General features: G+C 39.7%; 3 protein-coding genes across 5 annotated transcripts; 1 reads left to right on the forward strand and 2 right to left on the reverse strand.

The window, feature by feature from the left end:
• Window positions 1–12812: 12812 nt before the first annotated feature.
• On the reverse strand, window positions 12813–27253 carry TRAM1 (translocation associated membrane protein 1). Of its 2 annotated transcripts, none has more exons than XM_080639648.1 (11): window positions 27053–27253; window positions 23785–23848; window positions 23146–23267; window positions 22827–22943; window positions 22178–22236; window positions 21702–21786; window positions 18058–18128; window positions 17865–17969; window positions 17317–17460; window positions 16218–16378; window positions 12813–13004 (listed from the first exon to the last, which is right to left on the reverse strand). In XM_080639648.1, the coding sequence occupies exons 1-11, from the start codon at window positions 27173–27175 to the stop codon at window positions 12931–12933; spliced, it is 1125 nt and encodes a 374-aa protein (XP_080495774.1). In that variant the 5' UTR covers window positions 27176–27253; the 3' UTR covers window positions 12813–12930. The 2 variants fall into 2 exon arrangements, with proteins under 2 accessions (XP_080495774.1, XP_080495775.1); XM_080639649.1 differs by lacking the exon at window positions 27053–27253 and adding an exon at window positions 26599–26887.
• A 5621-nt stretch (window positions 27254–32874) lies between these two features.
• Window positions 32875–45782, reverse strand: LACTB2 (lactamase beta 2; the record flags this gene model as incomplete). 2 transcript variants are annotated; one of them, XM_080611430.1, is made up of 7 exons in its annotated part: window positions 32875–33016; window positions 35632–35713; window positions 37222–37370; window positions 41237–41415; window positions 43621–43744; window positions 44970–45133; window positions 45661–45782. In XM_080611430.1, 7 exons carry the CDS (start codon window positions 45780–45782, stop codon window positions 32973–32975), a joined length of 864 nt encoding a protein of 287 aa, XP_080467556.1. In that variant the 3' UTR covers window positions 32875–32972. The 2 variants fall into 2 exon arrangements, with proteins under 2 accessions (XP_080467556.1, XP_080467555.1); XM_080611429.1 differs by lacking the exon at window positions 32875–33016 and having other exon boundaries at window positions 35421–35713.
• A 9232-nt stretch (window positions 45783–55014) lies between these two features.
• XKR9 (XK related 9) lies at window positions 55015–64502 on the forward strand (the record flags this gene model as incomplete). Its single annotated transcript, XM_080611822.1, is given in 4 exon segments — window positions 55015–55289; window positions 62643–62866; window positions 63809–64009; window positions 64012–64502. Coding segments are annotated over 4 exon segments (1140 nt in total). The 3' UTR covers window positions 64452–64502.
• Window positions 64503–144179: the final 79677 nt, after the last annotated feature.

A 144179-nucleotide genomic window follows, 5' to 3' on the forward strand; every position in this document is an offset into this window, starting at 1 on the left:
CCCAAAAAATAGAATAGTACCACTTCCTGTCACTCTGCAATTTAATCAACAGAACAATGAATTATTTTCTATGCTTTCATTGTTAACAAATCACAATTTGTTTAAAAAGCTGAGTACATTAGAATTTTTGTATGAAATATTATTATACAATAAATTCCTCCCCAGAACCACTGCAGTGTGAAGATAGGAACTGAAGACTATGGAATTATTGAAAGCTGTGTTCTCTTTCAACTCAATAGCAAGTTATTTGAACAAGAAATCATTATTTCGCTATAGACTGTGAGTAATATGCTTATTCACAGGAGTAACAGATAACTCGGGTACTTCCAGCTGATATCAGGCAACATTTAAATTTATCTAAAATACATAGCTACTGTTATTTGTTGCAAAGAATGGTTGGAGACCAAGAACTAAAACACCTTGAATGTAGGGCACACAATGTCATTTAATCCCAGACAAAAAGGCAAATGTGCTTTCTGGGGTTTTTCCACCCCACCTTCTGCAAATCTCTTTCAGAATGTTTGTTGCATTCATGGTGCACGCGTCCTTGAAAGAGAAAAATAAAGAGAGCATGAAGGTGGTGCTTTAGAAGCAAACTGCAGCTATGTATGCCTGTGCTTTCCAGGAGCTTGCAGCGGCTGTTGCTCCTCAGTAGTGACTGCAGCTGATCTCCTTCTTTTAAGAAAGCAAGACCCAACCATACAGGAGTTTCCCCTCAAACAGCCTCCCCACACTCCCCCATCATTAAGGAACCATAATTCAAGCTTAAATACCTCGGAAAGAAATTCATTCTCCTGCAGCAAAGGAGGACTGATGCACAAACATTAGGGCAATCTAATTTTAGATCATTCAGACAATACACTGGATCCTTAGCACATTTATTTAAGGCTATTTATAGTCCTCCAGACACTGCTGGAAGTATAGTCATCCATTGTGGAGCTACTCTGCTGTACTCCAGGTTGGGAGGGAGGGAGGCAGGGGAGGAAGGAGGGAGGAGGCAATCAAGAGTCTGATTGTTCTGGGGAACACAGGTATGGAGGTGTTAGACGAAATGTTCATTTGCAGACTGAACGCAGATCAAAAGGTTCAGCCGCTTAGCGACTCGGCTGCTGCCAAAAACCATAGGGGCACTGTAGAACTTGTAAGTCCCAAACCACACCAAATTACAGGCCCAGATACAAACCCTGCTCATAGCTGCAGGCATGGAAAAGAGACTGTGTGCCAGAGCAGTGGGGGGGGGAAGCCCTGAGAAGTTTTCAAACCTCTGGGGACACAGTATAAATGGCTGCACTGTACCTCAGAGCCCCAGTGTAGAAGTCAGCAGCTCCCTTATAGGCATGTGACTTCCAAACAAAGTCCTTCTTTTTGTTGTAGGCACTTGCAAGCTCATCTAAAGGCTGGCTCTCCACAGTCTGTAGGGCTGGGTTATCAGAAGGCCTCTCAAACCCTTCTTATTTCTTCTTTTTGAGGTTTTTTTTTTTGTTTGTTTTAAATATCAACATATTTTCTGGCTTCAGGTGAATTTTAACAACACATCTAAAGCAACATTTCCAATGCACACATCCAGTGGTTGAACTGTAATTCAACCCCAGGGTACCATAGAAGCTTTTGAACCATCAACTCCAGTTCTGCTCAGTTCCAGCTCATCAGCTTCTGCTGTAAGATAAGGACATAATAATGCTTCTCCAGTTCTCCTTGTCTGATACACGGATCGTTTTGTCACATTTAAATGCGAGTACTGGTGCTGTTAGCTATCCTAGAGTGGACACGCTATTTTAACTCATGGTGTCAGTCAGATATCCAGGCCAAAGGACTTTTGAGTTGAAAGTATGAAAAATCCAAAGTACCGCAGCACAGCATCTTGTTTTCAGCACAGTGTGTCTTGAGTAGCAAAATCTGCTTTTGAAGTTACTGGTGATTTTTGACAACCTTTCCCATGAAGCTGAATCTCCTGGCCACACAGAACCCAAGGCGTTACCATTTTTCTTTAAAGCAGCAACTGAAAGGCACAGCAGATAAAACACATTTCTAGGTCACAGATCTTTAAGTCAGTGTCCTAGTATGTATGTGAGCTAAATATGATCCACTATCTAGAGAGGAACATGCAGAAAGCTTAAGATGACCAGTCCAAGGTTCACAAAAAGACTAATATAGATTCAGAAACAGAATTTAACTGGTGGTTTTCAAGTTAATGTCTTAACCATACTATGCAGCAACTGAATTTGCTATCATATATAAGTCTGCCTTTGGAAGTATTAGAAGGCTGATGTCAGGTGACCAAGCCATATTGTTCTGAACCGCAAAAGATGGTTCCTCACTGGAAGAGATCAACTTCATATGTTATGAAATTACCACGTACAAGGATAAGTAACTAATAAAATGGGAAAGGTCAAAAGAAACTGGCATAACAATTCATAAAGTAGTTCTACCTTCGAGATGTTTGTTTCTAAAAATTATGTCTTGTGATCAGTTATGGCCCTTTAAGAACTAGCTGATCTCCAGTGAAGGAAATCCAAGCTACTCCCAGCAATGAGGGCAGATCAGCCAAAAGGGGTTAATTTGGTACGCTGCCTTTTTTCAAGACCTCATGATCCCAGGCCTTTGAAACAGCCAGTGTTTGCTATTGAAATATTGCAGAACTAATGTATTATGGCCAGTTTAGGCATCTGCATACAGACGCTACCATTGAAAAGCATTTTCCTGAATCATTTGAAAGATGTTTTAATAGCATCAGCAAGAACAACAAAAGAGAACCACCGCATGGCACTAAACTATGAACCAATCCAACAGGCCACTGGAGGGTGAGCACGGCCAAGGAAGACCAGGCTGTGCTCTAGATAAAGCCTTTTGCTCCCCTGTTGGCAAGTTACTGTTTATTTTCCTTATGAGGAACTATTACATCACCAATCAATGTCCTAAAAAGAGTATGTCAACATTTCACTGTTTTAGGAATATAGTTATGCAACTCAACCAACACATAAAAGCATGCAGCAAGATCAGCTAAGACAATACAAAACGCGTATCAGAAAAATGTGGTTTAAGACAAAAAAGTCAGGTCTAGAAGTGAATGAACTGATAGCAGCTACTTCTCAATAAACTAAAAATAACATGCAAGCCTAAGCATTTAGGTGAAGTAGAAAAGGCACATAAAAGATAGCACAGTTAATCAGATGTACAGCACAATTTCTGCACAAGAAAATACTAAACAGACTGGGAACCCCCAGGCTTGAAACAGAGAAACCTATAAAATCATGTGTAGTATGAAAGAGATGAAGAGGGAATGATTATTCACTACTTGAGACTCACACAAGGAAGTCATCAGGTTTAAAATACAAGCCAAAGGAAATACTTTCCCCAAACAAGGCATAGTTAAATTGTGTAACTTATTGAGTGTTGTGGATGCCAAGTATTTAAATGGGTTCAAGAGGGATTATACAAATGCGTGTAGAATACTTCTATTGGTGGCTATAAAAAAAAGCAATAAAAGTTTTGATGCAAGCAGATGCTTCAGAAGTCCCTCAGCTGATGGCTGCCAGAAACTGGGTGGATGACACAGGATGACACTTCCCTCAGTCGCGCATCGCTTCCCTACAGTACCATGAAGGCAGGACACTGGAGCACGTGGTCTTCTGGGTTTGTCCAGGGTGGCAACTCTCGCAGAGGAGCTGTGGAGACAAGAAGTCTGACAGGCTTCTCTGTAAGAGGAACCTCCAGCGTTAACCATGGTTTCTCTCAGCCTCCACTGGGCTCATTCTCATGACTTGGCTGACTTGTGGGGCAGAGAACAGGAAGAGTGGAGAGAGAAAGAGAGGAGGAACAGAGAGGGTCAAGAGAACTGTGGCACCATTCATGCTGCATCTAGAAACTACACCAACATTTCCTTCACCTTCTAAAAATTTTCCTCAAGAAAGCTGAGAGTTTTCTTGACAGCACAGACAGTTTACAATGTCTGAAAGGGTTTTTTTATGGCATGCTATGAACAAAACTTAAACACCACTGCCAAGAATCAGAATGATTTACATCATTCTCTCCAGGGTGGGGCATACTCTATTTAGTTCAAGGCTCCTAATATCCCCCATGCTGCTGAGCTGCATTTATCGCTATAAATTAAAAGGTTTCCATTTCAAATCTCCTCAGTTCTTGAAGCAGGGCAGGCTTTGGTGGTGGGGAAATGGGAGTATGTATTCAAGCCCTGAGGGAATCAACTGCTTCCAGCACAACCACAGCTCCTGGCTCCTGTGGCATCCTTGCAGGTCTGAGTGCAGTCGTTTGTCTCCAAAGCAATAGCCAGACAGAGAGTGCTCGACATTGTACCTTCTCTGTGTCAGCACTCTAAGTCTTGAGACCTGTTTTCAAATGCACTTCCACAGATGTGGAGCCACACAAATGGACTTTTTGTACACCCTGTGTCTCAGAGGTAAGTGCAGCAATACTGAGCTGGTGATCGGGACAGCCAGACGCTCAACCTGTCACTGGCAATTTAATGCATTACAAATCAAGGCACACTCACAGCTCGTAACATGATTCAGCCAGTTTGCCATCTCTTACCAGGACTACCCAAATCCAGATGTTCAGGAAAATTTTGCCCAGACTCCACCAAAGTCCCAGGACATTCCTGAAGGAGAGCCATATTTGTTATTATTCTTCCAGAGCTAGATCACCCTGCACTGCAACGCTTTCCGACAGCAAAAGCAACCCTACCAGGGCCCAGAACAGCTAAAGCCAGCGCACAATGTTTTATTTTCTGGGCAGACTAGGGTAAAATTACCCCAAAGGCAACAACAAAAATTAGTGTATCCTATAGCATTTCCCAGTGCCACTTGAAAACTTCATTCTATATAAAAGGCGGCATATCCTAAAGGAACATGGTATTTCCTCATGATTAAAAGCAAAAATCTATAAGCTGAAAAGTTTAACTTATATCTTCTGAGAAGCTGCTCTAACCATTGCAGGGAACATTTTCATCCTGCAGCAGCTAAAGGGAGATGCCCATAAGAAACACTCCCACAAAATAAGGGTCTCTTACTGGCAGATAAGAGCTGACATTTCAGTACAGGAAACAATTTTATAAGCTCCTCTAACAGTAACTTCGTTTTGAAAGCATCAAAAACTGGTGGAAACAGATCAGGTTTTGTGTACTTTCCCCTTCCCCAAGGATTAAGCAAAGAAGTCAGCATCTGGCACAGCACCATGTAGTTGCTGACAGAACTGAACACAGCCTGTAGATGTAATCTGAGGCTTTGTGTTCTCAGCACTGTTTTTAATCTAAGATGTTGTGCTTTTGGGTTAAGATAAAGCTTTAATACTGGAGATCTACATCCCATTTTCTCAACCAGAAGAGAGGGAGTAGCTTCAGGCCAAGTAAAGACACCCCACAAGCCCTGCAGAAAATAACATGGGTTTTATTATCCAGAACTACAAGAAGTTGTGTCTAATTTAATTCAATGCTCTGTTTGCTGCCTTACAACAGAGATGCTTTTCAAAAGGAAATAAGTAATTTTTGCAAACCCACAGGCCTCTGTATATATTTTTGCCTGCTACCACCAAACACCCTAAGTCAAGCCCAGCTGAGGCAGCCTGTGGTGGCCTCTAGTGGCTGCTTTTCCCACATCCCAAACTCATCACACGCTGTGGCTTCTCAAAGCCTCCACCTGCTCCACCTCCCATCAGTATCTGCTGTCATTCTGAAGAGTGACAGCACTGCAAGATGATTTTGAGAGGTGCAGCAGGGGAATGATAATGCAGGACTCGTTACAATCATCCTAGATGCCTGTGCTCACTTGGCAGGTATACCTATTGGGAAGGTCCTTCTGGGTCTTACAAGTTTTCCTCTGATTTTCTAACACAATTTATTTTTAAACTAGAGTTTATCAGCAAAGCCAAGAACCGGATGCATCCTCATGGAAGATTGATCTTAATATTTTCTTTTTATTAATTTGACGAGTTACAAGTTATGAATGCAGGCTTTAAGAATGCTTAAGAAGTTCTGTAGTTCTTCAAAAGCAACAATCTGATGTATCCTGAGGAGAACTGAACACAGAGATCCTGGAACCTTATAGTCAACCCCTCCACCATGTACCAAATGAAACCCGCAGTAGGGTCACACTCATGGCAAAGGTTTCCTAAAGCCAGTCTAACTTTCCCCTAACTCAAGCAAGTCCTCAGCTCCCCACCGTCCTGCCTAGATCATCACTGTATCAGTGTAGAGGTTTAATTTCAGACTGGATGAAATTTTACTCTTCCATATCAGTGAAGCTGAAGTCTACAAAGATTTTAAAAGTTGCTTAGCTGAAGAGCTTGGAGATGCTTCAATTTGAACAGTAAGATCTCCCAGGCCACATCAGACATTGCCCAGTGCACTTTCTAGTATTCTCTAAGGTTGTGGTTACCCTCTCAAGTTTGAAAGTGCTATTCAAAGGGTACAAAACATTGCTGTAATGGTTGCGCAAACAAGCCCACTTTCCCAAGCGGGAGGACCAATGCAGTTTCTCAACTTGACAGGAGGTGAGAAACTCAGCCTTGAATTCCTGGTGATTTTGTGCAAGCTCCAGCCTCAGCCTGAGCTCCAAACCATTCAGCCAAAGATGTCCTGGCTCTGTGTTCACTGGTTCAAGTGCATAACCCCAAGCAGAACACTGTATTTGTCTTTGACCAGTATCTCTGCCACTGATGCTGCTGGACTGTAAGCAAAGCCAGATGCAATTTACATGCCTCCATTTTTGTAACAGACTATTCAAGCTCAGTTTTAATTTGAAACTCTTTATTACAATATCCAGGAAAACAATAACAAGGTGATTGTTTATTACAGCTTCCACAGACTGGGCTCCAGACCTTACTGTCCTGGGTGTACACACACACGCGCGCGCACACACACACGCACACACAAGAGACAACCCTTGCCACAAAGAACTTACAATCTAAATAAACAAAACACAAATAATGATTAATCAAGAAACAAAGAGGAGGAATCACCTGCATGAGAACACAAGAGAGTTTTGGCTTGGCTTCTAGCCTGGAGTTCAAGAGCTGAAAATCTAAGCCTGTTACAGTATTGTCACCACCATGAGTGATATTTTCATCTGTTCATTACAATGCAAGATACATTCTTCAACATTTATAACCAATATAAGGAGAACAAAAAGCTCCAGCTCTAGACCATAAGTTGCCAAGTGTGATACAGCAAAACTACAGACTAGAGATTCAGAGATTTTAAGTAACAGTAAACTGCAATAAGGAAGAAAACAAAACCATCCAGGAACACCCATTTCTGCTAAACCAGTCAAAATTTACTAGCATTTTTTTCACTTCAGTATATCAAATCCTAAAGATTCTTGTGTGTGGAATGAAGAAGTAACAACTGTGTTGTGCTGCATGACAATGCCTAACCCTTAATGTTAACCACAATAAACAAGGACAAAAAATGAATACTGAAAAGCTGTCGAATCACAAAACTACACTTTTGCTGCTCTGATTCTGCAAAGTTTTAAACACAAAAAGAAAAAGGGGTTGGCATTTTTGGCACTCACATCACAGATCTGCCATCCCTGAACTGGATAAAAATGAACTGTTTGCAGAAACCTAAAATAAAAGTGACAGGACACATAGAGAGAGATCAAGAGCAAGCGCACTGGATTGAAACATAGGTTGTATTTTCCTTTTTAAACCTCAAATAAGAGTTGTCGCCTTTTGTCTTGTCAACATCAAAAGAACTTTTCTAAAAGGCAGAAAGCAGCCTACTGCAGCTGCAGCCCAGCACTCCTCACCCACTGTTCACAGAAGGGGAACTGACAGCTGTAGATGCCAACAGCAGTTGTTTCACCCACAAAGGCACTTGCTAGCTGGATGTGAACTACATCCAAATGCTACAATGCAATACAAGCTGCATCATAATGTATTCATCCTAAAGAGTTTCAGGTCCCAATAAATGTGTTCTGATGACACCCAGCATACTGATGTACTTACTTTTTGCACATCTGACTCAGAAACACTCCAGCACTGCTTTTATTTTAGTTATGAAAAGCATGCCAAATTCCATAATGTGTACAGAACTGGGCTTCGTAAATCCTAAACTGACTAGCTCAGGGAGCAGTGAAAGGAGGGGATACCCACCACACATCCATCACAACAACCTGCCATATAAAAGAACCCCAAAACAAGAAGCATGGGCTAACCCAGTGCTCTAAAGATAATCCACAACTAACATGAGAAATCAAAATTTGATGAACAGATGATAACTGACATCAGTCCTTTGAAGAGTCTTATTCTTTTTAAAGGATCTCCTACATTTTCCCAAAACCTTCATTCTGTAGGACATTCTTCTACCCTGCACAAGAGGCAACTCAAGTATTTGTGTAACAAGACGTACTACAGCCTCCAAGCATTAAACCACAGCCCCCTGGAACATAGTATCTCTGTATGTAGGCTCTCACCAATGTGTAAACACTACAAATATCAAGACTGTCTCCTCCTGGTGTTCAAGCCCCTTCAATACTGACATTTTCCACAGAGAACAATTAGGACTGCAATGACCAGCACCGTATAGGGAGCCTACTGAAGCTGCCTGTCTCCATCTTCTACAATACAGGCCCAAACAGCTGGGTCACAAGTGGAACTAAACCCAAGTATGATGTAAGAATCAGCTGGTGAACTTCTGGAAACCAGGGAAACAAAGTAAGAGAAACCAACCAACCATTCCCTCCATATACCTAGATAGGCTGATAGTGCAGTTCTTGCGGAAATTTGCAGAACTGCAGAAGCTCTCTGGAAGATGTACTCCAATACATAAAAGTTTCATGTGGAGGATAAAAAAAAAAAAAATCAAAAAATCACTCTCCCAAAAAGCAAAAAAGCCATAGTTTCCCAGCCTTGGTAACAAAAGTAATCTTGTTTTTTTAATCCAAGAGAAACTACATTTTCAGAGTTGCTATTTCTACAACACCAGTATCATCTTGCACTTCTTAGAAATCCCGAACAGGTATCTCAGTTCAGCGAAGCACATTGAGTTTCCCCTTTCCGCACAGTATCTGACAAAAATCCACTAATTCTTACACAGTTTGGCCTCTAGAAGCTACCAGAGAGACCAGTTTCCTTCTGGTATACATGACTGGAAGCCCTTTGATGAGATCTCCCAAGTCATACTGTAATCTAGAGTAATCTTCAACCAAACATGCAGTCGAAACGGGTAGCTGCTGTAGAGCTTGATCCACCTTTTCCCTGCATCTTTTCTTCTTGCTTACACGTAAATACTTGCATACCTCCAGGATTAGTACTGGGCAACTAATCCAGTGGAAAAACAACTAAGCAAACAAGCTAGTTTTCAGCCACGCTAGCTCCCTGATCTAGTTCACCATGCAGAGGCTTGTGCTAGACAAAGCAAGGGACAGAACCCCAATTCTGCCAGCAACCTACATCCAACTTAGCCCAACTATGAAAATGATTCCTTCCCTTTAACGTCCAGCTTTGCCTTCAACAAAATCACCTCAGGTGCAGCGAGTCAGGAATCTGCAAAGAGCAAGGCTGCAGATATGTATTAATCCCTTCTACAGAAGTCCATTTATACCAAAGCACCACAGTGCTTATCAGAATTCTGGGTTGCATAACCCCAAAAACACAACTAAAATTTTCAAAGAAACAAGTACTCAAGAAAAAACTTCAAATGCTTATCAATAACTATTGATTTTCTAATTGCATTATCCCAACATACTTAATTTACCTTCAGCATATTCTAACATCAGCAAAAGCAGCCTATGCATTTTCTCTGCACGGTAAATCCATTGATCATTCCTAAGTTTGGGCATGGAATCACCTGAAAAGCAGTATTTCCTAAGAGCCACATTCATGAATAATTCATACAGGAGAAATCAATTTTTTGCAAGTACTCAAGAGAAGAAAGTGTCCAGATAAAAACAAAAACTCTGAAAATTAGTTTCAGCTGCTCTGTGTTCCTTGTTTGAAGTTACACATAATTATTCAGTAAAAGTAAAATACTGGATTCTGACACATAAATCAAACGGGCTTTGGGGAGCGGAAACAATGTCTTGAAATAATCTGTTGTAAATCATGAAAGGTTCTGACAAGACAGGGCAGGGAAGAGGGAGTTTAAGTAAAAAAAAACCCTATCCACAGTCTGTATCAATTACTCAATTCAAATTCATCTACACAGACAAAGCCTTTTCTTTGTGGGACCTGGTAATTGACCAGGATAAATTACTACAGCCTAAGCAAAAATGGTCTTATTAGGCATGGAAGTGACTGAAGAGCTCATTATTACATTCCTATTTCCAATTTGCCTGATTCCATAATTAAGAAAACATGATTAGACAACTAATCTTCTTCCAGCTTTTTGAGTCCCAGATTACAGACAAAGAGTCAAAATGCAGTAACATCTGAAAACCAATTTTAAGCAATTCAAAAGAAGTTACCCAGGCAAACAACAATCTTAGGCCAATCTTAGTCATAACAACCAGGAACAGAAGCCTCAAAATCTTCTAAATTCACAGGTGCTTCCAACCCTAAGGTAGAAAATTAAAAATTGCTTTTGCCTCATCCAAAATGATAAATATGTATTTTTAGTAATGACACAAGGAGACAGAAGATACTGATTTCTGACACTTTATCCAAAGTCTAGAACAGCTGAAATTACTCTGTATTACTTGGAAAAAAGCAACAACTCCTATAAGGCAAGGAGGAAGATGAAGCCATTGTGGAAATAGAAGTGCTTTTTCAAGAAGTCCAAAGACCAAGAGTACCCATAAGGCCAAAAGCAGACAAAAAGTAGTATCAACAGGCAATATATGATTTTGAAGATTTTGGAAATCAACCTGACTTTCATATTTCAAGATTACTGGGCCAAAGAATGAGGTTTACAAGAAACAGTTTGCCTTAGGGAAAAAACTACTACAACCCTCAGACTCCAGTAGGTCTTAAAGATCTCAAGAAGTACGTTAAACGCTCCTTTAATTTATTCTTCCACCCTTTATGATTTTGACAGCCGCAGTACAACCACATATCACAAGCAAACTGATTTAGAGTCAAAATACCAGGCTAGAAACTTTAAAAAGTTGCCCTTTTGGCTTAAGGTACAACTTGAGAGCAAGGCACATGCAATAATAAGATCTGTGAAGGTCTGTATGAGACATGAAACATGGTTTTATGTAGTGCATATTTAATGTATGCAATTCCCTCAAAATTTCTGAGTTCCAATTTTCCAATCTCATGGTCAGATCAGACAGATTCACAGTTTCATCAACTAAGTTTTATTTCCTCAACTAAACACACAGTATAGCTACTTCCACAGAAGCCAACTGGGCATACTGCAGTGCACACTGCCCCAGAGTTCTCAAGCTAAGCAAGACCAAATCCACTTCAGGAGCTGTGAAGCAAATAATGGGAACTGTGACTGAAATTACCCAAAACACTGAATAAATTATACTGCAATAACTCTCAATAGCACTAAACAATTGAAGAATGGATAGTTATTTGCAGAGAAGATTTTGTACTAGAAACGTTTATTCTGTATAGCAAAGCAACCGAACTGTAGAAGATACAGAAGGCAGATTTATGATTTTGTTGGGTATAAACTCAACTATAGTAACAGTTTTTTAATTAAAACTATTTTATTTATCAGCTTGATTGCTCATAATTACTCCTGTCAATCAATAAGCAATAATAACTTGGGTTAACTTAAAAGACTGATTTAGCAACTTCTTAAGACTGAATTAAACCTCCAACTCATTCTCAAGTGAAACTGGTTGAATTATACCCGTTACAGAAGGGTACACAAGAAACATTAACTGCTTATTAAAATGGAAAATTAACTGGACAAAGCTTCACATCAAATACAATTACAAAGGACAGATAATGGAAAAAGTCAAATTAAGATTTTTCCAGTTGTAGCAAAGGGCACAATAAATCAGTTTTAAGAAGTTGTAGCTTTTAAATACTTTTTCATAAAAATATATATAGGAGAAACCAAACCATTTCCTAACAGAGGTGAAGTAAAGCAAAGCAGTCAGAATAAAGGAATGTTTCTTGTAACTTGATCCATTTATCTAATAAATTCCCTCTTCACAGAGCATTAAGATGCCTCCTAGAACAAACACAAACACCACACTGGAAGAACCTCCACCCTCTAAAATGAGAGAGACAAGTTTTCAAAAAAGGTCCGATGCACACTAATTGTCCAAGATACGTACACTTTAAAGCACAGACAGGAGTTAACAGTGCTACTCAAATCAACTTTTCCTATGACCGTACACACTCCCTTCTAACGTTCAAGTGCTAAAGCTATATTTCAAAATGTTTTTTGCTCCTTGTACGAGATTTCCAAACAACAAACAATAAGACTCTGCAACATTTCCAATTAGTTCAGTTTTGTTTTAATGACATGGGGCAATTCTTAAGAGCAGACATTGTGTAGCTAATAACTACAAAATAAAGAGGTTAATTGGTGTGGTCTTGGAATCCCAATTTGAACTGTAAATTTGACTCCAGGTAATTAACTGAAAAGCCAGAATATCTGAAAATGCATACTAAGTTTTTACCTCAAACTTGAAATACTTCTTGAGGAACTTGGAAAAAGTGAAGTTGGTAGAACAGTATATATCACCAAGATTACAAAAACTGGAAGGAAATAATACATTGCAACAGTGATCCTCACTAAGTGAAATTATTTCATCACAATAAATGTTTAAAAAAGCATCGATGTTATTTAAAAAGCGTTGTATTCCCCTCCCACCCAAGTATTTGAAGATAAACCTTTTTCATTAGTCAAAATGGCTTTTAAAAAAAGTTTCTCAAAACAACATCAATAATCAAAAAAACATGAATTGTATTTTCTTTAATCCATAACATGTCTAGTGCTGAAGGGCCATCCATGTAAAAAGCAGATTCTTTGGGGACATTAGTCAATTAACTTAATAAAACCCAGTTTTACGAGGATTTATCCTTCCTGCTACGAGGCGAGTCTGCTCCATTTGAGGTCACTGTTCCATTTATTCCATTTTCTAGAAAAAAAGAATGAAACATTTTTTAAATACGAGATACTTCATATTTAATTACTTTTTTTTTTTAGGTCCTATACAAATAGGACTTTAACTTCTTTTAATTTTTTCTTCTTTGTTAAAAAAACCCCAAACCCTCATCATTGTTAAAAAGCTCATTATTATAATTCATAATTCAACACTATAGTGAAACTTTTACAAAATGCAAAATTTAAAGTTTACTATGATAAAGTCTGGTTTTCTGACATGGCCACACACTTAAGTATGTGTATTATATATACCTAGGCTGAAAATGAAGACCAGCTATCATATTTTAGAAGATACTACCTTAAAATGTAAACCACTCAATCTGCATATGAAACTGTCCTTTGAAATGCTGCAGACACAGTGTATGTAATACAATTCCCTGGTATAGGTCTTTATTGTTTATCTCACCCATTTAATATCTTAATTCTTGCTGAAATTGCACCCTTTTACTCACCTTTACAAGCTTTTCACATATATAGGAAACCTTTATATATATGTATAGATATACACACACATTTTTAAAAGTATATACTGTAACATACAGAACTCATTTATATTCTGATGAAAATATTTACACAGAAAAGATGGACAGAAGTAAAACACTAGTTAGATTTGAGATGAGTATGTGTATATCTAAAGACTTCAAGCACAAGACCAGGCACCTAAGAATACAAAGCAAATGTGTTACGAGCTGCAACTTCTATCCCACTTCTGGGCCAACTGAAAGATCGCAAGAGTTTTAATCTGTTCAAGTGACACAGAGGATTTTATAGGAAATGTTTGTCCTAGAACAATGACCCACAATCTGTGTATTTACAATGCACACAACTTGCAGTAAAATGGAGCAACATGATACCACTGTGACTTGAAAGTATCCCTTTTATTCAGGGTCATCACAACCCAAGGAAGGAGATACGTTGCCTGACAGTAAATAAATTCAAAAAACAGATATGAAGAGCAGAGTGCATAGCCAGCTATAATGCTTGCTGCTTAACATCTCTGCTCCAATTTATAGTAATATTCTGACTTCAAGCAGCTGCTGTGGGCTTTTTTAACTAGTTAAATTAATGTTTTCCATCTGCAGATGTGTTGCAGATCACCACAGAATGTGGCCAATCCACAAAAAACAACTGTTGATCTCCCTCTCTCTCCCACTCTGGCCAAATGCTCCCACTTTCGCAAAAAAGCAACTCCAAAAAAACCAACTCCAAACCCAAACCCAAAATCAGAAACATAAGAGTGAGACCAGATATGGGCCCAATTAATTACACAGGAAAAGTCAAAGCCTATCCAACACATTTGGATATTTGGTTGTAAATGACACCACCATTGTAAGCCTACATAACGTGGACTTTGGATACTTTTCAAAAAGTTCATGTTATTCATAATTCAAGCTTACAAACAATGAGCTGGACCCAAGTCAGCTAACTGAAATCATATTTTCTTAAACAGTTAAGTCGAAACAAGTGAAAGTAAAACAAAGAACAAGAATCAGCATGTGCCTGGGTACTCCACCTACATCATCAGTAGGATTTTTCTACTGTCATTTCTTGCTTTTGGCACAGTCTAAAAGTAATACATTGTGCCCTGGCTCCAAAATTCATCCAACCACAAAAAAAGGGCAAAAAAAAAAGAGAGACTGTTTTGAGCAGTTTAATTGCCTATATTACCTCTTTCAAAAACACTGTCTCACTGCATCTTGTGCAAGCGTTCTGAATTGAAAAATTACAGGAATCTTCAAAACAGAGGAATCTGAAACAACACTAGCCTTTTGGATTTTAAAGTTCTTTTCTTTCCTTTTAAAATAAGCTGCAAAATTCTCCAGTCCTTAAGACAGGCATAACTCAATTATTTTGTGAATCAAACCACAATGCCCATTAAATGACTTCTCTATTTGTTTACCACTTTCAAGTCTCCACTGAAGCTGGGCGAAAACCAACAACTTCACCAAATTGCATGAACAGTTTAAGAAATTTTAAAAGGCTGCTACGTTTTTGACTCACTGTTTAAAATCCCATTTAAGTTTATGCTTTAAAAATATTTGCCATAGAAGACTTAAATTAATTCCATATAAAGACAGATGCAACGAACATGAAGCTCTGATTAAATAGGACGCCTACATAGGAAACTACCTTCACTCCAGTCCAACTGGATTTTCTGACAAAAACAGAAAACTGCAGCACCACACAAAAGCCAAGTTGTGGCAATTACAAATCATTAAAAGGGAATAAAGAAATGCTCTAAACAACATTATTGGAATAAAAAAACCCCAACATGGAAAACCCCCAAAACAATACTGAATTACTCTTTGACCACAAATGTCAATTCTCAGTGCAAGTGGTCTTTACATGTTACATTCAATGTATCAAGAAGCGATAGGTTGGCAATACATGATTGGTACCAAAGGATTATGCTGAAATAAGTCTTTGAGATGATTTAAGCAGTTTCAGAAAAATGCACAAGTTATTCAAGCTAGCAATTAAATACACAGAAGTTTAACCGTTGGTACAACAGAAATACTGAAGTGCGGGGATTGTTTTTTTTAAGAGAGCATGTAATTTTCCTTGGAGGAAAAAGCATTCAGCTCCTCTTTCATGGCCTTTCCATAAAGAGCATGACATAATCAAGTCAAACCTTGAGTCATTAATTCATTTCCAAAGGCTTCTATACAGATTTAGAGTAGTAAGTAGGTATTACCTTCCCTTAAAGTTAGTGACAAAATTTTATTTTTTGTAAAAACAGTCCAGTATAAGCTTATTTATTGAATGGATCAAACCATCTCCTTGCCCTAAAACCTCAGAATTTAGTGGCAATGAGAAGCGAGCTTGGAATTCGTTGCAAGAAAAATTCAGTAATAATTGATTATGAGAATAGATCTAAACCCGTGCCTGTTCCCCTTTTATAAGGCCATAAGCATGACACATTTTGCTCAAGTGATAAAATTATACCTAACAATAATCTCGTTGCATTAACTACATATTAATTCATTAATTCAGCCAATTAGAAGAGAAATATATAGGGATTTTTTGATTAAACCCCTCCCAGTAGTATCTACTAACACTCTCTGTAACTGAGTCATCTCAATTGCAAGTTAAACTTAAAATGTTTCTCTAGCAATTACATTAAAGAAAGCTCTCCATTACTTAAGTTTCGAGAAGTCATGGCAACAGAAAAACTGAAAACACAAACCTCTTTCTTTTCTGGAGTTCTTTCCTTTAGCTGTTACAAACTTCTTTTTCACGGACTGAGGCTGAGAAGAAGAATGCTCTCTCCACCTTCGAAGCTGGAAATTAATGAACTTCCACATCATAAACGCTTGAGTCATGCAGATGGAGGCGAGCACACTGATTCTAGAAATTAAACACAGGTAAAGGTTTATCAGTAATTTTCTCTCATTCAAATACAACAAGAAAGTAGAAAACCAACTCAGATAGTTTCTTGTATGTCATAAACTGCCTTTTTACTCAGGCTCCTCAAACACATTAGAGTGATTCTGTCTAGCAAATGGGGATTTGTAAAAGTTTCGTTTTGCTTGGATTTTCTTTTGTGCCTTTCTGTCTCCCCACCAGTAGCATCCATTTTTTAAGCCATGCAAGAGTTAGCTCAAGCAGGGTGACTGGGCTTAGCACAGCTGAACAACAGGTCGAAGTCTCTGCTCTCCATCATAACCAGGAAGTACTAGATTTCTTTCCTGCTTTCTCCTTTCTCAGTATTACTCTCAAGGTTCCAGCTAGTAACAGCTAAAAATGGTTTAAGAGAGTTTTGCAGTTCTGCATAGCAATTCTGCAGGGTAATGCTGACACTGTCAATGTTTTAATAACTTCTTTTTCTGGACATAATTTATAAAAAGGCCAGGTGGTCAGCTGAACATTCTGCAGCACATAGCAGGAACAGGAGCTGTAATAAAGGCAGAGAAAGAGGTAGGAACCTTCGTGCAGGACCAAAGATGCTCCGGGCATAATGCCTTGACCTCTATAAATAAACTCACTGCAATTCTCTAATACATTTGACAGTAATTTCTGTCATTGGATATTCCTTTAAATTCTGGGTGATTTTCTGACAAAAAAACCCCAAGCAACCAGTTACAGATATCTCAGCTGTAGATAGTGAATTCTTCAATCATTTCACTGTGCTTTACAAGTTATAAGCTATTCCTATCAATCTCATCAGTTGCATGAAAACACCTAACCTAATTCAGAATTACTAGCATTAATACCGTATCACTTACACTGTGTATTTAACACAGGTTTACAGCTCATGCTTAAGAACCATTCCAAGTTTACTTTACCTAACAGCCAGGATATTAAAGTTTCCAGTACTGAAATTCAGCTGCTGATCTTCTGCTCTTGCCAGTCCAAAGCCAAAAGTGAGGACCGAGAGAATCAAGGTGAGAAGCCTTCCCAAAACAAAAAGAACTGCCCACAGTGAAAATCTACAAAGAAAAAAACCACAAACACTAAATGAATTTTTCATTCACAAGTACTGACAATGCAAATATTTACTCTTCACCACATGAATTTGTTTGAGATTAAAGAACTTACCTAAATACTTTCCAATACTATTGGAACATAAGCATGTTATTAGCATGGCTATATTAGCAACTTATGCTGTTCCTTTCTCTATCAATCTTCTTTTTTTTTTTTTTTTTTTAAGTATTAGTACATCACGTAAGATTTCATTTCATACCACTACTAACATTTACTTAAATAGTACATAGAACTGTCGCCTCTAAGCAAATGTTGTTTGAACTTCATTGTAATTTTGGGTTTCAGTTAGTTAAATGCACAGGGCTTTGAGACAGAAATTAAACTAATTTAGAAGATAAAGTCTACTTACCCTTTCTGGTATTTTTCATCACTGAAGTAAAAAAGACGGGATATGTGGAAAAGAAATTCAACGAAGTAATGCAATACCAGAAGAACAAGTCCAAGATGGGTCAGACTATCAAAACAAATAAAACAAGCATTCAGACGCTTTGTTAGATGTTTAAGACAGAAAATGAAGCCAACATAATTTACAATTTACGTACTTCAGAAGATAGGCTCCAGCAATATGAAAGAGATAAAGTCCAATGTAGACAATCTGACGAAAGATATCTTCCTATTAGGAAAAAAAAAAGGAATTATGCACTACATACAATGTTACACACTATTGTACAACGCCACAAACTTGGAAATTCTTCCTGGTTTATCAGCTACCTTAACATTGCTTGTTTGGCACTGAATTACTCAGCCTAAATAATCTAATTCCACATATAACTTACTACTTATTTACCAGTAATATTTGGTATCTTACACTTGTGCTATTGTGAGCAAACACAACAAACATGAAAAAGATGCTTTTTAAAAGGGCCTGGTTTTATTTGATATGACTACTGTGAATTTGTACTGGCTACTGCAGTACTTATTTGGTATGTATTATAGCATCATCAGACAACTTCCTACAGTTCTGCATGTTTGTGGCCCATTGGATTTGTCAAGCTGCTACAGAAAAAAAGTAACAGTCTATGAACCCAAAATGATCAGGTTTCCAAGTGCTGACATCCATTTTAAAAACCCAAGATCTTTCAAGATTCTGACAGACTGCTGCTGGCAAATACAGAGAATAACGTTATTAATCAGTTATGATAAGCCACATGGTCACACTTCAAGCTAGGTTTTATCTAGCCTCGTTATACTGAACAACTCAGAGAGATGAAATAAGAAAGAGACATGAATTCAAGCATAGACTTGTAGACACACAGCACACTGAAAGCAGAAGGTGCCATCCATGAACAGAAGAATCACAAAAATAAGCTAGATCACGGTACAAATCTGTCTTGAAATGGTATGCAGAGTACATTCAGTTGTGCTTAAGAAACTCCTGCTTTTTAGAAAGATTCCCTAAACTTCAAGCGAGGGGCTTCAGCTTTATCTCGTATGCATGCAATTATTTTCCTTTTTTAAAAATGCCTGAAAATTTACTCTTTTAAGATCTATGCTATGTTATGCAACATTCCATCTCAAAGCCAACAAAAGCACAGAATTAAACACTCATCACAGCAGCATACAACACACACAAAGAGCAAGAAAACAGAAAGACCTAACTCTAAATTATCTGAAAAAAAACAAAAAGAGAGTTCTTTCAGACAAACCAGAGAATAGCCAGTACAAATGCTCAGCTTCTCAAAGTACCAGCAGGATGAGCTTTTTGCAATTTATTTTCAGAACTGAGGTAACATTTAAACAGTGCATACTGCACACTTAAGACAAGCTGTCAGACTGAAGGCCTCCTGGAACAATGAAGGTGGAAGTATACACTGCTATACAGAAAGCCAAATTAAGAACTATTTTTCTTGTCTACATCAGCAGTACAGAAAACTGGACCCAAGTAAAAGAAGAGAGTTCCTTCAAGAGAAGGAATAAGTCATAGAAGCCAAGATGGCAGAGGTTAAATTGTGGTGAAAGAAATATCAACTATGAACTTGCTAAAATAAATAATGCAGAAGTCAAGAGGCCAAAATTCCAAGCAGTGACCCAGCAAAACACTACTATTCAATAGAGCACTCTGCCACTTGCGACAGCTGTCTTGAATTTATGTTAAAAAAACCCTCCACACTTGGATATTAATTTAAATTTCAAGGATATAACTGGCACAATATGGAACCTCATCTGCAGTGTTACCTGCAAAACATCAGTGTTTCTAGTGTGTCTGATCAGCATGAAAACAAAACACCTCATTGCTATGTTCCCAAGCCTCTTCTATGCTCTTGAACAAAGACCTATGGCTACATAACATGTCTATTTCATTTTCTTCAATAAAGCAGAACTCTGGCAACAGACACACAGTCTACTCACAGCAACAACAGTCACAGAATGGTTTTGGTTGGAAGGGACCTTTAAAGATCATCTAGTTTCCAACCCCTCCTGCCATGCAGTTGCTGAAAGCCCCAACCTGGCCTTGAACACTTCCGGAATGTGGCATCTCAGCTTGTCAGGGCAACCTGTGTCAGCACCTCACCACCTTCATAAAGAATTTCTTCCCAGTATCTAATCTAAATCTATCCTCTTTCAGATTAAAATCATTGTCCCTTGTCCTGTCACTACATGCCCGGATAAACAGCCTTTCTTCATCTTTCTTATAAGCCCATTTCAAGTACTGAAAGGCCACAAAAAGGTCTCCCTGGAGTCAACTCTCCTCCAGGCTGAACAACTCCAACTCTCTCAGCCTTTCTTCAGAGGAAAGGTGCTCCAGCCCTCTGATCATCTTTGTGGCCCTCCTCTGGACCCGCTCAAACAGATTGTTTCTTGTGGTGGGGACTCCAGAGCTGGACACAGTACTCCAAGTGAGTTCCCACCAGGGTGGAGTACAGGGGGAGAATCAACTCTTTCAACCTGCTGGCCATGCTTTCCATTCATCCCCAACCTGTCTTGATGCTGGGGATTCCCATGACCCGCGTGCAGGACCATGCACGTGGCCTCACGGAACTTCACGAGGTTCACATGGACCCAATCCTCACGCCTGTCAAGATCCTGTGGGATCACATCCCTTTCCTCAAGCAAATCAACTGCACCATTCAGCTTGGTGTCCATCTGCAAACTTGCTGAGAGTGTACCCAAATCCCACTGTCTACTTCACTGATACAGATAAACAAAACCAGTACTGGTCCCAATACAGACTCCTTGAAGAACATCACTCAGTACTGGTTTCCACTTGGACATTGAGCCACTGACTGTAATTCTTTGAAAGCAGCCATCCAGCCAATTCCTTACCCATCTAATAGTCCACCCACAAAATTCATCTCTCCAATTTAAAGTTAAAGGTACGAATGCTGTGGGAAACTGTATCAAAAGCCTTAACAGAAGTTCAGGTATATGACATTAGTAGCTGCTCCCTCATCCACTAATGCAGTCACTCTACCATGGAAGGCCACTAAATTAGCCTAGATTTACTTTTGGTGAAGCCATGTTAAAAGTTTTAACGTAACAAGTTTAAAAAGGAAACTGCATATGCAAAATGAGCCTGAACAAAAACATGCAAAGAAACTACTTAAATTGATCCAGGAAAGCAAAAAGTGTGCTACAACAAAACCTCCAGTAAACTCAGTGTTCTGAAAACCCTAACAGAGAAAACCCTGAGGGGGAAAAGGATGCTTTTAAAAATTGAGCTCTGAAAAAAAGTTTCTACACATAACTAACCAGAACTTCTGCTGCAGACAGTGGTATATAAATCAAATCCCAGAGTTTAACATTCCTTGTACTTAAGAAATTATTCACTGCTTATATTCTACACCTGTATTATGATTCATTAAGCAACTGTGATTTCAATGAGACTATTCAGGCTACTGATTACAAGAAACAAAGAGTTTGGAAAGAAAATCTCACATTGATTTTTCAAGGGAAAATTCTTTTAGTAGATAAGAAATATTTGCACAACAGGTACATAGCAATTTTACTGCTATTGTAAATACAGGATTTAACTAAAAAAAAAAAAAAAAAAAAAAAAAAAAGTAACTACTTTCTCACAGAGACATTTCAGCACCCAGAATTCCATCAGGAAAACTAGGCAACACAAGCAAGAACAAGGTAAGAAATCTAGGGTAACACATTACTCTAGAAATACAAAAGAAATTCACTCTTCTACTATTTTAAGTTGCTTGCTTTGGAGTTCTTTCCATTCCCATTTTAAACTTACTTTTTTAGTTTTCTGGAAATACAGTTCTGGAAAAGCATGAAACCAGTATGCCAACTGTAAGATGTAGAAAAACTTCATTTGAAACCTGTACAATACAGGAAGAATTAAAGAGTATTACTTTTTATAAATGAACTTAAAACATTTCAGAAACTTGCTAGTGAATACATTTAATCACTGTCTCTAAAGAAAGAAAAATGCCAGCCAACTAAAAAGTAAGATTTTGGGTTTTTTTAAAAAACTTATTACGACAAATAAAGCTTGCAAAAACTTAATTCTTTAAATAACAGCTAGCAAAAAGAGAACTCTGCAGCTACAAATTGACAGAGAATCAATTTCCTCCATAAATATGAGCAAAAATACATTAACGACTAATACAGTTTTATAGACTACTTATTGCACATGAATTGTACATGATACACCCGAAGTTTAAAACACTCCCTCCTCTCCTCAACAATCCTCTAAGGAAGATGCCTTACGGAATCAGAGTGTGTGGATAGTCCCTCCACAGAGAGGTTGGATCTGATATATAATTCTCCTAAAAGAAAACAAACAATAAAACCAATAAACCCTCAAAGATGCTACTTTCTAGTCAGGAATAATGAATCAGGTGGTTATTTCAGCATCACTATAGCCGTAATTCTTCCCTTGTAAACTGCTGACCAGCTTGGAGCTTAACTAAGAGAAGGAAAGTTTTGAGGGAGTCATCATGTTAAGGAAAAAAATAAACGCTTTTTTGAAACTAAGCTCATACACATGAGCCCATCATCTGAAAGCACAATCACCGGAGCCTATAGCAGTCTGTTCACAAACCCATTCCCTAAGCTGCCAAAACGCTATGCATGATGCTTTTCTTACATTTATTTTTCACTAATAAGCCAACACAGAAAAAAATACACAGTATGAGGTATCATAATGAAGTTTAAAAAGCTTTAGCTTATTCAGTCAACAGTAAATCAATTCAGACAGAGCAACAGTAACACCGCTGGACTTCATACTCAGTTATGACTACAACTTACAGATCCCTAAAATCCAGCTAAACCAGCAAAATAAGCCAAAAGGTTATTTATCGCCATTAAGTGCAGTTTCTCAAATCTTGTAATACAGCAGAAGAGAAAGCATACTTACAGACACAAGAATACTTGTTCCCCAAACACAGGAGAATAGGTAGAATGCACTAAGTTGCCCAGACTCATTGAACTTGCTATGCTTCGTTTTTGAAAAGTGCATTTTCCTGTTAATTTTCTGAAATGAAAGCCCATTGTTATTTATGTGCTGTAGCACTAAACATCTACCTGTCAACCGCACTAGAATATCTAAAAGTTCCAATGCATAACAGTTAAAAAGCTTTAATATAAAAGTTTACTTTAAAGTTAATAGTCTTTATTAAAGTCTAATTAAAACCTGACAATTATCTTCATGAAATGAATTAATATTTTGTACTTACATCCAGAACGTACTCCTGAATTATAGCATGTATGATTATTGCTACAAGCATGTAAAAGAAAATTGTAGCCAAGTCTTTGATGCCATAGTGATAGAGAGAGATTGTTTCTGCAGATTGTTCTTCTAAAAGACAAACAGAATTAACTGTTAGACACCAATACAGTTTAATAGCTAATAAGATTGTTTCTCAAAGTGAAGCCTTTCAGACATATTTGTTCAGCTGATTGCAAACTACAAGTCAATCTGCCATCATGAGCTAGGTCAGTAGATTGTTTACAGTAATCTTCTCTATCACATCACAAACTAAATTTGATTCTGGAAAGATATAAAAATTAAAACTTAAGTGCACTTAGGAAGCTTACCCAAATACACTGGAGTGGGACAATAAAATTATGCTGAACTATCATGCTGCTTTGACTAGGAAAGATCGTCACTTACAAAATCAGAGTAAGAGTCAGATGGTGTTTTAGCACTAATGATGGATCCAGCAGAACAGAAACATCGTCCCTAACCAGACTAATTAAAATGAAGTTTTACTAAAAATAAAGTCCTTGAAAATTCCTTATTATCTATTCAAATTGACAAATTCACTTACCCTCAGTAGAAAGTACTGCATACTAACCTCCTGCAAGATACATACCTGTGGCAGGAATGGTAACATTATACTGAAGTGTAACAAAAATGACAGCTGCTTTTGCTGTAAACTGAAAGAGAAAAAAAAAAAACAAAAAAACAAACAAGAACAAACAGAAGTGCTATAAAGTTTCAGTTTCATGTAGCTTACTTCAGTGAAAACACTTCCTCATAGTTTCAGCACCCTTCCCCAGCATGTTTGCCCCCTCCCACTAAACTAATCAACTCACATTATTATACCACTTCATCCTGCTTTCCAAAGGCAGAACACATTGCATGATCTCTGGGTATTCTGTAAGCAAACCTATAATCTTTTGAATGAAATACCCTCAAAAACGTTACTTACAAGCAAGTCTTTTCTACAATGTTAAAACAAAACCACATGATGCAATTTTTTCGCCAGTCCATAGAATCATAGAATAGTTAGGGTTGGAAAGGACCTTGAGATCATCTAGTTCATAGCAGCCTTCCAGTATCTGAAGGGGGCCTACAAGGATGTTGGGGAGGGGCTATTCATCAGGGACTGTAGTGACAGGACAAGGGGTAATGGGTTCAAACTTAAACAGGGGAAGTTTAGATTGGATATAAGGAAGAAATTCTTTACTGAGAGGGTGGTGAGGCACTGGAATGGGTTGCCCAGGGAGGTTGTGAATGCTCCATCCTTGGCGGTGTTCAAGGCCAGGTTGGATGAGGCCTTGGGTGACATGGTTTAGTGTGGGGTGTCCCTGCCCATATCGTTACATTAACAGAATGTACAATACCATGTAATTCCTAGACCATGATGCACGCAGCAACAGCTGAGAATAAACCTCATTTAAAACTACTTTCTAACCTGACAAAATTTAAGGTCAATATCATATTCATAAATCTGTGGGTGATTTGGAAAATGTGGGCAGGAAAGGAGAAAAGGCATACAGAACAGAGAACCATTTCAGGCCAGCAGCATACTGGCTCAATACAACTAGTATTCTTTTGACCATGGGGACCCTTTGGCAAGAAGTGTAAAACAGAATAAATGAGATTTAGCAGTGGTATTATCCCTTTATGATGAACAGTAAGAAAAAGCAGAATGGATAAAAGTGGGGGGAGGTGAGTTTGTTCTACAGGCCTTTTTTTTGGGGGGGTGGGTGGAAGAGTTGGGGTGGTGATACTATAAAAACACCAATAAATAGCCAGGAGCAGAAGTTCTTGATATGAATTGATTTTCAACTTCAACACATCTTTGTTGAATCCCAACGTGAATCTACATGTCTTAACAGAGAGGGAAAAATAGCCAGGCTTTGCAATATTCATGATGATTGTTTCTCATTTCTGTAAAAACCTAGCCTCCTTGTTGCATTTACAGGACTAACAAAAACTTCTTTATGAACCTTAGAAGGATACTTAAGAGCAGGTATACCTAATAGTATTAGGTTACTACCACTACATTCACAAGAAATAAGATTTGTTCTTAAAAATAGTGCTTTGTAAAAAAACCCTAGATTTTTTAGTAATCTCTGAATACACAGTGGACTGCTCACTCCATGTAACTTCAGGGAATCCAAATAGTTTGCCTGATTTAGTGAAGTTGCCTAGGGCTTCCTATTCATCAAGACAGCTTTCAGAGGACAATTCAAAACCATAGTCAACTCAGAACTGGCCTTTGAAGGCTCTGCCAGCTACTCACAGTCCCAATTCAGAGTCGGGGAGTATGAACACCTTACCACACCAACATGAACCACAGCAGGTGATTTCCAAGACTTATGTCAATACATTTAAAAAATAGTAACAATCTTCTTAGCCATACCATATCTGTACCAACAAATGCACATGGCCATTCAGTGCTGGGATTAAAAAACTCTGGAAACAAAAGACTTCATTGAGCACAGTCATTCATCCCAAAACCTTCCAACCTCACCAGTAATACTGTACTACAGCAAATTAGACGCAAACATAAAAGGTAACAGTTTAGGCCCATCTCTTTCACCTCAATCCCCAGAATACCACCTTGGTGGTTTTTAACAGTAAACCCAAACATAAGAGCTTTCTTGGTCCACTCTGTTCTTCCTTTCCATGTATATATTTCTTTGCTTAACTCCACTGGCTTCTAGTGCTGAGCAGCTGGATAAAATTATTCTGAGAATCAACCATATAATAAAAAGGCCCACAACTCTAAACAAACAGCTAAAATACCCAAAAGCCAGAAACATTCAGCCAACAAAAATGGGAGTGTCTAATGGGACATCACTGAGAACATTTTGGAAGTCACACAGATAAACTGGCTTTTCAGTTCTCTCGGAAGGGAGAAGAGCCAAAATACATGTTTTAGGTCATTGCCTGGGGGCACAAGGATAGCGCCTGGCCTGCAAGCGCGCCCAGCACCGGGGCGGCCAGGCCAGAGGGGCCGAAAAGAGAGCTCCCTTCCACCGCTGCCTCACCCGGCCTCAGGCGGACCTCTCCGACGCGGGGAGGCAAGAGAGGCTCAGTTCCGTGCCATCCGAGACACTCGGAACGACCGCCTGTGAGCTAACGGCTCCTCATACCGCGCTTAGTCCCGGGCGTGGATGCGGACAGGGGGTGTACGAGTGTGGTGTAGGACCCGCCATCCCCCCTGCGAGGCGGCTGCACGCAGACGTCACCGCCCGTTCCCGCCGTGCGGCCTGACGGGAGCCGTAGTGCCGGCAGCGCCGCGCACACAAAGCGCGGGGATCGCCTGTCGCACTGGGCCGCGGCCCCCCTCCCCCCGTACACTCCTCCCTCGACCGCCGCGCTCCGACTGCCACGTAACCCCGCCGCCAGCAGGAACTCCCCCCGCCGCCGCCGCGGGAGGAAGCACACCGACCCGCTCCCCGTCCCTCACGACGGTGCCGCGCTGCGGGGTGGGGGATTGAGAGGCATGGCCTCCTCCCACCGGCGGAGAGTGGACCCGAGAGCCAGGTCCTGGCGGCAGCCATGGGCTGCGCCTCTCCAGGGAAGAGGGGCGTTCCCTGGGGGGCCGGGCCGGGCCCGGCGAAGCGAGGGTAAGCGGCGGAGACGGCGCCCGTGCTGGCTCCTCTGGCAGTGCGGCGGAGCTGAGGTCGGCTGCTCTCCCCGTGCACAGCAGGGGCCGGGACGGAATGGCGGGCAGGTACAACGGGAGGCACCCGCGCTGATGGAGGACAGCCGCAGAGCCCTGCTACCCGCCCGCCCCGCTGCGCCGGGATCCCCGCGCCCTCCCCACCCAGCACCGAGAGCCTCCGGCGGAGGAGGAGAAGCGGGACGAAGCGCCCGGGGCGAGGTCGCTGGTGCCACCTCACCTCGAACATGAGCCCCAGCAGGAAGATCACGGCCACGAAGGACACGATGTCCGCATGGTTCTGCACGATGAACTCGTGGCTCAGCACCGGCGGGTTCTTGTTGCTCTTTTTGCGGATCGCCATGGCGGGCAGGGAGCTGGGCGCCGCCGCCGCCTCCCCGCTGCCAGCACAGCTCCTCTCGCCGCGGCCAGGAAGAGGCGGGGGAGGGCCGCGCAGCCGAGGAATGGCAGCTGGGAATGGCAGCCGGCGCCGCGCCGTTTCGCCTCGCTCCACCCCGCCCCTCCGCCAGCAGCGCCCCTGCCGGTTGGCGGCGGGCCTTTCTCCCTCCCGCCGACCCGACCCCGGGGCGGTGAGGGGCAGCGCCCGGCAGTTCAAACCCACCAACGGCGGGCGCTTGGCGCCTCTCCGCCCCCGGGAGGCCGCCCAGGAGGCTCGGGCAGTGGTGCTGAGGGTGCTGCTGTAACTAGCTGCTTGCTAGCCTAGAGCCTGCGTAGGGCACTGTTGCGGCTTCCTTCTCCCATCGAGGCAGCGGCGACAGAAAATGGCCGTGAGTCCCGCCACGGTGGCGGAGGAGGTAGCCGCGTTGCGGAGCAAGCGGGGTCTTCACCCTCCCACTCAGAGGCAGGTCAGAGCAGGGCTGGGCTCCGCTCCTCCCTGGGCACCCCGCGCCGGGTGGGTTCGCCTTGGATCGACTGCTGCCCCCCAGGCACTGGCTAGGCTTTGCTGCCGCCCGAGCGGCTGCAGCTGGGGCCGGGCCCCCGGAGGCCGGCATGGGGAGGCCACGCTCGCTGTGGTGTGGGCTGAAGCGCAGCCGCAAGACACCCACAGCTTCACTGCGCTGGCGCCTGCTCCCGTTAGATGTACAGCCAGGAATAACCTGCGTTATCTAAGTAACAGAAACGAAGACTGCAATGACAGGAAAGCCAGAAGGGAAGAAAAGCTAGCCGGGAGGTAGAGCAGGAAGAGAGATCCAAAGGGAGGTTAGATGCGGGTTAAAAAACCAACCCAGTGGCAGAGAAGGCTGTTGCCAGGTTAAAACATGAATGAAGAGGTTTGAGAAATCGACACTGGTGTGCTGAACTGAACTAAGTTCCCCAAAATAAATGCCACTTTTATTTATTCAATGTTCTGGCTGGCAGATACAGTGCATATATATAGAAGAAAGATCAAGAACAGGAGTAATTTCTGGCTGAAGTTTACTATGTCAGAACAGCTTTTGCTGCCAGTAACTAATGAATACAGGGCAAGAGATTAAGATGCAGCTATTGGCATTCCCTGGCCAGAACTGAGAGTGTGCACCAAACATATCATATGAACTGTTCTTAATAGGTTGGTTTCTTCACACTGTATGGAGCAGTGAGGACTCGTGGAGCAGACTGGCTGGTGTATGACTGGGTTTTTCCAACTGCGAGACACCTTTATCAGCAGTGAAGGTACAGAGAGGTTTTGTATGAATTTAAATCAGGAGACAGGGAAACTTGGTATCTAGAGATGTTCTGAGGTATTTAAAAATACAGAGAAGGCCACAGAAATTTTCCCCATCACAGCTGGAGATTTTTTTTCAATATAAAATAAAGGTTTAAGTAGGACTAGCATTCATATCCAAGTCCAAAGATGCTTTGTGTCCTAGATCATCCCCTGGTGTGCTGGTTTTGGCTGGGGTAGAGTTAATTTTCTTAATAGTAGCTGGTGTGGGGCTAGGTTTTGGATTTGTGCTGAAAACTGTTGATAGCACAGTTACTGCTGAGCAGTGCTTACACAGAGCCAAGGCTTTTCCTGTGCCTCACACCACCCCACCAGTGAGTAGGCTGGGGATGCGCAAGGAGTTGTGAGGGGACACAGCTGGGACAGCTGACTGACCCAAAGGATGTCCCATACCATATGACACCATATGGTGTCATGCTCAGCACATAAAGCTGGGGGAAGACGGAGGAAAGGGGAATGTTTGGAGGTATGGTGTTTGTATTCCCAAGTAACCATTATGTGTGATGGAGCCTTGATTTCCTGGAGATGCTGAATGCCTGCCTCTGATGGGAAGTAGTGAATGAATTCCTTGTTTTCTTTGCTTGTGTTCACAGCTTTTGCTTTACCTATTGAACTGTCTTTATCTCAACCCACAAGTTTTCTCACTTTTACTCTTCAGTTCTCTCCCTCATTCCAATACAGGGGGAGTGAGTGAGTGGCTGTGTGTGGCTTAGTGGCTGCCTGGGGTTAAACTATGACACCTGGCCACAGCAGTTATTTTGTAACCCTAAAATAAACATTTCAGCAATAACACTGTAAAAGTACATCCCGACTGCATTCCATATAGTCATGGATGTAACATATCTCACCTGTGAAGTATATTGGGATGAGATAAAAATCAGAATCCCTTTTGTAGTGTAGTCTTGCATCCATGTCCCACCTCAGCCTTAAAAGAAATCAGGTCACCTCATCTCCACAGAATACACCAAATAGGACTGAAATGGGACAAGACATCCTTCCCCCAAGCTATAATCAGCAAGTACTTAAGTGCCTGGCTAGGACTCCTCTCATACAAGCACAGAGTCTTGTTTTCAGCCTGGTTTTGTGTTTGTCCTGATGGTACACTATAAGCTGCTATACTGAAATGGAAAACAAGGCAACCTGTTGCCCCATCTGAACAGTTTCCAAACCTGTTTATTGGAGTTTCCTCTTCAGCCACACGATGGTTCTTCTGGCTCCTCAGGCAAAGCAAGAGACCATCAGCCATCAGTGGTTGCCAGTGGGTTGCTGGTCTGCGTTTACTAGGTTTCTTTCCAGATACCTGTATTTTGAAACAGTAGGCCTCCAAATGATTGTTTGAATGGGGAAAGCTTTTGACATCTTCTCACAGAAGCCACTTAGGCCTCGCTACTACCAAAACCTTGCTATGGAACCCCAATACACCATTTCAGGGGACAAGAGTGTGCAGGATTTGGTAGGAGGCATATTACTGCCCCACAGTAACAGACAGAGAGTTCTCTTCCTATATGGGAACCTTTCCTGAATCCAGTAGTCATCAAACATGCTTAAGAGACGTAATCACGAATGACATTTTAAACGAAGTGTAAATAAGCAAGTTAGCAAGAAACAACAGAAAATCTGAAAAGGTTGTAACTACCATCAAACCTTTTTCTTAGCTCTTAAACCTGAGAGTCCTGGTGGACACAAGCTCATTAGAAGTGAACAGTGTGCAGCTGTGGCAAAGAAAGCCAACAGGGTGCTGGGTTACATCAACAAGGGCATCCCCAGCAGAGATAAAGATGTCATTATTGCACTCTACTCAGCACTTGTCAGGCTACACCTGGAATACTGTTTTTTTTTGGTCCCCACTCTACAAAAAAGATATGGACAGGCTGGAGAGCGTCCACAGAAGGGCCACAAGGATGATCAGAGGACTGCGAAGCTGTATGGAACAGCTTCTGTTCCTGGCAGTTTAGAAACTTACTCAACTTATTCAAACTTCCAGCTTGATGAGACAGAAATTGCGCCTTCTCCAGTTTTCATTCTTAACTTTTAATGCATACTGCACAGATGAATGAATTCATGTTAGGGATGTAAAAAGGCTAACCCCCATTTTTACACATACATGACATTTAGCTTACATTATCACTTTATTTTTAAATAAGCAAACACTCCCTCTGATTCATAATCTCATAATCAACAAGGAGTCCCAAGACTTTCACAACATGTCATAGCTAATGTAAATGTCTTTTACTGTATATGCATCTTAGTGCAATTTCTGCTTTTAACATTCCAGAGACACCATACATGATCATCAATGACAAGACTGGTTAAACTGCAATTTCACTATTTTTTGAGTGTCATGGGTTTGCTACAGCACAGAGCGGAACATGGAATTCTCTGATCTGTATCCTCTTGCTTTCTTTGCTGCCTGCAAGTTCTAACAGTACTTTAACTGAAGTCTAAAGCCATTTCTATGTATTTAAAGATGAAGCACAGTAAAACAGAAGATACTGTGCCTACCAGCAGATTTCTTTATTAGCTCAGAAAGTTCATGAGACATCACCACTTCACACCAGTTTCCTGCTGGCTTAGGTTTTTAGACCTCATGACAGAAAACTGCCGTTTCATTGATCTTTCTGTTTTCCTGAAGCAAAATGACATCATTCAGAGCACATGACTTCAGTTTTTCAATGAGAAACCAGTGATAATTCCATGTGTATTCCTCATGATCAGAGAGGTAACTATAAATTCATGAAACAGCTACAGGAAACCAGCAATTAGTAATGGCAGGAAGTCCATGTGAAAGTTTCTGAGTAATTATGAAGAGAGAAAGAATCCAAAAAGAACTGAAAAAATATAAGGTTTGTGGGAGGAGGGGCAAAAAAGTGGCCAAGGTGGGAAATGCAGGTAAACAGAAAACACAAAGGAGGCAAAACCAGGAGACCTGAAAAAGGCCCCAAAATGGCATTGCACAGGAAGTTAAAAGGGAGCAAGAGTCATTGATCTGGTCAAAAAACAGATCAATAAAGTTTGCAGAAAGATCATTTTAAGAGCAGAAAGTTACTTCCCTTTCTCGGGGGAGGACTAGTAACTTCAGTCTGGTTACTACTTCAGATTATGATTTCAGTTGTGGATTGCTATTCCTGGTAATATTTGTATTTTGGATTTGGCTCAGCTGATCAAAACAAATGCCATCGACTTAAAAAAATAATGATAGTTATTAAGACATGCCTTAAATATATGCATGTTTGACAGATGAGGGTACAGGATTGAACAGTGAAAGGTTTTCAAGGATTTTCAAGGACATACAAATTGTCACTGGTGCTTTCAAACACATCATATCTGTACTTTTTGTGGGTGGTTTTTTTCTTGTTTGAGTATTTTTTGGTTTTGTTTCTCCTACGGTTGAGCCAGCATTGGAAGACATATATATATATATATATCTATCTCATAAAAACTTCACACACTTTTGAATACAAAGTAATGCAAATATATATATATACCTCTGAAAGTTTAAGCTACACAGAGAACTGAATATGCAGTTTAAATTAATCTTCATTGTATTTTAATACAATACACGGTATTTTACAATCAAATACAACCTTTTGTTAAAATATTTGTAGTTTAAATGGATTTGACAGCAAACTTGAAGTTGCTAGTTATAGAGTGATAGGGAAAGTTAACATTATATGGTGTGTATACACTCAATTTATACAGCTTTTTAATTACATTTGTGCAGAATCTTATAAAGAATTTAAGAGTCTGCTCCAATTCTCTGCATTTTTTGACACTGGTCAGTTAAAATTAATGAATACTTTGAATGAATTCCACAGAAATGGTGTTTCCATCAGAAAACAGAGAAGTCTGGAATTACTTTCAGTGTTTTTTAAAACTTACTGCAGTGAGAAACCAGCAAAGATGTGCACAGGCAGCTAAATTAGAAAAGGAATATAAACCCCAGTATTTACATCTGTTAACAAAAATAGTTTGTTTTTTAGAATGTACAGATAAGTTACTAGAAAATCAGGTTTTGGAAAGCACAAGCAAATGAAAACAGATCTAGAATAGCATCTTTTCTTTTTACTAGAGTTTTTTAATAAATCTGATTTATTACATTTATAATATTGTAATATTTGGTTTACAAGACCTTGCTATTTGTCTTCTGCCACTGATGATAATAATGCTGCTTATTTTATAAGAGGTAACATTCAGCTCTTCACACTCATTCTATTTTATTAACTCAGTATCTATCAGGTTATTTTTAAATTTCCCAAAATAATAATATCAAAACCATCAATTAACTGACTGTTAGATGCTTTAAAATTGGTATCACTTTTTTAAAAAAATAAAGGAAGAATTAGTTGTGATTTTGCTTGTTGTCCCAGCTCATCATTTTATTTTTTCATGGAGCAACTGTGCAGATTTAAAATATTCTTGAGCAATCTTGTGTGACTTATAAATTGTTTTTCCATCTGAGGTTGGGGGAGTCCTCACGTACTGTTAAGAAAACAAGGCCACATTAGTTGCAAATTAACGTTTAGACACTATATATAAACATTAGACTACCTCAAACTTGACCTCTACGTATGCATGTATGTCTATACATATAATTTTCATTACAAGTATTGGAATACTTTCTCTCAGGCCAGTGTTGAATTTTAATGGAAGGTGATAAACATTCACTGTTTCACAGTGTAACCTAGCAATATAAAGAATGATTAATAAAATAGGGTTTAATAAACCTACAGTTATTTAAAGTTCAGAACATTAGAATTCTAGATATTAAGAATTTTGAGGTAACAGAGCACTTGGTTCCTTTTCTGAAGTTTATGAACTTAAAGAGAAAGAAACCTTGTGCAGCTAAATTAGGAACAGCCAAATTATTTTTATCTCTTCATCAGCTGTGTTCTAAAAATGTGCAGCAATGACCAAGATTTTTATATGAAAACATTGGAGAAAGCTTATATGCACCTATTGTATCATGCTTGTCTGCACAAAGCATTATTTTTCTGTTTTAAGTGAGAAAAGCAAATCTGTAAAGGCAGTATCACTCCTAAGTGAAGGTATAAAAGTTATGTTAACATAAACTGCAATCCCTACAATGAAGCAGTGAATTAATGACTGCAGCAGACAGCATATGGCCGTAATTTGCATGGAGTAACTCTCTTGTAATGTTGTAATATCCCTGTCATATTCATTATCAATACTGACAACATGTTTCTTTGGAAAAATGCTTTGTGAAAATTAAGCAGACAGTGTAATGACTGCAACTCAAGTCTTCCATAATGAAAACAAAACTTGAAATACTGCAACTCAGACTATGTGGAAAGGACACCATATCAAAGCCAAATTAATAAGTACCATGAGTACACAAGCATTTGTATGCTACATGCTCAGAACCAACAGAATCAATCTTCCTTAACAGATGTCCTTAATCCAAATTGAAAAACTGACTAAGGTCACATCATGTTACATGCTTGTCATCGATCTGGCTCTAAGCTTGTATTTAAAAAATATAGCAACTGTTTCCACACTGCAGAGATCAGCACAGAAAACCCCCGAGTGTTTTGGTAAGATTACTTTTTACCTTCTCTGTGAGCATGAATTGAAGATTAAAAACCAAACTAAACCAAAAAATGTTAAAGGACAACTAAGCTTTCTGGAAAGCAGAAGCGTGCAGCTGAGTAAAAGAGTCACATCAATTCTTCCTCTACTTATTTAAGCTTTCTAGTAACTGCAAACAGTTGCAACTTGGGGAACGTATCTATCTGAAGCTCTGTATCTGCTGACTCTTCAAAATTCAAAGGTGATTTCTGAGGAAAATTGAAGTTTGGTTTTTTTTTCTTGTAAGTATGAAAAGGGTGCTTTTTTTGAAAACAAAAAACAAAAAACCCAAACCCAACCAAAAAATCCCACCCTGCCTTAAGGGATGAAAATCAGTCTCTCATTCAAACAAATTAATTCTTGGACATTTAAGGTGCACACACAATCTTTTGCAGGAAGGACTGCAAGTCTACCTTAAAGAGGATGGCAATTTATCCACTACTTCATCTAAACAGAAAATGCTGTTGCTTGAGCTACTTTGCCAGTGAAAAGAAAGGATAGTCAACAGCCTCTGATGGCTCATATGGAATCTTGTGGAACCAAACTGGAGAAATGTGTAGGCCAATAATGTATGTTAATATCCAAGAATTGAGATCACATTCAAGAGCTGGTGCACCAAATATCATGCACTAAGCTTTCACGGCATAAGGACATGATTTTCTGAACTTCAGTAATGACTGTCTTTGTGTGACTCTAGTCTATTTTCTTTGGATAACAAGAAGGTCATTATTATTACAAATACTAAGTCTCAACTGTTCAAACAGCACCTAGTAGCTGATTTATTATTAAAATAAACAGAAGGTCTAAGTTGGAAGAAATACACTAATTTCATGTTGTTATTCAGGTTCCTAAATGCTGAAAACTTGAAACAGTTGTAAATATTGTGTAATTCTTACTTCTAAGTAGTCAGTCCTGGGTGCAGTTATATAATGCACAGAAATAAATATTTTCTTTAGCTTCTGGCTGAATGATATTTCTATAGGCATATGCCATTACAGAAATAGAATACTTCACCTTGTAAAGGCACAATTTAGAAACAGTAAACTAAATATAATTGCTCTACTTCAGTACTGTACTAACCAGAGATTGTAAAAATTCACCCTACGTGATTTTAACTGTCTCTAGAACACATACAGCAATACACATTTAGGAAAGGCAGAATTGTAAAATGTAATCCCATCAAATGCTATGTGCATGCACAGTTAGGTAGGAATTTCAGCAAATACACAAAGGTATAAACACTAGTGTTAGAGGAATGTATTCCATGGTATGTCTTACATAAAAAATAAGAGGTATATGCATTGCAGTATAAAATTGTATATGTATTTTGTATATAATTATACTTCAAATTGCCTGAAGGACAGCTACTGCAAATAACTGCAGGTTTGTCGTTTGGCTTTTTTTTTTTTTTACACGCCAAGAAATAATGCACTAAAATATAATGAGAAACAGCACACAGAAAATCAAAATGAAAATTATGCTCCTTCCACCCTCCATCCACAACTTACACACTTTTGCTTCTTTCTCCAACTTCTTCAAGTGCACTAGGAGGTTACTTTCTGCTGCTCGAAGTAAATTTTCAGGGATCTCCTAATGGGAACACATATAGGCATTCTCTATTTGTTTAAATATCTCCCAATTATTTTTTCAATATATGGAACTTGTAGTTTATTAATATATTTTTCTCTTCTGAATTGCTATGTTGAGCACTCAGTTATATAATGACAACAAACTGTAATGAGTAAATCAATTTTACAGCAGTTAAACTGGTAGCCTAATAACACACTTCTGTTTGCTTTGCTCATGCTTTGCGTTATCCATCTGTATTACGCAAAGGTTGGCCAACGCTAAGAAACCTGTGCTCTTCTAAACTTGGTCTGCACCAAGTTGTCAGTGTAGCTGTGTATTTTTAAAGACAAATTTAAAGGTGCATTTATCCACTGATACTTTCACTTCTATTCCATGACAATATTTGCATGGGTTTAAATATCCTTATACAACTTCAGAAGAACAGAATGTTTCTTAACATTTCCAATGTTCATTAGGTAAAACCCAAAAGCATTTCTCAGCTCTGTCATCTTAAAAGTAAAGCCTCTTTTTTGAAAATTAAAAAGTTCTCCAAATAATGAGTCTAGCAGGAAAATTTGCTAGAAAACTAGCTCAGTAATTTTTGAATATTAAAAAAAAAACCTCTGAAAGATTACATTTTTTTTTTTTAAATATGAATGCTTTAGTAGTACTGAAAGAATTCTTATCGTATGGTGACAGGACAAGTGGTTTGTGATTTACAGAAACATGTTAACAGCTGTAAACTTAAAAACTGTTCAGGCAGGAAAACTGCAGGAGCTAAACAGCCACAATACCTCAGCATCAAAAAATGTTCCAAGGTAATGTAGTCATTCTTTTGGAAACTGGGCATCAGCATAACCATGAAAAATGAGCTGTGAAATTGTTTCAGACCTGTTCACAAACCACAGCCATTGGCAACTTTGACATCTTCCAAAGCAAATGCTTTATCTTTTACCTCTACTTGCTAGGAGAGGCAACTCCCATACCACAGATACGAATCACTGAGGTTACATGAAGAATAATGAAGCACTGGAAAAGTACTCTTAGACCTGCCTAATGACACATACAGGCTACCCAAGTTCTGAGTGCAATATCCATTTCTACACAACTGCAGTTCATCTGCACCCTCGAGCAAACTGGTAAAACCAGGAACTAGAATTTTTAACCAATCTTTCAGAAAACTCCAAAAACACTTTGACAAATAACAATTAACAGTTATCTCTTACTTTTCACTTAGAACCAACCAGTAAAACTTTATTTTTGCTTAGTCCTATGAAACTGTGCGTAGGACCATCTAGATAATGAAATAAGAGTTCGCAAGAATCATCCGGGCCCCATGCCAATAAGGTGCTTAAACAGTATAATTTAAATGCACAGTCATATATGAATTCCAAACAAGCACAAATATTTTATATCTTTTAAAAAGCCACCATGGTCTTCACTCAGATACTTAAACTGTTACATACCATTTTATGAGCATAACTTCGATTTTTTTTAGTTTGCTCTAAAAACTTCTAATCAACAATTACCTTGTATACTATCTTTACAAGTTCCGAGGATGTAAATGATTTTCCAACATTCTTCTGGAAAACATTCAGAATTTGCTGTTCACGTGCAATTCGGTGAGAAATGTAGCCCTTGATTCTGGTTTTTGCATCACGTACTACTGGGCCATGACCTAAATCAAAAGACACATAACAGAGCACTATTACTTATATTTGGAATTATGTTATTGAATAACTGAATCATTCTCATGTAAACTCTGGTAGATTTAAAAGTCATAAGAAGGGAGCAGCACCTGTACATACCACCCTGTCAGAATACCCTTTTTTTTTTTTGGCATATAAATAGGCAAAAATTAAGTTTGGATGTCTGCATCACAGTCTTCAATTGAAATGTATTAAGATGGAAAGGAAAAATTAGGATCTGAAAAAACGTGAAGGTGGAAAGGGAATACTTCAGATGGTATAAGGAAAACATGGGAAGATTAGACTATTGAAAAAAAAAAAAATAATGGAAGGGAGCTCAGGAAAGGAGTTCACTGCTGAAGAGACTTTGTGTTACCTCTGCCTGTACCACTCCCCCCAAAGGATATTGATACTGATGATTTTAACTGATCCTGGTCTTTGAACAGTAGTGGTGAGGCAAAGGACTCATGTACTACTGTGCTGTTGGGGTCTATCTTAGCGAACACAAGGGCGAGAGAAGTAACATTTTAATTACAACAGATAAATTTTCCAGGACAGATCTTCAAAACTGACTCACACGCTGTACTTTATTCCCTTAAAAATGTACTTTCGTAAGTCTGATCAAAAAATCTAGTAGAGCACAGCTCAGTGAGCCAGCTGAAATGTGTCAGGGCAGGAATAAGAAATGCACAAGGAAGGTTATATGTGGATCATTTTACATCTGACTGGTTAATAAACAATACATTTTTTTACTGTGGCAGATCAGAGATATTCAACTTACTGAAAGGTCTTTCATTCAAACTAGAAAAAGGCTTAATTGGTAAAGAACTAATGTTTGTGGAAAAATCAAATACTGCCTCATGATACGCTAAAACAATAGATTAAACCATATTCTTTATTATTTTTGGGTTAACTGACTACATGGGGTTTTAGTTTAAAGGTTTTAAAATTAGAGCTTATTTTTCCTCAGGACAGGCAGTGTACAGAAAAACAGCAACTAATTTTTCATGGTTTGAATATCCATGAAATGAAATGTCAAAGGACTCTCTTCTTCACAAGTCAAAATATTTATGCATATATTCACTTATACACTAACTTCAGCAGTTTTGAAATGACAAAATATAAACTGAAGCTTCTGTAAAGGTAGTATTATAAATAACAAATATGCAACCTTTGAATATAAAACTGTAATCTCATATACACATATATTTAATGATTTCAAAGATATTAAATTTGAAGCTATTGTTACTTGCAATGTAAATTACCAATATGACAGTATCGCTAGTCAATATGTTACCATTTACAAAAACAAAAGTTTAAATTTAGAAAAAACACATCAAGATATACAGAGCAGAGACTATAAAGAGACTAATGGTAACTGTTCATTCTTTTGCTTCCTCTAATGACAGAAGTCACATTAAAGTATTTAAAATTAAGGCCCTAACATGGAATCACAAGACAGTCTTAAAACCAGTCCCGGCTCTTCTAAGTGCATGTCAGTACCTGAAATGGAACCCACATTTTCCAAAGTAAAAGGAATTTCATATCCATTACAGCAAATGTGTATGCATATACATACATTAAAATGATGTCAGAAAGCTTACAACTAAATCCAAATGTGTCTTTTCCATCCATAATTAACAGCTACACAGTTAACTTCACCAATAAATATCTGCATAAATGTAAAATGTTCCTGAGCATGTGAAAGAGACATGAAAATCAACCATCTTTCCAGTAATTCAGACTTTGTATCCAGCAGCTTCTTATTATTTCAGAATTCTGTAGAGCCCATATGATCAGAAAGAGTAAGTTTTTATTCTCATAACACCCTATGAGGTAATACAGACTCTCTTACTTTACTGTAAGTTAAAGCACAAAGGATGAATTTGAAGAGAAGAGTCGGCTCATGAAATTTCACCCAGATTTTCTAACTCCAGTATGTTTTGTACCTGTATTTTCAAGCAACATCATTTATTATTACAGGATGGGGAGCCCTCTACTGACTAAAAAGCCCTTTTCTGGTCCAAAGAGTTCTCATCAACTATTGTCTGTAAATAGACTGTCATGACCATTATGCCTGAATTCATTTCCACATTAAATCAAAAAAACGTGGAAGGGGAAGGCAAAATTCAGCTACTCACAAGTAGCCAGCAGTCAGCTTGTTACGGAAATTCATGCTCTCCTACATTTAACTCTGAAGCTGCACTGTGAATGCTAAAGCATGTACAGAAACAGTTCAAGAATTATGAAGACCTAAAACTGCAATAAAGTCAAAGTACTGAACTTATCCAGAATGTATTGGTAAAGCAAACTATCTTCCAGTTACCACGTTACTGTAGTTCATACTGGTAATTTAAACAATTGTTGTGATGGGGCAATAGCTGTCTTTTACACAAATGTACATACATTTTGCGCTGCATGGATAAAAAAAGAAGGTTAGTTCCAAACTATCTCAATACTTAGCTACTCATCACTGAAAATGCGTAATATCCCACTGGCTTTCTTATTGAAAGTACAGCATGAACATACTTACAACAGTGTAGCAAAAAGCTACAAATAAATGCACAAATATTTAACCTTGGTCAATGTATAATCTAGATAAATAATGATTAAGGAGAGAGTGAAATACAACAGATAAAATTTAATTGGGCATGTATGGAGTTTTGGAAGGCAGAACCTCAATTAGAGGAACACACTGTTTTGAAGGTATTAAAGAAGGAAAGCAGAACATTCGATTGTTCAATAGATTGAGATTCTGGAGGCTAAAATATTATTAATTTTACTAGTAATAAAGTAAATTACTGTGAGCAAGTCACTATGTTTCTATGTCAGCAAGTCACTATGTTTCACTAAGTTTCTATGTCAGCTTCTACATCCATGAAACATCTATGACGATATTTTTCTTAAATAGCATTTTTATGCTTAGATCTTAAAGCACTTAAAGAACACCTACTTCAAGAAGCATGTTTTAAGAATGAACACAAAAGAGATTTGGTTACATAGGCTAAACACAGATGGTTAATGGAGGAAGGCAGAACTAAGAATGTAGACGCAGTCACTCAGAATGACAAGTGGAAGAAGATGGAACAGAAAAAGTCAGAAGAAATCCTGAGATGTAGCCCTAAAAAACCAAATGAGGAGCTTATACCATAGTTACATAATGATTTCTTAAAATCCAGTCTTGCCAAACAGACATGTGGTTTATATGAAAAGTAAATGCATTCCCAAGGTTTGGGGAAGGTAGAGGAAAAAAATGAAAGCAAAGTCACAGAAAAAATGAATCGGTGACATTTTTAGAATGTGGTGTTTGGCCTCTTAGCTCTTTTTCAAATTTAAGCTAAGTCATTAAATAAGACAACCATTTAACAGTTCTGCAGCTTTCCAAGATAAATTTGTGATTAATCCGTGTTGCAAAAGACAGACATCTCTCTCCAAAAATGTTCCTAAGTAACTCGCATTGGCAGTGTGTGTGGGGATGCAAAGGACCAAAACAACAACTATTGTTTTTTCTGCCAGGGTCCATTAAAGTGTATGGATAGAGTAATATCAGAAACCCAGATTTGCTGTATGACTACAACAGTGATTCCGACCTCTGTGTGCTCTGGGCACAGAAGCAGTAGATTCACCCTCAAATGGAGAAATCTTGGGAAGGAAAGATACCTATCACTGAAAAATTCTCAAGTATTGCAAACCACCATGCCACAAAGTCTTCTTGGCACTGGACATATATTAAGTAGTGAACTTGAATTGTTACGTTAGCAATGGTGTTTGCTTACAATAAGAGTTCTCAGATTCTTAGAGGCTGTAGTTAAAAAATACATAGTAAACCAGAGCAGTTATAAATAGAACCACTTACCAGGATATATTAAATCTACTTTCATTTGTAACAACCTCTCCAAAGTTTTCATGTAGTCCTGCAGGTCTTCAATTACTGTTGTTCCTTCCCCTAAAATGCAGTCACCAGAAAATACAGCATTTTCTTCTTCTAAATGTATAGCCATATGATCATCAGTGTGTCCAGGTGTATATAAAACTCTTGTTTAAAAAACAACAACAAAAAGCATAAACTTTTCATACAGCATATATGCTTCATTTTCAGAAGCTGGAAACAAATAATAAAATCATACACTTAGAAAGTAGCCCACAAACAGAAAAAAATAGACCAAAAAAGGCTGAAATGTCAATGTAAACAAGGTACTGCTTTGTCTAATCCCAGTCTATTTTCCTGCACCATGTAGAGAATACATCTCAAACCTACTTTTACTTGCTTGACACATAATAAAAGTGAATTAAGGGAGCTGGCTAGCCATGTAGAATTTGTGTTATACAGGGCTTTACTCTGAAGCTTTAAGAAAGAAAAACTGGCATGTCATTTCCAGCTTGAAATGTGTGAAACTCTTGACAAACACCTTGCACTTAGAAAAACAGGGTAAGGATGATGGTGCCAATTCTTTCAGAAATTAACTGTAAACTGCTGGATCCAATGCAGATAAAGTTCTGTCTCCCAAAATTTATTATTCCCTGAAAGCCCCATGACAGAGTGGAGCTGTCAAATACAACAAGAAATCATGGTCTTCTAGCTGTTCTATGTGCAGGTCATTAAACATCAATGGTAAAGATTTATGATCTCACAGATTGAATAAGGACTGCATTAGAATGAATCAAAAGGTAAATAGGCAGCTGATATGAGCTTCTAAGGAGCTGTACTGTAGTGTCCCTTCACTGTAACTTTTGAAAGGCAGAAGGCTTCATGATGAAGTTAATTCAAACTTAAAGTAACGCAACTCAGACCTACATCACTGCTGAAATTCATCAGAATCATCTTGTTAATGGCAGATGCATCAAAGCAATGATCAGGAACTGACAGATTTGGTGTCAAGCACAGTGTACTGGCCAACAGTGTACATGCTAAACAACACCCAACCACATTAGTAGAGGGCTGGGAGGCCAGAAGCACAGCATCACCTGATGTAATGACTACCAGCTCTCACCAGAAAGCAGGTGAGCCAACACCCTGCAGAGGCAACATAAAAATCAAGTTCATTGGTTGCTTCATCATGTCTTGGTAGGAAGTGGTATCCTCCAGTTCCTGATGAAACTTAACCACTAATATGGCAAAAAACAAAGGAAAAAGAACCAAACACCGCCTGACACACCTTGAAAACTTGAAGGTGTTAACCAAAATTTACAATGCAGTTATTGGTTATTTCGGAGCCAGTGGTGGATCTAATCATATATCCTTAAAATGCTTACTGAATTAACAAGGTGGGAATACCTGCTTTTAACCAAGCATCAAGTTTGGTTGCACTATCCCAAACCTCTGTCTTACTTGGATTCAAATTTAACAAGTTGTTTTCGATCTCTAAATCAATTTTGTCCAAATATGCCACTAAGGCTAGTGATAGACCTGCAATATTCAATATAATACTCTCTATGTTGTTCCTTAGGTGCCTGTTTGTTTGTTTTGTTTATTTTCACAGTAACAAAATAAAATGCTTTTGGTCACATATATCCTTTGTATATTTTTAATTCCAATCAGCCAAGTGGTATATTCTACAAGTGGAATATAATTCACATATAAATTGAGGAAAACAAGCAAGATTTGTCCTTAGAAGAGTAATGCCTTGTTAATGAAAGAAGTCTGGTAACAGAATGGTCCAATCTTTTCAGTGTGTGTGTTTGTGTGAGGCAGAGTGGCTTTCTACTTCACATTCATTCAAGCTAACAAGACAGGCAACATGCTTTCTGGGAAGAAGCCTTCCTGAATTGGCACCCTACAAGAACATGACAGGTTAAAGGTTTAAGATGCAACATTTTACGTATGTTTTAGTATCATTTTGGGAAATATTTTAAAGCTAAAAAGAAAGGCATGCCAAATAATCTATCCAGACTACAATAAACTTCCCAAATATATCAATTTTAATAATGACTACTCATCTAAGAGTGATGAGAATGTAAGTAAAATCTATTTAATTTTCCTGGAGAAAATATTTTTAAGGGAAATATTCTTAATTTGTCTGCTAAAGAAAAAATAAAAGCTAATTTGTGATAATCCTCATTCATAAAAACAATTTCTTTGTATAAACATACCCAGCTAATTCATGATAGGAAGTCTACACGCCTAAATGTAGAAAAGACTAGATGTATGGCTTGACAATCATTAGAAGTTAGAATACATATATATGCCAGAATTCTGAAGAAAAAATGTGATCCAGAAAACTTTCAGAAATTGGTGTTTACCTGAGTGTGGCTCCTTCTGTCTGCACCACATCTCCCTCTTTAAGATAAAAATATTTATGTCCTCCTCTTATATTTTCTTCACGGTGAGGGACACGAGGAAGCTTACTGATGCGATATTCTGAGTCTATTTAAAAAAAAAGCAAAGAAAATGATCTGTCGCTAACAAAGCTTAATTATTATACAGTATGAATACAAAACTTGGAACAAGAAATTCGGTCCACAAAGTGAATTTATTCCAGAGCCACAAACACTGAATAGTGAAAGCCACTGAATCTGAACACTGTACTCTGGACAAGCAGCAATTTTGAAGATGAAAAAGCACAAATAATAAAGAAATGTCAATAATTACTATAGTTTACAAATCTTGACCCATCAAGAGCCAATATCCACAAGTTTCTATGACAACACATTTCTGTGCTCACATTCTGCATTACAATTCACAGAAGCACCATTCAACATTTGCCTAACACTGGATGGAGGCTTTGATTTGCAACTTCTCTCAGTGTCTGCCATCCTCACCAGTACATGAACTATGAATGCCTTGGTTGGAACAGCTACAGAGAGCAACCCAGAAAGTTATTTATATCCTTTGCTAGCCTTTACAACCATGTTCATGGGTTGACAAGATCAAAAAACTCACAAAGGCATCAACGCTGTTTTAACTAATGCCTACGCTTCTTTGTAGACAAACACTTGGCAACTTCACAAACTCTGATGAAGCCTGTGACAAAGCTTGTGACAAAGTCCAAGACACTAAGAACTGCCACATTATCCATTCTGCTTATTCTCCTGCCAGATACTAAAGCAGAAACCTCTCTGTTTATCAATACTAAATAGACATTTTTAGATCAGAATTTACTTGCAGACTGCCCTACCTGCTTTCCTCTCTTGATCTGAGGCCTATGAATTTGTCAGCAATTACTAATGGTCTGCTGTAAGGAATCTCGAAGTTATGCACGTTTCTTTTTTAGAGAGTATGTTATTTTTTTTCACACAGCAAAAATAATGGTCAATTTGTCACTACTGTCAATATAGGAAGGAATGAGTATCCAGTTTTTCTCTTAATACCATGCAAACTGCTGATGTTAAATTAGGGTCTCATTATTTACATGTAAAAAAAATTCACTATAAAAGCATGCATAAAAGTTGAAGAAAAACTGCCATGACAATATTCAGATGATCTACTGCTCTTATTCTACACACTGCAGCAGTATCATGAAATTACATGTAGTTTATATGGAGATTCTAGAAGAATAAACTATCTGATTTACACAGAAGCACTCAGTAAAAAGTTTGTTTCTTTACCACATATCTAGCATTTTCACCAATACTTGAAATCTCTGGCCTACCATTAGGAATGTTTTCGCAAATATCAGGTATTCCACCAACGTGATCATAATGCCAGTGTGTCACTAGAATTTCTTGAATTGAGATGCTGAACTCTGACAGTGCCTGCTTCAAACAGCCAATATATTCAGGAGTATTCGGCTGCCCAGTGTCAATAAGGACTCTTCTACACACGGACAAAAGAAAGAAAAACCCAAACAGTGAGATAGTTCTTTGTGCTCATGTGACAGTTAATGTTACATTACATAGCAATGTGGTAGTCAAGGATGCCTCCATATTCCACACACCCTCCCTGACATTCCACTGCACCAGTGACACAGCAATTTACAAAGGGGGAAAAATAAATAATAAATAACCTTAGACAACACATTTCCAGCTCCAGGACGAGCCGCAGGAGCCAACGTTTAGCACTGCCTGGGAGGCCTTAGGGGACGCACCCATACGCTTTCCCCACGGAACTCCCTCGCCCGGTCGCGGGTCCACACCCCACCCGCCCACACCACCTCCTAGAAGCGGTCACAGAGACTGAATGCTGTAATATTTGTTTTCCTCTCCTCTTTTTTTACCCTAAATTAAGAGATTTCGGAACAGCCAGAGGCAGCGTACAGGCCTCAAGCGGGACAGGGGGCAAGGGGATCGGACGGCCGCCCGGTCTGCTTCCCCTTCCTCCCCGGCCCCGAGCAAGGTCGTTACCTGGAGCCGGTGCCCACCAGGTAGGTGTTGGTGCCCTGCAGAGTCATGGGCCCCGGGTTGCAGCCCAGCACCCGCACCACCCGCGACGAGAGCCGCTCGATGCGCGGCAGCAGTGACACCATCTTTGCAGTGGCACTAGACGAATAAACCTTCCTCTTTCCCCGCCGCCCCGCTCCCGGCTCCGCTTACACCGACACTGAGGGCGGGAAGACGAAAGCCACTATTCCGTCTGCTCCGCCTCTCGGCGCCGGACGTGGGGCCTTCCGCTCGGGTGTGAGGCGGTATTTCCCGGCCGCTCTCGGGACCGGACGGCGGTGGTTTTCGGCTAAAGGTGGCCGCCAGAAACACCTCAAACATTGTGGTATTTCGGTGGATTAAAAGCGATACTCTTCTTTGTCTGGTCGGTGCCTCGCTGCTGCCGTGTGAGAGGCAGGTCTGGGCTCTGCTGGCTTCTAAAGCCGCAGGAATTTGTCGTGACAGCTGCATCTTCTGTATATTCTGAGAACATGCCTGCTTGATAGCATACGTAGGAGTTATATATGCTCCTGTGTGGCATGTAAGAGCTGTCTCGGTTTCAGCATTTTAAAGAAAAATGGGGAGCTGCTGGAGGGTGTTCCAGTGAAAGGACACTGAAGTGATGAAGGGGCTGGATATCTCTCATGTGAGGAAGGGCTGAGAGAGCTGGGACTGTCCAGCCTGGAGAAGAGAAGGCTCAGGAGGGTTCTCATCAATGTATGCAGTGCCTGAAGGGATGATGTAAAAAGATGGGAGTCAAGTTCTGTCACAAGACCATTGTCTCTGGTCTTCTCACAGGTCCTGGTGACAGAACCAGAGCAATGGGCACAATCTGAAACACAGGAGGTTCCCTCTGAACGTCAGGAATCACTTTTTCACTGTGCACTGGCACAGGTTCTCCAAGGAGGTTATGGAATCTCCATCCTTGGTGACACTCAAAACCTGTCTGGACGTGGTCCTGGGTAACTGGTTATAGGTGGCCCTGCTTGAGCAGAACGGTTGGATAAGATCATCTCCAGAGGTCCCTTCTAACCTCAAACATTCTGTGACTTCGTGAAATTTTGTCAATGTCATCCAAATAGTAATACTGTGTTTGCAAACAGCATTCATTCTAGAGCCTGCGAGGTGCTGAAATTCACCTTTTTAGCTTTGCAGTGTCCTCTCTGAAACCCCTGATTAATTGCCTTTCAAATGGCATTGTTAGAGAAATTAGAGCAGACTTGTTCTCTCCTTAAAGTACCTGCAAATGAAGAATAAAGATAATTTAACCTGAAATCAGAGCAGATAATATTTGTGTGAGCAACTTTACCAATATTAGAATTTCAAATATTATCTGATTGTTTTATACCTGTATCAGATCCTATATATTACCTGTAACAAATAAATGTAAATTTGTAAGGTGATCATAGCAATACAAAGTACAAAAAAAGTGTTTGGTGATAGCAAATTTTTGTTTAAATGGTTTGTCTTCATATGAAAATAGAGTTGCAACCCTTATATGCCATCTGGGGCCATTCCTAGGATTTGCCTGGGCAAACAGAACAGATTCCCACTGCCTTCTGAAGGGACAGAAATTCCTAAACATGATCTTGATAGACAAACTTCCGAAAGACTTGTTAGACAAACAACTCAGAGTACAGCATGTAACTGAAAAACAAAACTATGTGGCTTCAACAGGACTTTGTATCTTCATGAAACTTCAAAGTTTAAATTTTCTGGTCTGCTTAAATGCTAATGTGGGCAAGTAATACCAGCAGTACATGCTGGGAAATGAGCTATTAAAGACTTCGGCATACTAACAAAGGTCTACATCTTGCCTTGCATGACAAACTGGTGTTCCCCACTCTAACACTACATCTCTTTTCTCCTTCCCATATTGCAGGTTCTCAATCTGTCACAGATCCACCTGATGTGTTTGGCTTCCTGGGGAGTGCAAGGCAGGGGTTGGCACGAGGCAGGGAGGCAGCTCTGAGGCAGGCCCTGCTACCTGCCTAGCCATGCTGTGCTTGCTAGTGTTGACTCCCAACTCCTGATTTTCAGGTGGCCTGCAAGGTCAGAGAACAAATGGTGCCTTTCAGCTGCCTGGTCAGACAGCAGCGCTGCATCTTCGCTGTCCAAGGGCCAACTGGAGTTGGGGCTTGCCCCTAGGCTGTTTCATCAGTTCTAATTTAGCTATAGCTAGTACACTTGCAGTGCTAGCTAGTTCTTCAGCTACACAGACAGTGTTCATTACCTTACAGACACCCATTCAGCCAAAGAGTGATACACAAGAGACCTGCTGGCATTACGGGTTGCAGGCCCATAGTATGTAGCAATTAAACAAGTCTACTCCTGGGCATGGACTTCGATTGCAGCTGTTGGTTGCCAGGCATCACAAAAGCCACGAACAGAAACTCTGCCACAGTACAGGTAAGGTCCATCCCTATATTTAGGCCTCCAATCCAATTTCTTTGATTTATCTGATAGACCAAAATTTTACTTGAGTTATAAACCCATTACATTTATCTTTTTATTTACAAGCTCATCAAAGCATGAGCTACAGATAACAGAAAGGATGTTTCAGGTCAAAGGAAAGAAGCCTTTTTGTGTGCAGGTATGTGCTGACCTAAGCAACACCCCAATACACAATATTCCAATCTCTTCCCATATAATTTTCCTGTATACTGTTTCATAAGAAACTGTGGCTAGACCTGAACTTACCTAATGATGAGGTGCAATATTATGCTGATTTTGTAGCACGTGTACACCAATTTGGTGGTACATTCAACCCATTTTCAGCCTATAGATAAAGTTTAGTTGCTGTGTCACTAGAAGAAGGTATTACCTAAGCAAAGGTTTCCTATTCTAAGAAAAGTGGTTTCCCATTTCTAAGAAATTCTAAGAAACTTTTGAAAGTTTAGAGATTTCTGAACTGATTTACATGAAGTTGTCAGGTCATTGATAACTCAGAAGCAGCAAGATGCCAGTGATATATATATAATATCACAAGATTTTTTTTCCTGAATTAAAAACTGTTTGGAGAATTGTAGACTCGTTCCCCAGGGAACGCTTACTGCAACTATCACTGCCCTCTACTAAAAGAATAAATTTTCCAACGTTAGGTAGGAGTTATGAATCTGTTTCGTCCGTAGGTGGCAGCAGTGGGTGCTTTTGAACAGTGCAGTACAGGTTCTTTGATCACCGTATCTTGCACAAACTCATGGGTTTAAAAACCTGCTATTTCTCTTATAATACGGGATTAACAGGCACGTAGTGAATGTCTTGCTATTATACTCTGTAATGTGATACAAGAAAATATGTGTGTATACCCTCAAGTTCTTTTGGTTCACTGACTGGTTTATGTTGTTAAGACAAAAATTTGAGGGGAAAAATCATAGAATCATAGATATTCTGAGGCAGGAAATGTTAAAAAAAAAAAAAATAAAAAAAATCCAAAGTGATCTAAAGTGAATTCTGGTGATAGACAATGTCGTATTTGATGGAGAACTGAATTTCTACAACTGTGAGAGACACAAAATGCAGTTTGGCATTTCTGAAAATCCCACAAGGTCACTGTTTGCATTTTTTATCACCTTTGAGTACTGGCATTGGAGTAATTAATGAAAAAGCAGATGAATCTGTTACACTGAGCCGAAGCCATCAGTCAACACATTATTTCAAACCATACATTTTCTTCTGTAACTTCCATAAACACTGATGGCAGAAACATTCATTGACTGTAAAGCTTAAGTAGAAAAAGTAAAACACACAAGGAATCTTCAAGAATCCCAAAGTTTTTCAGCTTAGTGTTTCATCCTGTTTATTTCTATGCTAGTCCTAATGAGTACCTTAGTTTCCAATGTCTGGAATAAGTCAACTGTTCCAAAGATAAAATATACAATGTCCTGTTAACACTAATCAAAGCAGAGAAAAAAGATCCTTCCTACCCTGTTTGGAAGCAAATAAGAGAATTTGCACCGAATACCGTAGGAGTTCTGTCACAATTTAGTGATGTGCTTTCTTTGGTGGCAAGTCTAACTAGAAAACAAATAATTCATCCAGACAGTAATTTAGCTCATGAACTGCGTGATTTGCACTTCAAGAATGAGCTACACAAATCTTTTTTCTCTGTGTAACAGTGTTTTTGTCATTTTTTTAATAACAACAATGGTCACAGCAGTGAGTTTGTGACTTGGCTGATTTAAGATGCCCTCCTTTAAAGCCGTAGGAGCTTAGTCACTATTTGGACAAATAGCTTGCAAAGCCTATTACAAATTTAAGAAAGCTGAGGTGGAACTATGAGAATTTGAAGTATATACCAGACTCAGTATATAATGTATTTATTGCTCTGCTGGTAAATTATGTATATTTTTATATTTCAGGCAGAACATATCTCAGATGACCAAAATTCTTCAAACATAAACGAATGATAATCGTTGACTAAGATCAATTGTGATTTTTCAGGATTTGAAAGAACCCTCTGTTGTAATGGAAGGCAGTTGCTTTTGAGATCTGCCCAGATCCATGGAGAGGGGCAGTCTTAGTAAAAGCTGCTAAATGTAGATAATCTAGTTCACAGTCAGTTTGCAGAGTTTTATCTTGTGTGCAGCTACTCTTGCAGTCTCATCCATCAAGTCAAGCGAAGATTGTGAAGAACCAGTGGCCCAGTTCATTACAATGAATTTTCTGCAAATGGAACCATCAAGTCAGAGGAATTTAAAGCAGGATGAGCATGATGAATCTCTTTTGATTTTCTTGGCAAAGGTTACATAGGTTTATGCTGTTATCAGACCTTCAATTTGATGCAAAACCACACAGTAGCTTAGTCCAACATGAAAAGAAATATTGTCCACAAAAACTATATTCTAAGAGAGTGCTTGCATTCACTTGATCATGTATAGGACAGAACAGGTGTTGTAATTGCTGAGCTGCTTATTCTCTGAAGTTATCTTGTTGTGGAGCAGTATACACATACATTTTGAATTAGTGCAGTCATGATGCTCACAGCCATTATGAAGAGCTTGTTGGGCATGCATGCAGTGGATCTGTTAGTTTTGAATCATCACTGAGATGATTCTGCATGAACAGAAAAGCCTCTGCTGCACTTATTCAGAAGGCTGTTATGGATAATGCATTGCCCCACTGATGTCTTAAGTTGTTTTCCCAGTGTGTTGTCTTGCAGGAATGAGCCATGTGCAATTGAACCAGGATTTATGCAGTACTGCTTTAGATTCAGACACTGTTTTTTTTAAGTTTTGGAAAATTAATTTGGTCTGTTGATCCTGTTCTTCAAGTGATGACATGAAAATAATGGTGTTTCAAGCACTGCAAAAACTGCTTAGGTTTAGGATGTTTCTAACCTATAAGGGGGAAACAGGAAGGCAAAGCACTGATATTATTTCCTGTGAAGACACAGGTAGGATTGTATCTCTTGTCACTGGGAGCTAGAAAAGCTGTGTCTCTGGCTGAGGGTATTATCCTGTGCAGTGCAGTCACAGAGACTGATTCACAACACCTGCAGCTCTTTAAACATGCATAAAAATTGTATGTATGTTGAGTGCCCATAGCTCAGCTGGAGCAGACTCCTGCAAACTCCTGTGGTTTTACCAGAGGAGAGTTATTTTAATCACTTGTCCCTGGACATGTGCATTCTCTTTATGTATCATTGCATTGAAAAGCTTTTTGTACATATTTTAAAGTGCATTGTACTACAGTTTTCAATTATAGTCAAAGAGATTGTTTTTTTTTTTTTTGATAAATCTTTGAGATACATAAATGTGTGTGCAAATAAATAAATATATATATGTATACACAAACATATGGATAGAAACACACACATCTACATGTATATGTTCCTATAAATAGCAATACATCTAACAAACTAAAAGTCTAAATTTGACCATGTATACACATGTATAAACATACAGAGGGAAAGTGGTACTCTTTCTTTCTTTGCTTGTTTTTTTACTTTTATGGATAAAGTGTGAAATTAATTTGTTGTAGGAAATTTTATATTAAACTTAGTACTAAGTATAGACAGGGACTTCTAAACTAAATTTTTAGAATAAAATTTTTATAACATTGAAGAATGACAGTTCTTGACAGGCAGCAAATCATTAACTGTGTCATGTGGTTTTCATATGATTATAGTTTCTGTTTCTGTTATGTCAGTAAGCCCTTTATCTTTTCTTGGAGTACAAGTCTTGTAAAGGTATGAATGGGAAACCTGCGAATATGCAAATCTACACTTTTTTAAAGTGAAAAATCTCTATCCATGGCCAGTATTAAGGTAAGTCTGCATTTTGTGTAGCATTTTAAACATATTGTGAGAACTAAAGGCGTTGTTAATCACATTTTATTGTTTCTGTTTTTTTCACAAAATGATTCTGTAGAAGTATGTTAGTTTTTAGAGCAGCTTTATATTTATGTTGGCTGGCAAACACGTTACTTTTCTTGCTCCTGTCATGTTAGATCTCATATGTTTAGTAATACCGGGGACTATAACTGTGACTGATACAAAACACTCTCTCCTGTGGCACTTAAATATCCCCCACCTGGTACATGAGGCCATGGTGCTCTTTGGAGTGCTATCATGCATAAAATATAGGGGATATTAAGGACTGAGATCTTCAACAGAGATTTCATGTGCACCTGTGAGCAGGCATTTGTTCTTGGGCTTGGTATTAAGATACTGAATGTTTGGGAATTCAGATTTGTGAGTCTCTAATAGACCTTTTCTTTAAGGTTACCATAAGCAAAATGTAAACCCTATGTTTTACCAGCCATTCCAAGGCTTTTTCAAGACTAGATTCCTTATTCAAGATAATTATGAGACTGTGAGCAAGCTGACGTGCTTGATAATGTATGGCTCCTTATTTATCTCAGCTTACTTAATGGCTTCATATATGGCCAAGACATCCAGACAGGTTTGCAGGTTGCTGGCATAGCAGAAGTTTGGGCAGTATGGGTGTCAGAAGTAGAAATCACCTGGCTCACAGCTACTCCTTATGCTCCTGTTTCAGAGGAATCTGCCCATAGCCTATAAAACTTCCTTTCTTATTAGGGATAATATGATAATGAGATAAGTCCTCTTTGTGAAGTGATCAGATACAAAAAGATATGGAGGTTGTAAAAAGGGAGAAATCCAGTTACACTGTTTATGAATTTCAGATACAAAATTAGAGCCAACTCCTTGATACTCAAATGTGTAGTACAGCATTACTCATTACTTGTGAACCTTGGTATACTGCCTACTTCATAAATTGCCTAGCCAAAGAACATTCTGTTTGGATCCAGTTATCGTCTTTACTTTTACAGCTGTTTTTCCTGCAACAGTCAAATAATGAACCTGTTATTTTTTTTTATCTGCCCTAAAAACCATGCATAAAGTTCTTGCCGCAAAAAAAGATACAAAAGTGGTACATCAAGCTGCAGAATGACATGATATTCTTACACAGAGTAAATACAGTTTCCTTTAGAATTTTCTTGAATGAACCCTAGTAATAAACTCTTAAATTGGTTCTTACACAAGTTTTCAGATTATGAAATACTTGTAAACACAAAATTCAGTTTATGCTGGACTTTGCATCAAAGTTATGTCCGCAATCTTGACTGTGAATTGGATCTAAATTGATGAGATTATTTGAAAGCGATTAATGGTATTTTATTGCTGAGCCTAGGAAAGAACAGTAAAAGGATTCCAGCTATCCCAGCTATTAGATTGTCTGATCTTTCTGACCTCTTCTGGGTCAGCATATGAAACCTAAGGAGGAGATAGAACAAGAGGCTAGAAATATCTTGGGCCTAGATTAGAAAAAAAAATAAAATAAATGTTTAGACACTGAGCACCTTTTAAGGTTGTTATGTTCCTGCTTGTTTTCATTTAGAAATTAAAAGCTTAAGTTCTCTTTTTTGGATTAGTACCTGGGTCACAGCACAGACTAGCCCAGTCAACACAAGCAATGAATAATCATTACCTTTTTTCATGGGATATTAACCAATTGTCTCATTTCATTCCTCTGTGGCAGTGTGCCTAAATTCACAGAAGTCTAAAGGCAACCTGCCTCCACAAGCCCTTCCTCTGCCCTGAGCTCCCTGGTGCAGCTGTTCCAATGTATTGTCTGCTGCTGTTCGGCACTTGTACAAGCCCAAACCCTGTGCTTTGGCATGTCCTGGATCCCATCCTTTGGGATTGTTGCCAGCATCTTTTTCCTAAGCTTTGCAAATGAAATAAGAGACTTTCTCATTTTAATGCTTATAGCTTTGCAGAGATGGAAATGAATGAAACAAAGGATGTACTGCCTTACAGCTTTTCTGTTTCACCTGCCAAACACCATGGCTCTACAGATGAAAGATGTGTAAGGACTACTTAAAGAGTTCCAAGAACCCTTGCAGTGTTGGGCAATGTAAAGGTAGCTCTAACTGTGAATTGATTCTATTTGTAGCAGACTGTGGTTAGGTCATTTCTGTCTAGCTACCACTCAGACAGGTTGGGAGACATTTCCCAAAGAGGTGTAGACTGGTGCAGGTCTGGCTCCTTACAAGTCTCTTTAACAGGAGAGCTGCAATCCTATTCAGAACTTTTGTGCTACATATGGAAATGAAAAAGCAGAAATGATGAAACCACTAGACAGATGCACACAAATGCAGTAACAGAGTTGGAAATTACATAATGAAGTGTTCGTGGATACAGTTGTGTATACTCAAGACATCAGTTTTCTCAGTGTTTTGTGCTGTGCACACTGAGGGAAAAGATCTCAGAAGTTAAGAAAATTCTGGGAAGGAATCAATCTTTTTTTCCATAAACTGGCTTTAAAAACTAGTAGAAGTAAGCTTGTTTCTTAGTGTTTTGCAACTATTAGGAATTATCTCAACAGCTGCTTGGTAAGTGAAGAGGCACTGTGGTTGGGAGAGTGGGTGACCTCAACAAGTTCAGAGGTGCACCTTCTCTTGTTCACTAATATCTTGGTACATTCTGCATTTTGTACTTTATTTAAATGTACGTGAGAATTGCGCTATGATACACTAAAGGAAAATATTGTTACCACTGATCTTCCTTTTTATTTCTTCTTTTTAGGAACCAGTAATGAAGAATGACTACATCAACTAAAAAGATAATTTACATGTAGCTTTTCCAGAATAGACCTGTATCAGTGAAGTTAATTTAATATTGAAATCAAGAATACAGAAAAATGCAAGTCCCTTTGGCATAATAAAATGCATAACCCAATTTTCCTGTGTAGAAAGCACTATGAGCAGGTGGTATCAGGAAAAAGACTCTGTTGTAGGAAAGCATTTAGATTAATTCTGACTTTCCTTTACATGAAGTGATGAGAGGATGACAAAGTGATAGTCTAATGCATGATGAAATTTACTAAGCAGAATTTTATTTTTTTACTTGGTGGGATTATAATTTATGTAGTCGATATTGGAGTGGACTTCTGGGTAGCTAGTAAATATTTCTGTCAAGGACAATATTCTTGGAGTATATTGATACTGTGTTTTAGAGGTCTTTCATTATTAATAACTCAGATATTCAGTTATGAGTGGTTTAAAAATGACTGGGAAGGTACTGATACTGGGAAGCTGAAATGGATTTTCCTAGTTCATCTCTTCCAGTGTGGAATTTTTATAAGGTAAGCAGATTTAAAAATCTATTTTAAAGTGAGTAATCATGTTGCTTTAAGACAGTTTATTAAGAAATGCTTGATATGGCTTTAGGGACATGACAATTACTGCTCCATGTAAGCAAATAGATTTTTGTCTGTTATGCCAGGGGTAAACTATGTCAGGTTTTGAGGGTAATGTTGATCTTCTTTCATTTTACCTTTAATTAATAATTTTTATAATTCACAGCCTAACTCTGATTCATCAGCCTTTTGATACAGCATATTTAATAAAAATGCCTACTTTACAGAGTAACGCTTGTAACTGATAAATATAGTTTTAAAAGTTATGTTAAGAAGGGGATTCATTTGATTACACTAAGCAGGTGAGACAGCTGAGGTAAGAGATAATTTTTGAACCTGAGAGTCTAACCATATGTAGAAACCCGGAAACCCCACCAACATTCAGGAGAAAAATGAATAGTTGAATAGTTAGTAAGAATACTTGCAGCAGTATTTTCCACAGGAACTGTTTTAATGATGACAGGAACCTTTGTTTGCTGAAAGACACATGTCCAGGAATAGTTTAAGATATCATATGCTTAACATTCTGTGGTGGCTTTGCTATAAAATTATCATTATCATTATAGAGATAATTTTAAAACAGGTGAAAGATGTTGGTGAAAAGTCCTGAATTTTAATTATTTTGGGTATGCAGCATGCAAGAAACATGAGTGAATCTAGACTTATCAGAGGCACTTACTAAAATATTTAATACTTACTTACCTCCTTTAACTTGCTATACAATTCTATGGGTAGTGATGAAAGATGTGTTTATGCCAGTGTAAAAATTTCTCTCATACATGTTTTATGCACTTGGTGTTATAATGGATTAAGGAAAATGATAGAGCTTTTAGGTGTCACAATTAACTTTTACCTTTTGATATTATTTTTCCTTTTACCTGTCAGTTTTACTTTCCTGCTCCTCCTCCTCTTACAATCCTGAAGTTTTAGATTTCACAGACGAGTTTTTGCTGAGACAGGTTTGATTTTTCTGGTGCCAGGTATTAGAAAAATTTAGAAAGACTGCATTTTGAAGAAAAAGAAGATCCTTCTTCAGTTTCTCTGGATGGTTCCTTATTCACTAACCAGATCCATGGACATGGGTTGGTTTCTGTGAGATAAACAAAGACCTGGCCACAGGGACTCTTCCAGGTTCCACCTTTCAGAGGGGATGTCTTGGGGTCCGCTGTGGTACACTCCTTTTTGTCAGTCCCCAAGGCTTTTCATCTTCAGTTACAGCTGGGTGTGCCATTCTTGTGCTTGTGACTTAGAAACCTGCCTCTCTGAGCTTGTTTCTTCCAGAAGATATTACAGCCATGACTGTTTTTTCTGATAACTGATGATAAATGTTAAGCCAGTATGCATGGTGTAGAACAGCAGAAGCTGCTCTTTCAATGTCTGGCCAAAACTCCCCTTCCTTCCCCTTTCTCTTCCATGACCTCATCCTCTGTAATCTGTTCAGGATGGTAATTCTGGTTTCACCTTTGGCTTGGTTTTACACTCCCAGGTTGCCCCTAAAATTTCCTGCTGTTAAGTGCCTATTTCCAAGACACCTTTCTATTTTGTCTTTCAACAAATTCAGATCCAAGCTCTGATCATCTATAACTCTAGACACCATAATCTTGACTCAGTGCTTGTATCTATTCAAAGTGCTGCCTTTATGGGAAAATCTTAATGATTTAGCTGAATGCTAAAGTAGTACACTAAAGTAATAAACTGTTGGATTTACCTGAACTCATACCCTTTCTAATTATTACCTCTTACCATGAATTTCTACGCTTTTTGAAGTTTCCTTCCCAGAATTAGCCCCATCTTCTCTGAGTGGCTTATTATCTAGTACATATAATTTTGACCTTTGCACCAAACAGTGTTGTTCACTTGTTCTTTATTGCACAAATATTTTCTCCTATGCTGCCACTTATGCTTGGAAAACGTTCAAGTTGATAAGTATAAATTACAAAGTTCTTTCAGCCACTCCTCAAAATTCAGCAGTGTGATAATGCATATTGTAAAGTATAAATTGATAGTAGCGGGCTGCCAACTGTTCTTGTACCTTTGTGATCAACTATTGCATACTTTCTGTTATATGTGTTTTCTTAGGTATATCCATGTACAATCCCCTCCTGTTCTCCCTCTTTGTCATTTGATTTATTTGTCCAGTTAATTCAGACAATGAGCATCTCAGGTTTATCTCTACAGCCAATGGCTAAAAATAGATTTAGTTAGGAGTCAGGTCATTCTTGTTAAGGTGAGCTTCTCCAGAAGGTCATCTGGGACAGGAGCCTTTATTCTCCGTTCACTACAGAGGAAAACAGGGGCCTAGCCAGTAATTATGATTTGTCCAGTGAACTTAGGATTCCTGAAATCATGAGATGTGAATGCATCTTACCAAATTATCTTCCTTCATTTCTTTCTTTCTTTCTTACTTTCTTCCGTCTCTTGTATATCTTTTACACCTCTTGCTCCATTTTGAATCAGGGAACTTCACTATGTTATATTTGTACAGTGCACAGCACAATGGGAATCAGTCTGGTTGTGTTGTCACACCACCAGTGCTAAATCATAAATAAAGAAATCATATGTGTGTATACACTTATGTACATATATATATTAAAAATAGAGAAAAAATTGAATTAAAATTATTTCATATCTAATAAGGCTTTAGTTTCTTTTAATGCAAAAAATGTAGACCTTTATGGCCATATGCAATATTATTCTTTCTGCAAGGAGACAAGATTAAGTTGATGAAGCATATATTAGCTATGCTGATTGAAATGATTTTCAGCCTGATACATTTAAATGGACCACACAGATGTTGGTATCATTGAAAACAGACTGTGACATAACAGTCAACATTAAGACAGTAACACAGTCAGTGGATGTGGAAAAAGGGGACGTTTCCCTGGGGCTCAGTATCAATTCTGGAGTCCACTAATGTGTAGCAGTTTGCAGTATCATTCAAGGACATTGAAAGAGGGTGGAAAATTTGAGCTTGACCTACCCTTTAGTATGGATTGAAATAGTGCAAAATGCTATAGCATACCATCTTATAATAGTATAAGCCTAGTATACCATACTGACAAGGAATATGTTTCTGAAAACTGGTGAGTGATGCACAGGTGTGCATCCATCTGAAATACTGCTTTTACAACACCTCTGGTTCTTGACTTGCATACTATCTGCCTTCTTAGCTATGAGCTCTGCAGCTTGAAATTTGTGCAGCTGGTTTCCAATTCTTGCTGCTTGGACAAACACAGGTTCTAGTGAATGAGTCCATGGACAAGTAATAGATTGGTCCACCCAATTGTTTTTTCTTGAAAACAGTGCAAACTCTTTAGATGTTTACATCTTGGATACAAGAACCAGATGTTTTGGAATACTAGTTCTTGTATAAACTGAAAAAGCTATAGATGCCTTGCCAGACAGTTTGGGTCTTTGCTTATGAGCAATTATTCAGAGAACAGTAAGATAAATACACAAAAACATAAAAGTAGAAAACAGTGTCCTTTGGGAGTGATGGATCTAAAGCCAGCTCACAGTATGGCGTGAATGGCAGGGCAGTCTATGAGTCTCTGCAAGGAGAAGGGGAAAGGATCTTCCTGTAAAGCTTCTCAGTAGTAACGTAGCTGCCCCAGACCTGTTACTGATGCTTCCAGATAGCAATTCTCACTTGTATGGTCAACATGCTTTAACATACCAAGGAATAAGCCATGATTTCTTTAGCATGCACTTAACCCACGACCTGCAAATCCTGGATGTCTTGCTTGTAGCTATGGAAGAACTACCGACACTCTCTCCTCTGTGGTTGTAGGATTTGGTCTTTAAAGGTGGTGAAGATTTTAAACTTTCAACATCTGGAGGAGCCAGGAATTCTTCCTAGCTCTGTTTGTAAGCAGAAGGAGACTATGCTCCAATGTCATACTGGTACTGGATGATTCTGTGAGATCCGGGTGTCTAATGATCTGTTGTTCCCAGTTTTCTATGTAAATGAAATGCAACTGCATGGGTTTCATGGGGTCTGTAGTGCATATGATCATATGGACAATCAGGGAATTGGCAACCTGTGGCACCTCAGCATGAATCTTGAAATCATCTTAGATGCAGCCTTAAGGAATGGAAGTAGGAGGCAAGCTAAGGCATAGGACCTTGCCTTTCTCAGCCTGCACGTCAGCAGGCTTAGAATCATAGAATCATAGAATAGTTAGGGTTGGAAAGGACCTTAAGATCATCTAGTTCCAACCCCCCTGCCATGGGCAGGGACACCTCACACTAAACCATGCCACCCAAGGCTCTGTCCCAACTGGCCTTGAACACTGCCAGGGATGGAGCATTCACAACTTCCCTGCACAACCCATTCCAGTGCCTCACCACCCTTACGGTAAAGAGCTTCGTCCTTATATCCAATCTAAACTTCCCCTGTTTAAGTTTGAACCCATTACCCCTTGTCCTATCACTACAGTAACTAATGAAGAGTCCCTCCCCACTATCCTTATAAACCCCCTTCAGATACTGGAAGGCTGCTATGAGGTCTCCACGCAGCCTTCTGTTCTCCAGGATGAACAGCCCCAACTTTCTCAGCCTCTCTTCATACGGGAGGTGCTCCAGTCCCCTGATCATCCTCGTGGCCCTCCTCTGGACTTGTTCCAACAGTTCCATGTCCTTTGTATGTTGAGGACATCAGAATACTTGAGAACATCCATAAATCCATGGGTCCAGATGGGATGCAGCCGCGGGTGCTGAGGGAACTGGCGGAAGTCATTGCTAGACCACTCTCCATCATCTTTACCAAGTCTTGGGAAACAGGAGAGGTGCCTGAGGACTGGAGGAAAGCAAATGTCACTCCAGTCTTCAAAAAGGGCAAGAAGGAGGACCCGGGTAACTATAGACCGGTCAGCCTCACCTCAATCCCTGGGAAAGTGATGGAACACCTTATCCTTGGTGCCATCTTAAGGCATATCAAGGATAAGAGGGTTATGAGGGGTAGTCAACATGGCTTTACCAAGGGGAAGTCATGCTTGACCAACCTCATAGCCTTTTATGAGGAAATAACACGGTGGATGGATGATGGGAGAGCAGTGGATGTGGTCTACCTTGACTTCAGCAAAGCATTTGACACAGTCTCCCACAGCATCCTCATAGCTAAATTGAGGAAGTGTGGTCTGGATGATCAGGTAGTGAGGTGGACTGCAAACTGGCTGAAGGAGAGAAGCCAGAGAGTTGTAGTCTGTGGGACGGGGTCTAGTTGGAGGCCTGTATCTAGTGGAGTGCCTCAAGGGTCAGTACTGGGACCAGTATTATCTAATATATTCATCAATGATTTAGATGAGGGAATTGAGTGTACTATCAGCAAGTTTGCTGATGACACTAAGCTGGGAGGAGTGGCTGACGTGCCAGAAAGCTGTGCTGCCATCCAGCGGGACCTGGACAGGCTGGAGAGTTGGGCAAGGAGTAACTTGATGAAATATAACAAGGGAAAGTGTAGAGTCCTGCATCTGGGCAGGAACAACCCCAGGTTCCAGTATAGGTTGGGGAACGACCTGTTAGAGAGTAGTGTAGGGGAGTGGGACCTGGGGGTCCTAGTGGATGGCAGGATGACCATGAGCCAACACTGTGCCCTTGTGGCCAAGAAGGCCAATGGCATCCTGGGGTGTATTAGAAAGGGTGTGGTCAGTAGGTCGAGAGAGATCCTCCTTCCCCTCTACTCTGCCCTGGTGAGACCGCATCTGGAATATTGTGTCCAGTTCTGGGCCCCTCAGTTCAAGAAGGACAGGGACCTGCTGGAGAGAGTCCAGCGCAGGGCAACTAAGATGATTTAGGGAGTGGAGCATCTCCCTTATGAGGAAAGGCTGAGGGAGCTGGGTCTCTATAGTTTGGAGAAGAGGAGACTGAGGGGTGACCTTATTAGTGTATATAAATATATAAAGGGGGAGTGTCATGAGGATGGAGCCAGGCTCTTCTCAGTGGCAAACAATGATAGGACAAGGGGTAATGGGTACAAACTGGAACACAAGAGGTTCCACTTAAACTTGAGAAGAAACTTCTTCTCAGTGAGGGTGACGGAACACTGGAACAGGCTGCCCAGGGGGGTTGTGGAGTCTCCTTCTCTGGAGACATTCAAAACCCGCCTGGACACATTCCTGTGTAACCTCATCTAGGTGTTCCTGCTCTGGCAGGGGGATTGGACTAGATGATCTTTTGAGGTCCCTTCCAATCTCTAGCATACTGTGATACTGTGAACTGTACACAATACTCCAAGTGAGGTCTCATGAAAACAGAGCAGAGGGACAGGATCACCTCCTTCGACCTGCTGGTCAAGCTCCTTTTGATGCAGCCCAGGATACAGTTGGCTTTCTGGGCTGCGAGCGCACACTGAAGCTGGCTCATGTTCATTTTCTCATCGACCAACACCCCCAAGTCCTTCTCCACAGGGCTGCTCTGAATCTCTTCTCTGCCCAACCTGTAGCTGTGCCTGGGATTGCTCCAACCCAGGTGTAGGACCTTGCACTTGGCATGGTTAAACTTCATAAGGTTGGCATCAGCCCACCTCACAAGCGTGTCAAGGTCCCTCTGGATGGCATCCCTTCCCTCCAGTGTATCAAACGAACCACACAGCTTGGTGTCATTGGCAGACTTGCTGAGGGTGCACTCAATCCCACTGTCAATGTCACCGACAAAGATGTTGAACAAGACCGGTCCCAACACCGATCCCTGAGGGACACCACTCGTTACTGGTCTCCAGCTGGACATTGAGCCATTGACCACAACAGAATCTGTCAACCCAGGAACCCATGTGTCTTGCAAATAATTTTCCTATTTAGAAAATAGCAGTGTAGTGATTGTTTTTTCAGCCTGTTGCATGTTTGCAATTCATCAGATATTATCCTTGGGGCTTATGGATCTATATTATATAGATATGAATGTTCACAGCTGGATATTCACTAATACTCTTAAAAGAATACAAAAAAATTGAACAAGTATCTCAAAAAGAGACTGAGGAGAAATGCTAGGGTAATTTTCAGAAATGCTTCTAAAGAAATAAGAATGTAACAAAATAAAGCTTGAAATATTTATTCAGGCAAGTGTCATTTGTCTTTAGTAGTTTTTACATTGCACTGGTATTGCTAGGCTTAAATTATTATCTGATATCACCGATACTAGATAGATATCAAACAAAATTTTATCTTAGCAGAAGGTGCTGTATTACAGTAAAAGATAAAATGTGAATGGAGAATGACATTGGAAAAAACTTTGCTAGGCTACATCATTTTATTGAGTTGTACTTCTAAAAGCCACTGTGCAATCAAGTCTTCTTTTTTATAGGTATTGGTTTGCTTTGAAATATGGCTGCCAAGCTGCATTTAAACAAAAAAGCAGTGGAGATGCACCAGAAACAGACTCTCCCAACCTCCTTCAAAAACAAGCCATTGATGTAGTGACTGATATTAGCATGCTCAGGGTATTCAAGACTTTTCTTGAGACCACACCACAACTTTGTGTCCAGATTTATATCCTCATGGAACATGGCAAGAGTAATTTCTCTCAATGTGAGTCTTTCTCCTTAATTTTCAAGTTGAGTATCTTACCTAAAAAAGATAACTCTTGATTGGATAACATTCTAAACATGCCTTGGAAAAGATGCACTGTGCCGTATGATTACTCTGCATTTAGTTAGAATTTCTGACTGATAAATGGTCCATTCTGCTCAATCCATGAGAAGTTTTCACTATAACAAGTCACAGTATCTAATATAAACATGATACATCACTTCAAAGTAATACAATTATTATATAATTTGCAGAACAGTTTGTTTTGTGTGCTTTTGTTTACAGTTTCTTTTAAAACTGCTAAATGAGCATCTGGGAATCAGTAATGTATTTAGAGCAGCCCTGTATGTTGTCACTACCATCATCCATGTTACAGATGAGGGACAGAGTCAGAAAAAACTATGTCAGCATTGCAGAGTGCAATATGATGAAGAGAACCATACGATGATATGGTTCAACACTCGGAAGCAAGACAGCAACTGTACCATTTCTAGCTCTAAAACTAGCAGAATTATTGGCAAGACATTAACTTACTTTAAATATGACCATGTGAATGGTCAAGTCTTGCTTATAGATTTCCTCATTATAGACACCCCAGAGTCAGTATCAGCTGCTGAAAATCAAGTTTTTATGAGCTATTTGCTATACTTGAATTTCTAAGTCATCTGTGAATGGAGATGGCAAATACAACACACAACTTAGGCAATTAATTAATATCCAGAAGCATACCAAACAGTATTAGATGTCTAGATTAGATTTAGGTAACTAAACTGAGCCTTAAAATGAAGGTGACTTGTTCAGAAGCATGGAGGAAATATGAAATTGATGTAAAGAAAGTGTTAAGAAAACATGAACTTGTCCAAAAGTTCATTCAGAAATTATAACATAAAATAAACACTTTTTTTGTTTGGTCTAACATTTCTTCTTTTTTTTTTTTTATAGATGTTGCCATTATTATGTCCTTTTGTGGTATCTCCTTTTCAGCGGTTGATTATCAGATTTCATTACGAAAATCTCTGCCTGATAAAGATGAATTTCCTGTGCTTTCCAAGTTAGTGTATCTCTTCTATAAACTGCTTACCATCACTTCTTGGATACTCAGTATTATACTGATCACGCTACTAAGTGTTAGAAGTTCTGTAATTCTTTGATACTTCTTTGGATCTGTGGCTTCACCTGGACTGTGAAACAGCATACAACATTTTGCAAATCTAAGAAGATGGAATATCTGTACAGAACTATTGTTGGAATCATTCTAATATTTACCTTTTTTAACATAAAGGGGAGAAAAACAAAAGTTTGCATTTCTATTTATTATGCTACTCACTCTGTTGTAACTCTAGGTATTCTGTTTGTATACATGTTCTGGAAACCTTCCATTATTAAGGAAATAAGTTTTATAATTGTGAGCTTCCTAACTATTCTTGGTCTGGTGTTAGGTATTATTTTTCTTGTTGTTTATTATAGGCGTTTTCATCCCACTGCTTATTGCAGACCACAGGCATGTTCAGATGAAGTTGATGGAGAGGCTGGACACAAAGATAGAGTGAAAATCTGTAGATTTAAAAATTTCATAATGCAGTGAACAATGTAGATTTTTTTTTATTGTGTGGACTTCAAAGCAAATGCTTGCTGGACATCCTGTTCCTCTGTCATTTTTTCTCATGTATTGTGGTTGAGTAGTGCATAATGGATCAGAGTTACTTGCTCTGAATAACTATTGTTTTCAGTGATGCTGTACAAAGCCTTTATAACATGAATATTTCTCTATGTTCTCATCAAAGTAACTTTTGAAAAAAAAGTAATTTAATCCAGCCAGCACAATCCACTGTTTCCATTTTTAACAATGCGAATAAAACATAGGGAATGCTAAAAGTTAATCAAATGAAAGCTAGCATTAAAACAATATCCTGTTCATTTATGTTGACTCTATTAAAAACAAAGCTTGCTTTTCTGTTCTTGCTGGAAGGAAAGGAGTGCATTTGAAATAATAGAGGGTGGTGATCAGTTATCTGCTTCTCCCCATTAGTGTAAAAGCTGCAGTTCTTTAGATGAGGAGAGTTACAAATTGTATGGCCTTCTGTCTAAATATCCCCTGAAGAAGAATAGCTTTGATTTATGGCTCAATCACTGTCTTGCCACAAGAAAATCTGGGGAGCTATTTTCAAGCATTTTATCTTCTAGGTGTTTTAATGACCCCTTTATTGGTTTTGTTCTGATAATCTCTCACACAACCTTCTGTGTTTAAGGGTGATGCCAGCTTGTTCCTCTGGATTATAATAGCAGCCTGAGTGATTTATGGATGGCAAGATGAGTTTTGCATATAAAAGAACTATCTTCCTTGAAGCTTTCCTCCCTTTCGAGCTCTAAGATATAATACTTTAAATGCTGGTTTCTGTTGAAAAAGGAGGCTATGCAAGGTATGCAGTGGTGCAGTTTCTTTTGTCACTGTAGAAAAGAGAAGCAACTGTCCTGATGCATTGCGCTCACAGGGGTTGGGAATGATGGAATAATCAGCTTGTCCCTCAAGATTTTTTGGCAGACAGCAGAGTGAAATTGGATGATATTTCAGTCCTGTGTTCAAATGCTAGATCAATAACAATGGGAATAAGGTAGATAGCCAAGCTTCTTCAGAAATAAAATCTAAGGCTAAGTCTTTCAGAGCTGCTGCATTTTAAATCTGAACTATGAAAACTGGGGCTCTTTTTCTCCCCCCTAATCCCTTCCAATAATTCACATGTGCATTTAGAGTAGCCACAGGCAAAGGGAGGAAACAGGGCTTGAGAAAAGAGACTAGAGATAAGAAAAACTGATAAACTTTGCTACAAACCAAATCTGTTAGCATTATTGATTGACAGCAAACTTCCATGAAACTTTGAGGAAGGGCTGATGCTTTGGTTGATAACTAGGGTGTTGAAGAGCTGTGTGTTGAGCCTTTTTGTCAAGGCGATGGACTGCAGACTGCTTTTTTCTTGTTACCCTTCCAGCATTAGCACAGCTTGGGGAAGTTTCTAAAAGTGTCTCTTTCCTGTTCCATTTCCATAGTTCTCTTTACCAGGCCAACCACTTATATCTCCCTAATCCTACTAAAGCAAATTCATTTCTTCGGCTGAATGGTCTGCCTTTTTGAGGATATGGATGAAAAAGAAGCGTAGTAAGAAGAGTTTACTTCTAAAATTCCTCATTTCTACTTAAGGGGAACTAGAGCATGGGTCCAGAAGTTAAGGGATATAAAAGCACAATCCATGAAATTTAAACAACAGTTTTGCTAAAATGAATATATAAACCAGTACTTTCACTCCTCTACTCTGGGAAAGAGATTTCTAGGTTTGCTTGCACTGGAATGACTGCTTAAATAAGAGAAAAAGCCCATGGCTCCATCCTGCTTCGTGCGCCGTGACTGCCCTAAATTGTCTCCTTCATCTGCAGAGTATTTGTTACTGGTGATGGTGCCCTTGGTAGCAAAATGCATGCCTGCTTTTAGGCTGAATGGACTCTTATTTTGCTATGAAAAAAATAGGATCCTGAATAGTTCTACATTGTCTCCCACACTTACTGTTTCTCTATCTGAAATCCTGAGAAAGAATGAGGGCAAGGTACAATGGAATAGGGAGAATATTATGTCTATCTTGCAGAAAATGACAGAAATTTGTCTGTTACTTGGAAGAAGACTTCAACTTCAACTTCATACATTATCTGAGAAGCAGATCTCTGGGGAAATATGAGCTTCTGAGAAGTACTAAAGTGGGAGCTTCAACCCTGGGGCCTCCAAGTTGCCTGCGTGCTGCCAGATGCCAGAAATTCGGAGCCTGATTTGCTCTGGAGGGAGGTTACTTCAGGTGAAACAAAAAAATTTGTCATGGTTTTTTTTTTCCTTTCAGTGAACTGACAAATTCCATATAAAAGTATTTTATTGCCAACTCTCTGGCTAACATCTAACACTCTTTTTCTTTCATGGGCGAAAAGCTGAATGTTGTGCTGCTTTCTGTTTTTCTCCTTATATCTCCTCATTCCCTCTTCTGTGCCATTGAGAAGAACGTTATACTGAAGTTGAATTGGTAAAACAGGCGTCTGGGTGGCTATTTGTATCACACTAATTCATGTACAGACAAAATACAGTTACTGAAGTTTTGATCCCTATTTTATGCTTCTGAGTCCTAGTGAATATAATAAATACAGCTATATCCTAAAACTGGGAAACAATCCTTTGGGAAATCATGCAAATACTTTTCATAAAGCTTAAACAGATCTTTGGTGTCCTGCCACAGATACTGTGAACATCTCCATTTTGCTGTCATCAGCCAGAGGGCCTCAAGAGATGGGAATTCCTGTTAGCTTGTCCGCTGTAGACTTATTTATTTGTTGTCAGCTTTAACCTCCTTCCTTTCTTCTTGACCTTGAGTTCAAGATTTTTGCTTTGATTCCCTTCATTTTCATAGTTGTGAAAATAGCTTCTCAGTAATTTGGTCATTCTGACTCAGAATCACTGTAGCAGGGAGGACAAGGAAGCACATGAATTGACTCTAAACATATTTCATATCATCAGTGATCACTTCAGACAAAACAAAGCCCTGCTTCACCTAGGAGTAAAGTGCAAACAATAGACTTCATACGTATCTTTTCTGTTCCCTGCTGACTCTTAAAATTCAGCTGTCATTCAGTTCATGAATTGTGCCTGACCTTGTCATTTTCATCTAGCTGCAAATTGAAAACAAATGTGTTTTTTTCTTTTTGTCAAGTATGTCCATTATATCTTAAAAGAAGTATTTTAATAAATTAAATAAAAATAATAAACAATTTCTTCCTGTTTTGACTACTGTCAGACCTGGGTAAGAGGGACAACATTCAACAGAATTGTTTTAATTATCCTACTAATATTCAACGTGCCATTTGATGGCATGAGTGAGCTCACCTGATGTACCACAGATAGCACTGATTTATGAAGCCATAATTGGGTTTCCAATAAACATTTGTCAAAATAATGTATTCATTCAAACTAAAGCCTTCTTTATTTATTCATATAAAAGAGCACTTAACTTTCAACAAAGAATTGCTTGCCATCAAAAACACTCCATAAACAGGGGAAATTTATGAAGACACAGTACCAGAGGGTGAATGGTGGAAGACTAAAGTTCACTTTAACCCTTTAGAGTGCTGAGTTCCACCTCTTGCTTGTTACTGGTACTATACATATTTCTTTCTGAAAGCCGTAAGTCCAAACATTAACCTTTGTATATTTAGATATTAAAATACCAGCTCTTTTTTTCTGCCATAACATCTTACATTTCAAAGATGGTTTCAAAACTGACATCTATTATGCAGTGTAGAAGCATGAGTACAGCTCAAAGGTAGCTATTTTTAGCTACTTACATTCTGCCCACTGTTTTCACCATGTGCAGATTCTTCTGAAAAAAGATAAGTTTTGAGAGATTAAACAATTTATCTTGCCTGAACCTGAGGCAATACATGTACTTGTCATTCATTTAATCTTCAGAATTTTCCTGTTCTACCTCTTCATGCTCTTCTGTACTTGCTAGCACTTCAGTTTAATTTTACAGATTTTTAACAGAAGAATAACAAAGTAGGTGGGCTGTACAATCAATGTTTGAATGGAATGCAGATAACCCTTTCAAATCCACTTTCATAAAAAATTTTTGTTCTTTTACCTCCAATTAGCTGACATATAACAAATACAAATTATACTGAAGATTCCCACTATGCGAGTCTTACATTACAGCTTAGTAAAATGTAGACCTTGGTGGGAAGGAGAGTAATTCCTCAAGCTTACCTTAGCCTGCTAATGCTACAAACTGCACTGGCCTTCCTATGACTGTAGGTTTGTTTCCATATGTATTTCTGTTTTTGGGATACCATTTTTATTTCTGACAGTGAACACAGCTGTAAATAGCAGAGCAGAATAACAAACGATAGGAAGGGTTCCAAGCGCGCATTCATGAATCAGAAACTAGTGTGATTTTGCTAATCTCCCTATAAAATCTTCATTATCATTACCATTGTTGTTACTACTACTGGCAGTTTGTTCAGGTGTCCAGGGTGACACTACTTAGAAGACTATGTATCTGTTGCAAATACAATGCAACAAGAAGTTGGTAGTAAAGTTATGTCATGCCTTTCCTGCTCAGCACTTAGAAGTAATGTTAAATCTTTCTAATTAAGCACAGGTAATTTTTAAGGGGAGCCTACAAACATTGGAAAATGAGACGGTTACCAATTTTGTTATGTGGGGAGTAGGTCAGCTGCTGAAAACCAAGGGCTAAGTGTTCCTGGAGACAGTGGGAGCTGGTGTTTTCCAGCCATTTCCCATATAGCATACTCCATACATTGGGTCAAACTTGAAGTGTGTTAAACTGTAGTAGAGCAGAAAAGTACCTCAGACATCATTTTGTAGGTCGCCTTATGGCAGGACCTCTGTGCTTGTGCCATTCCCGGCAGAAGTCTTCTTACTGGTTCTGAAAAACACAATGTCCCAGGTAATCTTCCCCCAAATCTAGTCTTGTCAGTCAGAAACCTGCTATGTCCAGCCTCTTTACTGCAGTCTCAGCCCCTTGTTTTCCTCCCTGCCTAGCAGAGCAGATGGTTCCCTTCTTCTGTGAAGCAGTATTTTACATATTTGAAGATCATTATCATGTTCTCAGAGTGCCAAATGCATGAAACCTTAATCTTGTATGTCTTGTCTTCTAGACATGCTGCTGCCCATGTTCTCCTTGAAGTGCAGGACCAATATCTTTACGTAGTACTCCAGCTACTGCTGAGTCTATCAGATGGATTACTTGTGTCCACAGGCTATAATCCTATTTTTATATAATTATTATGTTTTTTCTTTTCTTCTTTTTTTTTTTTTTTTTTTTTTTTTTAATGACACCATGTCCCTCAGGGACTCATGCTCAATGCACTGTAGCACAAATACTTTTGTGCAGAAGCATTGTCTTATCTCTTCTTCCTCCTTCAGGTGCTTGGTTTTTGCTGTAAGGTGAAGTTCAGCTCCTGCCTTCTTTAGGGCCTGGCTTCCTTCAGAGATTTATTTCTGAGACTATTCAGCCCATACTGTAGAGAACAGCTTCTCTTAATTGACAAATGTTTAGTCACCAGAATTTGGCTATTCTCATAAAAGCTTGTGAGACTTCAGGAAAAACATCATTCGCTTTTTATAAGTCTGTTATGCCTCAATTTGGGTTTTTCTGAAAGTACGTCCTACACGACATTGTGAATCTTTACATTATTCAGCTGAGAGAAGAAATGCATTTGACTGGTTAAAGTTACACTGCTTGGGAATACATGGAACTGCCATGTGCTATTGACAGTTTTGTAAACCATCTGTCGTATTGTTTGAATTGGATAAAAAGGCAGAGTGAAAGAATTTTTGTAATCTAGGCTCTGGAAAATAGTGTCACACAATAAGTAAAATAACGTGGAAAGATTACATACTACAGGTCTTTTCCAAGCTGTTTTGGGCTGTGTTTTGCTGGACTATAGTAATTCCTAAACTTAGATTTCATTCCTAAATTAGGATTTAGAAATGTTAGCCACCTGTTAAGTGCTTTAGTCAGCACTCTAAAGCAGCAAAACAGTACCTTGTATAGCCCTGTGCTGCTTTGCAACAGTCACTAGTGTGTGGCAGCATTATCCAAGCAGTATTGGTACCCTTACTTGTAGGATATAATTGACCCAATGGCTCAATGTCCGATTGGAGACCGATAATGAGGGGTGTACCTCAGGGGTTGGTGTGGGGACAGATCTTGTTCAACATCTTTGTCAGTGGTGACATGGACAGTGGGATTGAGTGCACCCTCAGCAAGTTTGCCAATGACACCAAGCTGTGTGGTTCGGTTGATACGCCGGAGGGAAGGGATGCCATCCAGAGGGACCTTGACACGCTTGTGAGCTGGGCTGATGCCAACCTTATGAAGTTTAACCATGCCAAGTGCAAGGTCCTACACCTGGGTCGGAGCAATCCCAGGCATGGCTACAGGTTGGGCAGAGAAGAGATTCAGAGCAGCCCTGCGGAGAAGGATTTGGGGGTGTTGATCGATGAGAAAATGAACATGAGCCGGCTTCAGTGTGCGCTCACAGCCCAGAAAGCCAACCGTATGCTGGGCTGCATCAAAAGGAGCGTGACCAGCAAGTCGAAGGAGGTGATCCTGCCCCTCTACTCTGCTCTCGTGAGACCTCACTTGGAGTATTGTGTGCAGTTCTGGTGTCCTCAACATAAAAAGGACATGGAACTGTTGGAACAAGTCCAGAGGAGGGCCACGAGGATGATCAGGGGACTGGAGCACCTCCTGTATGGAGACAGGCTGAGAAAGTTGGGGCTGTTCAGCCTGGAGAAGAGAAGGCTGCGTGGAGACCTCATAGCAGCCTTCCGGTATCTGAAGGGTGCCTACAGGGATGCTGGGAAGGGCTCTTCATTAGTGACTGCAGTGACAGGACAAGGGGTAACAGGTTCAAACTTAAACAGGGGAAGTTTAGATTGGATATAAGGAAGAAATTCTTTAAGGGTGGTGAGGCACTGGAATGGGTTGCCCAGGAAGCTGTGAATGCTCCATCCCTGGTGGTGTTCAAGGCCAGGTTGGTCAGAGCCTTGGGCAACATGGTCTAAGTGAGAGGCACCCCTGCCCATGGCAAGGGGGGTGGAAGTAGATGATCTGAAGGTTGTTTCCAACCCAAACCATTCTATGATTCTATGACTACATGATCTTAGTAACTGAGTGTGACCTTATAATATGCAGAGCTGAATGGCACAGTTACATAAACACAAGGGAAAACAGGCTAGGAAACAAAACATCCTTATAAACAACTTCTTAAATGACACTATCAAAATTTGTATAGGCTAATGAGCTTGAGCTTCAGCAGGTACCTTAATCATCAGCTTTTTAAAAAACCCCATGATAGAGAACAGAATATAAACAGTTATTTCTCCAGTTGCATGTCCATTTGTACTGTGTTCTGCTAAACAGTCTAGGGAATTTTATAAAAAGAAATGTGTGTCATTTTCAAACAAGAATGACTATAGTGAAAAGATTAATATCGAATTAATGATTTAATGTCTATAATTATAATCAGACTTGAACAACAACTGTAGCTATCAGTAACTGATTTATGCCTTTCTTAAAAAGAAAAAATGGAAATGAAAACCCCAAAGCTTTCTCTCACTTAAGTTCTCCCAACCAAAGAAGTCACATTTACATGTGTGTATTTAGATGTATAATTAAAGCTGACAAGTATAGCCTTCCTCAGTCAGAAAGAAAAACAAAATGCAAAACCATAAGAGTTTGGTGGGTTTTTTGCTAATGAGGCATTGTGCATGGGAGAATAGAAATTAATAACTTGCATGCCTTGTCGTGGCAATAATTGTTTTCACCCCACCAGAGTGGGCCAGACATTTGAGGCTCAGCAGTTACCAAACTCTACATGTAAGTCAGGTGCCACTTGTTTGCTGGTTAATGGCTACTTATGCTTGGATGTTTTGAGAAAGGATGGAATGAGTTTTCAGCTCAACCACTTAGGAAAAAACCATCAGAATCCCACAGAAATACTAAGACTTCCATTTATCAGTAAAATATGCAAAAGGATGACTGTCAAAGCAATGATTTATCTGCTGCTTACAGAAGTCTCCAAAATATTGTGTCAGTATCTTATGTGTCAGACAGCCATACACCGAGCCAAGAATTGTGCATGATTTAAGACCTCCACCCAAATTTTTGTTTTAAAAAAAAGGTTTTTTTCAGCAGCAGATTAGAGAGAATCTGTGTTTACTGCTGCAGTTTACTGTAGCTCATCTTGTTAAGTTGATGCGTGTTTTTCAGGGGAATGAATCGCTCAATATGGTACCAAGCTAAAAAATAAAAAAAAGCCTGTTTCATATATTTTAGAAGACTGGATTCTTCTCCTGAACTCTAGAAGCAGGTTCTCAGCAAGTGCAGTTCATCACTGCTCTATCATCTAGGAGTCAGAGTACAGCTTGAGAAGACAGCACATACAACATTACAAGCAATTAGAAAATGTTTTCAGAAGATATTTGCCCATTGCTTGTCTCTCTAACTCCATATTCTATTAGTGCCTACATGATGCTTCTTCAGGAGTTAGATCTGCTGCTGCTGTTCTCTGATAAGCTTCTTTACATGGCAGCCAGGCAGCCTATATTTGGGGAAACCAAATGGCAACAGGATTTTGGATACGACCAAGTGAGGGGGGAAGAGAGGAAGAAGACACAGGTTAGTCCCTGCCCTGTTCCACCACAGAGCTGCTTTTTCAGCACAGTCTCCATTAGTCCCCCACTCATGCCTGTGGAGAGGGCAGGAACCCAGCTCCTGTGCAAGAAAAAAGGGGCAGAGCCTGACTTATCTAAAGGTCATATGTATTGCATGGTTTCTTTGCTTCTGCAGGCTTGATTATTGTACAGACATGGACTACTTTTCCACAGCTTTTTAGATTTTTAACCTTAGATTCTTTGATTTATAATCAATTTCAGATGTGTTTGAATTAGTGGCTTATCTGAACAGATGCAAAGGTCTTCATCTGCCCTTCCATCTTCTTTCATACCCATCCAAATTTCCCCCAGGTAAAAGGGGTTGTCCTCTGTCATTTGAACTCCAGGGAACAGTCAGCTGTGACATTCAAGAGTTAGTATATTACATCTGGACAGACAAAAGTAGTGTAGAGTCATCTGCAGGTCAGCAACCAAGACAAACAGTACATTTAAACCCCCTAATTTTGACAGTGATAATCTTGAAATGGTACTGGCAATAAATGAATAAGAAATGTTTTCAGGCAGCAATGCAGCTTTCAAGCCAGGAACATTGCTGTATGTTGCAGCTGTAACAGGACTATATTTGGGGAATTTCTGTAACTACCAAAAAGCAACAACTGAAAGTCTTTTGGGGAAAAAATATTCCTGTCACATGTATTGACTAACAAGTGAAAATAACAAAAGAAATTCAATTAGTGTCTCTAGGTAAAACTGGGAAATGTAACATGGACCAAATTGCCAGAAAGATCTGTAGCTTTTACAAGGCTTTCAACACTTAAATATCAATAGAATATCCTGATGTAGTCTTCCTCATTTATATTTTGCAAAAAATGTCATTCTACATACTGTAAGATTGCTATTCCCTTGACTTCTATAGAGTGAAGCTGAATAGCCACATCTTCATTGTTTGTAGGTGTCCACATGAGCCTCAGACCAACCATGAGGCAAAGGCAGGGGCACAGAGATCAGCTCTAAGCTCCTTCTAAAGGGAGGCATTAAGAAATGTAATGCAGGGAGCTGCTTAGTGAACACTTTAGGCCCAGAGAGTTTGTTAGTGTTGATATGGTGCAGTGTAAGAGCAAGGGCCATGGGCTTCAGCCAAAATATCATCACAGTGCCTCGCTGATCCACAAGGATGGACTGGCTTGCGTCACTAACTCCATGACTCCAGAGTCTCACATCCTTCTTTTTAACTGAACTGGGGCTTACGTGTCTGTATAATCTGCATTTGTTTCATCTTAAGTAATTTTACCCCTCTTAATCTAGTCAGTATAGCTGACTGCAAAAAGACCATCTCTGCCAATCATGTCTTCTGGTGTAACAAACAGCAAACATGATACTAACAAGAATAGCAAGAAGCACCACAAAATATGCATATATATATATATACACATATATAATGAAAACAGGTGGTTGTTGCTGTGCTAGGAGGGGCAGTATTGTTTACTGTATAAGTAACCATAAGCACAGGGGCTGCTTTTCACTTTCCTAATCCTTCCTTGACATACTTGGTCTGTTGCCTACCAACTAATCTACTTTATGCATAAACTATTAATCTTCAGCACTATCATTCATCATGCAGTTGACTGTCTTTATCTAGGTGCTATTTTCAGTTGGAAAACAGTTTCCATTAGAAAGACATTCTTAGCAGAATTACTAAAAAGACTGCAATTTTCAGTGGGCATCAGGGCATGGTATGGCAATTTCCTTGCATGGTAATAATGTCACAAGGACAGTTTGTGGAGAAAGCATTCTCCATTTTTGAGATCCAATTGCCTAAGTGATTATTAAAGAAACGTAATACAGGGATAAATATAACTTCACAGACTACATATTTTAGCAGCAGTTTGTATCACTCCATTCTACTCCCTACTCCCTCTCTAACCGTCAAGATTTTTTTTTTCCCCTTGGCTTTCAAAGATGGGAGGCTGACAATGCCAGCAGTAGAATTGCTCTTTTTATCTTCAAAAACATACAACACAGTTAATAGCATATTTTCAACCCACCCTGTGCTGTTAAGTGAGGCTCTTCATTTAACCTGCATCAGCCCAAAACAGGACATGTAGCAAGAACTTGAACATTAAATTTTTTTAGGGAAGTTGCCATGTGGAAAAAGTAGCATCAGTGTTACTTATGTCAGTTAGAGTGTAGGATAAGGAATTGTTGGCTTCTTTTGGTTTGATTCTGTGGTTAAATAGCCCCAATTACCCAGATGAGAACTTCAATGAAGCTAAAAAGTAGCCAGAGAAGTTCTAGTGAGGTACTCCACTCATGGGATTAAGCACATCTGTAGCTAAGCAGTTAAGGTTAGGTACATAGATACAGTCTGTGGGTTTGGATTTACCTGAAGAATTATAACTATCCTAGTATTATGTAGTAATCTCTGATTATTAGAGAAGACTATTTCAATTCCTTATTACTCAAGACTTGGTCCCACAGATTAAGGGCAGATCAGTTTTTTGGTTGAATAGGATAATAATTTAAGTGATGGCAGTTTAGGTTGTTTAAAATTGCTTGTGTTACTGAGTAAATCACTTGCCTTTGTAGATGAGCTGTAGGCCTGGCCTCTCTTTAGGCAAGAGGAGCTTCAGTTGAACTCCAAACTGAGATAACATTCTGTTTCTCAGCACTTTTGTGAAGGGTTTGTTTTTACAGCAATATTACACCATTCTGCAACTCCACAATGTACTGACCTCAAATACTCTGCACAGTTCTTATTTCCCCATCTAAGAACAGGAATATAGTACAATTGCAAAAGGTACCTATAGGGAGACAAGCACAATCAAAGCTATTTCACAACTTCCACGTAAAAGAATAAATTATATCAAAACTCTTCAGGCTAGAGTGAATTGAAAGGTAATATACTACACGTCTCCAAAATTGCAATTGACGCAGAAACGGAAATAACTCTGTGGTTATCTGTACTGATATAAAGAGGGGACATTAATAAAACAGGTGTGCTGTTTTCAAAATAAAATAGAAACTCTTCTATGTTATGAAAGCTCTTGCCATAGATATAATGATGTTCAGAGACTGTGCAAGTTCATTCAACCACTGGGTGGAGAGGGGAACAAACAAATGAAAAGCCACAAGATAAAAATTATTTGAAGCTATTAAATATAGAAACAATTTTATCACAAGATTGTCCCATTTCTTCACCATTTGTCTAAAAGATGCTTACCTCAGTCCAGTACAAGCAGAAGTGGTGGAAGAACAGGACCTAGAGACAGAGTACTGCCACTGGTAGTGGGTTTTTCATACATTGCAGTTCTTGGAATTTATAATCCAGAATCCTTGATATACTGTTAGTGTTGCAGTGTGACAGGAAACTGCATATGCAGAGATCCACATCCTAATAAGCATCCGAGTCAAATTTGTTAATGATACTTTAAGCTCCCAATAAGAATGGATTGCTAGCAGCACCCTAGCTACATTAAGGACAAACAAGTACTGTCAGTGTAAAAATGACAAAACAAAAACCAAATGAGAAACAGAGTGGTTTGAACACTTCAGTTCCCATTGCTGAATCTAACTTGCTTGGTGTCATATTAGGGAGACAGAAATTAAACAGAGCATCAGGGAAGCAATGATGGCTCCCTAGAAAGCAGGCCATTGTTGTAATTTGTTATATGCATAACCAAGCCACAGTCTCACAGTACCTGAACAGGGCCCTGATGCTATCTTCATCTGAGAGTCTCTGACAAGCCAAAGTAAGGATTTAGGTCCAAACTCCAGCCAAGAGATGAGAAAAAACAAAGCCAGCGCCCGGGTCTGATGCTCATCTAGGAAGTGCAACTAGAAATATGGCTAGAGAGAAAGCTCCCCACCACACAGACAGTGTGCTCAAGAAAACCAGCCACCCTCTCAGAGCCAAACTTAAATGGGGCTCATGAGCCCATGGGCAGAAGGTGTGGTGGGATTCCCAGGTGAAGCTGGTCAGGGCAATTAAAGCAAATTTTTTGCAGCCACCTAACAGGCACCAGGGAAGCGTACGCAGTAGGAATGAGTTAAGCTGATGTTTTTGATCTGACAGCCTTCGGTTCACACAGGAAACCAGGAGGAGATTTCCGAGTCTCACTGAAATCCCTGCCTATCCTGCAATATTTGCACACTCAAAAGAAGCAGGGGCTTTTTTTAAACTTAGCAAAAATTCAAGCTTTTTCCTACTGAGGTCAGTAATAAAATGCCCATTGATTTCAGTGGGGTCAGGGCTTTACCTCACTGTTTCTTTTCCTAAGCTGCTGTTTTGAAGTCCAACATGGTAATAAAAATAATTAGAGGAAGTGCCACAGACTCTTTTTCCAAGCTTTTTCTGGAAATCACAGAGATCCTTCCTATATCAGTGCATTTTATACTCCCTTCTTTGACCCTTGTGTCAGGCTAATGGCTTTCTGATTAAGAGTCAGATAAAGCTGCTCCAGAGCACATCAGTATCACTCCCTTTTGGCCAGAGGTCTGGGTCAGCGACATGAGCATGAAATATGCCTTTCCTCTGGACCTGCTGATAGAAAAATGTTGTGCTACTGTACGCTGGTCTGAGTTAAAGACAGCCTAACAAATGAACCAGGAGTGGGGTCCTTCCCATGGAAATTCTTTATCCCCAAGTTGTTTGACTATGTGTATCAGAAACTTTTACTGCTAATAACTTTACTGTGTTTGTTTCTGGAAATGGATGAATACTGTTAATGCCTTCTTGTCATAGTCCTGGGGATTTGTGGTTGTTTACTTTTTCCTTGAGAAGAATAAATAAACTGAGACAGTGTGAGTAGTAACACACCAAGAGTTTACACATGTGAAATGCATACCTCTGAGGGTTGTCATTGTTCAGTGTGCACCAAGCAACTGCTCCTAAGGTTACCCTCTGCTCTGCTCTCAGTATTCTGTGTACTCAGGCAGTCAGAAGTATGTGGCCATCCATCTTGTAGCTAGGCACTATGGAACTGACACAACGCATGGGACTTAGATATCTACCTAAATTTAGCAGTGAATGCATATGTGCACTAGCTGTCTAGTCCATAAACTTAGAGCTCCTTAGGGAGTTTTTCAGCTGACTATTCAGTTGCCTAATCGTGTATATCTAGTGACCTTTTTGATGTCCCAGGATATTTCACCTAGCGACCTTTGCAGCTCTTGAAGGGCAAAGATTTTTTGTAGGTCTTGTACCTAGCCTCCCCTGGTTTGTCCCAAGTATCCTAGAGCATCTCAAACAGCTCTAGACATCTCTCTTTAGGAGATCAAATGCCTCTGTTCTTTATTTATATTAGGATAAGGTAAATTATTCTGACTGTATTGACTTGATCTCCACTGATTACTCCAGAAATTTAAGATGACCTTGGCTCACAGCAGACACTTACATTCTGGTGACTTTCTGTCTGAAACCTACTCCTTGTGCCCCTACATAAAAGCTCCTGAATCTTCAGGATCGCAGTATTTGTCAATCCGCTCCAGTTTAAGGATTACTTATTTGGGTCAGTTTGCCCCTCTAATCACAGTGTTTAGTGGTGCTGGTGTTCTCACATGGGCCCTTAAAAGGGATTTAAGATGTGTTTTGCACTGACAAAACACAATAGAGATCTATTTCATATCTTGTGAGTTTTCCTTTAAAACATAGTTACTGATCCAGGAGGTTTTGTTTATGTGTTTGGCAACTTGCTCAAAAGTAGCCTTATACTACTAAAAGTAGTATATATATATATTCTTTTATATATATATATTATATTATTATTATTATCTATATATATAAAATAGAAGACTTGCTGTGTCACAGAAGAAAGTATTTTTTCTAGTTGGGATTTATCTGTTAATTCTGTCACTACCTTTGCTTATAAATGTCAAAACCTCACTGAGCCTTTATTTCTCTGGAAAACTTTTCCATTACCATTGAAAATGAATATGATATTATCATATTATAATATCTAATATTATTCATATCATGTACAGTATTTTTCAGTGTCTTCAAAAGAGCAGCCTTAGGTTAATAGACATTATTACTCCTTAAGAGTTGTGAAACACTGTCAGTGTGTTGCTCTGCATAGTTGATTTGTGCTAATCTGTGAAGTACTGGTTAGTGAGTAGAAGTTGCAGTCTCTAGGTATGAGATGGTGTTCAGCTCTGACACTCCTGAGGAGTTAATGATTTTGGGTAAAACAAAGGAAAGATTCCTCTCCTGCTTTTCCCTGAGAAGGCATAAAACTTCTCCCTGACCATGAAAAGGAGACAGAGTTGCATTAATGATCATCTCCTTAGACTAGTTAATAGCTCTATTAACAAATAGCAAGCTGTATTTGTTTACTGTTGTTACTCTAAAGATCAATAGAGCTTTGTAGTCTTACAGAGGAGATCTAAAAACCTAAAAAGGTTTTATCTTTATTTCGTTTTTTCCTTCCAAAGAATCAAGTTGACACACAGGCAGCAAGGCTCCATTGTATTGTATATGGATTTATGTATGTGAATTCAGTATTTTTTCTTTTCCGCGTTTTGTTTTGAATGTATGCTACTGCACTTTATTGTTTGGAAAATGACACATGATATTAATATCAAAGATCTTACAGCAATTCATGTACCCAAAGGACAGAGTCTAAGCTTCGGTGTGTAAATTTAATTTGATCATTTCCTGACTTGTGCTTGGCTGATGCTAACCCATTCACTTTCTCATAAAGTTAGTGTTTATAGAGAGCATGGTACAAACATAGACAATATTTAATTCAATTTTTGTTTGAGTTATTTTGTATTCTAGTGTATCTGTTTCTACTGAAATCCTTTTGGCATAATTGATTTATGTTAAAAAAATTAAATATCTTAGTTTTCTTTATCCATTAAGAAATCTAATCTTTGCTTATAACTTCCATACTTACTAAACTGGAGTGAAATAAAGGCATTTCAATGGCTGTATGAAAGCTGCTTCATTGCATGTATTCTAGGGAGACAGCAGTGGAGCCATTTGCAGATATCAGCATCTGTGGTGCTTTTAGCAAGATAGCCTTTTGGTAACAGTCTTTTAAAGCTAAACCAGACTTTCATGAAAAGGCAGACACTGTTAGTTGCTTTTGGTGCTGTATGACACCTGGAATGTTTTGTAGCTTTTTCATCAAGTTTAAATCCCATTTCTTCATGAGCCAGTCAGAACCACTCCTATTGCTTTGATACTGCACTAGTTATCAGAATGGTTATTGCATGCCCTCTGCTCCCTCCTCTAGCTCCAGGAGGGTATTTCTAATAGAAATAGGCTTAATTTTCTACCCTTTTTGTCTGTTTTGCCTGCTTACTTTTTGGCACAGGACTAATTCTGCTCGAGCTTTTAGCTAACTGTCTGATAGTGAATATTAGATCTTCCTATAGTTTTATGAGTAAAAGGTTTCTAGTTGTTTTCCTGTGCAATTAATGAGACCAAACAAAGTAGGAGATACACTCCTAGCATCCAAACAAGGCCTGTATTATAATTCCACAAAATCTATAATAAACCCCTGACTTCACTGGAGTCCAGCCTCTGAGCAAAACTTAGCCTTTCAGTGGCCAGATTCTCCCTTTGGAGGTACAGGCAATTGCTTCTTAACTTCTCAGAGAAATCACTTGCAAGCTCATGACAGCTAATTCTAACCCTAATATTTTTAATTAGCATTTTGGACAACACTTGTGAAGGAGCAATATCAAAAGCTTCAGATGGTAAGGGTTAGTTATTGCATATGGTTGAGGGGAAAGAGCAAGGCTTTAGGAAATGTTTTTCTTTTGGATAGTAGCATGCCTGAGTCCCTCCCTAGCACTTAGCCTCTCCTGCCTTTTAAACTGATGTTCTTTCTTAGCTCCATGTGCTTTGCTAAGTTGAGCAACGGATTTCAATGCTCGGTAGCATGGCAACCTAAAAGAGCAACTTAGATTCTGCATGCATTAAAAAGAAGTTGTCTGATTTGTTTCCAGTCAGAAATGGTTAAGTGGAAAAGCACAGCCCAGCACCACAGGCTCTCAGTGTGCAAGTGCTTTAATGACCCTCAACTTTTAAAAATTTGTCGGACATAAAAGCAGTACTAATCCGATTAGTAACTGTGATTGAGTAAATCTACTGTAAAAATGGACCGTGCCCTGTTTTGAACATGATACCATGCTGGTCATTTGAGAACTGCCACTGTGGAACATAAAAGTCTCTTTGATGGAATATTTATTTCATGAGTTGAAAAAAAAAGGGATAATACAGTATTGTTTGTTTTCAAAATCGCTTGTAAAATTTTATTAGCCAAGGAGCCAATATTCAAAAGAGTCAAGAAGAGACTTGTGCTGTGCAGTAAGAAAAAGATGAAAGTTCATCAGAGAGGAAATCAAGTGGTTAAGTCCAAGAATTGCTCTCTTTACTTCTTTTAGCTGCAGTGCCCCATAGGAATAAAAGGAAGACGAGTATTTTGGAAAACCATATTTGCTAAGTTGAAAAAGTCAGCACTGTTGTGTGGCCTTGGAAACTCTCATTGAGCTTTCTATCTGCCTTCCAGAATATTTCTGCATGTCACTTTGGCAGTCATAGCTACTAATTTTAAAGCAGAGAAGCGTCTTCATTCCTTGGGGCCCACATGCACTGCAATTAGTCTTATTATAAAATGCCAAAAAATCTCTGGCAGTTAAAATAAAGTCCAGGGAAATGTCCACGCCACTGATCAATGAGTTCCTTGAAAAGAAGTAGGGATGGGCCTGAGCCATGACATTTGGATCTCAATCCAGGTCTGCAAAACCTGAGGACTGTGTTTTGGCAGCGTCCACTATATATATATAGAAGGTGATCAGCAGTGGCATTTGTATCCAGATTTCATTAACTATTTATTTTAAGTGCATGCATATGTAGCTGGCGCATGGTTTGCAATTGTTATCCAAACTTCAAATAGAACAATAAATAATATTGCATATAAAACATCTCATTTTTCATTCACCCACATATAGCGGTATTTCCTTTCTGGTCAGAGTGTCTAAGAGGTTGTCTTGAGTCAGGAATGCTCGACCAGCTCCTCTTGCTCTAACATGAATGTTCTATTTACCTAACTAAATACTAGATCAAATTGTTTGCATGGTGGAACATGCCAGCTAGTGAGAGAAAAAAAACCACTTTCCTCAGCCAGAAAGTGCATTTTTCGGACATGAAAAGCAATTTATCACCCCAGCTGAAAAGGTTTTCATTTTTTAAAAGAAAATTAATTCAGCTTCTAGTGAAGGGCTTTCATTTTGTTTGCCAAAGTGAAAAGAAAAAAAATAAATTTGAGGGATATATGGAAAGCTATATTTGTCCTGCAACGAGTCTCTTACTTCATGTTCAGTTTGTCTGCATTTTTGTACAGAAAGAAACATTTTAGACTCTATGCAGGAGAGGTTGTCAGGACATTGCTCTTGCTTTTTCCTCTATGCCAGACCATTCACTGTTGCATAATCCCTCTGTCCCACAATCCTGGACCTGAACCTTTTGGTGTCTAGGGAATTTTCTGAGCCACTGAAATGCAATAATTCCCATCAAGAAGTGAGGATGTGCCCCATTCATTACATGGAGCCATGGAACAGCCATGATGATGCCAAGGAACCTGTGCCAGCGGGGCACCCTGGGGCACCCACAAGCAGCGGGTGACCAAGAGGATCCGAGCAGGGGCAGCCGCACACCCCATAGCCCACAGCTGTGTTGCTGTGCTCTCTCTTTGGGAAGCCTGCTTCAAATTTTGTCCATGCCTGCAAGATCTCACCATAAACCAATTTGCTCCTGGCTCCATACAGCTATTGAGCATGTGTGAGAGAAATCTCTGGTACAAAGTCCTGACATGTTGGGAAGGGGAGCGGGGGAAGCCCTGAGTGCTGCCAGTGTGCACAAGTGAGGCTTTAATTTCTGGCTGAGGCAACTCATTGCTCTCTGCAATGAGTTTTGCTGAACACTCACTGTTAAATATATATTTCTTTGATCAAAGTTCCTGAAATTACAATTTAAAAGAGGTTGAAACATTTGTTGTTGATTCAATTATAATAAACATGAACAATTTAAAATTTTCCCTCCATAGGCCGTGCTTTACTCATTGCAGAGAAAGAAAATTAGACATTTTCAACCACTCTAACCTATGTTTCACGCTCTTCCTGTTTCATGGAATAGTAGAGTCACAGAATGGTTTGTGTTGTAAGGGACCTTAAAGATCGTCTATTTCCAACCTCTCTGCCATGGCCAGGGACACCTTCCGCTAGACCAGGTTGCTCAAAGCTTCATTCAATGGCATATTTGTACATATTGTACAAGGACAACGAACTGTTGGAACAAGTCCAGAGGAGGGCCACGAGGATGATCAGGGGACTGGAGCACCTCCCCTATGAAGATAGGCTGAGAAAGTTGGGGCTGTTTAGGGTGGAGAAGAGAAGGCTGCGTGGAGACCTCATAGCAGCCTTCCAGTATCTGAAGGAGGCCTACAAGGATGCTGGGGAGGGACTATTCATCAGGGACTGTAGTGACAGGACAAAGGGTAACGGGTTCAAACTTAAACAGGGGAAGTTTAGATTGGATATAAGGAAGAAGTTCTTTACTGAGAGGGTGGTGAGGCACTGGAATGGGTTGCCCAAGGAAGTCGTGAATACTCCATCCCTGGTGGTGTTCAAGGGCAGGTTGGACAGAGCCTTGGGTGACATGGTTTAGTGTGAGGTGTCCTTGCCCAATGCAGGGGCGTTGGAACTAGATGATCTTAAGGTCCTTTCCAACCCTAACTGTTCTATGATTATATATGTACGTGTATTTGAGCATGTATAGATGCCTACATATATTTTAAAGATCTTTTCAAAGAGCATGCCTAAAAAGACAGATCTGTGAAAATTAAATAGGAGGCTAAAGGATATTTTATCTAGGCTGTGGTAAACTTTCTAAACAGTAAATACCAGCTGTCTTTATTTCAAACCCCTGGTCCCAACCCCAAGAACCTGCATTTGTGGTAATCTTTTTTTTTCTAGGTTTAATCTGAGCTGATTCTTTCCCAGCTGTTCCACAGGTGCAAACTCTAAAGACAAAAATAACTGCCACCAGAATGGTTTATTTTGGTAATTTTCCTCATCAGATCCTGCTGTAATAGAAGCACTGTAGTGATATGCTCAGCTTATGAATATGAAGTGAGGTAAAAAATAATTTCCTAGGGCTGAAAGAATGGGTCATAAAAAGATAGATTAGTATCTGGAAGAGTTTGCACACTGCTCCTCTAGACTGTAGGAAAAAAATCTGGTACAATTACTTTCTTTTAAATATCATATGTTTGACTCTATAAAAATACAAATGAAACAGTGACTATAGCACATTCCTACTATTCTAATACAATTTCTAATACAAATCTCTGATCTTCAGATAGTTAATTTCTGACATAAATTCTCTATTAAACAATTATACATATGTACAAGGACATGGAGTAATAAATGTATAGTATTTTAGTGTGTGGTAACTAAAGTGGAGTAAAGTCTGGAAATGTGAAGGAGAAGGCAAAATAGTCCCAGTAATATCTGATATCCATGAAACATTATGTCCTAAAAAATGGGGCACACATCAGGCCTGTTAAAACACAAAATGGATTTTCTAATCATCATTTTGCTTCTTGGCACAAACTGAACTTGATCCACTATTCTCTTACACTTCCAGCATATTCTATTCCAGTATTTTTCAAAAACAGACTATTTGCTATAAAAAGCTCTGTTTGCATTGAAACACAGGAATTGTATATTTTCATCCTGAAGTAGGAAATCCCAAATGCACAGTGTCCCAGGCTGCTTGTTAGGGATGATGGTGTGTGTAGAGTGAGCCATGAACAACTCTTTGTTTCATTTTCAAACAGTTTTATAAATAGAGCTCACTTACATCTCATAAACTTCATTCTATCCCAAGGCCTTTCTGCATAGCTTCATTTACACGTGCAGATATTGAGCATTTAAGAGGTTTGATAATGATCTATTAGGACTGATTATAAAATTAAAAAGAAAAAAAATCAGGTATCTAATACAAATAATCTTTCACATAAACAGCGTATCACCTTATTTCACTGTGGTCTCATTTCTGGATGGAGTATCAAGTTCATAACATTGTTTCAGGGCAAAGAGACTTGCCCTTGTGACAGAGTGTTTTGGAGCTTATACTTTTTCAAAAATACAGAGTATCAGATCTTGACCTTTTATCAGCAGATTCTTCTCAACAGAGGCCACAGTTGTAAATTAGATGAGATTTTTTGTGTGTGTGTGAACAGAGGTGAAAGGATGGTATTAGTAGTGGGGACTTACACCATCCCGGTCATTTAAAAACTGCATTCAACATGTCGCTGGTTATCATTTAGGCTTCTTTGTTTTCAAGCCGTGATATATCTCAGATAGCAATTCCTGATCCCTTGCCCACATTCTTTTCTTTTGAATTCCTTCCTAGGTTTCTGCATCACAAAACATTATGCATCTTCTTAACCTTACAGTACGGGAAGCTAATGGCATTCCTTCTGGCATGACCCCAGCTTCAGAGCAGAGGAGGGGGTGGTTGTGACCACTGCTACAGTGTTGCTGTTCTGCAGCAAGATGAGTTGGGCAGGGGAGAGATTTCGGGAGTAAATAGTTTGAAGATGATTCTGGTTGCTGCCTTACACCGGCATCTGAGGTTATCTAGTAGGGTCAGCAAAGGGGAGGTAAGAGGAAGATGCCAGATAGGAATAAGTATATCCCAGACACTTCATCTGCTGTCACTGCTGGTGCTGCCACCCAGAAAAGAGCTGTCATAGTGGCAGTGGCTTGAAGTGGCTGGAAGGAGTCCAAGGGATCAGGGAAACTTACTGGGGAAGAGAAAGAGTGCTGCAAGGAACAAAGGACAAAAGGCTTCTGGAAAATCTCTCTCTTTTGCCCCATGTACCAAATACCACTTTATTGCTCTGTTCCTCTATCATTTTTCTACTAAACTTCTCTTTGATCTGTATGCCAAAGCTATTGTCCAACAAAGGAACAAAAGGAAAGTCTGGTCACCCACCAGTACACACTCCAGGCACTGAGCAGGTGGTAGCACTGGATTATGCTTAGTCTGTAGCATGAGAGGATGAGGATGTAAGTGAGGCCAAGTATGTAGAGAGGCAATAAATTGATGTATCTTTTTATGTTATCAAGAAGAGGAAAAATGAGGTCCACAAATTCTTGTTCATATCTGAAGGGCTTACATTTGCCAATTCTATCAACCAAACTAATAGTGAAAATATTGATCTGTCTTGAAACTGTGCCTCACTTATTTAATATAGACTGTCAGTCCCATATCAGCAACATTTGAAGTACCCCAAAAAAATAAATGCCATATTACATCTTCTCAAGTAAAAAATACAAGTGAGTTTATAGCCGTTGTACTCATCTCTCTGGTAGCAGAACAGGCCCCATGGTCTCAGTCCCTGGGACCAACTACATAACTGAATTAATTAGAGACAGCACAGACACAACAGTTTTAGTTTTCATGTCAAATCCAGATAATTTTCAAAGCCTCAACTGATTTTTCTTTTTTTTTCACTAAGCTTTCTACTCACGATGTATTTCAGGTACGATACTGGAGTTTTCTGGTGCTGCAAGGAACCTGCAGAAGTATTATTACCACTTCATTCATGGATAGGAGGCTGTATGTGTTTATAAACAGGACAAATAATTATGGCTGAGAATATGCATGCAGAAAAAGTAAAAATGTGAAGGTAAAAGTCATTTAAAAGCCATATATATATTAACTTATTTTGTCTTCTGAAGAGTTTTACTTCCGGACAGGCATTCTCAGAGAAGGCTGCAATAGTTTACTGTTAAAAAATGCCTGATTCTCTGTTAGCTGTTTACATCTGATGAGATCTACAATATGCTTACATGTAACACCAAAGACTGAGTCAGTCCCTGCACTCGATCTGTTCCCACACTTGAAATGAATACCTTCTGAAGAAAGTTATATTCCACGGCTGCCAAAGAAGCCAACCCGCTAATGCAGCAACAGGACTCCATTGTGGATAAATATGTGGTTGAGCCACAGCATTATTTTCTGAATAAGCAACAGTGATCATTAGCTCTAAATATCACTAAGCATTATCTATCCTAAATGCAATCTGATTTCTTATTTGCTGAAATCTGAGTTAGTTGAACATCAGTTCAAGAACAGGAGGATACTGATGGAAGTAATACGGGGAGTTCTTATTTTTTTTGTCCTTATTTTTGGGATAGCAACCACTTTTTTTTTGTCACTGTATTTCTGCAAGGACTGCATAACTGCTTGGAGTACTGCCAAGACATTTTAACAAGGGGGGATTAAGGGATGAAAACTGTAAATGGACCAAACCTGAAGTTAAAGAATACTCTTCAGTACTTTACACAGAGACTATAAATGACAGAAGCACGTAAAACTGTATTTTCCTTATTTTCTGATTCCACTTTGTAAATTCATCCCTGTTATTCATTGGGAGCCTCGGTTTACAAACCAGCACTATTTTAGTTTTCCTGCTGATTCAGCTGATTTAGTCACACCTATTTCCTTCTCGGAAGCCAGATACTACCCTCAGTTTATCCCATGGGGTAAACTGAGTATACCATGTATGCCACGTGAGCCAACACAGAGCCATACTAAGCCACACTGCCATCCCAAAGCACCAAGTCCTGAGAGACCTGTATCATATTCCCTGTGGGAATCTCCTCACTCCGAACCGCCTAAATCAGTGAGGTTTTTGCAAGTCAGTTTGCTTTGCGACCTGATGCGGAGCTGCAGCAACATGCAGGGCTGTGCAGAGGCCCGTGGTACCCTTTGCACGCAGCTTGGTCTCTTTATGCTCCGAATGAAGGGCTGTCGGGGTCGGGGTTCTCCCTATCCCCGCCCCGGCGATGAGCAGCGCAGGCCGGCAGGTGGCGCTGCCCCCCCGCGGGAGGGAGACCGGCGAGGGCCGGTGGTTGGCTTCCACCTCCCCTTGGGGCAGTTCGCAGTTCTCATGCACAGTTCCCATGGGCATCTCGCCTCAGGCCAGGGCTGCCCGCCGGGCTGCCCTTTGTAAAACACGTACTTTACGCTTTAGCTGCTAATTCATAGCCTGACTCTCACAAAACTGGTGCAACAAATGGTTGTTGTTTGTATTTGTTTAAGGAGTATACAGACATCACTTGTAAAATGCTCACTACACAGAAGTGAAAAAACAGCAGCAGACCATGTGCCAATGTTTTACAGAAATTATGTCTATCATGGCAACATTTTCATATTTCTCTAAATTGTTCTATCTGACATTTTAAAACTTAAAGAAGGAAAAATAAAGGACAGTAATTCTGAGGTACTCCAATTTTCACAATGAAGATATTCAGCATTTTATGAAAACCAAGTGTATGGTGTCTCAAACTGAGAACTCCAAGTTACTGGTTGCTTTTGAAAAACTAAGCCTACCTGTGCTGAACCTTTCGCTGCCACTGTATTCACTGATAAAAATAAAGTATCTCCTATTGCCATCTGAAATATTTTGGCCTTGGGAGCAGACACAATTATGCTGTCTCATAGGGTCATAGCAAACTCAACAGTATTGGTTCAAACCTTTGTTTTTTGCTGGCCAAACCTAAGATCTGTGCTTAGATCTTACGGTCTGGAGAATGATGTAAGATGTGATGTTCAGACTTGGTTTCAGATTCAAACATCTTCAGACTCAAGAAGAAGAAGGAAAGAAAGGTGATTTGGACATGGTTTTGCCATGTCCACACATATGTGCCCTAGAGAGATTTTTGGTTCTGAATCCAAGTGCCTATGACATGTGGGAACTTTCAAATCCAGGCTTTTGGTTTGGTTTGGATCTACCTCTGCTCTGAAGTGTCTGGGTGTTCACTTGAAGCTTGTCCAACCTGTCCACATTTTTTGAATTCGGAAAACTGAGATGAAAATGTGACCAACTGCCTTTCCTATTTTATTTGTGGTATTTGACAATTTCAATTCTCAACAGAGGCTAGAAATGAAACCTGTGTGTTTCAAAGCTTCTAGCATTTCAGCTGACAGCTAGTGTTGGGTAACAAAGAGTTGTGAGGGGGCCTGAATGGCCACAGGTATCCTCTCCCTTCTTTCTTACACTCAGAGTACCAATATTGTGAAATGTTCTTATACGAAAAATGATTTTAGAAGGTCCCATGTCAGGACAGAACATCCCCATAGATGCTTCTGGAAGAAATAGAATTTCCTGCTCCTTGATTCATACATATTTTGCATTCTGTACAAGAGGAGTACAGGATTTTATACAAGTCCATCTGTGCAAGGTGAGACTCATGAAACAGAAATCTGCTTTTGTTATGTGTGCCTCTAGTTCTCTGTAGTTCTAGGCATTTGAAATAAAAATCCGCTGGTCTCAGAGAGGTTTTTAATCTTATGTTTAAGATTACCTGAAGTATAATGTGTTGTTTATTCCTCTTTCCCCACTTGAAAAATGCAATTAAGTAAAAATAATCAGAGCATCTGCACTGGTCCTTGGCTTCAGAATCCTTCCATAACCACACATTATTTTTATTTGAATTCTTACCCTGCATTTTCTGCTAGGATAATGCTTATAATGAACAAAATATGATTTTGGAGGTAACTGGTGATCTGGTATTATTTGAATCTTTAATTAAAATCTAGCTGTTTTCACTGATGATTTCATGTTGTCCTTGTCATTTCACCCCTACATACTTTGAATTGTCCTAATTTGTTACAAGCCTTTTTGTGTCCACACAAATTGCATTCTGGCAATGCACATCCACTGCGCTCCCTTAAAATTGCCCCCAAGCAAATATGTGGAGGTTTTCCTTATGTAATTTGTAAAACAAGTTAGGGACAGAAAGTGAAAACTTGATGTTTTTATTGTAGTAAGCAAACTGTATGTATCAGATGAGTGTACAGGAGCATGGGTGCATGTGTGTGGGGGCAATGACATACACAGCCGCTACTTATAGTCATGGTTCTCAGTCATTTTTCAGGTACATATGTTCAATAGAGGTATATGAAGTTAATTTTTAAAAACTTCTCTGGGTTAAATCAGTGTAGCAAAGATCTGCAGGCAGCAAACTGCACTTTCTGGTGTCCAAAAGCAGCTATTTTAGCATCTTTCTTTTCAGCTTGCAGAGTAAGTACTGAAAAGCTTTCTGGGAATTTTCCATGTTATCAATGCTGCATACCTCTTACAAAGTGGTTGAATGATGACTACAATAAGTCAAAGATAGTAGCTAGAAATATAAGAAACAGGGTCACAGCTTATTTCTCTTCTAAAGCAGAATAAATTGCTTGACGCTTCAGGGTGAAGAGCTTTAAATTTGCCGAGTGGATTTGCTTGAGCTGACAGACTTTGAAGAGCTTGACCTGTAACTTGTATGCTCCTGTTCCACTGCCAGCCCAGCCCCATAACTCACCCTGAGAGAGAGTGACAGCCTCACCTATAAAATTATGTCCTCTCCTCACTGGTGAGCTCTGGATTAGTCTCCTTGCAAATGCTAACCAAGGTCTGAAGGTATCACATGGCTGCTCCGTACAGCAGTGATGATGTTTGTGGAACCATTCACTGTCTCAGGGCTAATCTCCGGGATAATTTAGATTAACCTTGCAGATCTCTGGAAACCCCATTCCCCATGATGGACTATCCCTATTATATTCAGTCTCAATCTTAAAGGTTTAACCCAAGCTGACATCACAGTGTTATATCAAAAGCTTTAAACTGATATATATCTAAATAACCTTCCAACCTTACTCAATTAGACTTTACCTTTTGTTTTAAAGCCTTTTCAACCCCCTCACAAAAACACTGTATCTACTGTGAATAATGCTAACCAGAGAAAGCAAAGCATCTTGACATCTTCTTGTGTTTACTTTGTCACAAGATGGATCGCTGTGACGGATAGATGGGATGTATCAAAGAGGTCCCCCTCTTCATGTTTGGGAAGGTTTTGAAATTGATCAGCCCGGGATGGGAAGGGAGAGGGGCTTTTTACCTTAGCAAAGGTATCTCGGGGGCAGGCTCTGGCTTCTGGCATGGGAAGCCAAATTATTCTCTGGTAGTAAAAGTATTTATAGCCATCCTTACAACTTGACTGTGGAGTACATGGCCAAAGGCCACTAGAAGCATAGAGAAACATGAACTAAAATCGGTAATTCCAGTGTGAAGCTGGAGTAAAAGAAATAAATCATTCTATGTAGAATTATTAAAAAAAAAAAAAAATAGCCAGCCAAAATAAAGCAAACAGCTTTTTTTAAAAAAAATATATATTTTTTTTTTTTTTTTTCTGGAAAAGGGGTTTTGCTGCAGCGAGAGAGGTGTTTATATCTCAGGTATTTCTGCAGAGCAGCCAGAGTAATTCTCACCATGCACCTCCTGCTGAGGTGGCTGCCACCCATTGCCCTGACCAGCTCTCCTCAGCACACAGCACAAAGCATGGCAGAACGACACTGCAGTGAAGGTGGCAAGGAGAAGCTCTTCTTACCTACAGAATGATTTCTAGAGGCTCACCTGACCTGCACCACCTGAGCCTGCTCAGTTCCCCCTGAGTGTTCACCACCAGCAGATGCAGGACAAAGAAGTGTGGCCAAAGTCACCCAGCTGCTTTCTGTGACATATATGGAAAATGTCAGATTAAATAACATTCCTTTACGGGGAGGAAGGTGATTGGGTGGGGTGAAATCATCTTTCTAGGCAGGCAAAAGAGGTGCTTCTCTCTTTTGTACCTGTGTTAAACTGGACCACACTCTAGAGAAGATGAATTCCCTCTGAAAACAAAAGATTACCCAACTCCCTGGCTCTGTTCAAGCTGTCCCTGCTCTCCCTGTGTCACGGCAGTTAAGTTTTTACTTTTTGGTAATTTTGAACAGGTTGAAGGCCAGCTATAGAATAAAGAAAAGCCTATGAACCTGAGAAAGGCAGGTCAACCATCACTGTTTTCAGCAGCTGTGAAAGTTTTTACTTCCAGCCTGCATTTCAAGTTCTAGTGTCAATGATGGAGCAATAAAAGCAGCTGCAAAATAATGATGCAAAGAGGCCATGTGTCTTATGGTTTATGTACAAGACAGAAGCTGACAGAACATTGAAGGCTGTAACTGTCTGTGAGGCACCAGCCTTGGAGAACCTTTTTTTTCAGTTTCCATGTTGGTTATGCCCTGGGGACTACTTATGGGATTGTTTATCTGGTCTATATGATTTCACAATTATGCAATCTCCCTCCAGGGATATGATCTCTTGACTCAAAAATAAAACAAAGATCTTAATAAAAATGAGTACAAAGGTACAGTAGGGAAATAGATTTAAGGAGAAAATGTGGAAATTCCCAAGCATTCGTGCAAAGGTGGTTAAACTAGACCACACATTTCTTCTACTTAAACGTAGAGCAAAAGGTGAAGTAAAAAGCAATGTGACCCTGAGTCCTTGTAAAGCTATTCTGGTGTCCTAAAGCCCAAGCATAGCCTTGGAGGACTTCTGGGGGAAGATCTTTCAATGTGAGGATCATCAGCTCTTTTTGTCTGTGCCCCATCAATCCCAAGGAGCACTGATCTGTGGCATATTTGGTCTAGGAATCCTCCAAGTAGCATAACTTTCCTTTCTTTAGACATGCCTACAAGTACCAGAAGATTTGACTGCGGTGATATGACATAGTAAAAAAGCCCATGTTATTAGCTCATTAAGTCCATCTGCTGATACATTCAAAGAGGAATAGATGCAAGTCCATGTAGAAAGAAGTGGTTTGGATGGTTGGCTTAATTTTTATAACCCAGATATTTGCTAGATGCAGTGTTTGACCATACACCCTACCTTTAGCTGGCTCATCTTCCACTTTGTCCTGTCACCATTCATTCCCAGAAACAAATCATTGGTGAGCAGCTCCCAGTGCTCACCAGGGTACTGCATCTGCCCTGGTGTTAGCTGTAACTCTTCTATCTTCTTGTGCCAATGCCAAACAGCTGGCAAACTGCTCTAAGGGAGCAGCTACAGATAGCTTCACATAAGTTTCTCTGGAATTTTTTTGCCTTATAGGCACTTATGATCTGAAGAGCAGCAAGTCAGGTCAACCCCTGTTCTCAGCTCTCGCACCTAAAAGGTGCTTTCAGAGCAAATGGAGACTCAAATGCTCCCCAAGTCTAATGCATGTGGACAGCTGCTGTCTAATTAAATGTCAGCTGTTTGAGGGACTGGGTGGCCTGCTCATTAATTCAGATACAAGATGACTTAATGGTCCTAAATAAAAGGCACTTTAAAAGTTAAAATAATTTTGGTGCATGTATTTCATAGAGCTGCAGAATATTCTGAAAGCAATGAGCACAAAAATATCACACAGCATTTTCTCTCTCACACACACCCCAGATAATGCAAAACAGTATGAAGTCTTTCAGTGTGAAATGGCACGGGAAGGAATTGTAGAAGAGTCTTTCTCAGTGGATTGTTTTTTTCACATCAAAAGGGAAAGTTTGTCCCAAAGGTATGATGTACAACTGGCAGAAATCAGGCAAGACCCCAGGATCTGTACAAGATGAATGATCTGAATGGATAACGAGAGTATTTCCTCCTGCTTTTTTAAAGAAACCAGACTTATTTCAGGAAGTGTCAACCACTTTTCTTTCCCCATATTTCAAACTCAGCTCCCACAAATATAGGTACTAAAAATCAAGTAGCCACTTGAAAAAAATGTCTATATAGTCTAGGAATGGTTGTAAATAAAGTGATAAGTTCGACAGTCAGTATAACTGACTTTGTTGCTAACTACACTTACAAGCACCCTTCCCACCACCTGCCCCAGGGATCCTTGCTGCGGTGCAAGTGATCTCACAAACTTTTCTTTCAGTCTGTGGTAGATTTGGCCTAAATTTCAACTACTTTTCTGGGTTTTGTTCTGGAATGACTAATACTGAGTCAAGGAATCAGTTCAAATGGTGTGATTTATGTGAGAGTTAAATGCCACTGAAAGGCAGAGTAACTGCTTCTCAAGACTGATTGCTGTTGCGATTTTTGGTGCTTTTCTTAAAAGTCCCAGGGAGAGTTTCATGAGAATCCAGTTACTTTAAATTCAAACTAAACCCCAACAACTTTATAGGTCCTCAAAAATTGTGATGGAAACATTAAGAGAAAGACTTTTTAATGGCTTAGAAGCCAAAGAACTGAATATTGAAGCCAAAGAACTGAATATTTAGCACTTGAACAACGATTTAAACCCCATTGATGGTTTTAAAATAGTGATTTATGAATTATTACTTCGGTGATGCTGAAGAAAGCCCTGGGCTCTCAGGCTGTATATGCTCTGTGCTTGCTTTGGCCTCCTGGAAACACAGTTTTACTCCAGAGTTTTTAGACTGGGAAGGGCTTCATCTCATCTGACTGTGGTGATTAGATAGATATCTGTCTAACATAGATGTCCCCACTGTAGCAGTCAATCTGAATACTTACTGAGTCACTGCAGCCTACCGACTGGTGGAAACACCTGCTGGAAAAGTGTCCTCATGGCGTACAAGAGGAAAGAGTTCATAACACAGACATGTACCTGCAAGTTGAAGCCCTGGCAAAAGGGCAGAAAGCAGATAAGGTAGGACGCTCAAGGAATAGGGTCAACAGGGCTGTCAGGAAGAATGGTTTGGGCACTGTGGCTACAAACTTCCAAGGTGGGCACATGGCTCATGGGAGCATCCTGGGGGTAAACTGTGGCTATAGCGGATGCTAAGTGTGTTTGGTGTCCCCATGATCCAGAGGGCAGCTGTGGCAGGGCTTGCAAATGATCTTGGAGACTCACTGCCTGCACTGATAGGAAAACAGCTCAGGGAACTGTTGAAACAATGCAAAGCTGCATCCCTTAAGACAAGGGCAGGAAGAACCAAAGCTGGCAAGGATGGGGAAAAGACAAGCAACTCCAAGATGGATGTGTTAACACAGAGGAGCTGAGGCTCTTGAAAAGCTATTTTGCTAGAGCAAAAAGGAATAGTTTGGTTTGTGTTGGTTTCAGAAAGCAGGCCCCAGGAGGGAGATTCTTGCCCCAAGTCACCTGTTATGTGGTGTGTGAGTACCTCTGAGGCTCATCAGAGGGTAGTCCAGTGCACAGCAGCAGACACTGCCTGGGGCAGGAGTGACACACCATGAATACTTGTGCACCAGTAGTTAGAGGAGTGTGGTTCTGTAACAGGACTTCTGTGTTTCTTAAACTTAAGCTGCTTGTGCATCCTTTCCTCATTGGATGAGAAGCAAGGAGAAGCAGCTCAGATAACAGGAGTCAAGGCCATGCATTTACTGTCTGCCATTAACAGCTTGGAGTCAATGAAAAATTTGTTTAGAAAGAAACATGCTCTATGTCTTGACCCAAGTACCATAAAATAGATATGTCTGTAGAGTATGAAACACTCCAAGCTAAAGTGGTGAATCCAGCTAACTTATTTGCAGGTCATGTCACCCATGTGTTTTGAGTGCTCAGACAGTATAAAAGGCTGTAACTCTCCCAATGAAAGCATTTCACCATAATTGATTAATCTTTTGGCACAGACCTTTTTAAGTGTTTTATTCTCTGGGTGCTATTTTTCACATTTTGTCTCTGTATTAAAAACTGCAGTCATCCAATCACCTCTCAGAAACAATGACCTATGACTCATGTAACCATTGACAGACTGTTTTGGAACAACTCACAAAAAGCTGAAATGCATTAAACTATTCAGCTAATACATAAATAGAATACAGGGTCAGTTTGCAAGCCATTTGTTAATAAAGGGCTCCCTTCCCACAAAAACAATTTAAAACATGATTTATCTGGCTTCTTCCAGAACAATTATTTTTTTCCAGAGTCTCCTAGATGTGAGTTACAGATGTAAAGGCTAGCCCAGCTATAGCTGTCAAGGACAACCTTTTTGCAGGTTTTGGATCATTTCTGGTTCCTTATATGTTGGCACAAGCCTAGCTGTCTATGAAAATCTGGCCTGTAGATGAATTTCAAGAGTGATTTTTATTCTTTCTATTGATTCAACAGTGGAGTCCCCTTAATGTTGAATTACTGGACATTTTCTGTCTATACAGGAGTTTCGAAAGAGTTGTAGTGATCCCGGTTGAGGGAACTGATATGAGTGGAAGTTTTTCACTTAAAGAGGGCAAATGCTAATGCTGTGATCAAGAAATTGGTTAAACGATTGGATTTGACTAGAGGAGAATTGGAAATTACTTTCTTTACATTTGGATGTGTTGGAAAATGTTTTATTGTTCTGAGTAGATGTCAGGGCTCATTCCAGAAAAGTGGAAATGCCAACTAACCACTAAAGTAGTTGGTCCCCCCATTTTTACTGCAGTGCAATTAAGACTATATAGATACCAAGCCGTACAGCAGGAGATTAGAGGTTAATTTAGTGCAGTATTCTGTTTTCAGTAGTGTGCAATGACAAATGTTTACAAAATGTGAAGGAATAGAGCAAATAGTGGTAAGATCTGTTTGCAGCTTAGAGTCTTCTTCACCTAGACAAACAATCTGGGTTTCTAATGGCCTCAGTGGAGTTTTTTTTCCTTGAGTATGTACAGCCAGTGTTTAAATCCATGTAACCTCCTAGCATCCATTATGCTCTAGGCATTTCCTAGGGATAGGGTTAAACTGTTCATCATATTTGATAAATCATGGCAGTCAGGTGAAGTTCCCGACGACTGGAAAAAGGGAAATATAACCCCTACTTTCAAGAAGGGGAAAATGGATGACCCAGGGAATTACAGACCAGTCAGTCTCACCTCTGTGCTGGCAAAATCTTGGAGCAGATTCTCCTGGAAGGCATGCTAAGGCACAGGAAAAACAAGGAGGTGCTTGGTGACAGCCAGCATGGCTTCACTAAGGGGAAATCCTGCCTGACCAATCTGGGGGCCTTCTATGATGGGGCTACAAAACTGATGGACAGGGGCAGAGCAGTTGACGTCATTTACCTGGACTTGTGCAAAGCATTTGACACTGTCCCACACGACATCCTTGTCTCTAAATTGGAGAGACATCAATTTGATGGGTGGACCACTCAGTGGATAAAGAACTGGCTGGATGGCTGCCCACAAAGAATTGTGGTCAATGGCTCAATGTCCGGCTGGTGACCGGTAACGAGTGGTGTCCCTCAGGGATCGGTGTTGGGACCGGTCTTGTTCAACATCTTTGTCAGTGGTGACATGGACAGTGGGATTGAGTGCGCCCTCAGCAAGTCTGCCAATGACACCAAGCGGTGTGGTTCAGTTGATACACCGGAGGGAAGGAATGCCATCCAGAGGGACCTTGGCATGCTTGTGAGGTGGGCTGATGCCATCCTTATGAAGTTTAACCATGCCAAGTGCAAGGTCCTACACTTGGGTTGGAGCAAACCCAGGCACAGCTCCTGGTTGGGCAGAGAAGAGATTCAGAGCAGCCCTGTGGAGAAGGACTTGGGGGTGTTGGTTGATGAGAAAACATGAGCCAGCTTCAGTGTGCACTTGCAGCCCAGAAAGCCAACCGTATCCTGGGCTGCATCAAAAGGAGCTTGACCAGCAGGTCAAAGGAGGTGATCCTGTCCCTCTACTCCGCTCTTGTGAGACCTCACTTGGAGTATTGTGTGCAGTTCTGGTGTCCTCAACATAAAAAGGACATGGAACTGTTGGAACAAGTCCAGAGGAGGGCCACGAGGATGATCAGGGGACTGGAGCACCTCCTGTATGGAGACAGGCTGAGAAAGTTGGGGCTGTTCAGCCTGGAGAAGAGAAGGCTGCGTGGAGACCTCATAGTAGCCTTCCGGTATCTGAAGGGGGCCTACAGGGATGCTGGGGAGGGACTCTTCGTTAGGGAGTGTAGTGATAGGACAAGGGGTAACGGGTTCAAACTTAAACAGAGGAAGTTTAGATTGGATATAAGGAAGAAATTCTTTACTGTTAAGGTGGTGAGGCACTGGAATGGGTTGCCCAAGGAAGTTGTGAATGCTCCATCCCTGGTGGTGTTCAAGGCCAGGTTGGACAGAACCTTGGGTGACATGGTTTATTGTGAGGTGTCCCTGCCCATGGCAGGGGTGTTGGAATTAGATGATCTTAAGGTCCTTTCCAGACCTAACTATTCTATGATTCTATGATTCCTCTACTCACTTTGAACATAATTCCAACTAATTTTAATTGTTGCCGCCTATTTTTAGTATACTGTGCTACAATTCCCCATTCAACTTCATGCCACACAAGATTTTACTGATTGCCCTTTACTGTTTTGATTGCCTCTTCTTCAGACTAAGCATTTTAGTTTATGCTGAAGACATCTGATCAGTTATATGTATCTTTCCATCTCAAATTCTAATATAGACATTATGTCTCATTACTGCTGCATGTAGCTGAATGTGCCAAAACTCGTTATTCTCTGTAATTTTGAGGTATTGGGACTATTTGATGAAGCTGCCTGCCAGACCAAAAACTTGTCAGATTTCTGGATCTCCCTGTGGATCCCCAAGCCTGCAACACTCCCAGCCTTTCTGCAGCAGCACAGTACTGCAGTGTAGCCCAACCTGGTTCCCTCTGCACCAGGCTTTTAATGGTCACACACATTGTACTGGCACTCTCATGCTCGCTCATTTACCTGTCTTCACTTACTCTGTCACACATTTTCAGCCAAAATGGGAGCCAAACATAATATTGCACCTGCCAGTCTGCAGTTTGCATATTCTTTTAAACATTACTGACCCCTCTCCTGCCTTGCCAGGCAGCCACTGTGCTGGCAGAGGGCATGGGCTCCGGCCACGCTCTGTAACTCTTTGCCACAGAGAAACCCCGTGCTCAGCAGCAGGGTATGGCTCTGCCAGCTGGGTTCCCTTGTGGCACCTCTTGAATCATTTCCATGCTGCTGAGAGCCAATGGGCTGCTGTCAGACACAGGCTGGGGGAGCCACGGGTGATCCAAAGTGCAGATGTGGTTAGGTGCAAACTGCAGCACGCTTCATAGAGGATGGATGTGACCGGATGGGGAATACACACGTGGCGTTATGTCACTGAGTACAGCTGGGCTTGACTTGCTACATGGTCGCAATTTTCCATATAATTACATGAATTCTTTCTGGTCTTACAAGGCTTTTCTTTCAAAAGTCAATCATGTTGTCCAGATACATTTTTCTAATGCTTTAATATTTAATTATGATATTATATAATCCTGAAGGGCATACTACTGTATTACCTATCAGCATCCATCTTAAATGATCTGTACTGTATAAAGCAATATATTTTGAAATGAAATATAAGACTAAAAAAAGCAATCGGCTTTTAAAATAAATACATTACCTTTTTGTTTTAAAAGGTAAAGGAAGCTATAAAGATTCATTATTTTTTCACACATGGTTGTGCTTTAAAAGGCATCAGATGGACAGAGCTAAGTTTCACAGCCAGAAGAAAGCCACTGGCATCCTGTATAAATCAAGCTTTCCTGTCTTTTCCCCTCCTAATCCAGGTGCTCTGAAGGGTTACCACAAGAAGCTGAATCTTTCAAATGGGGAAAAATAGCAGAACATAAAAACATGTAACTTGCAAAAAGGGAGAATTGGCAGAACTTTGTGCCTTTGAAAATATGTCAAACAAAACCAGTTAGTGCTTTTCTTCTAAACTGTAAGCTAGGAGCTTCCTGGGACCACAGAGATCACTCTGCAGATTCCTAGTCAAGACAGAGGATCTCTGAAAACTTCCTGAAAAGAAAATAAGAAAAAGAGAAAGGGAAGAGCATATTTTTTAATTGCAGCAGTAATATGTAATTCATTAGTGAGATCGTCTGATCACTGTCTGTGTCAATATGGGTGCAGGTGCCCTTTCCTGTAACACCCCTAAATTTGGTTGGTGTGAAATCTGGATGCAAAAAGATACTGTGCTTTTTTATCCCAGGAACACTGGGATGAGTAGATACTTACAGTGACAGTGACATTAGAAAGATATTGGAGGCTACTTATGATTATGTCTCAATAAGTTTGATTATACATATCTGTCAATATATGTGTGTTAAATGAATATGTGTTATGTCTACATATAGTATGCATAAAAATAACTGTCTTATAAAATATATAGAAACTCACATACCCACTGCCCCCAACCCTACATTCTAAGGTTTATCAATTTTTGAAAATCAAGGGTATCCCCTCTGGTTTTATGGATTAGGAAATGACACAGTCTAACAGAAGGACTACGGTTAATCCTCTGTTTGAATCTGTGTCCCGACATGCATGAGGTAAAATCTCTTTTTAAACAGGCTCTGGAAGCCAAAAAAAATGGAAGACTCTTCCTTGTGGGAAGGCTTTAGGAAACATGCCCCAGAGCTTGTTTAGATGATCGTCCTGTGAGTGGGAGGACAGGAGCAGACTAAATAACATCTCATAGCAATTTCCAGCTCTGATTTCTAACTCCATGAGAAGAACAGCAATACTCTGTTGGATACTCTTCCATAAAGTCTGGCTGCTCCTACCTAAGCTGATAACACAGAGAAGTCAATGAATAAGTTACATATAACTGTAGGAATTTCTGTAGTTCTTTGCTATGGTATTATAGTAATGGAGAAGGTAAAGCACCAACACATGTTGGCTCTTTCTCACCTTCAATGTAATTAGAGTTAATGTTTGTTTTAGTATTCTTTAATAAGTGGAGCCCAGATTGACTCAATGGTGATTGAAATGTATCACATAGCCGGTCAAAATATTCACTATCATAATGTAAAATAGATAGGAATCCAAAACAATTATTAAAGAAATAAATGAAACATGTAGAGCATTGGCTATATTTTTGTATGAGCAAGCCTTCTTCTGAGAAGACACAATTTTCACCTGAAATCCTGTTGTGAACACAAACTGGCTGTAGAGATAAAACCCCCATTTTATGGTTGCAAAAATAAATTGACATTAAAAATAAGCAGAATACACAAATCTTATTGAACAGTAGAAACCTGCTATCCTCAAGTTAGTGTAACCTGGAGATAGAAACGCCCACCACAGCAGCCTGTATCATCAGTTTCAGTGTTATATTTTTTTGGGAGGACATAAATTAGACGTATATAATTGTGATAATGTTTTCTTCAGAAAAAGAGAAAAGGTAGCTAATTTATTAGCTGACAGCATCATGAATAAAGCTGTGCTGTAGCCTAAAAACTGTTTTCAAACTATTGTTATTACCTGTAAGGAAATCTGCAATAAGGTTTGCTGAGGTCAGTAGACACAGTTTAATGCTGAACTGTTGTTACCAGGGTGTCATGAAGTGAAGCAACAGCAACTTCTTTATCTGCTAAAACAATTAGATAGCAATGAATGAATTGGTTGCTGAGTGGTGCTCAGAGGAAAACACTGCTTTCCCTTCACACCTGCCCTGTGTGGCATCTGACAAACAGTAGTGAGCTATTAGCAGTTATTGACATTTGTCAACTCTCTGGTCTTCTAGCAGGAAAACGGAAATGGCAGCAATCATGCCCAATTTAGTTTCTCATGATGTCAGGACTTGGTGGACTCACACACACATCAAGAAGCACCCAGAAAAGGTTTACAGATGTGCAGAAGGCAGTCAGCTATGACAGTGATGTTGCCAATGTTGCACATGGATCAACTAACGATTAAGATATCAAAAGCGATCACCGTAGCTTACTGACAGCAAGCTCAATTGTTTGCACCTGTTTCCCTGCATTACACATGAGTCTGGAATGGATTACTCTGCCTTGTGCTGGACACATTTCACCTTTCCACACTATGATGTACTCCAGCAACATCTCTGCTAAAGATCATGCAACTCGCTTTGCCATGAGGACCAAGAAAGAGAACAAGAAAATTTGCTGCCTGTTTTCTCTTTGGTGAAAGATTTCAATTGCTACAGTGATTTAACAAGAACTTATTGGCTTAAAACAAGAACTTATTGCAGCTCCTCTGCATAATTGAGGTACTGACTGAAAGATATACAGCCAGACATCATCCTGACCACTTAAATCCAGAAACAGACCCAACAGACATTGGTCTCCCATGTGTTAAAATTATTTCTTCGTCTACTTACCATAGTATTTGTAAAGGGACTCTGAATACCTTGTGGTGAGATGTGTAGCACAGGGGAGCTTCTGGTTAACCATTTTTGATCAAACTAACTGTAGTTAGTTTGTGATAGAAGTAAAGATCCAGAACTCCATATCTCCTCAAGGGAAGCCAAGAGCCCCAGAGATAAAACAGCAGCACAATTCTGCTGGACTTGGTTACCCAGACTAGTTAAATCTAAGCTGCCACTGGTATGTCAGGCCATGCTGCCACCTGCCCCCTGTTGTGATATAGGCATAGCTTTCATATCAGTCTGTGGGCAAACTTCTAGGATCAGGCAGTGGGACAGGTGTACAGATTTTTTTCAGGAGTTATATCTTGGAATTATCAGCCAGGAATTATGGCAGATGTGTCCAGAAGTTCTTATCAAAAGGACATTGCTGGTAGAAGGCTGTTGAGAAGACTGGGTCTAGTGGTTTAAATTATTGTTAAAACCATTCAGAAAACAGGAAGATATCTTCAGAGAAAGGCAATGTCAATTGAGAAATGGTTTTCTACGAAAACAGGTTGAATTTATAAAGGACATTCAGAACAAATAATCCAGCTGTGTGTCATGTACCAAATGTAAGGGCTGATGTGCCAGTCAGTAATAAAGCTTCTGCAAGAAGTCAGCAATGAAGACCTAAGTATCTTACAATGAATGAATCATAAGTATCACATTATTTTCTTGTGTAGCACCAAACCAAGTAATTAATGGAATTTCTAATAATCTACATTATTCTGCTTCATAACGTTGCCACCTGTCACCGACTTGTACATGTGTATTATGTTATTCCTTCATTTTAGTAGGTGTGATTTACTTGAATGAAATAAAATAAAATTAAATTCCAACCTTTGGGCATTTTAGGTTTTATTTTACCAATGGACTTAGCTTACTGTGATTAAATCACATTTCTTTACTTTGCAATGTTTTGTATTTATTTTCCATGTAAACAGATGTAACGCAGATTTTCAGTAAGAAATGATAGGGCAACATAGGTATTTTCCCCAGTGAGAAGAGACAGTCTATTTCAGATCATTTGGGCATATTTTACATACGAGTATAGATATCACACTATTAGCAATTGTATAAAAAAATAAATTATATAAAAAGTATATAAAAAGTTATAAAAGTAATAAAAAAGCAAAATTATAAACATGTAAAAACTATAAACAATATACAAGTGTTCAGTAATAATCTCTTATATATGGGCAGCATATTTCAGCCTGTTGGGCTTGTTTCATTGTTTTAATTTTGTAAAGAAGCTGAAAGAAGTAAATAAACAAATACTTCTGAGAGCTCATGTTTAAAATACAACACTGGCTCTGACATTTTCTGAAGAAGCATTTGCAGTCAGAACTTGATCCTGGTAGATGGAAAATTGTAGATCCCAAGGGAGAGGGATGGGACATCCAAATGACAGGACATTCAAATGAGAAACAAACTAATCTTCACTTGCAGTCTTGTGACTTTCTAGTGCATAAATATCAGCAAAGGCATTCTTTAAATACACAGGGAACACAATATCAGCTCTGAAAACAGATCAGTGTTCTTTAGACTAAGCTTCATCTCTTGTTAGGCTGGCTTTGTGTTGAATTTGATGTCCTTTAGGACCCTCAGTTCCTTTTCTGCAGAGCTGCTTTGCAGCCGGTTGGTCCTCAGCATGTACTGGTGCACAGGGTTGTTCCTCCGCAGATGCAGAACTTTGCACTTCTTCTTGTTGAACTGTATGAGATTCCTCTCAGCCCAATTGTCCAGCCTGTCAGGGTCCTTCTGAATGAAACCATCTGGTTATTAGTTGATTTTTATGTTTTACTATTTATTGATCTTTTTCAAAATGAACTTATTTCTTTTCTGCCCTAGGTAAGGAAAGTTTAAAGAAATTTGCAAAAATTAAAGAATTGGCAGTTTGCTTAGTCTATGTAACTCCCAGTTCAGACACACTTGTCACAGCACTTTCCCAAAACTTGTTCCTTGGACATGAGAGTCTTTCAGGTAACCCTCTGTAAGAAGTGGCCTTTTAGAAATTACCATGAATTAGAAAGTACTTTAAGGAACAAACCCCACCCATTTACTTCTGTTGTAAGCTGTCTCTGGACTGGAACAGCTTAATTCTGATGTTGTATGTCTGTACTTCAAGTGTAGAAGTCTGCACATGCCACTTTGCAAAATCAGCTACTATGCCTGAGTGAGCAAGAGGTATTCTACAAGGTTTTCTGGCTTGTGTAAAAATCATGAAACAGACCAACTTACCTTATTTTCCCTTTAAAGAATTTAAGTAATTTGGATATATTTAAAACATTAATAAGCATTAAATATTCATCATTCCCCATGATTTTGTTATTGTTTTTGTTTCTGTTTAAAATATAAGATGCTGTCCAGAGCCATGGCTGTCTGAAAGACAGGTAACAACTGGACTGCAGTGGAGATGACCAAGAAAGTCAACCATGTGTTCAGAGTTGGGCTGTTTGGTTGGGGTACTTATGGTTTAGGGAAACCAAGGATGCCACATTGAAAAGTAAAGAATGTTCTCCTCAACAGAAACATCAGAATAACAGTAAATAGAAAGCAGCATAACAGTATAGCGGCTTTCTTGCTTTTCTGTATTTTCTGATCAAATAAATTTTTGGTTCATTTTTTGTGATCTACTTACTTATGTGTGTATTAAAACAAAGCCTATATTTAAAGGACCTTACAAAAGATGTAATTTAAAGATCTCTCGAATCCAAAACAAATTGCTTTAGCATATATGGTATCACAACATCTAGCCTTTGGCCCTTAAGAATTAAACAAGCCAATAGGAAACTTCTATAGGGTTTCTTTTTATAAAAAAAAGTCATTTATATGCAACTGCTGCTGACTGTTACCTAAAGTCATTATTTTACAAACATTAGTAAAGTAAGTGGGTCACAGAAATGGGACAGACATTAACTGAAGAATGTGGTCAGATTACACAGATAAAGTGATATCTAAGAAGGCTTCAGACTGCTGGGCCACAGTTCTAGGAATTTTTTTTTTCAATTTAGAAAGATGAACCCTCTATTAGTGTATAAAGAATTCCCTTTATGCCATGCCACAGGTAAAACAAAGAAAAATCACTATCCTAGCTGAACTACATTTATTTGTATGTTAAGTATTAGACTAGAATCTGGGCCACTAGCTTTCATACAGGCAAAATTAGTAGTTAAGTCAATGGCTTTAAAGAGGTTCAAGACTAAAAAATATATATATTTTTAAATTGTATATATCTACATTAAAATAAGACGATTAAATAAGATAATACAAAATGGATGACCTTCCTCATAGAGAAGTGCATTGTAAAGCATCAGAGAAAGGAAAAATGTGATAGACTCCCTTACAGATGTGTTGTTGTACAGAATATATTCTTGCAGTGATAGGGGAAAGGAATAATGCAGATCTGACAAAGCCCAATTTTTTTAAGAGCTGATGTCAACAGTTTAGCAGGTTAAAGTATTTGCAATGCATAAAGCATTTATTGGTCCTTTATATTCAGAAGTTACATGTCATTCACTATGATTTGTACTAATAATTAGCAAAATCAAAATCTTCTCCATTAATTTTAATTTTTGAGGTGAAGCAGAAGGCACCACACTGTGCTAGGAAACTGTGCAGCTCACAGCTAAAGTAAAACCTAACACAATTACATAAGACCCAGCAGAAAGGATAAAGAAACCCAAGAAACTGTTGCAAGTATTCCGTGAGACCTGTGTAAGAGACCCTGGGATTCAAGGGCCTCTTTTCAATCCTGGGTAAGCTCTTACCTTTCATTATATGCAGTAGGAGGGAGTTTCAAAGTTTAGCTATTTGTTGTGCACATACATCTATACACCTTTTGTCTGCTTTAAACCTGCCACCTACTAATTTCATTTGATGCCTCTTTGCCTGTCGTTAGGAAGAGACAAAAAGCAGTTGATCTGTATCTGTGATGCCACTCCTCATTTCAGAGACCTCTATCACAGCTGCCCTCAGATGTCTTTTCCAGGCTGAAAAATCCTCACTGTTTCCTGCCTGAACACTTTCTTGTCACTTTGATCATCCCTGTTGCTTTTCTATGAATCTTTTTCCATTCTACTGTATCCTTTGTGAGAAGGGGGATCTGAGTTGCACAAAACCGAAGACATGGGCAGACACTTTAGATTTATAGCACTTTAGATATATAGCAGTTGTAATGCTCACAAACATTTGTTTATATATGCATACTATGTAAAGAATATATGAAAAAACCCCAAACTAAGCAGGTCTACAAAACATTGCAAGTAGTTGTGGAAATGTAGCTGAAACCTTGGTCCTGCAAAATCTGTATTTTCCTTTTGAATCCCAAACCCTTGGACTTTGTTTCCACTTTCTGTAAGTTTTCTAAAATGAAATCCAAACTACAGCAGTGAAGTTCCTGTCGCTGGATACCTATTTCATACATGGGGAACTGAGACAGAAAAAGAGCAAATGAAACATTGAAGATCACACAGGCCATGCAGAACAGCAGGCGTGGAAGAGCTTTCGCATTTTCAGGCTCAGGTTAATGCTAAGCAAAGGACCATGCACTTACCCCAGGTTAGGGCTAATTTAATCTACAATATTGGTAACAAAGGGGACAAAGACATTTCAAAAGGGTGATTATTTCTCTCCAGTCCTATTCAAACTAGCTCTGTGAGCACAATCTCATGACTGTGAACACTCACAGTGCTTTACGGCTTCTGAGTTAAAAAAAAAGTTGTTTGTCTCGGGGCTATTTGAGCAGAAAGGAAAATGTCTCACAGTGTTAGGAAACAGTCTATCTTAGTCAAATGAATCACTCATATACGGCCATAAGCAGTACAGATGTGTTGTAATCACTGCTTAATAATTGCTTTCAGATCAAATAATGTTCAAGAGATTACCACATCTGTAAGATGCTCTAAATAAAAGTACAGGACATTTTGTACAGACTGATTTAGAAAAGCAGTATGTTATTTATAGGGACAGCAACTTTGTGTTACATTACCAATGCACAGCAAGGCAGAATCTACATTTTAAGCACAAGAGAAATATGAATCATCTCAGTGCTCACTTGATTGTAATCTTATTAGCTAAGCCTTTCTTCAACATTGTCTTTGATTTAAAAAGCACCTGTAAATCTCTTTGTGCCTTTTGTGGATCCATCCCCCCTTTCTCCCTGGATGATGTTTTTCATTCTGCACATGTGTGTTACAAGTCTCAGTTGAATTATTTTGCCTGAAAGCATCTCATCATAGTCCAGGATCAAATTAAGCATACTGCATACACTCATTTCTGTGAGACTCATGTTGAGTTTGGGGACTAACCAGCTACAAAAGCATCCACACAAGCAGAAAATCAGTGGGTTTCAGCTCTGTGACTTCTGTGACATTCAGCTTGTTTTATTCGTTTCCCCGTCTCTCTCCCTGCTGTTTAGAAACAGGTGGTATTTATCTAAGCAGCCTGCACTGGGCAGCTGGCTGATGGGTCCCTCCAGCTGGGCATCTTCTCTACATTTAGTTCAACCACACCTGCTTCAGATAGCAAACAAGAAGTGTTTTTTAATTCTGTATCTGGAGGAAAAGGGGGCCTATGTGAGATGAGAGGGGGTGGGGGGAGGAAGAGGAGGATGAAAAATCCTACACCAATCCTACCTCTTTCAGCTGTAATATTTGTGAACTTTGTAGAGCCCATCTGGTCTTGTACCAGACTAAAAAAGAGTGAAGTTCAAGGTCTTTTTCTTTTGCTGTTACACTACTCTCTTTAACACAGTTATTTCATTATCTCTTGCTATCATTTGATCAGATTTATCTTCCATTAAAACTTCCTTTCCCTTGAAGTAGACAGTGACATGAGAATGCATGCCTTTCCAAGCTTTTATTGTTCTGAATTAAGAAATGGTAGAATAGTCTCATGAAAGATTAATGACTTCCCGTAAGCATCTTTATACCTGAGGACAAGCAATTACAAAAATATGTCCAAAAGAAAACAAGAAAGGATATTAGGCTGTATTGGCCAGGTATTTCTTGGCAGACAGCAAGCTTAGCTTGTTACACTGCCAGCATATTTACAGCTAAGGCAACTTCTGTCTTGACCCCAGGTATCATATTTTGTTTTGTACATTAGTAGCAATGTTGTCTTTGCAAGAAAACCTGACACTCCGCAGGTATTTTACTTGGTGCTTCGTTGTACTTAAGTTCCCATTTCTATGATAGTACCTGTTTCTGAGAGGTAGCTGTCTGCTCAAAACTAACACTTAGAGACTGAGAACAAAATATATATATTTCCAGAAGCTATTTCATGCTTTTCAGATCGTACCAGATTATTGTTTTCTTTCCCATAGTTTCCCTTTTTCCTGTGGTATTTTTGTTTTTTTCCTTCTTGTGCAGGATTTTTGTGAAGTTTGCTTTTGGCTCACAAAAAGAATTAAGGCAAGAACCTTTCAAATTGCCTAGATCTTAAATAGTCTGTACTCTAATACTCTAAATACTGAAGTGAGAATTCACCATTTGGCTGAATAGTGAAAGCAGCCAAAAGGCTGCTTTCTGTTGCAGCCTTTGAGAGAGCTTGGAAACCAAAGAGCCTCCTGTTTCTCTAAAAAAAGCACCAACAGTGCAGTGTGGACTGATGGCAATCAGGTAAATCATTTGGCATGCACAGCCTTCATGTCTTGCTTTGGTGGAACTGTTGGACTGTAGAGACTCTCCACTAGAGGGTCAGCTTGCAATTACACTGGACCTACTTCCAGAAGACAAAGGGCAATCCTACAACCTGTCTAAAAATATGGGATTTGATGGTTTAGTCATACTGCACTTGGTTTCCCTGACCAGATCCTCAGCACTATTGTTCTTTTTATATAGATGGTGGAATCATATCATAAAATGGTTTGGGTTGGAAGGAACATTAAAGCTCATCCCCGATGACATGGACAGGGACACCTTCCACTAGACCAGGTTACTCAAAGCCTGTGCAACTTGACTTTGAACACTGTCAGGGATGAGGTGTCCACAGCTTTCCTGGGCAACCTGTGCCAGTGTCTCACCACTCTCATAATGAAGAATTTCTTCCTTTTATCTGATCTAAATCTACTTTCTTTCATTTTAAACCCATTACCCCTTGTCCTATCTCAACATTCTCTTGTAAAAAGTCCCTTTCCAGATTTCTTGTAGCCCCCTTAGGTGCTGGAAGCTGCTCTAAGATTTCCCTGGAGCCTTCCCTTCTCCAGGTTGAACAAATCCAACCCTCTCAGCCTGTCTCTATAGCAGAGGTGCCTCTGATCATCCTCGTGGCCCTCCTCTGGACTTGCTCCAACAGCTCCATGTCACTTTAATGTTGAGGACACCAGAACTGCACACAATACTCCCAGTGAGGTATCACGAGAGCAGAGTAGAGGGGCAGGATCACCTCCTTCGACCTGCTGGTCACGCTCCTTTTGATGAAGCCCAGGGTACAGTTGGCTTTCTGGGCTGCGAGCGCACACTGAAGCCGACTCATGTTCAGTTTCTCATTGACCAACACCCCAAGTCCTTCTCCACAGGGCTGCTCTCAATCCATTCGATGTCTAGCCTGTATTTGTGTTTGGGATTGCCCCAACCCACATGACAAAGGACCTTGCACTTGTCTTGCTGAACTTCTTGAGCCCACCTCACAAGCGTGTCAAGGTCCCTCTGGATGGCATTCCTTCCTTCCAGTGTATCAACTGAACCACACAGCTTGGTGTCATCTGCAAACTTGCTGAAGGTGCACTCAATCTCACCGTCTATGTCGCCAACAGAGATGTTGAACAGCACCAGAACCAATACATACCCTGAGGAATGCTGGAGTTGAGTTTGTTCAGGATCTCCTTCTTCTACCATTCAGGCCTCCTGGCGTTCCTGCTTGACTCTCTCTTTATTGAAATGCATTGCCCCTGAGCTTGAAGGGGGTGATCCCTAAATATTAACCAGCTTTCTTGGGGCTCCTGTTCCCTCCAAGGTTTTATCTCATGGTACTCTACTAAGCAGATCCCTGAAGAGGTCAAAGTCCACTCCCCTGAAGTCCAGGTTAGCAAGCTTCCTGTGCACCCTCTGTGCTGCCTTAAGGTTCTTGAACTCCATGATTTCATGGCTACTGAAGCCAGTATATAGATGGCTACATAGCTGCTAATCTATGTAAAATTTCTGAGTTTCATCCTTTTCCCAATAAATCCTTATTCTAAGAGCTCAGCTGGGAACCCAGATAAGCACATTCCTTGGGGACCCATGTTTCATTAAGTCTGTGATTCTTCAGTGAACTGTTCTATAAAATCTTTCTTTTGAAGAAGGTGCTATTTCATGCCTGCGTATGAGTGTAATATAGCCTATTGTAAATGTATAAGAATATGCTGTTTATATATGACCAGTATATACAGTCTATTTTGACATCAAAGCAGCTTTAGTAGTAAGTGGACCAGATGCAAAAAGGCTGTTACTCAGAAGAGAGTAAAGGGGTGTTACGACCAGTTTTGTAATCTCAGCATTAACAAACCAAGATGAGCAAACACAGTACAAGTGCATTATTCATTTTTATTCGACTAGAGTTCCTTAAGTAAAAACATAACCTGCACTTATTGTACTCTAGAGGAACGAGCAACCTTGGTAATAAAACTATCTGTTGTTTCAATGGATGAGTTATTCTGTTTCAGCCAATTGCCCTGCAGTTGCACTGCTAAAATCTGGGACTGAAGAGTACATATCTTTGAAAATACAGCAGGCACATGGGGATACATAAGCTTCTTAAATGCAAAAGAAGTGATTGCTACTCAGCTGTGGTCACAAGAGGATACTTATACTTCATCAAGAACTTTCTCCTGACCTGTGAAGGCCTCATTGGATGGCCTCACTGCATGGACTCTAAGAAAACTCACAGCAATCTGTTCTCTCTTTTTTATGTGATCTTATTGCCTTCTGCTTTATTCTGAACTCCAGATAACTCATTTACTGTATGTTATTTGGCAGTATCAAATTTGGTTTGTTTACTGCTACCTGTTTCTCCTTGCAGTTATCATAATTTCACTACTGCTTAGTTTTGGTTTAGTTTGGTTGGGTTTTTTTTTGTTGTTGTTGCTTTTTTTTCTTAAATATCTGTTACTGTCAGGAAAAGCTGTAGGCCAAATCAATTCTCTTCCTCCCATGTTCAAATGTTATTGCCTGAAGAGCCATACAGATCCTGGATAGGATAATTTCCCATACAGCTTTTGGTGTATCAAAAATCTGTGAAAGCGAATGCAGAAAGGAACTGTATACAGAGCAAAGATGAGGAACTGCTCTTCTTTATGTGAGATCATTCCAAGGAAGATGGGACAAGCCCTAGCCAGTTATTGTTTTATTCATTTTGATGTCAGGTGAAAGGAAGATTAGCATCAACATAAATACATTAAAAATGTGAATGTTTAAAGTTACTGTTTGTGGAGATAGCATGAGAGTGTCTTCAGTTTCTAATTTCTACATGCATCTTCCCTGTCATGGAAGCGTGGCACACCCTGGCCAGTAGCCCTGATGAGTGAAATACTCATATGGAGTCCTGACTGACTGCATGTAAGTCTTTCAACAATGGGATTTAACATTCTGACCTAACATTTAATGTATTAATTCTAATTTTATGCTGATACTAAGACTCTCCGCTGTATTAAATCAACCTAGGTTAATTCTGACCTTCGTCTCTCCCACCCACTATCAATAGGTCCACTGTTTGGTTCCCCAGAACTGACCACCCACTTTTATGAGAATCTGCAGTGAATTAGAAAATCTGTCATTGCTGGAGTAGCTGGACAGCTAGGATATGGCCTGTCATTCCTTCCATACAATACACACCCTTTGTCTGCTATCTCTTAAACTAACCTGACATAACTTAGCCTCCCGGTCAATGGTATCTTTATTCTCTCCCAAGGAATGCTTCGTTCACCAGCATTATTAAGAAATTTCTGGACAATGTTTAGTGGCTGCGCAATCATCCAAGGTTCTATTAAAAAGCCATCTGGGTAATTAATAACACATTTGTTCTCAGCCTCCTCCCAATTTGTCCATTAGTGGAATAAAAGCACAGGACAAAGGCTAATGTGGTTCAGTTATATTTTACAAGAATTCTTCAGGAAGTTAAAAACACATGATAGTTTTCCAAAGATACATATGTTTATGGGCACTCTATGAGAGAGGCAAAACTGCACAAGCCAGGGGCTCTTAATCAGGCTTCTCCCCAGTCGACAGTGCATCAACTATTGACTGCGCGCTGCCTCGCGTTGACGCTTTCCAGCCTGAGATGGGGAGGATGTGTGAATGGTCTCCTTCATCTCAATTCAATTACAGCTGATAAAACTGATTCCAAGATCCACGTCAGGGCACCACATCAAAACCAGCATGAATGACTTTTATACTCTTTCACCTGATATTTGAAGTCTTTTCTGAGGTCTCTTTTTAATGTCTTCTCTTGAAAGTGGGATTAGAGCCTCAGGCTGCACTCTCTGAGATTGTTTTATTCTTTCCCTTTCATTTGCTCTTTTTCTTCTCCTTGAAAGCACCTGAAGAAGAAATGCTTTCAGATGTTGGAAGTTTGCTTCTGTGTGAGAAGAAATACTTGATTTGAGCTTGGATTTTTTGTCTTTCATTCTTTTTTTAACTTCTGTAGGGAGATAGTTACTATTATTTTGTGCCTGTTGGCATAGAGGAAAGCCAAGCCTGCATCTTTTAAACTACTGTGAAATGAACTATTGCTTAATAGCTATGCTTCAGCAGCAGGGATCTCTCTTGTACCGCAGACAATTAAAACTAATGTTTGCGTGTACTCAGTTATAATTGAGTGTAGGACCAGAGCTGATGTAAACTCAGTGATGAGCTCAATAGGACCATGAGTGGATCTGACCTCTTGAGAAAATGTTCCTGAAATTCATCAGCCAGTCAGATTTTTCATATAAACTACATCATTGATGAAAAGATGGGTTGTGCATGAAGCATGATTTTTCATTAAAAACACCATCTGTTTTCTGTGGAAATTTTTGTTTCTTGGGGTTGAAAAAAGAAATTTCTGAAAACCAGGACTTATTTATTTGCTTATATTGCCTCAGAGATTCATGGGGATTATATTTCTGTTGTTTTATTTGTTTTAGTGGGCTGTGCACTGCAGGGAAAAATGCACTTCCCCAATGAATCACGATGCGACATTGTTATGGTTCACCATCTCATGGAGATCACAATGAGGATTCAGAGAGCCTGTCTAGACAGCATGTTGTGTTCGTGCTTTACACATGCGGCTGGGTGTATAGAGCACCGTGACAGTGTTTTGGAAACCACCAGCCCCCACTTTCCTTGATTTTTTATTTTTATTTTCTTCAGGTGAGGGTGCTGGTTTGGTTTCTTGTTGGTTTTATTTTAGCAGATTCCCTGGTAGGTACAACTACTCAGTGTTGTTTGAGCTTTCTTGGATCACGCTTTCCTTTCTTACCACTTTGTTGTTTTCCGCATTGGTTGCGACTCTCTTTGGCTTGTATTTTAGCAGATAATTATGGATCAGTAACATGCAGTGTGTGAAATTACCATTTTCACTATGTTCGGTGAGTTGTTGCAGCTAATGGGATTTCCACCTGGGTGACAAAGAGCCATTTTTTATAATGATTTTCTCCAAATGGCAGTCAGAGTTCTTGTTAACATGATTTTGTTTGCAAAACAGTTTGCCATTTAAAAATGGTGAATCTTTCCTGTTTTCTATTCAGCTCTAGTCCAGGAAATAAAAGACTGAGTTCCAGAGACAGCTTTTTCCCACCTTCTTGGAGAGTGTTGGGATTTCAGCCTGGATATCAGCCAAAGCAAAGAGAACGTAGAGCACAGAAGCAACACAACACACACACAGTGGGTTTTTAATTTACTTTGCACTCCAAAGCTTCCCCACACACTTGTGTGAAGGAGCTCTTTCCACAGCAGTATAAATATTTGTTGACACTTCACAGCCTCAAGTGCCTGTAAGAACACTGAGTTTATAAAGTGCTCTGTAAATACTTGGAGGTATTAAAGTCTGTCTGTCTAACTGGGCAGCACCCATATTTAGACTTTGTTTGCATGCTGTAAATCTACCAACTTAAGCAGTGCTCTTATCAGAGGTCAACAAAGCCCTTCATGTTTAACTTTCATTCTGAGAGTAATCTCATTAAAATTAACAATGTGCTTGTAGTTCCATGGATTCCGATTGACGTGTCTGCTTCGCTATTGCCACACCAGCCAGCAGGCTTGCAACTTTTTCTGACATGGCGTGGTTTCTCCTACACAAGTTGTATTTTGGTGTCTCAGTTCTGTAGATCAAGTTGATATATATATTCCTTAGTGCCATACTGGGTAACAGTGCCTCTCTGGGTAATATTTCTTTTGCCTGTAGAAAGTGTAGCATTTCACCCTAAATATGGGCCTGGGAACCTGGGCATATTTTCTGGCTTTCTTGTGTGAGAGCACAGAAATCAGGAAAGCATGTACATCCTAAATGAAAACGGGCAGGAAGACGAGGTGGAAAAAGAAAGGACAACAGTACCAATGAACTGGGTTAAAAGTCTAAAATCACTCAGGTGGAAGGCACATGTGGTAGAAAAACAGTTCAGAAAGATTTCTACCGCAGTCCCCCAGCTCAGTTTCCACAGATCCCAGCCATCACATTCACAACCTCAGGACCCTTCTGGGCAGTCCCTCCAGAGTTCACAATGACACATGCCCCTCTTTAAGTTAGCCTGTATGAAAGAAGCATGTTGCCTTAGAATAATAATCAAGTCTATGTCTGTGTATGCTATTGGTGTAAAAACCTTCTGAATCTCTGAATCTTGGATGCTGGTTGCATCTGGTGTGTACACAAAATGACTGAACTTGTTTTGTCTGAAGTTTTACATGTTATTACCTTTGCTCACACTTTCCCTTTAGGTTTCACTTCTTACTGGCTTCCCTCCAAAGGGTTTACAGAAATTTTTGTCATAGGGGCCAGCTGAACTGCAAAAATTAATTTTAAGACTTGTTTTAAACCCTTGTTCAAAGTGTACTGATGTTTAAGCGTTAGTTAACTTTTCCAGCTTGCACTACAAGCTCAGGCAGAAGAACTTTTAGAGAAACTGGAATTCCTCTGGGTCAGAGGCAAGGCAGACTGTGTTTCAGTGAGGAGATTGGGGCATTTCTTGGATGTCTTGGCTGAGCTGCCTTGAAGAAATTGGCTCGCTTGCACCTGTGGTTTTTAACTGAATCCAGGAACTTTTGATTGCATGGAAGCTTTAGGTACATGACAAAAATAACTGATTTTGCAGATCACATAGCAGGAAGTTTTAATTCTGTCTCTGTGTTTTAGTTGCATCCTTTTTCACAGTAATATAGAATTTTGTGTTTGTATTTGTTTGTGAGACTGTCAGTATACTAGAAGACTGCCTGACCCTAAACTACTTCCATAGGATATTTTTGTCCCATTGATTTTCTGACAAATGAAGGCTGCCTTCTATAAAACTTAAAAGCAGTGCAAGATGAACTGTTTCTGACCTGTACTTGACCTATTCAGCTTCATCTGCTCCTGACAGACTTTTCAACAGTGAGCTCACAAAACTCCCTTTTTTCTCCTTACTCTTGGATAAAGCCATTCTTTAGGCTAATTTCTTTTTTTCCTTCACTGTTTCAGTTTCATTGAGCTTTCTGTTTCACTGTTTCTGCTTGCTCTTTCCTCCCCAGCTTCGACTTGTACAAAAATCACAGAGAATGTTTTATTTACTACTGGTAGCAGAATGCATTTCCGAGCCGTACATGCATGCGGAGAGCATTCCACACATGGAAGAACAGGACAACCTAGGAAAAAACCTCCCAGTTACTTCATAGAAACATGTATTCTAGCTGAATATATGAACAGAAATCTGCATGTGGTGACCTTCAAATGTTCCCTGGGGTTTCCAGTCATGTGTTAGAAGTGTTCAAACTGAGAAGGAAAAAATCCCACCATTTCCTCTCTTACGCTTTTCTCTTTATATTTCTCAAAACAAAGTGTTTTGTAGTCAACCTAATTTCATTTTAAGTAGTTCCATTTTTAGTATTTTGAGTCTAGTTTCCTGACATAGTAAGCATATCCTGTAAGGTGCTGAATATGTATGATGTGAGAGCAGTAGGAGTAGGAGTAGGAGTAGGAGTTAAACACTAATAATTTCCTGGAAAGCTTTTCAGTGACAGAAGTATAAGTAAAGTCTTTTATTCACTGTCCTTTTAATCAAAAAAGAATCATGTTAAGATGAGATGATTAAGCTGTTACTGTGGTTACCACTGATTTTCAGTTCATGGGTGAATAATAATTACATTTTCTCAATGTTTGTCTTTTGTATAGAAAAATATGAATGGAAATTTGTTTTCTGCTTTATATAGGTAGTTAAAAATTAGGCCAAATAGATATATGAAGTCACCGAAGGAAATGTTTTTTTGGAAAGGTACTAAGAACACTGTTATTAACTGCAATGTTATTGTACAAATAACAGTGTTTTACTACATCGTTGTAATAATTTTTTCCAATGATTAAAGACAAAAATCTGCTATATAGGAATCTACACAATTTGTACCTATTAATGTAAGCTTAAGGTAAGCTCATTAGAAAACCCAGAATAGAAACATAGACTACATTCTAACAAAGAGATTATTGACTAAATTAACCTTATAGATCTACACTGCCTTGTTCTTCACTCATGAACTTCAGTGTCTGTGGTACACAAAGAAATCAAAAGGTCTATGCATCTACTGCTTCAAGGAATTTCACCTATTTTGATGAAGGCCGTTGCCCTGAGCTCCCGCTTGTGCTTTACAGAATTTTCCTACTCTCTGTGGTCTCATCACAGGCACTGAAATGACATCAAAGTGACATTTCTAAAGAATTTTGTACAAAGAAGAGAGGAAAAAAGAAGACTGATGACTACCTTGTTCTTCTGTTGTGCTGCCTGAAACAATAAAATAGGTACTACTGTGTCATGCAGTCTCTGTCCAGAGGAAGACTGTGAATCCATTCTAGGCACAAAGACAATTTTTTTCGTGTAGGATAAATGGTAAAATGGTAAATTTGATAATATATTTTTCTAATCTATCTTCAGTAGTTTTCCTGTAGATACAATGTCTCAGTGATTCTAGAGTCTCAGTACAATGAATATCACACTGAAATAAAGCATAAGCACAGTTATTGCCCCTGATGATATCATCAAAGAGATCTCAGTAGGCATAGTGGTTTTATCTACCGTGTGTGGAAACAGAAGATATTACAGCTATGTCTTATTCACTGGCCAAAGCTTTCCATTTTTTTCCTATGTTTTGTAGACTGTTGGCAGAAAAGGAAGGAGTACAAGGAGACCTGGATTTCTGGATTCTGAGATGATAACTGAGTTAGATTTGTAAATAGCAAACAGATGATGACAGAAATTTTTTTGTTAACTGATAATGAAAGCCAACTGAAAAGTGCAATGATTAAATAATAATGTGTCTGGAAGTCATACATCATAATTGATCTTCTTGCCCTGTTCATTCAGATTCTTTCTACTGAAGGGCCTTTGCCAGAATGTAGTAATCAAGAAAGGGACACAGCTAATTCCCCATATCCCTACAGATTGATTTCCTGATTATAAGTTTACATTTTCAAGCTAACCTCTTCTTGGGACAGGTCATTAAAAATACTTTACAGCACAAGTTATTTCTGGTTTACAATGGACTACAGTTTATAATGTCACTAGTTTGTTTGTTTGTTTGTTTTTAATCAAGTATGTTACACCCAAAACAGTTACATGAAAAAGATTAAAAACTATTCAGATGTTTTTCCGGTTTTGAACTTTCCCATGTGGTCTTGTCCTTGATTTTGTTTGTCTCAGTCTGAGCCCATTCAGCTGACTGTTTCAGACTCTAGAATGAGATACTCTGCTCCCATAACCTACCAATTTGCCTTTATCTTTCTCTCCTTTCTTCACATCCTCCTTCGCCATGATCCCAGCCTCTGGAACCTGATCTCTATTTGGTTGAGCCCCACATTTCCTTCCATAGCCTCCTAGTCATTCTCACAGTTTGCCTTTTCAATGTGCCCTGGTCCATGGGATTTCCCCTGGGCATACCTTACATCCCTTTCAGCAATTTCCTCACTCTAAGCAGATTTGTAGTTCATATGAATGTTTTTCTATTAACAAATTCAACATACTTTCAAACAGAAAAAAGTATCCCTTTCTTATTGCTATGAATATGAAATCCCATCTCTAGAAGTGATTTTAATGATTTTCAGTTTCTCTCTTGCCTCTCAGGACCCTCATCAACTCAAAGGTATGATATGGGTGATACATGGTGTATATATGAGTGATATTCACACCTTCTGCCACAGTTTCTAATTATTTCAGATAATTGTCATGGGAGAAGCTATTTACACTTCCAGAAAAATCAGAATTTTGTTCCTATCCATACAAGTACTGTGGAAAAGTTTGATTGGGAAGTCTGCAGTCCACTTCAGGTGTATTGTTCACTGAAACAAGTAGATTCCCAATGTCCTGTATGTCTTCTTGGAAAATGTAAACGCTTGCTTACATATGTTTTATTAGCTTGGGGCTCTCATGCAACCATTTCTTCAAGTTTCATCTTTTCTTTTTCCTACAGTATCCTGGAGGTTGAGCTGCTCTTTTTGTCATCTCTCCTTTAACTCGTGATGTGCTGGAATATACACAGCTTTTCTGGTTATAAGGATGGTGAATAACTGTGCTTCCCGATCTGTCTTAAAATCCTTCCTGAAAAGGATTGCCTTGAGAGGCCTAAACAAAAAAGGAAAAAGTAATCTGAAAGACACTTTTTCCATTGAGTTTCTCATCATTAAGGTACTGTTATACAGCTTCTTCAAGGTTATCTTTTTCCATAGATTCACTTGGATAGGCATAGGGAGAGGATGAGTAAGGTTAAATGGTAGGATATTGCAAGAGGTGTGATTATAGTTTTGGATGATAGCCTTCGGTTTAAGTTTTTTTTTAAATAGTTTGTACAAGCTTTGTATAAAGTTGGATCTTGGCAAGTGAACTGCAGAAGTGAGCCACAGCTCTGTCTATGTGGAATTAGAACAGAAGTTTCAAAGGAAAAAGCATAAGGGCAGCCAGGAATTTAAAAGGACATTTTGCATATCTGGGCAAGTTTATCTTTGATAGGGGCTTCAGAAAACCTGTTATAGCTAGAATATGGAATTGAGTAGTCTCAATATGAAAGAGGTTATAAATCTTGGGCTAGAAATCCTCATTTTCTTCTGTGTCTTGAAAAGTATACCTGTTTGAAGCATCAGCATGGATTACCATCATATATTGGACTGCTTTTAACATAACTCACTAACATAACATAAATCACAGAAATAATGCCTCTGGTCATGCTTATCACTGTCATTCAGCCAGAAAGGTTTCACTGGACTAAATGGACCCTTTATGTGTGACATTCTGGAGAATCATGAATCAGCCAAGCTTAACTTCATGGCCCTAGGAAGATACAGAAACACTCTCTTACACAAAACAAAATTGTAACCAATAAAGTAATGAGAAACATTAATGAAAAAAAAAATAATACAATTATGAGAAGCAGTTAGAACTGATTGCCAAAAGCAGATTGAGTCAGAACTAGCTCCAAATCTAATATTCTTCCTTGCTGAATAAGCAGTGTGATGGATAGGCAGGAAACAATAATAGTGACATATTTTAACTCTAAGAAAGTTTTTAAAAATACAAACTCCATGTGCCATATCCATAAAGAATAGGAAAATACTCTTTTGAGTTTCTTAGGTCAAAGCTAGGTCAGGACCAGTAGATGCAGAATTGCTTGGAAACCTGTACCCAAACCGTAGTTGCTTCTGATTTTTTGTTATGCATATTAGTAGGATTCTTGAAGGATGTCTTCAGCCAGTATCATTCAACACTTTCAATATAGACTTGGCTGGTAGATTAGAGAACACGTTTACAAACTATGCAAATAGCAAAAGTCTGGGAAGGCTTATTAGCAGAATAAAGCGATTGACATTTAAAATGCCTTTGAAAAGTTGAGAAAGTCAGAAATCAATTAATTGGATTAATTGAACTACATGGCAAAAAGTGCAAAAGAAATTAAAAATAAGACCTCTTCAGTGTGCAGAATAATTGGTTGAGATAGTAATAAACAAATACACAAAACAAGAACCAAAGGGAAATACGGGTCTGGTTTATAGTGTCAAAAACATTCTAGCTAGAATTGAAGAAAAAGTATTTTATTTGGCTTTTATTAGGCTTTCTCTGGACCATATTGTCACACCTCGTTTCAAAAAAGGTGCAAATCAATTAGAGACACTCCAAAATTGCAATAGCAAAAGAGCTTTATAAAACATAAGCCACAGCCCACATTAAGTTATAGAATCATAGAATCATTACTTAGTAAAGATTCATCTAGGGGATATAGAATCATAGAGTCATAGAATAGTTAGGGCTGGAAAGAACCTTAACATCATCTAGCTCCAACCACTCTGCCATGGGCAGGGACACCTCACACTAAACCATGACACCCAAGGCTCTGTCCAGCCTGACCTTGAACATCGCCAGGGATGGAGCATTCACAGATTCCTTGGGCAGCACATTCCAGTGCCTCACCACCCTCTCAGTAAAGAACTTCCTCCTTATATCCAATCTAAACTTTCCCTGTTTAAGTTTTAAGCCATTACTCCTTGTCCTATCCCTACACTCCCTAATGAAGAGTCCCTCCCCAGCATCCCTATAGCCCCCCTTCAGATACTGGAAGGCTGCTATGAGGTCTCCACGCAGCCTTCTCTTCTCCAGGCTGAGCAGCACCAACTTTCTCAGCCTGTCTCCATACGGGAGGTGCTCCAGTCCCCTGATCATCCTCGTGGCCCTCCTCTGGACTTGTTCCAACAGTTCCATGTCCTTTTTATGTTGAGGACACCAGAACTGCATATAATATTCCAAGTGAGGTCTCATGAGAGCAGAGTAGAGGGGCAGGATCACCTTATGAAAAGGTGATCTACATCTATGGAAGCCCAAGTGTCACCTCCCAGCATGGCCTAGATGTAAACTTGAATCTAGAGCAAAAGTTTGCCTCAACGATATTTTGAGATGCCTCAATTTCTGTCTTATGCAGTTATGGAGGTGGAGTCAGTTCAATTTAAAGCAGAATTTATCATGTTTTCCTTCTTCATGCTTTATGAGCTGGTGATTCAAGAAGCTGGGGCAGGCTCAGGCATGCATTAGAGTTAATGGATGTTTACACAAGGAGCAATATTTTTGCACCTGAGGTATTCAAAACCAGATGAAATCAGAAGGAGGGCTTCAGAGGTGCTAAGGGAATTTGGATGCATGTCTGTGTACTGTAAAAGCAGCCAGATCTTCCCTAGCAAGACAAAGCCATGAGCTAGGACTAATATTTAGCCAATACCTGTCCATTAGATGCTACAGGTGTACCTTGGCCATATTGCTGCAAGTTTTGGCACACTTTCAGAGCATGAGAACATCATTCTCAGCCAACAGCTTGAGGTACAGAGAGCCTAGCAGTAGATCAAGTTGTGAAACTCTACTCATGTGAAGTTACAGAGGAATGGTCTGAGATGCCTGCTTCCAGTTTCTGCAGACATCAGAAGCATGGCTGCTGTTCAGATGTGCAGACACGGTGATGTGGGCTATGGGATGGGTGGACAAGTTGTGGGACCCACAAAGTTAGTTAGGACAGAAGTGTCTGTGAGGTGAGTTGCTAGGAACTGCAGAAGCATGCACATCATAACATTTCCAGCATTGCTGGCTTGCTGTTTTTCTATGTGCATGCATATGGACCTCCAGTACAATGAACCTGATTTTTTTCAAGGATGAAGAAAGGTATTTGTTGGGTACTGGGTCTGACATTTGGCTTGGAGTCCTCAGGGCAGTCTTGGCAGAAACTTTTCTGAATTATGGGTTGTGTGATGAAGACCATGTAACTCCTTAATGCCTCATTTGTGGTGGTGGAGAACACAGGGTGAATAACACAAAAGAAACACAGAACTGTGACCTGATTCTTAAACTGATCTCTGTGTCCGTTGTCACTGCATATTTGATGGGTGGACAAAAGCAGCTTTGTCCAATTTGGTTCTGATAAGGAAAATAGACAATATAGCATTTGTGTGGCTGCAGGAAAACTAGGCTTTGATTTCTAATTTTAGTTAGTTTGATACCTTTTTTAATTAAAAAAACCAAGAGCAACAACAAAAAGATAAGCATGTGACATTTTATTTTAATGGTGCTAGTGTATTTTTCAGTGAAGTCAGTTATTTTACTAATGAGGAAAATACTCATCAGTACTTGTTATATCAGTATTCAGATCAAAGTATTAATTGAATTGTCAGTTGTCAGATAATGCACATTCATTTTCAAGGAAAACATTATGCCTCCCTTCTACATTATTCAGAGTGTAAAGTAATAAAATGCATGGAAAAAAATTCGATTCTGCTGGCTATTTGTCACTCAGCTTTTGATTAAAAAAATTCACAATGTCACTTCATTAACTTATAGCTTGTTCTGGGATAGCTTAATGCCAGCTACCAGTGTGATCTTGTATTCATGTGTCACTGAAGAGTACAAATAAGATAGATCGGGTCTTTGGCAATATCTTCGGAAAAGGGTTTCCATCCATTCAACTCTATTCCTTTATTTTCTTTTTTATGCTGAAGTCCAGGTGTCCTTGTCCTGAGCAGCCAGAAATAGCTGTTCAGTGCAGGTATATCTGGCTGACACTCATCCTGCTGTCTACGTCTCTGGCACAACCCTCTCCTCTCCCACACTCAGTCCCTCCATGCTCAACAGCAGATGCAAAGACTCTGGTACAGGAAAAACCCTAAAGCTTCAAAAGCTTTAAAACTACCATGCACCCTTGAAAGAGATCAGGAGTCACTGAGAATTTTGTCAGTGCACGAGGCTGTTCTTACTGGAAAGGAATTTGTTCAGTGAAGTTATCTGTGAAGATAATTTCCTAGGATAATTCTTAGAGCTGCCCCTGTTCCCAGGGAAATAGAAACTCCCCTTCCCTTGCATAAGCCTCAGTAGTCCCTGCCAATCTTATTTAGGCAAAAAGTCTTTACAATTTATTCACAGGGCCTAACTTGGTCTCTTTCCCAAAGATTTTGTGTTCAGGTACAGATTAGTGCCTCTGCTACTAGTGGTTAATTTTATCAACATAGCACTAGCACAGTTGTACCTTTAAGTCTTTTTTCACTCCATATACATGATTAAGCATTTAGCCATATGCAGTAATTGCTCACAAAATCCTTTATGATGTGTTAAATAGATTGCTATGGCACATTACACATTACTGTGATTAAAAAAAAAGGTAATATAGATTTGTGAACAAAATAATGAGTAATTTGAGGAAGACAAGATAAGATGGCACAGTGTACAAAGACCTGATTTACAAATCAGCTTTCTATATCCTAGGCTAATCTTGGCTTTCAGTGTCTTTCAAGTTTTATCATTTACTTAGAATTATTTTACAAGTTTTGCCTTTTACTTATAATTTCCAGATGGGTCCCTACCGTCACTTCAAGCCTTCAAAATCATAGAATCATAGAATAGTTAGGGTTGGAAAGGACCTTAAGATCATCTAGTTCCAACCCCCCTGCATAGGGCAGGGACACCTCACACTAAACCATGCCACCCAAGGCCTCATCCAACCTGCCCTTGAACACTGCCAGGGATGGAGCATTCACAACCTCCCTGGGCAACCCATTCCAGTGCCTCACCACCCTCACAGTAAAGAATTTCTTCCTTATATCCAATCTAAACTTCCCCTGTTTAAGTTTTAACCCGTTACCCCTTGTCCTGTCACTACAGTATCATGCTTCTTATATCCTCCACATCCCAAACCCTTCAACATGGTAAGTGTGGTTTTGCATAAAACAGATGCTTCCCTTTAAAAAAAGTTTGTTACAAGAGAATAGACTTCAGGATCAAGGGAATTAGGTAAGCTGTGCAATTACCAGAAAATACATGCTCCAGTGCAACTGGAAAGCACCATCTGGGACGTTTCAGACTGTAACTGTTCTGCAAAAATCCACTTGTTGAAAGAAACATACACTGAAAGGGCATTTAATCATCTCACTTTCTTATATAAAAGGAAATCCCTGAACTCCTTCAGGATATCAGCTTTGGGTATAATTAGCCTGGTGATGATAATGTGCTTCAGGAAGAGTGGTGGGTTTTAAGAAAGATTTCAAGTATCTGAAAAACACATTTATCAGGTGATTTTATCTCTTGCCACCATCACCCAGTGATTTCAGCAAAATGGACCTGCAGAGACAATTTCACCTTAGCTATCCTGAAAGTTGTCAAAGACAACGCACCAGACTGATCAGAGTGTCTTTAGGATGCATCGGAAAGTAAAGCTGGAGACACATTTTTGATTTTGGACTACAATGCCTGATCGCTTGCCCTCCCGATCGCCTAACATAGCCGCAGGCTCCATGGCGTTCTACAGTAGTGCATGAAACAAACTTCAGCAAAGATATTTTCAGCAGCTGGTGAAAATGGGCAAAGATAAACCCATATCTTCACAACGAAAATTGCATCTCATCACACACTGATCTGGTGTCAGCCCAGTTTCCCACTGCACTGTTTTGAAGGAAAATTTATTATCCTATGAATAGTTTTTGTTGTTATTGAAAGACCAATCAGTCTGTATCACAAGCTACTAACGCTGGGCTTTGCTCAGCCACATGTATTGTGTCCAGCTTGGCTTTTCTTCTGATGTAAAACAGAACGACCAGTAAAAATCTCTTAACTTTGCTACTGCATCAGTGATTTAGTCTATTCATTTTAGTCTTAGCATTTCTTTCTCACTTTGGTAGAAAACAGTAGGTCTTGAAATTCTTACCAGTGAGCCCTTCTTCTCCATATTTCAACTAGAAGACACTCTTTTCCATGGGCCAATTGTTCCTAAGACCTGTGTACCTACCAGAGCCTTAAGTGTTGATGGTGCCATTTACTTTAATTGCCATGTAGCACATAGGAGGGGCAGAGAACGCACAGGTGTTTGAGAGCCTGGCTGTAGCACTTGGGCTACACTGAAGCTGATATAGTGTATGTTCCTACACCATATTGAAGGCTGACATGCTCAGGAAAGAGACATCAGCCAATTTAATTTTTTACTCAGAGATTATCAATATCCTTCCAGGAAAAGTTTCCTCATATGTCAAAAATTGTTGATGGAATAAGCTGTGATCCTCTCTCTCATGTATCATGCTTTTGGACATATAGATGCTGTATAGGTAAAGCAGTTGGCCTTGTTTGAAGTCCTGTTTGTTCTAAGAGCCTTCAAAACCTGAACGGTGGTGGTGAAAGTTAACCAGTGACAAAGCTAACCTAATTGGTACCTAGCTCATACCAGAGGAAACAGCTACCACAGGCACAGGCTTGCTGACAAAGAACATTGTTTTGTTTCTCAGGACAAACTTCTAGACTAGTCCATAAAGACATGAGAACCTGTTTGAAATGTGCAGAGGGTACCTATATATACCCCTGCCGTCTTTGGCATCTCTGCTCTAACACCTCTCTGGATACAAAATTTTCTCTAAAATGACTGCAGCCTTTTGTAATGCATCTACCAACACAGTTACACCCGTATTAGGAGCAGCTAAATACCAGCAAGGAAATCCCAACATACTCATTGCCTAAATCTCACTCATTCAACACAAACTCAAGTCTAAAATTCCTACCACATTACTGTGTAGTAAGGACAGTAGCTGGCATGCTTACTAACATCTTTTAGTGGTTGAACATAAAAAGGAATTTACATAACCAGTTCAGGCAGCCTGAGTCCCCTTTTTCAGGTGTGAAATGTGAATCTAAAGCATATGAGCAGCTGCAGCAAAGGCAGCTTGTTACACAATGTCTGTCTTTGTTACAAACGCAAGCCAGTCTTACTGGAACCAGAAATTTTGCCATCTATATGACTTTAATCAAACCGACAGATGTTAATCAGCTGGCATTGCTTTGTTCACATGGAGTGTTATGTGCTGCTTCTGTGGAAAAGAGCACAAAAGAGAGAGCAAAGCGCAGATGTCCTAAGCAATAAGCCTTGGGACCAGACAATGAACTACACTGGAGCTTCTTGTATGCATGTCCCTTACAAAATGTTCAGAAATTAATGTTTCTCCCTTCTGCTTATCATACAAGCCAAGCTGTTGTGTGATTGCCCCCACAGCACCATCCCATCAAAACTCAAGTCCTAGTCCAAAATGTGTTCTACTGTTTCTAAACAAGGCTTGTTTTACTGGTTTGTATAAAACCACGCACTTCCTTGGAAGCCAATAAATGCTGAGCATTTTAAGTCAAAGGAGCAATGTTGCCTGGCCTTTGTTATTCATTAGGACTCTCTTCCTACAGTGAGACTTTTAGAAAACTGTTAAAAATTTAGCTACTCCACATCACTGAAATGGAAGGAAATATTCATTAATATTTTTTTTCTTGTTTCACTAAAAATGGAACTGTGTGTCAGAGTAGGAGATCATGGGAGAGTCCTTTATAGTAACAACTTCATTTGGCAAAATAATATTATCTTTTTTCCTGACATTTATTTAGCTTTATATTTGCTCATTTAAAATTTTGTATACCATTATTTATTGCTATATAAGTAGAGACAGAAGAGTGAAGTTTGACACTGTCAAAGAGTTCTGATCCTGCACACTGCTTTCAAGCCATTTCAGTTCAAGTGTTCAGTCGTTAATTATCACACTAGACTAATCCATTGCTTACTTGCAAATAAAAGAAAAAAATAAGAGGAATCATGGATAAAAAAGGGACAGATTAAAAAAGAAGTTAACAGTCCACCTGAAAGGGAAATCACTCACAGGCAGTTCATATGCAAGAAGGATGAATGGTTGAGGGTGCAGGTTGAGATCACCAGTTAGGGCATGGTTTCTTTGGCTTTTTCCTGTTTCAGCTGCAGTGATGGTATCTGACAGATTTAACATTAGCAGCTCTGTTTTCACAGCATTCAGCCTTAAAATGCTCCTTCTTGTTGACATCTGGAATTGATTCTGACCACTGAAAACACTGCATGGTTTCCAGAGAGACAGATCTTGTCTAGGGGTATTCCAGGCTCCCTTGCACAGGGAGGGTAGGTGGGAAGCAAATATCCACGAAACATGCTATAGTGGGTAAAAATAAGTTTACTGTGCACATGACTGAGCCTACAGGGCCAAGCTATCACGGTGCCCAACTCAATCTAAAAAGCTATATGAAGATGTGAGAAATATTAGGAGAGTCTGATAGTCATGTAACTTGAATGAGCATAGTGTCATATCTACTTTCAGTGTATCGTAAGGACTTACTCTGTATCAGCTTCAGTATTTGATCCACCAAAAAAAGACAGAGTACATTTTCCTCCTTAGCATGGATAACCAGAGAGTAGTTTAATGCTAATTATGTTTCAGATTTAATGCTTTCAGATTTAATGTTTTGGATTTAACATAAGAGCTCAGAGTTTGCAGGAATTCAGGAGAATCTGTGGTGGAAGGTGTCTTGCCAGAAGGATAAGTCTCAAGTAGAAATTTTCTGTAGGTGGCTACCAAAGACTCCAAGATGCTGCCCCTGGTCTGTACTGATCATTGCCCCATGTACTGCTTTTGCCTAGGAAAGAATTAATTTTTTCATAGTAGTTTGTATGGTGCTATGTTTTAATTTGTACTTGAAGCAATGTTGATCACATAGAGATATTTTAGTTATTGCTGAGCAGTTATTACACAGCATCAAGGCCTTTTATGCTCCCCATCCCACCAATAAGGAGGCTGGGCATGCACAAGGATTTGGAAGGGGACACACGTGGGACAGCTGACCCCAACTGACCAAAAGGATATCCCACACATGATGAAGAAGAGAAAGTTCACAGTTACGGTATTCCCAAGTAACTGTTACAGGTGATGGAGCCCTGCTTTCTTGGAAATGACTAAACGCTTACTTGGTGATGGGAATAAGTGAATTAATCCCCTATTTCGCTTTGCTTGCATGCATAGCTTTTGCTTTACCTATTGAACTGTCTTTATCTCAAGCCATGAACTTTTGCACTTCTACCCTTTCAGTTCTCTCCCCCACCCAACAAGGGGAGGATGAAAGAGTGGCTAGGTGAGGCTGAGCTGCCCACCAGAATTAACCCACATCACTCCATTAGCTTCAACACACTGTGAAACTTAAGTCTTCGGCATTGCCTTCAGAAATCTTAAATTCAACAATAATTTTAGCTTTGCAGTTCTTGTTCCCTCATCTCACTGAGATGAGAAAGAATAGAAAGTACAGGAGAACTGTTGTTTCCAGGTGGCCAGGAAACAAGGGATAAGTCTTGGAAGGCAGACGCAGGGACTGTAAGAATGAAGACCTTAGGCCCACTGTAGGAGAGGATCTGGTTTGAGACCATCTTAAGAACCTGAACATGCACAAGTCCATGGGACCCAATGAAATCCATCTGTGAGTCCTGAAGGAGTTGGTGAATGAAGTTGCTAAGCCACTGGCCATCATATTTGAAAACTCATGGCAGTCAGGTGAAGTTCCCGACGACTGGAAAAAGGGAAATATAACCCCCATTTTCAAGAAGGGGAAAATGGATGACCCAAGGAATTATGGACCAGTCAGTCTCACCTCTGTGCTGGCAAACTCTTGGAGCAGATTCTCCTGGAAGGCATGCTAAGGCACAGGAAAAACAAGGAGGTGCTTGGTGACAGCCAGCATGGCTTCATTAAGCAGAAATCCTGCCTGACCAATTTGGTGGCCTTCTATGATGGGGCTACAGAACTGATGGACAGGGGCAGAGCAGTTGATTTCATCTACCTGGATTTGTGCAAAGCGTTCGACACTGTCCACAGGACATCCTTGTCTCTAAATTGGAGAGACATCAATTTGATGGGTGGACCACTCAGTGGATAAAGAACTGTCTGGATGGCCGCACGCAAAGAGTTGTGGTCAATGGCTCAACGTCCAGCTGGAGACCGGTAACGAGTGGTGTCCCTCAGGGATCGGCGTTGGGACCGGTCTTGTTCAACATCTTTGTCAGTGGTGCCATGGACAGTGGGATTGAGTGCACCCTCAGCAAGTCTGCCAATGACACCAAGCTGTGTGGTTCGTTTGATACGCTGAAGGGAAGGGATGCCATCCAGAGGGACCTTGACACGGTTGTGAGTGGGCAGATGCCAACCTGATGAAGTTTAACCATGCCAAGTGCCAAGTCCTACACTTGCGTCGGAGCGATCCCAGGCACAGCTCCTGGTTGCGCAGAGAAGAGATTCAGAGCAGCCCTGTGGAGAAGGACTTGTGGGTCTTGTTTGATGAGAAACTGAACATGAGCCAGCAGTGTGCGCTTGCAGCCCAGAAAGCCAACTGTACCCTGGGCTGCATCAAAAGGAGAGTGACCAGCAGGTCAAAGGAGGTGATCCTGCCCCTCTACTCTGCTCTCATGAGACCTCACTTGGAGTATTGTGTGCAGTTCTGGTGTCCTCAACATACAAAGGACATGGAACTGTTGGAACAAGTCCAGAGGAGGGCCACGAGGATGATCAGGGGACTGGAGCACCTCCCATATGAAGATAGGCTGAGAAAGTTGGGGCTGTTCAGCCTGGAGAAGAGAAGGCTGAGTGGAGACCTCATAGCAGCCTTCCAGTATTTGAAGGGGGCCTACAGGGATGCTGGGGAGGGACTCTTCGTTAGGGAGTGTAGTGACAGGACAAGGGGTAATGGGTTCAAACTTAAACAAGGAAAGTTTAGATTGGATATAAGGAAGAAATTCTTTACTGTTAAGGTGGTGAGGCACTGGAATGGGTTGCCCAGGGAGGTTGTGAATGCTCCATCCCTGGCGATGTTCAAGGCCAGTTTGGACAGAGCCTTGGGTGACATGGTTTATTGTGAGGTGTCCCTGCCCTATGCAGAGTGGTTGGAGCTAGGTGATCTTAAGATCCTTTCCAACCATAATTATTTTATGTGTCTGTGATTCTATAATCAAACAGAAATTAGACTAGTTTGGTGAATTCAAGTGTACTGACTCTTGAAGCTTCTTGGTCAGAAATCAAAATAGCTGATAAAATTTATCATCAGACCTTGTAAATCATGTTTGCTTAGGGATATTGGACCAGATGTGACTAAAACCCTGTAGGTGCTGTCATCTGTGTAACTGTAGAAAATATCACAAGAACACCCCATTTCTAGCATTCTAGAAATGCTAGAAACCCAGCAGAAGTCATCCCTTCTCAACATCCTTTCACTGCAGGGTCTTCACAAGGCTTGACTGGGTTGTTCAGAGGTAGCATCTTACACACTGATAGGGAAGTCCAACACAAGAAAAAGGAATTCAGAAGTAGTCTGTGTGGACAGAGTGGCAATCCTCATATATGTCCAGAAGTATCTTACCTCTGTCTAAATTGCAGTACTTAACTGGTAAATCTAAATTTGGAACCTGTTTTCCTAATCCTTGCTATATAACCTCATACTTCAGATGCTTGATGTTACATAGCTTAAACCTCCCAGTAATATCTGGCACTTTGTAAATTGTTTGTGTTTTTTTTGTTTGTTTGTTTTTTTTTTTGTTTTTGTTTTTGTTTTTATTAAGAACAAAGAAAGCAGAAATATGGGTATATATTATTCTCAAGCACTGAACACAATCATCTTGAGTATCAGGAGTGGTGATTCTGAACAGAGATGGTTTAATAAATGGGAGTGTTATATATCTGGGTCAAAATGGGAGTGTCTGAGCTTTGCATAGTTTTTGCAGACAGCAAAAAGTTAGCTCACCTGTCATGCCAAGTTAGGTTTCTGGGTGCAATACCCTGTCCGGAGCTCGGAAGCACCACTGGTTAACATGCTCACCATTGCTGGGATGTCTGACACTGACATTCCAACACTAAATTCATAATTACACCAGCAGAATTAGAGGATGGGATGTTGCTGGGAGGCATTCTTTTGATCCAGACTTGAGACAAAAAAGTTTTGGCTATGGAAGAGCAGTTTGTGGCTATAAAGGAATAGTCATTTTTGGAGGTTGCCATTCTTACTAAATTATGCAACAACCACAAAAGCACATGAATCAAGTTCTTTTGTTTGCATTTTTATGGTTTAATGTTATTTATGGTATCAAAGAATTTGGCTTGTCAAACTAACTTAATGGAAAAGTAACAGGGATTCCAGACCTTGCTGTGGCCTTGCCTCTACAGTATGAACAACTTGGTGCAAACCGCTGCAAACAACCACTAGTTGCTTCTTATTATAGGAAGCAGACATTTAAGTTGCATAAATCCTACATCTTGTGGTGCTGTCTGGAAAGCAGAGACCATGATTTGTGGGACAATCCTGACAAAAGCTGAAGATTGTGGCACCTACCACTGTTGATACTGTTTGATAGTTAATTCAGGAGAAGAATGAGAAACTGAGAAGATTACAGCCCTCCAACCCTTAAGTCTGGCTCTTCTCCTCTGTCATAAATTTCAAAAGAAAAAGCCCTACAAAAGAGAATGTGAGGAAACAGCTTGCTAGGCAGTCGCATCTTGGCTTCTGCCATGTTGTATTTTAAATTTTAAATTGGGTTCTGCGCTAGGAGACCATACCTGTTATTTGTATTCTAATGAATATTTTTGTTCCTTACTGAGCATATGTTTTATTATCCTCATTTCCTTCCCATTTATATGCACTGATTTTATTAGTTTTAAAATAAAAACAAGTATTGAAGCTATAATAAATGTCTGAGATGAAATATGATGTATAGAACAATAGAGACTTATTTTGGTTTGCCTTCAATGTGATATGCAAAGGTAGCCTGAAGATTTTGTCAGAAATACTTTTTCCTCCGTTATTTTTTACATCAGTAGTTTAGATCCAGTCCTATTTTTCCTGAAAGCCTGCAAGAGGCCTAGCTGTTATCTTAACGTCTTCAAACAGACCTGGACAATTGGAATTAACTGAAAGTATAGCGTATTTTTATTAATATGACACAATCCAAATTCTGAACATTTAATTAATAATTTGAATCACACACACAAAAAACCCCAGCATTTGTAATAAAAAAGTTTTTTTTTAAAAAACATCCTTACTACTTCAGTTCTGTACTAAAAAGTTTTAAAGATTTGCCAGAATAGTAATAAGCACATTTCAGTGAATTAGAAATGAGTTATGATTCACAGCACTTGAATGTCTGTCTTTTTCTACTCTCATGTCATACTCACTCTTGTAAGTACTCTAGTTCACACTAAAGTCTATGGAAAATTAATTTTCAGTCCATGACAAATTTAGTGAAGTAAATCAAGTACAACAACCTCTGGAGCAGCACAATTTTTGTCCAAATTTCTCATTAGTGTAAAGATGCCTGTCAACTGATTCTGGCAATGGAAGGCAAGACCAAAATCGTATAAGTCATTGTTGTTTGAATTGCCTTCAGCCCAGCTGCACTTTTTTAATAGATCTTTTTCCTGTTTGTTTTTTTCTCTTCATTGTGTGGGCTGATGGCTGAAGACTCAGCATGAAGGATCCTACAAAGATCTGACCCTGCTTTCCCACAAAGACCATGCTCATTCATATATGTTACAATAACAATTTCTCTTTCACAATGAACCCTGCTGAAGGACAAATGAACACAAAAAGCAAAATTAAAACCAAGAAGCCATATAATAAAGAGGCTGAATCACCAGGGAATTTACACACAAGCATATTTCGTAGAATCAGCCTAGATATTGGAAACTTGAAAAGGCAAATTCAGCATTCACATGCAGAGTAGAAAAGGTGAGCTCCAGTGCAGCCAGACTTTAAAAGAGTTGAGGTGATGTAATCTAGAGCTGTTCCCATAGCAATCTTGAATATGCAACAAGTCTTTATAGCCAGTTGCACTGTGAATCAACAGCCAGTGATGTATTAATGGAATATATTCTCAGTGACTGTTTCGAGACATTTCTCTTCTTCTGTGCAGACTGAAAATTAAAACACTCAGATAGTCTATATACTGAACTCCTTCACACACAGACTTTCTTCATCCTATGGTGAAAAAAGCACCCTATGTCCTATATATTAGGCAAAACCACTTGCTAAATAGTAACATAAGTGAGTGTAGGGTGAAATTAAATTTCCTTTTGGAGGAATATAGTTCCTCAATAGTTTTCTCTCTCAGCTTCTATTCAACTTACTATTTTGAATGCATGGATCTAGAATTATGGCTTGATTTCTTTGGATTGAGACTCATTGTTATTTTAGGGCTATCCTGACAGCAAACTTCTTCATGCTGGAGCAACTTCCTTAACCAATAGTAGGAATTGTCTCAATTTTCCACTATTAACATGGAAAATGTCAGTCCTGAGATGATTAATAGTCTCCCTTTTGAGCAAAGGGGGACTTTAAGGACAAGAAGGGCTGCTGGGTAGCCTTCTTCCTTTACATCTACCTAGAGCAGAACAGAAATGTCAGTTCTACATGTTCAGTGGTGGGTATGTGTGCTGGGAAAGATGATGGGAGAAGGGTTTTTTTCTGACCACATCTAAGCCAGTTTTGCCAAAATTAAATCTAGAAGGAAAAAAGCATCTGGAAAATTGCAGCAATTTAAAGCACAGTATTTTAGTGCAAGTCCAGGGGGATAGCAGGAGTGTAGTGACATTTATCAATAGCTACAACATAGAGTTCCAGCAAAAAGAAAAGGAACAATCTGCTCTCTACCCTTAGCATGATAATTTGCCTTTTACCTTCTGCATTTTCATATATTAGTTTGAAAAGCAGAGAACTAAAACAATCAGCAACAGATGTTCCATACAATCAGTGTGGTACATGAATTCAGTTAGCATGCAAATCGTCATCCCTGGGCTATTCATGTGGACTGCTGGGAAAACAAGCAGCCTGCTTTGCAAAAATAGATAGAAGGGGTATGATTAAAATGTCTGGATTCAATCACATGTTTAATCACCACCCCCTTTTTTATCTTAGCTACAATGACTGGTAGCTATTATGGCAAAAATTTGAAAATGTGCATGACACACAGTGGCACCCAGGAGCCTGATAGGTGGTCTGTGCTTGATCAAAGTGATCAAAGCTTTGTCCCATGTTTCTCTCTTTCCCACCTCACCACAACAACTTTAAATGCACAAAATATGATTTATAAGAGGGTGTTCTCTACATTCGTTGTTAGGCCAGAGTGTTATAAACTGCATATCAATTTTTCAGTGAAACCAATAAATTATGTGTCTCCCTCCTTAAAAATAAAAACAGATGACTGTGTTGTCTACTTAGAAATGGGTTCTCAGGGGTAATACAGGGGAACAGACACTTCTAACCTACCTATACACAAATGGTGGGTGAATCCTAAGAAAAATTTTGGTGTGTCCCCCAAAAAGCTTATTCAAACCATTCTGAAACTTAAGGGTCAGGTAACAGTCATCCTTGTGCTATTTTGGCACTTTCTTTGTAGTTGTGGATAGGTGCCAAAAAGGCAGGGAAAACTAGTAGGAAAAATTATAATCTCTATTCCTTCTATTAAAATCTAAGAAGTGGGTTAGTCAGATTTTTTGGCAAGGATATATATTGTATATTCAATGAATGAGATGCCAAAAAAAAGAGAAGCCTCTGAGGGATAGATGGTGGAAATTTTACTCTGAAAAATGCTTGCTCATGTGAAGAGTTCTGCTAGTTGCAAAGAACTATTTTTGTGAGTTGCATAATATAGTTCAAAATTAACCCAAATTGGTTTGAAAAGGAAATTTGAAAGGAAAATTGTCAAATGGACTGAAGACTGTTTACAGAACACTGTAAATTAAAGATCACCCTAAATGTCAAAATATCAAGTAAAATGAAATTCTCTAATGGTGTTTTCTGAGGATTGGATACAGTACGGTGAAATAAAAGCAAGACTCACTGTAAAGGAAACTCCAGGCCACTATCAAACTTAGAAAATTTAAAAATATGGGCAAGATAAGCAGAAATTCTCTAAGTCAAGAGAAATTAGCAACCTGACCCAAAAGGATAAAATAAGATCTGACTTGGGAATATGCATGCTGTGAAAGCCAAGGAGAATGTAATCTGACATATACAATTAACATCAGAAACCTGGGTAGCAGAAATGTCAAGAAACAGAAGGGAGAGGAGGTGGCTTTACATCTCCTGAAGCCAGCATGAGGCCGTGGCACTGGTTATGTTCAATCCACGTTTAGAAATTTGCACAAATGAGAAAATTAACAAGGATTCATAGTTTTGAGAAATTAATGGCATCTGAGATTATCAGCCTTCATTGAAGTTGTATGTTGGCCTTAATCAATTACCTCTGACCTTTACTGAAACTCCTTTTCATAGGCAAAGGGGCAGGAGAGGTACAGCGAATTTAACTCTCAGAGGATGAAGTTACATGGATGGTTTTGGAGAATTAAGACTTTCAGCCTGAGACAAATAAAACATCCAGTAATTCCTGTGTCCTTTCAATGTGCCTCAAGCTATGACAACCCATCCTGTCCCAGAGTACCAAAACAATGCCCATGCATTTTCTGTTGCAGAACAAAAACAACAGAAAATTTCAAATACAAGGTAAAGAAGAGAGATGGCAATTAAATTCATAAATGTCCTGATTTCAGCTGTAACAGTTATTTTTGTGCTTCATAGTAGCTGGTGCAGTGCTGTGTTTCTGCCTTAATCTGAGAGCAATGCTGATAACACAGTGATGTTTTAGTTGTTTCTCAGTAGCGCTTACCCTAATCAAGGACTTTTCAGTCTCATGTTCTGCCAGTGAGGAGAGGCACAAGAAACTAGTAGGGAGCAGAGAACAGGACACCTTATCCAAACTAGCCAAAGAGGTATTCCATACCACAGCACGTCATGCCCAGTATATAAACTGGTGGGAGTTACCTGGAAGGCCCAGATCGCTGCTTGGGTTGGGCTGGGTATCGGTTGGCAGGTGGTGAGCGGTTGTACTGTGCATCACTTGTGCTTATTGTTTTTTTTTTAATTTCCTTTTTTGGTTTTATAGTCTCTCCTTTTGTTATTTCCATTATTATTATTATTATTATTATTATTATTATTATTACATTATACTTAAGTTATTGGACTGTTCTTATCTTAACCCATGGGCTTTACATTCTTTTGATTCTCCTCCTCATCCTGTCCTGAGCTGGGGGGGAAAGTGGAGTGTGAGTGAATGGCTGCATGGTTCTGAGTTACTGGATGGGCTTAAACCATGACGATAAAGACTCATGAGACTACCCACTAGCTGTTCTGTTACACAGCTATTGTGTTATAAAGACAACATTCACTCTGGTGTTGTAACAGCTCTGTTGGCAATTGGAGGTTCATGTTGTTACTTAGAAATGAAAGGCTGTAGCTGAACCATTTAGATTAAGAAGAAAGACTGGGTGCCATAACAAGATAGGTAGCATATGCCAGTGAATCAGATGCAATTTGTATATTTTAACATTGAAACATTCTGTCCTGATTAAAGCTTAATTGGCCAAAACACTGACTCCGCAGACTTCTTGGCTACAATGAACACAAATATTTAAAATGCACAGTTCTTGATTAAAACAATGACTGTGCACCACAACTAATATTTAAACAAAAAGGAAAGGAATGAAAGTATAAAATGTTCCCAAGTTACCCAAATAGAACTGCAGTGGTAATGATTCTGAGGTTGGTCACTTGAACTTATAAAATGAATTTTTTTCTTTATTAAAACAAAGAGAAATTAAGAACTCATTCTTTTTGGTTTCTAAATTGGACTTGGTTAGTCAGCTGCCCTTATTACATTTGAAAACCACCTCTAAACTTATTTCTCATTCTTTTTATTTGTCAGGCAATTTTGATAATTGCCTATGTCCTCCAAGGCTGGAGAGCAAAACTGAAGAAGGAATTCTCAGTTAACTGCTGGCAAAATGGTCTGAAGAAGAAGTTTTAACAAATGGCTTTTACTTCCTCCAGGCATAGCTTCTAGAAGTTTTATATTATTCATTTATCCACATGAGCAGCCCTTTACTAGACCTGCCTTTGGTACAGGGCATTTTAAACAACACAATGGAAGATGGAGACAGAAGCCGGGCAGAGAAGCCAGCAGCTGCTATTCAGAAATGCTGATCTATTTTTCAAGTCTTCTCCCTTTCCCCCCCACCCCCCATTTCTGTCAAGGAATGTGTTAGCAGCCTTTTCCCTCCAAGCCTCATGGCAGGATTTATCAGTTCCTTCCACAGACCCAGAAAATGATGCAATCTACATCCTAATTTGAGGCCTATTCATGAGAATGAGTCATGGTATTAATTTCAGATTATGTGTGAAATTTCCCATCCTCCTTTTTCCAAATAGAATTGCTCATTTTACAGGACCAGGTCTTGTATTCTGGCAGGTCCCTGAAGTACAGAGCTACATGGCTGTTGACCTTAAGTATAGATGCCACTGGACTAGCTCTCTTAGCCTGCCTAGTCACATATTTAATACAATGAAAACCAAAATCTATTGCCTAGATATTTCATGAAAAAGGCTGGGTAGTGGAGAAGTGTTGCAACCTATGTATCATTGCAGCATACTGAGTCAAAGACACTAGGTCTTCATTACTGCTGTTCATCTTTTGACTTGGTTACATCTGAATGGCCTGCAGAACCCAAGACACATAGATTAGCAACCAAACTACAGGAATAGAAAATAATTCCTCTCTGTGCTGGGTCAAAAAATTCTTGCTGTCAGTTTCATGAAGTATTTTAGACAGTCACATATTATCATAAGTAGTGGTTTCTAGTCTGGGTAGAACAGAAGAAGGAAATAGAAACTCGTTTATGCATAAGGAAGATTGGAAGGTTGGAAAAAAACCCCAACCCCCTACATAGCCCAGGAATTTCCAAATGCTTTAAAAAAAAAAAAGAAGTAAATATGGTCCTCCAAAGCCTAAGTCTGCCATTTTCATTGTTCAGGAGAATTTAAAATGAAAGAACATATTGACACATACTCCATTGTTACATTAAAATGGCAACAACCCATTTCAAAGCAGCAAGTTTCTAATGGGATCCTATGGCTTGTAAAGCTTTTTGAGTAACACTTTAATCTACAGAAATGCAACCACTAAACCCAAACCTTTGTAGACAGGAACTTTCTGTAAAAGTAATATTTGACAACTGCTGAACAAAAATACTTTGCCATGAGAGACTACCATCTGTTTACTATATTAAATATACAGATCTCTGTGTTTTTATTAGATTTTTTCCTTTAGCAAGGCATATGGAGGAGCTTACATATACAGCAAGCCCTTTTACTGCAGAAATGTGCACAAGATTCAGTGTAGAAATAGCATGACATTTGGGAAGATTGCAAAATCTCTCTCTGGGTGATGCTGAGAGACAAGCAATACAGTTATATTTGCTTCCCTCCTGCGGCAGTCAGGAGTCAGAGACAACAAGAGATTTTCATGTCAGCTCTAATGCTTTTACTCTGCTAGTAGACCCTACCAATTTGAGAAATTTAACAGTAGGTGCACTGCTTGCAATTAGTTTAAATATACATATATAAATCTGTGTGAAATCTCCTGGAGGTGTTCATGGCAGTGCTATGGAAAGTCCTTCCTTATGGGATTGACCAACTGATGTATCAAAGCCAGATTGGAAATGAACTATTGGACCATCTTGCTTACTCTGTCATGGACTTCAACACTTCCCTAAACAAATGGCTTTTCAATGGAGGTCTGATGTTTGAAATTTGTAAACTGCAACCAAATGCAGTTACTAATATACATGGGACTTCTTCTTGAACACTACCCTTTAAAGATATATTATTGTCCTGGGTTCAGCAGTAGCAGCCATTTTTTCTCCTTCTTAGTAGCTGGTGCAATGCTGTGGTTTTGACTTTCGGCCTGGGGACAGTGCTAATAACACTGATGTTTTTAGTTGCTGGTCAGAATGTTTACTCTGACCAAGGACTTTCTGAGTCTCATGCTTTGCCAGGGAGGAGGGGAAGCCAGGAGGAAGCAGAGACAGGACACCTGATCCAAACTAGCCAAAGACGTATTCCATACCACAGCATGTCATGCCCAGGATGTAGAACTGGGGGCAGTTACCCGGAAGTGTTAGATCACTGCTGGGTCGGGCTGGGTATCGGTTGGTGGATGGTGAGCAGTTGTGTTCTCTTCCCTTGTTAATTCCCTTATCATTATTATTATTGGTGGTAGCAGTAGTGATTTGTGTTATACCTTAGTTACTGGACTACTCTTATCTCAACCCACGGGAGTTACATTCTTTTGATTCCCCTCCCCACCCCTCCAGGAGTGGGGGGAGAGAGTGGGGGGAGGAATTGGGGAGAATGAGTGAGGGCTGAATTGATAGGCTGGGCTTAAACCATGGCAATTATGCACATAGTGTATTTCAGTCATTAAAGCTTGAAATTATCTGAGATTGTTTCCTTTAGCAACAATAGATGTCACAATAATGTTAGCAGCTTTTTTTTTTTTTTTGAAAATGCACTCTGAATGCAAGTACAATTGGTAAGATTTCTTACGGAATATTGATTGCTATGATACATCTGTGAAACCTCTACCAAGAAGAAAAAGACTGGAATTTTGGAAAAAGAGAAGAGGACAGTAGAAGAAAGGAGAGGAGGGAAAAGAAGAAGAGAGGAGAGGAGAGAAATAATACACTGATTCTGGATACAAGACAGAAAATTATAAACTGATCAAGAGAACTCTGTGGATGAAGCGCTCTACAGATAGATAGGAACAGCTTCACGCTCGCAGGCCCTTGACCTCATGGTGGACTTCAACCACCCTGGTATCTTTTGGAGTGACAGTACAGCCTGGCACAAGCAATCCAGGAGGTTCCTCGATTGTGTGGAAGACAATTTCCTTCTGCAAGTAACAGAGGAGCTGACAAGGAGAGGTGCTGTGCTTGACCTCGTGCTCACCAACAGGGAAGGGCTCGTTGGAAATGTGACACTCCAGGGCAGCCTTGGTTGCAGCGACCACAAGATGGTCGAATTCGAGATCCTTGGGACAGTGAGAAGAGCGTGCAGCAAGCTCACTGCCCTGGACTTCAAAAGACCAGACTTTGGCCTCTTCAGGAACCTGCTTAGTAAGGTCCCATGGGATATATGCTGAGAGGGCAGGGGGGCCCAAGACTGTTGGTTGCTATTCAAGGATCACCTGCTACAAGCTCAGGCATGTTGCGTCCTAACTAGAAGGAAGTGCAGCAGGAGGGCCAGGAGACCTCCTTGGATGGATAAGGAGCTGCTGAGGAAATTCTGAAGGGAAAAAGGAGGCTTATAAAAGGTGGAAGCAAGGACAGAAGGCCTGGGAAGAATACAGGGATGCTGTCCGGGAAGCTAGGGACCAGGCTAGGAAAGCTAAGGCCCAGTTAGAATTAAACTTGGCTAGGGATGTGGAAGATAACAGGAAGGGATTCAATAGGCACATTACAAATAAAAGACAGACTGGGGACAACGTGGGCCTTCTCCAAAAGCTATCAGGAGAACTGGCTACCCAGGATTTGGAGAAGGGTGAGGTTCTTAGTGACTTCTTTGCCTCAGTCTTCACTGGCAAAGGCTCCGAGCACACAGCCCAAGTCTTGGAAGGCAGACGCAGGGACTGTGAGAATGAAGACCCCAGGCCCACTGTAGGAAGGATCTGGTTTGAGACCATCTTAAGAACCTGAACGTACACAAGTCTATGAGACCTGAAGAAATCTATCCTCGGGTCCTGAAGGAGTTGGTGAATGAAGTTGCTAAGCCACTGGCCATCATGTTTGAAAAATCATGGCAGTCAGGTGAAGTTCCCAATGACTGGAAGAAGGGAAATATAACCCCTACTTTCAAGAAGGGGAAAATGGATGACCCAAGGAATTATGGACCAGTCAGTCTCACCTCTGTGCCTGGCAAACTCTTGGAGCAGATTCTCCTGGAAGGCATGCTAAGGCACAGGAAAAACAAGGAGGTGCTTGGTGACAGCCAGCATGGCTTCATTAAGCAGAAATCCTGCCTGACCAATCTGGGGGCCTTCTATGATGGGGCTACGAAACTGATGGACAGGGGCAGAGCAGTTGACGTCAGCTACCTGGACTTGTGCAAAGCCTTTGACACTGTCCACAGGACATCCTTGTCTCTAAATTGGAGAGACATCAATTTGATGGGTGGACCACTCAGTGGATAAAGAACTGGCTGGATGGCCGCATGCAAAGAGTTGTGGTCAATGGCTCAGCGTCCAGCTGTAGACCAGTAATGAGTGGTGTCCCTCAGGGATTGGCGTTGGAACCGGTCTTGTTCAACATCTTTGTCAGTGGTGACATGGACAGTGGGATTGAGTGCACCCTCAGCCAGTTTGCCAATGACACCAAGCTGTGTGGTTCGTTTCATATGCTGAAGGGAAGGGATGCCATCCAGAGGGACCTTGACACACTTGTGAGGGGGGCAGATGCCAACCTGATGAAGTTTAACCATGCCAAGTGCAAGGTCCTACACTTGGGTCGGGCACAGCTCCTGGTTGGGCAGAGAAGAGATTCAGAGCAGCCCTGTGGAGAAGGACTTGTGGGTCTTGTTTGATGAGAAACTGAACATGAGCCAGCAGTGTGCGCTTGCAGCCCAGAAAGCCAACTGTACCCTGGGCTGCATCAAAAGAAGAGTGAGAGAGGAGTGGTCGAAGGAGGTGATCCTGCCCCTCTACTCTGCTCTCATGAGACCTCACTTGAAGTATTGTGTGCAGTTCTGGTGTCTTCAACATAAAAAGGACATGGAACTGTTGGAACAAGTCCAGAGGAGGGCCACGAGGATGATCAGGGGACTGGAGCACCTCCCATATGAAGATAGGCTGAGAAAGTTGGGGCTGTTCATCCTGGAGAACAGAAGGCTGCGTGGAGACCTCATAGCAGCCTTCCAGTGTCTGAAGGGGGCCTATAAGGATGCTGGGGAGGGACTCTTCATTAGGGACTGCAGTGGCAGGACAAGGGGTAATGGCTTAAAACTTAAACAGGGGAAGTTTAGATTGGATATAAGGAAGAAATTCTTTACTGTTAAGGTGGTGAGATGCTGGAATGGGCTGCCCAAGGAATCTGTGAATGCTCCATCCTTGACGGTGTTCAAGGCCAGGTTGGACAGAGCCTTGGGTGACATGGTTTAGTGTGAGGTGTCCCTGCCCTATGCAGGGGGGTTGGAACTAGATGATCTTAAGGCCCTTTCCAACCCTAACTATTCTATGATTCTCACAGAAAAATAAATATTGAAGTTGCAGACATATTGAAGAAACATCTGAAAGACAGAAGGAAAGCTGAAATAAAAGGCTGGCTTGTGTCACTAGAAGTGGCAGAGTTAGTAAAGGCTGTGGAAGTGATGTGACTCCTAATTGCAGGGAGCTGTGGTGCCAGCAGGAGTGTCTTGCTCCTAGGGGTTAGGAGTGCTTGCCTACAGTAAGCTCTTACTGTTCTGACATCACATGGAACCCATATGTCCTACCACAGCAGATTGTCTACCAGTCCAGAGCCAACAGAACAGATGGGTAGAATCTGTACAGGGCTTTTCCTCCGCAGTGCTAATCCCCTTTGTGCTATCAGTGTGCTGTGGAAATTCCAGCAGATCAGTCTCTGCTGGGGGAAAGGGCTGGCACATGGTAATCTTGACTAGAGAGACTACAAAATGTGTTACTCAAGCCCTCTTAAAGTGCGTTTTTCCGCAGCAGGTGTTGACTTGGGCCTTGACTTTTATTGTTGCCTACTCTGCAGTTACTCTTGCATCCAACAACTGGAGCAGCCATAAGCAAACACACAGCATGGGGTCAGAGCTCATGTCAGCTGCCGAAAACCAATGCTGGGCACCAGTTCAACTAACAGCTCCAGCCCTGCTGTTCTCAGCAATTGCTCCCTCACCACTTATAGGATCAGGTCTGCCACATCCTTAAAGACCCAAGCTCTCATAGCACATCCTTCTCTTTTGCTTACTACCTGTTCTGAAGAGAATTGAACAGGCTTCTTTTAGAACTGGTAATATGTTAACAACACAGAAACACTGTTTGGAAAGAGAGCTCCCCTCAAGCTATATATCTATTATACCAAATCCAGCAAACAGCGTCCTGGCCTGACTCAGTCATTATATCTGAACCAAACCCCAACTTCTATCACCAGCATATAAGACCTATGGTCAATATATTTCTTAGGTAACAAAGCCCTCTGAAGCCAGTGCAAATTTCTTCAAGATCCACTGCATAATGTGTCATTACCCAAACAACATTGATGGCTAGTGTTTTAAACTGGCTATTTCTGGTTTTGAAGTACTTTTAAGGAAGTTATCAACTCCAAAGTGTTGGAAAATCCAGACTTCCTTCAGAGTCAAATGGATTTCATGGCAAAAGTTCAAACTTACAATGCAAAATCTCAAGAGATTCATAAATAAATAACTGAAGATTCTTTAATCTGTTTGTTTCTGATTTCTTAGAGATATGTTTGGAGTACATCTCTGAGACAGTCTTCAACACCAGAAAGATTTAAAAGTCACTGTTTCTTTTAAATGAAGGCTGAAAGTCTCAAATAGTCATCCGACCTAGGAACAGAACACTAAAAGAGGGTTCAGGCTGTCAAGAAGAACAAACCCACATAACAATATAGCACTCCACAAAATTTGCAACTGCACTGCAAATGAAAACATTAGCTTAATTGCTTTTGACTGGGGAAGAAATTAATTAATCTGATTATCAGTTTTCATATCAGTAATCAATCAGTAATTGATTGTTTATGCACTTAGGGTATCCTTACTTTAAGTAACGGTAGTTTAGATAATAATAATTGCTATTCATTTAGCTGGAAACTATGACTAAATGTTTCTCCCAGTGCACAGAGCCTGTTTTCTAATTTCTCTAATATTAGGAAGGTCTTTTCTCTTTTATTGCACTCTGAAACATACGCTAAAATCTTGTATCATCCATTTTTAATTTTCTGAATAATAGGTACTTTCAAATACAGGTACACATAAACTGCAAAACGAAGTTATTTATTGGTGATGACTTTTTGCATCTCAGTTACATAATAAAACACTGTTCAAGGGAACAATGTGATACTATTTCACCTGGCTGCTTACTCCATTTCTGTAGTTGACCATCTCCTTTTTGACCTTGTACCTCCTTGGTCATTTATCTTGTTTGTGGTGCAGTCAGAACTACACTGCTTTTTTAATGTTTTAAAATGCTCCAAATAGGGGTTTAGGT

The sequence above is a fragment of the Psittacula echo genome (assembly GCF_963264785.1).
Source record: "Psittacula echo genome assembly, chromosome: 2".
NCBI classification, from domain to species: domain Eukaryota; kingdom Metazoa; phylum Chordata; class Aves; order Psittaciformes; family Psittacidae; genus Psittacula; species Psittacula echo.

Bases quoted from the DNA above. Each gene is read 5' to 3' on its own strand.
- TRAM1 (XM_080639648.1), bottom strand. From the start codon at position 27,175: ATGGCGATCCGCAAAAAGAGCAACAAGAACCCGCCGGTGCTGAGCCAC. The intron at 23,849-27,052 runs GTGAGGTGGCAC...TTTCTCTTTCAG, and splicing joins TGCTGGGGCTCATGTTCGAG to TTTACAGCAAAAGCAGCTGT. The intron at 17,970-18,057 runs GTACGTAAATTG...TTGTTTTGATAG, and splicing joins GCTGGAGCCTATCTTCTGAA to TCTGACCCATCTTGGACTTG.